Source organism: Gymnoscopelus microlampas (genome assembly GCF_963454915.1).
Source record: "Gymnoscopelus microlampas genome assembly, chromosome: 8".
Lineage (NCBI taxonomy): Eukaryota > Metazoa > Chordata > Actinopteri > Myctophiformes > Myctophidae > Gymnoscopelus > Gymnoscopelus microlampas.
Genome location: NC_139945.1, coordinates 14,712,201 through 14,825,021, shown reverse-complemented (window position 1 = coordinate 14,825,021; position 112,821 = coordinate 14,712,201). Strand labels below are relative to the sequence as shown.

Below are 112,821 nucleotides of genomic sequence, written 5' to 3'. Positions count from 1 at the left end.
TTCTCAACCATTTTAGGCTGTGACTGTGATCCCCCAAAATAACCATAATATGATTATTTTATGATTATTGATTATTATAAATATTATTTGAACCCTGACAAGCACTTGGAGTTGTAGGAGTTGAGGCATTACATTTAGTTTGACTCGGTTCCGTTCCACAGATAAATACTGTGAAAATAGCAGATCTACAAGCTGACAACGCCTCACAATGCGAGGCGCTGTCAGCTTGTAGATCTGCTATTTTCACAATTTTTGCCTCTTTCTTATATCATTTGACAATTTGGACAATGTTTCACCAGTTTTTATAGTATAATTTGTTGATTACTTTGGATGCAGTAATGGTATTTTTTCATTTCTTTCTTTCTTTTTTTTTAGGTATTGAAAATGTCTTTAATTGTCACTTCACTGTCATCTAGGCTAGGGACCCCAAAGAAATCATGTGGGGACTCCCCTGGGGGTACCGACTCACTGGTTGAGAACCACTGGCTTATATAATATAGGAATGAATTGACTTGCGTTTGGAAGAAGAAAAAGGAGAATAAAATGACCTTGTCTGGGCAGAGAGGACAGGGTTGGGCTTTATAGGCTATACTTCACAAAGGGAGCTTGGCAAACAGCACTAACACAACACAGTTCCCTTCATAACCAATCTTATCTGAAGATAATTGTTTAATAATGTTCAGTACGTCACACTATTCATCAGAAGAGGACTTTAGCATCTTAAAGGAGTAATTGACCCAAAAAATGACTTATTTTATTTTCTATCAATGACACATCCCATTAAGCTTTGAATTCGTGTAGATTTGTTTAGTTTTTGTCGCTCTCGTAAGCCAATCATTTGATGGCTTATTTTCTGGGTGAACTACTCCTTTAAGAGCATAATCTTGAAAACATATGTTGAACAACACACACACACACACACACACACACACACACACACACACACACACACACACACACACACACACACACACACACACACACACACACACACACACATTCTTTTGGGAAGAGTGGGGTAAGTTATGAATTATTATCTGTGTGTAGGCTGTATGTAGGCTATATATATATGTAGGGTTTTTCTGCAAAGAAAAAAGCACAATTTTATTTACATTTTACCTAATGTGTGAGAGAGAGAGAGAGAGAGAGAGAGAGAGAGAGAGAGAGAGAGAGAGTGTGTGTGTGTGTGTGTGTGTGTGTGTGTGTGTGTGTGTGTGTGTGTGTGTGTGTGTGTGTGTGTGTGTGTGTGTGTGTGTGTGTGCCTGCGTGCGTGCCTGCGTGCGTGCGTGCGTGCGTGTGTGTGTGCGTGTGTGTGTGTGTGTGTGTGTGTGTGTGTGTGTGTGTGTGTATGATTGATGGCCCCCCTCCTGAGCCGTGGCCCCCGCAGTCTCTCTCTCTCTCTCTCTCTCTCTCTCTCTCTCTCTCTCGCTCTCTCTCTCTCTCCAGTCTCCAACAGGAATGTCAGAGACTAACACGCTCCTCCGCGGCCACAGACACATCCACAGACCAGATCATTTGTCATCTCGTCCCGTAACAGTACATCGTGGAGACAGACAGACAGACAGTGACAGACAGGGATTCATTCCTCTATCATCTACTATATTTACGGACCCTTTCCTGCTGATTGTTGGGCTTTTTTCTTTTCTTTTCGCCCGACCGAAAAGTTCACTTTGAGAGACCAAGAGACACAGCTGGCGGGTCCGACCCGCAAATGGAAATACCGTCGCAGGAACAGGAATAAAATAAAAAAAGAAACCGAACCACTGCTGCTTATTTCTGAGGTATGTCTGAGGTCTGTAAGATGTGTTTGTTGTCATATAAATATCGTTGGTTTGGTATGATCTGCATTCAAAGCTGCAAGCGTTTTTTTTTGCTCGCCGTTATAATAACTCGCATAATTCCTCCAGTCAAAGTATAGCCTCTGTATGCCGGACGGTCCGGACCTTGCATGGAGAAATCCACTTATTTTCAGTAGCCTAATAAACCAGAATAAGTCTAATAGCCTTGGATCAAGACTATCATTGATGTATTTGATCGATGTAGGCATTTGCATTATCTATGATAGTCTTGGTCCCCCCCCAGTCACTGGACATCCGATACGAAACACGAAAGTAAAAGTCAGACTCGATAAAAAAATACATCTAGGATCGTTATGACAAGCACGTCATTGCCGTCATGTCCCGATATTGATTTCGGTGTTATCTCCGTGATGTCTATAATAACGTATATTCTATATGCTTCAATTATTCTACAAACATCGTGCTTTACAGATGAAAGAGCCATATAGGCTATCTTAATAGAGTGTACCATTCCAAGCCATCAAGACAACGTGTGTGTGTGTGTGTGTGTGTGTGTGTGTGTGTGTGTGTGTGTGTGTGTGTGTGTGTGTGTGTGTGTGTGTGTGTGTGTAAACGACTTCTGATTCAATAAGGCACTGCAATGTGCAGTTATATAGTTATAACAACTTATTAATGAAGAACAGGCTATTGGATTGTTGTCAGCTTATTGCTACCCTCTTCCAAAGGTTCTTTGAACAGAAACAAAGACTTCATTTCTTCCCAAACAGTGGTCTGTCTGTCTGTCTGTCTGTCTGCACCATTTCCCATAATAGTGAAACCAGATATTTCCTCTGTCATTCTCTTTCCTCTGCCAGGGAGCTGGAGTGTCTGACATGGTGAAGAGGACCCATGGTGTCCTATATGTGCTCACTTCAGTACACAGTTCCGGCCAGCAGAGCACAGAGGAGACCTGCAGCGCACCGACTCCACTAATCCCTACAACCGCTGCCCGGGCCGTCCAGTGACCGCTGCGGACACAGCGTTATAATCGCCCGTGGCCTCGTCCTCGACCACCATGGCGTCTAGCCTGACCTGCGCCGGTGTGATCTGGGCCCTGCTGTCCCTCCTGTGCGCCGCCGCCTCCTGCGTGGGCTTCTTCATGCCCTACTGGCTGCTGGGCACGCAGATGGACAAGCCGGTGTCCTTCGGCACGTTCCGCCGCTGCTCCTACCCGGTACGGGACGAGGAGAGGCAGGCCACGGTGATGCTGGAGCAGTGTGGCCGCTACGCCTCCTTCCAGGGCATCCCGAGTCTGGAGTGGAGGATCTGCACGGTGGTGACGGGCGTGGGCTGCGGCCTGCTGCTCCTGGTGGCCCTCACCGCCCTCATGGGCTGCTGCATCTCCGACCTCATCTCCCGCACCATCGGGCGCGTGGCCGGTGGCATCCAGTTCGTCGGAGGTGGGTCCATTTCCTGTCTGTTCTTCTTGTGTCACACCGTGTGCGTTTGAACCTGTCTGGTGACCTCCTTGAGTTTACCTTAACCCCGACTTTGTGTTGGTTTCAATCAAAAGCCGCAACTTCAAAGTGAAACCCTCGCCTACGATTCTGGCCATTCACCCTGTAATCCTGCCTTTTTCCCTCTGTGCTGTGTTGGTGAGGGAACAATCACAAGAAGCTTGTATTTAGTGAGGTTGTAATGGAAGCGTATGAAAGAACACTGTAATTCCAAACTCATTTTAGTATACATTACTGCATTCCCACCAGCTCTGTGCACTGCACTGAGGTCCCCCCCCCCCCCCCCCCCCAGACCTGTCCTGGCTGGGTACACGTCTTGTATTTGTATTTTATTTTCTTGTTTATTTACACGTGGAAATGGAGCAGACTTCTATGCACTGCATCGGCTAGTTTGCACATGTGTTCTGTTGGTTTTGCACAGTGTGTGTGTGTGTGTGTGTGTGTGTGTGTGTGTGTCCTCGCGGGACGTGAGGTCTTCACGAAGGATTCCAAGGCAAGCTGCGCTGCTCGGGGCTCAGCATGTGTTTCTCTCTTTCTTTCTTTGCCCTAGTTTAAGAAGCTGCGGTGCTTTAGCCCTCTCATTAACTCCAAAACGTTTGCTCGCATACTGTGGTACACCGCTCTGCTATTTACAATCCCCGTCGATTTTCGGCTCGGCTCTGGCAAGCAAAGTGACATAAAAGCAGGTTGCAGGCAGATGTGACAGTCAGAGCTGCCGGGCGTTTAAAGACGGATAAGCCACTGCAGAGGGCCATCACAGCCCGTCTTATCCCACTTCTGACGGGTTTAGCCACTTGGCACATCAGGTGCATACATATTAAAGTCGTATGACACTCTCAGACTGATCCAGGTAAACGCCGGCTGGTTTGTATAACTGTACACGTGTATGTAGTCCCTCTGACTCACAGCAAAACTGCTTGCTATACAGTATGTGGTTACAGGATTAGAAAAGAAGGAAATCTGTCCGTCTCCAGTCCTTGCAGGCTTGTGTCTTTCCTCATCACAAGTGCAGGCATACAGTGCACTGCACAGACATGCAAAACCTGTTTAAAAATCTTTTAAAAATAAGAGAAAATAGCAGATCTGCAAGCTCACAACGCGCCGCATCGCAACACGTTCAGCTTGTACGTAGATCAGATATTTTCACTATACTGCACGACACTGTCATACATTGAAGTATAAAATAGCACATGTGGTTGAAGGATGACCAATACAAAGCAAGTAAGAAATATGGAGATACAAGGTTTCTGCCTGACAGCGTCTACATGCTTCTTTGTTTTGTTGTTTTCAGTATGGGGGCGGAGGGGGTCGGTGCGCTGCTTAGATATTCGGAAACCTGAACTTGTTGATGGAAAGGGCAGACGAGGGAAGGGGTAATTGAAAGCAACTCTCTGTCGGAGCAGACAGTGTGTGTGTGTGTGTGTGTGTGTGGTACACCACCCTGCCATTTTTACACAAGCGATAGGAGTGAGTATTCCTATCACATTCTGGGGTGGGAATAGTACAGAATGGTCCGTCCGGGAGAACAGAAGAGAAAAGTACCTTCTCTGAGGTGAATCTGCAGACCACACTGGTGCTGAGGCAGGTGTTTCCCTCCTCGTTATACCAAAAAAGATTATTACCGAGAAGAAACAGTAATGATCCTATGATGAGGATGAAACCAAACCGTTAAAGATGATGATGATGATGTGACTCACCATCTCTCTGCCGTTCATGGGACTGGAGAGATGCAGTCTCGGTTGGCGCAGCAGCGTTGCGTGATGGGACTTTACCAGACGTAAAAGGATCCCTGTTGTGATTCGTCTGAGCCCGAGTGTCTTCCTCCTTTGTGTTCCCGTCCACCCCTATTGTTGTCCCCTAATCGAGAGTGGCTTGCCCAGGGAGGCCTTTGCCAGCGGGTTGCCACCAGTGAAAGAGCTGCCCTCGATCTGCTTGCGGTTTATCTCATTCCCATAAAACAGGTAGAATGATTTAACAGTGGTGGCTAGACTTGTTAGATGAAGCCATCGCCAAAAATCATATCATTACAGCAACTATATTTATTGTGGCCCGCCCACTCCATCTTGTTTATTAATTTTTTATAGAGCAGTGGTTCTCAAGGTGACGTCCGCAGGGGATTCCCATTACTTGAAAATACATGATGCAATGCGTTGTGAGCTTGTAGATCTATTATTTTTGAAACATTTGGACAAATCTATTATGGGGGTCCCTGGCACAACATCTTTTCAATTGGGGGGGCTGCTACCAAATACATTTCAATTTGGGGGACCTTCTTGACATGAAAATGTTTGAGAATCGCTGTTATAAAGACATATAGGTATAGGAGGAACAAAGAGGGGAAGACGAAAGCATTGGCGGGAATAGATGAGATAATAGGCTGGGTCAATAGGGCTACAAAGACAAGCATCCTTACCACTAGGCCATCGACAGGCAGTATCCATGCCCTAAGACATTCTATTGGAATTGCATGTCAGCTGCAATTTGAGGACTTCATATGATATGAGTCACCTCGACTTTTGTTCTCGATAATTTAATTACATCCCGCAATTAACATGTATTACTGACAGATGATTAGCTAAGACTCTCAGTTTTTATAGAGCTTTGTCCACCCATCTTCTATCTATAAGTGACCAAATCTCTGCGTGTCAGTCTGTCCGGGGCATAACTCGGAGGGCGATAGACCAAACGGTCTCTCTGTGCCTCATAAGACCCCTTGATGGAACGTGCCGGAAGGCAATTCCGAGAACTGAAAGAGCACGTATGCTGAGCGGCCTGAACTTGGGTCTGACTGACGGGGAGAGACGGAGGTTCTGGGCTTCCTGAAGGCCTAACTGACCTCTGCTTGACTGATTGGCAGGGCTTCCTGAGAGACCAAACAGACGAGGGTCTGACCAGGGTTGCCAGGTCTGCTTATTATAATTTCCCCGCAATATTTTATTTGAAAATAGACGATCTACAAGCTCACAACGCGTTGTGAGCTTGTAGATCTGCTATTTTCAAATAGCTGATGTATATGTTAAAGTGCTCACTGCTCATGTGGCCCATCGTCGCTTCTTTTGGGCTGGTTTCCCTAGACCTGGTTGCTTGTTTCTCTCACAGAATCTGGCAACACTGGGTCTGACATGAAAACGAGGGAGCTTCACAGGGCTTTGCAGGACATTTTGTGCAAAGCTTCTTGAGACGTCTATGCCGAGCCAGCGCCTAACGGCCGCCGTCCTGGCACCTATAATGACCCGAACTCTCCGAGACTCACCGGCAGTGTTGGGGGTCTAGCAGTGTTTTAAAGAGCGCATTCACACCCAAAGGTCTTTTGCCTCAGTCTGAACCAACAGATGGGTCATATATTGTTACAAATCAAGAGGTCAAGGAATAGCAGATTGACCCAGGTCACCAGATGGGCTCTGGGATAGGTCTCAGTTTGTGTTGTAAAAAGTGCCACCAACTCTTTAATTTAGGTTCAGTAATATGACTGAGAGGCTGTCAATTAGACACGTTTAACCACTTTAACCACACTGTATACTTAGTTGACCGGGGTCCCCCAGGGCTCTATATTTGGTCCTCTCCTTTTTACCCTCTTCACCAAATCTTTGAAAATAGCCGGCCGGTGTTGTGGGCTTGTAGATCTGCTATCTTTGCCAAATGTCTTCCCCAGAATAGGGACATGTGGTTAATGTCTTGCACATCAGTGGTTCATGGCTTGTTTCCATATTCTGTGTTGGCCATGAAGTTAGTATTCCTCCTACTGGAGTTGTTTATCTTTAGACTTTGTCAGAACATTTCACAAACAACGCCCAACCACGGGTTATGAAACAAATGTATTTTGTACATTTGATACAATAAGATCCTCATCCGCCAGATAAGGTTAAATGAATGCAATAACAGACAAATAAAGTATTTCATTGGCTATCCATATAACCTTTCTTTAATATGCTTCAGTGCAAGCGTGTGAGTGCAAACAGTCCACTCACAGTCCAGTTGCAATGGCGTTCGGGTTTTGACAGGAGTCAAGACTAGCCGAGCAAGTGCTGGCGCAGAAAACACTTACCAGCTCTTAGTTGTTTTAGCAGAGCTCCCGATGTGGGAATGTTGATAGTGGCTTTCACGGAGGCCTCTCCGAGAATTTACAAGCAGAAATAGAAACGCTGTAAGTAGCTCTATTATCCCCCTAGAGTGACCTAACAGTACAGTACAGTAGAGCGCTGTATGCTGATCATGTGCTCTGGTGGCCCAGCGAAAATAAAAAAACTACGACTTCTGGTGTCTGCTACTGTACCTCCATAGCTGAAAGTTAAAGTTTAACGCCACAAGCGAAATAAACGGAGGACGTGTAGATAAACTGCAGATGGGCCGTCATTATGCCACGGCTTCCGCAACGGTGCCAGGGGCTCTCTGGCACAGGAATGTGTGCTGTCCCGTTGGAAAGCCATACAGTACGCCGCCACAGCCAGGAGCTTTGTCCTTGTGTCGGCTTGGCGAGCTCCTTGCCAGCTGGACCTGACCCAGGCCCAGAATGTGTGCTTCCACTCCCCTCCTACCAAATCAGCGGCACTCATTTTCCAGAGGTACAACAAAACAAAATGGGAGCCATATGAGCGATGCATCGAAGCGGAACGCCGGGCTTCAGCGGGGAACGGTTTCTGCCTCTTCGAACAATGTTGTCTTGTCACATCCACCGCTTCCACGCGTGCCGGGTCAATGACGGCTCCCTGTTGAGTTACCTCTAAACAACGGCTCAATATTCCATCATGTCGCAGGCTCCTCTTTTACACTTAATCTGTATTCCATCTTCTCTGGTCTGTCAGGCTGACATGATGGGGTGATGGACGATGCCAGCTCCCCTGCCATGCAGTCACTGCATAAAAGGAACAAGATGGCACAAGCTTGTATGTTAGGTTGCGAGGTGACTGGTCACTTTGCTGCGGACAAGGAGCCTCATGTAATGATGTTTAGATTGCCATCTTGACCTTTGTTGTTGTGTATGTTTCCGGTTCTAAACTGGCCGTCTCTCTACCTGTGAGTTTGATTGATCATCTTAAAAAAAATAAACTGAGTTACAGCTGTTTTTCTGAAAATCCCAAACAGGAAGCGGATGGCTTCCTGTTTTTTTGGAACGACGTCACATCCACATTCTACTTCTCTGAGTGACGATCGATCATTCCAAAGCTGTGTTAGGTCGCCCCGTGTGGAATTTTCCCCAAAAAATGAAAGAACGCATCAATGCGATCTTGGCAATCAATGTGTTTAAAAAAAATGAAGACGGGACGTCCAAATATTCTTCTTTTCAAGCTCCCGAGCCACAAAAAGGAGCCAAATCCACTCAAGAGGCACCTTTGTTTGCACCTCCAACACACTTACATGACTTCGATTCCCTTCCCCTATTCGCGTGTGATGATGTGTGTGATGTCACTGTAGCTAAAAGAACTGGGCCTGTCTGGTTGCTATTTCTGTTCGGCGTACATTTCCACACTGCCGTACATGCAATCAGATAACAGCAAAGTATAGTTAACAGACCATGAAGACAGTCTATTTTCTATTAACACAGTTCATGTTTCTCCTTTGCTCTCGTCCCATATCCTTCCATCCCACCCCTTGTTGCTGCCCCTGTCATCTACTGTAGGCCTTGTTATGGTCCGCAAGTCTCTATTTCTGGCACATTTCACCTTTCCCCTAATTCCATGGTGTGTATGTCCACCCCTCTCTTTCCTTAACCCTCTCTGTTAACCATCTCCTCCTCCTCCCTTCGGCTGGGCACGAGGGGGCCATCTGAAAAAGCAGCTGATTGGGCTGAAGCTCAGTGACCCAGGGGGCTGAGGACTACTGGGCTCAAAGAGACAGAACGTGAGGGAGAGACACAGAGAGAGAGAGAGAGAGAGAGAGAGATGAAGAGAAAGACTAAAACAGGGCGGAAAGCTGCAGCTTCAGCTGGGATTTAGTTTGGTCAAACAGGAAGTCTGGGGAAGCAATGGGCAGACAGGGAGGGATATTTCACTCTCTTGTTCCGTTAAGTCATTGTTTTTCCTGCCATAGTTACCAGGCAGGCCTGCTGCATGCGAGGATCTCTTTTGTCACATCGGAACAGGAGCTGTTCCAAAAAATAAAAAAGCGTGTCCAGGCGTCTCCAGCAGGGCCTGGAATTAATGTATCTATTAAAGCAACACGAGCCCTGTCAGTTGAAGGAAAGTTAATAGCATTTTGGGGCGCTGATGTAATACCTTTTTTTGTTGTTTTTCTTGTAAGATCACTTAGACTGCCTGAGTTTTTCCAATCCTGGTTTATAGCGCGCACAGAGCCAGGACACAGAAGACATTCCCCCAGGTGAATCATTACACAGCGTCCTGTCACTTCTGCTGACAGGCCAGGCCCGTGTTCTTGTTCTCAATCATAAAACGGGTGAGTGCGTGTGGGTGACGGGAGGAGTCAACACAGATGCCTAGCAGATGACTCGAGTGGCCACTTCTCGCGTATCGCCGGTGACTCGGTACTGACACAACGCTGCTGAGGGCATGTTTGATTGCCAGTGTCCCGGGGCTGTACTTACAGACTGTACTTACAGATGAGGTCAGAAGTGATAACGACTTTGGTCACAGTCCAACTGAGGCAACACTTCATTTGGTGACATTTAAATACCAGGAAGTGATGATAAGAGGCTAAGAACTCTTTTATGTGGTTTAATACATGTAATGCCATTGTTTCACTGTTAGGTGTGACTCACATTTTGAACAGAAACAGTGTGCTTTTGGGGCATTTTGTGGGGTATTCCTTGTAATTCCTTGCAAATGGCAAATTTTCACATGCAGTATAGTTTTCTACTCTAAAAGCGAATAGAGGAGGAAGGAGAAAAACACAATTTCTTTCGATTGTTTTTCCACGCTGCTGTGTTGAATTATAACGGAAAGAAGACGGAGAGTCAATGTTTGGCCTATTGTGCGTCTCTCAGAGCGGCGGAGGGCCCGAGTCTGCTGAAGAATCAAATCAGTATGGATTGAATGGATCGGGACTGATCCCTGTGGGATAAACCAGTTTGCTCAGTATTCAAACCCAGTTTTACGGTCTTGGAGGCAGCGTTGGCTGTAAGACTACAGTTAAGGCCTAATTATGCCCTGATCTTCCTAGAGAGAGGGGGCGGCATGAGGTCGATACTCCTTTTCTGCTACTGTCACATACTAGTAGGTCATGTAGCAGGCCGGTAAAGAAATAGAATCTGAACTGGATGTATGGAGACAGGAGATCTGCAAATGAAATGGCCATGTACGATGCTAGGGAGAAGGACGAGCTATTTTCAGCATTCACTGAAAGAATCCGCAGCTACTGCCTGGATTAAGTTTCCTCAGCCTTATCCTATAGAAGATCACTGGTTCCCAACTGGTTCCATACTTGAAAGTAATATATAATATATTGGATAAGAGGGATGCTGATTCCCGATTACGTTTTTTTAGTCTCTGATGGGCAACCAGTTTGAATCATTTAATACATGAATGCTGATAAATTCAGTTTAAACTGCTTACGACTGCACAAATTTAGATTCTCGTCAATCTACAATCCCTATTACCAAACCAATCTAGGAGAGTTAACGCAAAATACTGAATTTCATAACTGCATTAAGGATAGCCCGCACTTTCTTCTTTTATGAAGTCTTTGTCTAAGTTTAAGTTTAGTATAAAAATAAATACCCTTTCATTCCTCTCAGCATACATGAAGTCAGTTGTTGCCTGGCAGCCGACGAGTCGATCACAGTGAATCACACTGTGATTGACTTGTTGGCTGCCAGGGGGCCACTGGCTGTCCATCCAGGCAATTGGCTCTACACCATTTACTTTTGTAAATTAAAAGTCCAGTTGGTCTAGTGTGCGGTCAAACTGAGAGGCATGTCATCATGCAAATGTCTGAACTCCTTTTGGAAACAAATGAGCAACAGTCCTGTTCAACAGACTGTGGTGTAGAGTTGCGATGAAGCTTGATTTATACTTAGCTGCACAGCAATGTTGTGTGCCAAAAATAGTCGATCTACAAGCTCACAATGCGTGGCGATGAGTTGTGAGCTTTTATATTGGCTTTCCCCGGCCCGAGATACTAAGTATAAATTAAACATATTGCATCAGGTGTGAGTGCCACTCGCCTGCTTTGAAAACGCATGCCTTTGCGGCAGCCATAGCTTAATGGCTGTCTGGAAGGACGTCTGGGAATCAGAAGGTCTCTGGTTCACCCCCAAGCCCTGGGAAGTGTCCCTCTTAACACTTAAACTGCTCCCCAGGCGCTGTATTAATAGCGGCCTATGCTCCTAGCACTTACGATGGGTAAATGCATCGCTGAGGACAAACATCACGTATGTGAAAAATGTACAGTGAGAAATATAAGGAGTGGGGACTAAATTATGTATTTTTATTGATCGGACACCATGTAGGTGAGACAGAAATCCATCAAGATAAGCGTTGATCGGTTGATTTCGTTGATTTCGGATCTTGGCCTTCCCATTCGCGGCTTTGATTGGTGGCACTCACTGCTGTCATTCAATTAGATTTTCACTCCACCACCACCAACCCGTTCACCTTATCGTCCCGTGGCAGTGGAAGGAAGGCAATTGAATTAGGAGTTGGGCGTATAGACAAACACTGCCGATGATAGATAAGGTTGCAGAGAAGACGTCTGTCTGTGAATCAGCACAGACAGGGTCACCAGGCAGCTGTAGAACGGAGTCGTCCATTTTAACCACTTAAACCATACGGCAGCCATTCCCAACCTGTGGGCAAAACTTGGTAAAGCACACTATGATATTAATGATAATATAACATTAATAATAATACAAAAATAATGTAAAAACAATAATGACATGGTATGTTTTTTTAAGCTTGAAAAGCCAATTAATAGGAACTTAAAGTATATTACCTTGGTTCCATTGATCCAAACCGGAACACGATCAATTGATTGATCAATAAGATAAACATGCTCTGAAAATGCACCCATTTGACCACTTAACACGGCAGCCGTTTTGTTAAGTGCCAACACTTTCGGGATTTTCAAATGGGCCCTGATCCAGAAAAGGTTGGGCCCTACAGTATGACCGCAGTCCCCCAGGGGTCCAGAGCCTAGTAGGCTCTAGACCCTTTTTTTCTTCTACACTAAATATCTTCAGCGAAAATAGCGTATCTACAACGCTTCGCAGCATGCTGCGTTATGAGCTTGTAGATCAACTATTTTCGCCCCGAGATTAGGGGCGCCATAGGGTTCATGTGGGTAACTACTGGTCTCTCAAACACAATGGAGAAGTGAAAGAAAGGACAGGTGAAGGTGACATTAGACGGCAGCTGCAGATCACACAGGGCCAAGGGTCGTGCGTTCGTCTGTCGTCTGCAGTTTCCACTGTGCTAACGCAGGAATTGTGTCAAATCCTGCAGATTGCTTAAACGGCACTTCTCGTACACACAGAAACAGTATACAGTAGGTGGCTATAGTGACAGACGTGCGCGCCACTGTGGCCGCTGGGACCTGTGAGGAGACCAGTGGGTGTGCGGATGTTTTGTCGGTGAGCGTGCCGTGTCGCCGGGTACAAATCTATTTCCGTGTCTGTGTCCAATCTGCCCGTGTGTGCGTGTCTGTGTGTGCGTGCGTGTGCATGTGTGAATGTTCGTTTGCAGGGGTCAAGGTCTGCTTTCGTCTTGTCTGCCTTGAGGAATGCAGGGAATTCAGGGTAAACATATTCTCTTGCCTGCCATTTCTCTAACTACTGCAGGAGCCCAGCCCACCACCCATGACAGCTTTTAATTTTAGCCTTTTTAATTAGCACTTTCACATCTGATAAACAAGTGAACATGTGTGCCTCGAAAGAAAAAAATCTCTCACGTTCCCTTCTCTTTTTTCTTGAACCTATTACAGCAGTAAGAAGCGTAAATTATACGATGAGATGGTAATTGTGCTCGTTTCTGTGTTTGCTAAAAGACTCTTGAGTGTTTTTTGAAACACTGCAAATGCAGAAGCAGACCACCTTGACACTAGAAGTCCATTTACCCAGTCCATTTTGTGCTGTAGCACACAGTCATGATAGCTGTCATTAACGCAGCATTACAAAACCTGCAATTCCGTCACGTAAAAAATGCGTATGGAGGGAATGAAGTGTGTTATGTTTCAGCGGTCATTTAAAGGTGTTTGACCGACACATGCTGGAATAAATGGTTGTAGCCCTCCACAGCTGTAGCAGTAGTAGCGGTTAGCTGCACATAGTGTTTGGGTGGAGGGCCAGGCAGCGATCCCAGACCCCTCATTCCTGCGGATCAACAGTTGGGTGGGCTCTTCCTATTATAAGATCTGGTTTCCACAGCAGCGGGGGTTGCAGACCTCAGAGAGGGGGGGGGGGGGGGGGGGTTGGCTGAGCATCTCGGAGCCTCGCCTGCACTCAGGGGTCTCTTGACCTTAGATAAATGAGCCAAGCTATGAGCGGGTCATACTGGAGTTCATTCTGTACACAGAGCTTCTCACAGACGCTCACGAAGGCATATCGCCACTCTCACATGTGGTCAGGGGGCCCCTTGATTCCCCACTTTCAACCTTCCATCCCTATTTTGGGCATGTCATTATACGCAAGAATATTTTTTTCTTTTGTTCATTACTAAGTTTCAATTTTCTTTTGGGAAATTTTCAAAAAAGTTCCAAAAATTGTAATATTTTTTAATAATTGTCCAAAACAGGCTATTTTCACTTTTTCACTGTACTGCTGTGACATGCGTATCTGCAAACACCTCTGCATAAGCATAAGCTGTCCGTGCATCGATATCACTACCCATACCACCTTGTGTAAAAAAACTGTGCTGTCCCTTTAAGATTAGGTCGGACTGAATATGATGACAGATTTTCTTTCTCTGGGCCTCGGCTTTTGCACACCATGAAAATGTCTTGCATAGGAGACCATCTGGAACCACTTATTCTCTATTGGCAAAAGAAAAATGCAGCCTTTTAGATTTGATTGTGCTCCCCCCTAGTACAAATAGTGGTACGGAATTTCAGCTGCAGACTCTGCGCACCCCATCTTGATGGCCGACGATCCTGTCACGCCCAAAGTGAAGGCATTTCAGCTGCGGCAATAGAACACCGGCTCATAAACAAAAGTGGTCCATTCTTCTGGAATGTAGACATTTTTCTGTATCTGTGTCTGTATCTGTATCTGGTCCTCAGACAAAAGGCTCCATGGAAAGTAGAGTCATTGAGATGAGAAAAGGCATTTAGGTCACCGTATGAGACATTATTTTAAGCCGCTCAGCCAAATAGACACAACCCTGTAAAAGCATAACCCAAGGTCTCTGGAATGTTCCATGTGAACTTCAGCTTGCAAAGAGCTTGCACTGCAGACGATGATAAACAGGGGAGAGGACAAGTTCTATCCATATTTGTGTATGTTTATGTAGCTCGGTATGAGAGGAAGGCCATATAAAGCGTTGTATAGAATAAACAGTTTGTTGGACTGAGCTGTAATCTGAAAGAGCAGGCCGTGGCTGTGTTTCGCAAGCTATTATTAAACGCAGTGCGATTGCTAATGTTGTGGTGTTGGAGACAAATGAATAATTAAACTGAGACGGCGTGGGTGGTGTCATAATCGGTGGAATTTAAGATAAGCTGCAATTTCACCGATATTTATTGGAGGTTGAACAATGGCGACTTCTTCTGTATCTTATCTTTCTTCTCACATGCCGCTAACACTAAAGTGTGTTATTATCAACCAAAAAGTTTGCCCTCCATATAATACTCTCCAGCCTCCAGTGTAAAACAAAAACGCTGACGTCCTAATGTCTCTAACAATTGTTCCTTCTCTTCTCTCCTCTGCTGTCATTGAATTTTCTAATTTGATTTGGCAGTCCTGCTTTAAAAAGAAAGAGAAAAAAAAAGTAAATGTCAAGCAGCAAACAGCTCAAGTTTACACTCCTTTCCATCAGCGGAGCTAGGGGGGGGGGGGGGAACAAAGGTAGCCTTTGATCTAGCGGCGTGTCGAATACTTTGGCGCTCGTGCAGCGCTCTATTTGGGCCTGGCCCGATGCTTGAGCACCCCCCCCCCCACCCTTGTATTGTTCTCCCCTGTCCGACATGCAGAATAGTTACACCCGGCTCCTGGCCCGCCGCGAACTCCCTGCAAGGTCCCCATGGCAACAGCCGGAGCCCGGCGGCAGCTCTGGTTACACCAGGAATATTACGGAATGTTCTCCTCCGGATGCGATTTTGAGTCACGCTGTGAATGAGTCTGAGCCGATAGAACATGATGGCGAATGCTGCTGCTCAGTCTGAGAGCCCGGTCGTGTGAAGTAACTAAATACACACAGTATACTCAAGTAATGTGCTTAATTGAAGAAGGCTAGATGTCCGAGGCAAATATTGTACTTTTTACTCCACTACATTTATTTGACAGCTTTGGTTATTAGTTACTTTGCAGATTCAATAAAATTCTATTAAAGTGTCAAATCACAACGAGTTGTCTCAAGACACTTTACATGCAGAGCAGAGACCTGACATTGTCCCACCCTGAGCAAGCAATTGTTGCGACAGTGTAAGTCTGAGTTTACTCAGATTTAATCCAAAGTCTGAGTACATCTTCCAGGCCTGAGCAGTGGCTGCCGAGGCGCACCGGTGTGTGTCACCTGACACGTCCAGTTGTTTGATTGATTGATTGATTGAATACTTTATTAACAGTTTGCAAAAAGTACAGCGGTACAAGGATAACACCAAACACGTGACATAAAGACACAAAGACATACGATACAAAAGCATATTTACAGAAAAACAGTAGGGGGTTCTTTTGGCAAGCTAGAAGACTCGTCTTGGTCCAGTTGCAAATTGCAGGTGCTCTTTTATGGCGGTTTTGAAGGAGAGTAGGGAGTCACACTTTTTGATGGCTGTTGGTAGGGCATTCCACATTTTGGTGGCATAATAGTAGAATTAATTCATCCCCATGTGCCTTGGGGTTTTGTGACAATGCCACATTGCAGGATATGCAACTACAGTACATATACAAAATTCATAACTTTTTGAATGTGTACTATATAATATTACTCTCATCACACACTGGCACTTTGACCTCTATCTGCACTGCAAAAGTCCTGAGTTTTAATTGAGCTCTGAACTTGTGATTGAACTCGGAGTTGCAGTTGTAGCTCAGTAACATGAAGTCACTTAATATAGAGAGATACTAAAGAAGATTTGCAGCGTATTTATCGAGGTCTAGTGTCAAGGTCCAGTGTATCATAAGTCATGGTGAATGATGCAGTGGGTAAAGAATAAAAAATCATAGCTGTTCTGACCATGCCACACATTATGGCCAAGTTTGTGGATGACATGCTGGTAGAGGAGAAGGCAGCCTGTCTAACTGCGATAGCACTAAATCCTTCTTAAAGGAGCACTTCTTTACCCATTTTCAACCTTATCTTCAATTGGTCCTCCCTAATGCTTATTATTAAGATGCCACCATTTCGGCATAGCCACTCTGCGTCTCAGAGGTGGGCTGAGGACAGTTCAGAAAATTGCCTACCAATGACATCATCGGTGGTAATTTCAAACTTTTTTTAAAACAATGTTTTGATACATGAATAATGGCTTCCATTTCAGCCTGCTAACTTCCCAGGAAGACAAAGGCTGTTGTTCCCATTAGCCTGGAATCTCCCTGTCCAATAATGCCAGCGAGTATAAAGAACCTCAAGAAGTGCTCCTTTGACCACATTAACCCTTTCAATATTCTAAAAAGATTCCTGCTATTCACCGTACAACAAAGTATACAGGGCTTAAGTGGTTAGGAGCCACAGTGGGGAGCCAAATTGGCAGGGGGCCAGCAAGCTTGTAACGGGGGCACAGGTACAGTTGAGAAAGGGTGAGGGGATTTGTAATTACAGAGTGATTATATACAGAGCCAAAGCCCTTGGGAGTCCAACTGTGCGGGGCGCCGGGGCTGCTGGGAGGCCATGCTGCCAGAGTTATCGCTCCCATCTACTTATCTCCCTCTCTCTCCCTCCCTCCCCGACCGGCGAGAACTCGATCATTAGTGAATCTGTCACTATCACAGCTCTCCCCATAGATAAAGCCAGTCCCTTGTTGGCGTTCGCCTTCAGCATGGACTCCCTCGCGTGCCGCCAGCTGTTCCCCCCCGCGCCTCTGCCCGCACCTTCTGCGCGCCCCCCGGGTCCAACGCGTGGATGCTCGAGAGGCGGGAGACGGACGCTGAGGGAAATGAGGTGTTCCTTAACGCATTCGTCTCACTTCCTGCGTGATTATTTGTAAATGTTAAATCGTCCGATCCACTGGCTTTCGCCACAACAAAGTGATTTTGCCCGGCGTCGCGTAAAATGTGTTTCCGCCACGCTGCGGTGGGTTTTGCGTGGGTTGTTATTTTTCTCCTGACACTACTGTATCTCAGCCGGTGGTGGATCAGAGCGGGATGGTGCCTAATGTCCACTCAAGCTGATGCTGTTCCGCTCAGCCTGACCATAATGTTCTTCTCCGTCTGACAAATGGAGATAACCACCGTGGAGTGGGCGGCCGGCCAGGCTTTTTTTTTGTTTGTAGTTTTCTCCTTTCTGAGAATTCAAACGGTGAGCACTCAATCACGCTCTCGATGGACGCCTAATGGCTTGTCATGAGGCAAAGAGGGAGATAATGGACTGGTATAGCAGAACTCACAAGGCAAACTGAGTCCGTTTATAGCGCGGCGAGGAATGTTGTTGGCCAACGCAAAACAGACTGGGCAACAGATTTAACCGCCGCACTATTGATGTGCGCTAGATTTGGCTGTTTCTGATGTTTGTTTATGTCATGGAAAATGATGTAAGGGCCGTCCACACCAAGCACTATAACTATAATTATAACTGTAACTATATAGTTCGCCACTTTCGTCATTGTAGTTGTGGTGTGGACTCTGCCATCCACATGAGAGTTTTAAAAACTATATCTTTATAGTTATAGTGCTTGTGTACGGCCCATTACACTCACTCTTTTTAACAGTGAGGCCAGGGTTTGCTTGCACACATCCCTAAAAGTAAGCAAAAAGTTCCTGCAAAAAGTCGACCAATCACTGCTCAAGCTGCTACGTGCATGATGTCACAAAACAGAAGACACATGAACCCTAGCGTCTCTATTCTGGGCATAATAGCCCAACATTCGGCAAAGAGATGGAAGAGGGAAAAAAGGACGGGACCCCTTGGGGTCTGTATTGTATTATATGTATTAAATGTATTTACAACTAAGTAAATAACCATAAACAACACTAGGGCTGTCATGATTATGAAATTTCACTTGACGATTAATTAAAACGACTGACATGTTTGATAACTTTATATTCCTCTGAAAACATTAATAGTGGAAATGGACGTTCTGCTATTAAAAAATATATATATATATGAACATTTTTCAACATGGAAACGATTATGACGATTATAATTGCGATTATGTAATAATTGTGACAGGCCTAATAATTCACACCACAAAACGTCACCGAAGTTAATGATTGGCGAATCCAAACGCCACATTGTGATTCGTGCGGCTTCGTTCACAAACAGCCTAGCAGCTTTGCTATCGGTATCTAAAGATTGGACAGAGACGCCGCGCCATTACGAGATAAGATAAGATAAACCTTTATTACTCCCCGGAGGGAAATTCAGGTGTCATAGCAGCAACAGCAGTGAGAATGAAACACGGGAGAGACAGAGATGACAGGGTAAACGATAGAGAGATAAACCTATTATTGATCCTGAGGGGGAAATTGGTTGTCATAGTCAAAAACAAGATAAATGTTAAGAAAAGAAAATTGTTAAGCTCAGATTCTGGCACTAAATATCTGCAATGGGTCTCTGAATGAATATATGTACAGTCTATCAACAGTGAATATATCTTATATCGTTGCCGTGTAGACAAGCTCAGCACACTCGGTGCCACGCCATGAGCTTGTATATATGCTATTTTTTAATAGCCAAAGACATCTTAAAATGATACAGATGTGTTCCCGGTCTTAATGGATTAACAGCCATCCGTGCTGCTCTGTAAGCCACCCTGTAAGCAAAACCCTCACTGCATTTAAAGAATATCTATAAAAACAGAGACCACTAGCATGGGATAGTGTGAACACGGCCAGGGAGCTTTAGAATATACACTGTGAAATCCTGAGTGATCAGATTTAATGAGAGTGTACAGTTTATTTTCAGCTTTTGGACATGTTGTACAACCGTGCAATTTATGAACGATGGACACCTCATGTACGAATGTAACTCTCTCAGTGTTAGAAGCTGCGATCTGGAACTTATTTCAATTAATAAAATGTTATTTTGACCAATCTGTATAGTATGTTAAAACAATACAACTAGTGTACGTCTGACGTGGTTTGGAGGTGTTCTTCCTACTCTTCCATCGAGAAATGTAGACCCCGGCGTCGGGTGGGACACCTTACTGGTTCGACAAGTAGCCCTGCCTGAAGCTCACAAGCGCAACATCTCCCCCTGTCAAGCAGGGATTGCACCTTGGATGAGCGTTTAGAAATGTGCTCTCTCATGCGGGAGGCATAAAAGTTATGGATTGCAGCTTCATAAATGAACACAGGACACCACTGAGTAGGTACCAGGTGTGAGCATGGAAGTGAAGTGTCCATTAGCCTAGATTACCTCAGCCCCAACCCCCCATTCCCCAACACCGGCCCACTCACGCGCTCCTGTCTGGATCTATGGAGCTTCTCTCTTTGGCCTGCAGGGTCATCAGACCATGCAGCTGGAGATGTGTTATCCATTATTCACACTGCCAAGAGAGCAAAGGAAACAGGCCGAGAAAATGTGAACTCCCACTCGCTGCGTCTTCCCCCTTTGCCTCTGCGCTGGAACCATCCTCCAGAGTTTTATCAGCAGATTGCTATGTAGGTTGGCTGCTGTGTGTCTTGTATGATTAGACCCCTCCCTGCTCCTTTATTCATATTCTCACTCACGGCTGCCAAGGAATTCGTATGACTTCAGAGATATGTGTTAATATGACCTTTCTTCGCGCATAATTTAAGATTCGGGCGGGGGCGAAAATATGTGATTTAATGAGAGAAAAGGGCAGAGAAGATGAGTGAGAGCGAAACGGCCCAAAATGAAATGTCAAAGGTTTCAAAGGGAAAAGTGACAGCTTATTATTTCAAAGCCCTCCTTCACACCGAGGGCATGCAGACTGTCACGTACCTGCTGTGTGCGAGCCTCCCACTCATCAGCCTCCATCGCCACGTGCCTCGAAAGCGAAAGCTCGTGCCGTATGGAAAAGGCAGGCATAAGGGGTTTGAGCGGCAGATAGATAAATAAAAAGGCCATGTTTCAGTGATAACTGGTCCATGCCACTCACATACATAAAAAGAGAGAAACAGAATAGTCTGCTCCCTGGGTAATAGTTACTGGCACGTGTAGATTCCCCTTGTTGGCATGAGCTCATTTTTAGGCCAGCAACTATCAATTATTTTCTATTTCTATTCATCAAATAAAAAAGAAGAGATTTTTAATTTATTTTTTCAAAATGGTATTAATCTGCGACTAACCACTTAAGTGTTATTTCATACTTTGTCACACATATGGTGTCACGCAATAATAGTGAAAATAGCCAACGTACAAGCTCCCAATGGGTCGCATCACGTTGTTTCACCTGCCGAATATAGGGATTGATTATTAATGGTCATATATTCTTTTTTATAATCGATTAAATCGATTAGTTCGATTAACTGTTGCAGCCCTACTCATTTGGAAAATGATACAGTTATCCAGCTTGCGTGTTGCATGAAACCTCAAACGTATTGTCAGTGTTGCAGTTTACATGCAGCAGTCGCTGTGAAATCGTTTTCACCGCTGCAACATGGGATAGCAGTTTGGTAGCAGCCAGTCATTGAAATTCATGGATGTGTTGTTCCTCCCCCCCCCAGGATTTTTATGCTTTATTCTTCAGATAGGATAGTGTAGCTGTTTAGAGAGACATGAAACCAGGGGCAGAGACAGAGGAATGTGTGACTAGACGGGAGTCGGATTCAAACTCGGGTCCACCACACGCCACGGCTCCAAGGAGCATATGGTCTGTGCACCAACTGGCTGAGACACCAGGCACCCCGTGGATGTGTTGTTTTGATGAGAAAACCAGGTTCTGGGGTGGAGGTAAGCGGGGTGTGGACAACATAAACTGTTTTGGAACAGAAGGTTTTGGTTTCCTCCGTTGGAGAAATAAAATAACCTTTTCTTTTAACTATTTAAGGGCTATTTTATTTTCACTTTGTGATTTTAGATTTTTTTTAAAAACATTTTCCCTATAAAGACGGGGTCAAAATAGGGACGACAGGTTGAATGTGGTTCGCTTTGGGGTTTGTTTCTGTACATACCAGATTTTCTTGGGAGGCTGATGCACTGCATTTATCTCTTAACTCAAGTGCCTGTCAATGACAGTTTGGTTTAGATGTTTGCCTCAGGAACCATACGTACCCCTGCTGGTTTAGCACTGATGCCTTTGCCAGACTCCCTGCTGTGCCACCCCTAAACTGTCTCCCACTCAGCCTTCCTACTGTCACACTCAAAGAAAAAACAGTTTTATAAACCATTAGGAAAATCTTGAATTTCTTAATTTCGTAAACCGAAGCTTATAGCATAACAGTATCTAAAGACGGGTTGGGCTTTTGGAGTCGGTCATAACTTGTGAAACTGCAGGGCTTTGTGAAAAGTGGACCTCGTACCTTGAATGTTCTTGAAATGCGCTTGAATTTGACCGGGAACCAGAGGGAAAGAAACTGCACAAGCGGCGCTTTGCAACAGCCCTCCGCTCAGCGGTGTGATGGAGGACTCGCAGTGGGGTATTGCTGAGTCAGGAAAACCACCTGGCACCGAAGCACACTGGTCTCTAATCATGATCAAAGCCCCGTCTCTGTCAGCCTGCAGTCCCTGTCGGGTCCTTTAAGGCAGTGCTCCTCAAACTTTTTAATTTGAAGGACCCCCGGTTTGATATGCATATAAGCCACCGACCCCATTTGATATGATTTTATCTCTGGGGCTCCAATCTACACTATAAAGTGTATACAAATGGAATTAAAGGTCCATTTGGTTCTATTTGTACACTCTTGGAGTGTACAGACCCCCTAACTCCTCAATTGGACCCCACTTTGAGAACCACTGCTTTAAGTCAAAAGCTTTGTTGTTGTACGTATATGCAGTGGTGTAAAGTAACTAAGTACATATACTCAAGTACTGTACTTAAGTATAATTTTGATGTATTTTGACTTTACTGGAGTATTTCCGATTTTCAGTACTTTTACTTCTACTCCACTACATCTTAGAGGCAATTATTTGAAAACTTTAGTTACTAGTTACTTTGTAGATTTTGATTGTCATTACAAAATCACTTCAGCCCTATATACAGTTCGGCCATTTGAAAATAGCAGATCTACAAGCTCACAATGCGTCGCATTGTGAGCTTGTAGATCTGCTATTTTCAAAAGATCTTTATGCATTTTATACATATGAAAACTGAAACGGAAATGTGAAATGGGACCTTCTGCATAATGGGTACTTTCTACTTTTGATACTTTAAGTACATTTTGATACCAATACTGTTGTACTTTTACTCAAGTACATTTTGAATTCCGGAGTTTTACTTGTAACAGAGTATTTCTTCATTGCAGTATTGATACTTTTACTTAAGTAAAACATTTTAGTACTTTTTCCACCACTGGTTATATGCACTTCTCCCCTTCGCCTGGAGCCCATGGGCAGTCACGCGGTGGGGGAGTGGGTTGAAGTCAGGGACAGGGACAGCTAGGGCAGGGTGGAGGAGCAGAAGCAAACATCCACCAGGACCAGGGAGTTGTGACAGAGACAGAGTGGGGCTTATTGATCTGTGTGTTCGGAGAAAACAAGAAATATCGCATCACGGTTGTATGCCTCCACCACCCAGTAGTGAATTGAGGAATTTAATTAATGTGTTTTGCGAGGTCAAAGCGATCTTGACTTTTGACCTTTGACCGCCTAACTTCTAATCAGTTCATCCTTGAGGCCCACTGGGCGTTTGTGCCAAATGCCATGGAATTCCCTCAAGGCGTTCCTGACATATCACATTCACAACAAGGTCAGGACGGATTGTACGGACAGACAGACAGATGGACGGACGGACGGGCGGACGGACGGACAACCCGAAAACACAATGTCTGCTGGTGGATCCATGGCTTTCCGCTGGCGGAGCGGAGGCATAAAAAATACTCAGTGTTTAAGTAGCATAGGACGGAAGGAACGGCTATATATTATATAGCATTGTTGTAAAAGTTTGTTAGACAAGCCTCAGGAGTTGTAATCTGAAAGAGGCGTGATGTAACGTGTAATGTGATTTGCCAACTATTATAAAAAATGCAGTCGAATAACTAATGTCTTGGTGTCTGCTCCTCTGAGCTAGCTGCTGACAGGTCACCATTTGTCACTGGTGATGCTGAGCTACTATCTTACTGTAGCTGCTCCTATCTTCTATTTGCGGGCTGTAGCTGCATTGCCAGTCGTGATGCGATTCGTTGTCAGCTTGTAGATCAGCTACCTATTTCCAATACTTTTGACATAGAAAATATGAAATATGTCGATACAGGGTTTCTGCCCGACACCGACGATATGATGTTTGATCTCATGCACACACAACTGCTGCCTTTCTGTGACACGGGGTAGTTCAGTTCATCGCATTCAACCATTCATTAGTCCCTGGTCCAGGCAGCTAGATGGACAGCCAGCACAGCAGTACTTTGGGACCCCCGAGCTTGACCAGAGTGGTGGAGAATCTGTAATGTAATGCTTTCCATCCTCTTGTGCATTCCTCAGACACACCACTTTCTTTGTGTCGCTCTCTCTCTAACACGCAGCCGGCGACCTTCATCCTGTGTCTTCTGTCTTTGAACCCTCTCCGACCCCAAAATGAAGCATCCCCCCACACAGCGTGTCTGGCTATTAACGGCCCCACCTCCCGCCATGACCAGCTAGTGTTCTATCCTCCTGTTCTTGTCATAATTACCCCATGGTTAGGCCTCGGAGCTACAGATATGACACCTAACCAAGGGCATGGTGTCATGTGCGAAGCGGCGCTGCGATTCATTGGCATGTATATATATGGATGGCTGTATATCTGCTAGCCAGCCACAATGGCTGGGGGGAGGGGGAGGCGAACACGGTGAAAATGGGCTGTTGGGGCCTCACTGCCTGCTAATGGATTGTCCCCACTGGGACCATAAAATACTGCCAGTCGCAAAGTGGATCTGTCATTGGGGTTTTATAAAGCAGTGTTACAATGTTACGATGCAATAAGATGCGAAACAAAAAGCCTTGAAGAGCACATAGGGTAATATGTAGTTAATATGATCTCATTATGAATTTAAAAAAATTATAATAATAATTTTAGACAATTGGCTAAAACCGATATATTATTTTGATATCGGTTCGATACCGATATTGCATTTTAAGGCCAACATCGGCTGATACTTGTCCATCCCTAATTTGTATGCTTGTCTGTCTGTCTGTGTGTCATATCTTGAACCACTCTTCAGATCGACTTCACAATTAGTGGGCTTACGACCCAAGAAAGTACAAAAGTGTCGAGTGTGAAGTTGATTTGGATCAGATGAACGGTTATCCGGAACCGACCCGTTCCGAAATGGCACGTGTTCCGAAATGGCACTTGTTCCTTAACGGCGTCAGGCGGCCATACCACGAACGGGCACTGCACTAGTACAGTATATATAAACAGAGAACTCTGCTTCCCATAATCTCTGTGCTCTCAAGCACTCTGTATCAGATTACAGGTCGGTCATCCCCTCGTTATGGTAAGGGGGGGAAAAAAATAGTCCCCCCTTTTCCCCACTGCTAGGCCATTCCTCCCCGCTGTGGGATGTCAACTGTGATCCAGACCTAATCTACCAGGCCTATAGTAAGGTCCCTGTGGGGAGCCGTGGGGCCCCGGGCCTAACACCATTACCTCATCTGTCTTAAAGACAGGCTAAATGCTGGGGCCAGCCTCTCTCCCATCCTCCTAGCGTATGAAGGCTGAGGGGGAGGATGAACTCGGAGCCTCCAGGTGGTCAGCGGCGCGCTGCGACCCAGATCTTGACCACGCGACGGTCTGTCGGTGAAACTGGAATATAGGCGATCTACAGTACAAGTTCACGTCGCGCGACGCAAGCTTGTAGGTCAGAGTCAGAATCAATTCAGGTGTAAAGGAGTGGGTGGAATTTGTGCGGCGGAGAGAGGGTGGGCAAGGAGAAAAACATAGGAAAGGAAACATGTCAAATGAAAAATGTAAGATATTTCTTTTTTATTTATAAATATCTGTCAACATTTGCACATGCCCAAAATATGGACGCCAGTTTGAAAAATGGTTCATGTAGAGCAAGTTGGTCTCACTAGCTCTGTTCTTGTCAGTTCTTCGGCTCGCTTGCGTTCATTTCGAACCCCGTCGTATAGCTGCAGTGTTTGGCTGCAACACAGTTGACAGAGCCCGGCCCTAGGTCGACTAGAATCCTTTGCCGTTTCACGCACAGTGATTGCCCTCAGGCTTTACCGTGACAGATGCCAATAAAAAAATTGTTTTGTTGTAGTGTTTCTCCTTCATGTCACCTTTTCCACCTGAATAGTGGAAAGGGTTAAACGCTTCCATTGAAAATGAATGGTGGCCTGTAGCTTTGTAGATGTCAGTGTGAACAGCATAAGAGTGACCGATCCATTTGGTTCCATTTGTTACACTCCCAGAGTTACATAAACACTGAGGAATCTTCGGTGTAGATTTTGGTCCTAGAGATAAAAACGTGGCCTCTCACTGGGCTAGTACACGTTTACTTGCCTGGATATCGGCATCTATTAAGACAGGATAAAGCACTGCAGTCCGGAGGCTTCATGGTATTTGTTACCAGGAGAACCACAGGTGGCAGGCGGGTGGCCTTGTAATGAGACGGACCGTCTTGTACCCACATAGTCACAACACAACAACCAAAAGGTCGAAACCTCACAATGATCGGTGTGTCCTTGCTGCCAAGTTTCCTTGAGCAAAGACACTGGATTCCTGCCTGCTTACTCACAGAATAGAAACACTTAATTGGACCCAAAACAGGTTTGTAGTGCCCGGAACACAAGGAACGTTGGCATGGCGGTTTGCTCACGTCGGTTCACTGTTGGATATTTGTAACCCATCCACGGTCGATACTGAGGCTTATTCGATAGTTACACTTTGTCAAAGTGGATAAGCGTGCCAAAGTGAAGTGTTTTGTGGGTTTTTTTACACCCATATTTTACAACGCTAAAAGCACCACCACCACAAGCTTCCAGCATCAGACAGACAGAGAAACTGGTGGTGAGCTGTGAGCTCTGGCAAGTACACTCAGAAAGTCGAGCGTTTGTGGCAAAGTGAGTGACATGTTCCCCCTGACATGTAGCCGCTGGAGAGCTGCCGTCTCGTTTGTTCCTGTCAGGAGGAAGTCAAACACAGCTTCAGCAAACTCGCACTTAACACATTGCAGCTAGGAAAACAACAGGTGGGGGGCCACGAGATAATGTTGCGGATAAGGCTCTCAGTGTATTTAAAATCAGTGGTGGAAAAAGTACTTAAATGTTTTACTTAAGTAAAAGTATCAATACTGCAATGCAGACATGGTCCGTTACAAGTAAAAGTCCGGAATTCAAATTTTACTTGAGTAAAAGTACAAAAGCATTGCCATCAAAATGTACTTAAAGTACCAAAAGTAAAAGTGCTCATTATCCATTTCACAAGTGTTCAGCAATGTATAAAAAATAAAAAAAATCTTTTGAACATAGTTCCGCGACACGTTGTGAGCTTGTAGATCGGGTATTTTGATATAGCCAAAGTATACATAGGGCTTAAGTGGTTAATGCATGTTTTCTAATAATCCAAATCTACACAGTAACTAGTAACTGAAGATTTCAAATAACTGTAGTGGAGTAAAAAGTACAACATTTGCTCAAGTAAAGTAAAAATACCTACAATTTTTACTTAAGTACAGTACTTGAGTACATGTACTTAGCTTAGGGCGGAATCTCCCCAGAGCCTTCCCTCTGTAATGGTCTTTATTGTGGTTTAATGGTGGTTTAATGGTGGGGTCCATGGAACCCTCAGGGTTGCTTGAGGCGGTTCCCTTACAAAGTCTGTAACTCTGAGAGTCTACAAATGGAACCAAATGGACCCTTGTAAGGGTCCATTTGGTTCCATTTGTACACACTCAGAGTTATGGGGGGGTCCTTGAAATGAAAAGGTTTTAGAACCACTGGTTTAATGTTGTGTGTTAAGCTCGTTAATCGTCACCTGAATTCATTCCGTTTTGTTAGATGACAGAATGGATCTTGTTCGGGATCACGTGACGCTGTGCCGATAGCCCATTCAATTCGGGAACGCGTCTGTGTCATTTTAGATGTCTTTGGCTATTCAAAAATAGCAGATCTGCAAGCTCATAGTGCTTCTCATAGTGAAGCAAACATTTGTAACTCAGATCTTATTGCTTCTGGGGATTCAAAAAAATGACTTCTAAATCCAAACAAAATATCCTGAAAAAAACGTATGTTGCTATAATATCTGGTTCCTCTTGCCAGCGGCCGTGCCGACCACCATGCATCACACCTCTCCTCTGCTCTGCTCTCCGCTTCTCAGCCTTCATGCTGTGAAGAAAAAACTATATTATATAAGGGAGTGGATAAAGCCACCCTTCTCTGAAAAGAAAAAAACTACTAAACTAAACGATGGATTACCCAAGTGACGTGCAGTGATCTGACCATGAGTCATAATTATTGAAGCCGTTAATCTCTTTCGTGTTTGTGAATAAACGGGAGACAATTTCAATTATCTCTCGTTTTCTTGTACGTACTTTTCCCGCCGTTTGAAAACTGAAAAATGACCGAGTTTCCCCTTGGGGATTCATAAAGCTCAGTTTCATAAAGTGTTGGGTTTTTAGGGATAGAAAGTAGGTGTTTCTGGAGTTGCATTTTTTCCGCCAGAACACGAAAAACGAGACGCAAGGATGAGAAGCAGTTCATCTCTGGCTGGATTGTTCACTCATCTCATCTCCCTATAGCAGCACACTGAGTAATGAATCCATTAGGGAGTCGATGAAATTAGGGCTGAAATGATTCATTCCGTTTCTAATTCATTACTTAGGCCTACGACGGTAATTCCCGCACCGCAAGTAGCAGATCTACAAGCTCTGCTATTTACACCGTGGGACACCGCTGTATGACATTAATAGAGCAACAGAAAATGTACTGAATTTAATTTTAGCAATCAGTTCTGGGATTTAGCCTGTGAAATTATAAACCTGCTGTTGACAGCTTTTCCAAAATGTGAACGCTCGCCTTAATGTCTTTATCTCCATAATATAAAATCAAGTTATGGTTTTGAGTGCTCTTGTAAACATGTTTGGGTTCAGGTAAGGTAGGTTGTGATGAGCCATCTGCTTTCATTTTGTAATGTATTACCATATCTCATACATTGATTGATTAATTGACTTTGAAAATATTTGTTTTGCAGCCCTAAATGAAATCAAGGCATTTCAAGACAGATTTGAATTGACTGTCAGTCATTGGTAGACGGCTTTATGTCCATTGCGATGATAACTTTCCACTCTGTTAAAAGTGGAAAAAAATATGACATAGAAAATAGGCTTATGGAAATGTATTGAGCCGTTTATTCTCAGTTTTCTCCTTAGCGAGTCATTCATGCGTTGATGGACGTCATATTGTAAAGACATCTACCGCTAATGGTACAGCTCAGCTATCAAACCTTGTGTTTTCACCGGAGCGAGTTTTGCTTTTTATTCTAAATCGGTGCCTCTGCGGCAATTCAATGTCTTTCTGAACATAACGTCCAAGCAAGCCTTTCAGCCGCATCACTGTGAGAGGTGGCAAAACCGCATCTTAGTAAACTACCTTCCCGTCCCAGCGTTTAGCTGTTACCTACCACTACCCCCCCTTTCCTCCCAGTGCTGTGCAGCCAGGACTACTGAGGGTCCGGGGGGAGATGGGGGGAGGGGAGAGCAGATGAAAGATAGAGACCCTGGAAGCCACCCAGGAAATCTTTGCATACCACCAGAGAAAGTGGGAGTTTTTTTTCTTCTTTTTTAAACACCTCTACAGGCTCCAGACATCTTCACTCCCCCCTCTACGTTCTCTCCTCCTCAGCCAGCATCTAGAGTCATAAACCCTGCAGGAGCAGCTGGTGACAGAGAGACGGATGAAGAAAGAGAGAGAGAGAGAGGAGGGGTGACACCCCGCTGACTTCACCCGTCCTCTCTAAATAAAGGCCAGTGAAAGGAGATAGAGAGATCAGTGTGGTGAAAGAGTGAAGGCTGTGGCTCACTTCCGTCCACAGATCTAAATCAAGTTCCTCCCCTACTATAAATACAATGGAAAAACAGGCAAACGCAAGGAATACACAGAAGACTCCCAACATGCTGTGGTCGACCGCAGTGGTTGGAGCTCTGAGAAGCAACTCCCCCCCCCACGCCTCGCATTTCTCCCCTGAAATCAACCATAGAGGCTCTCAGTTTAGCATGCCACCGCAGCCATGAAAGGCCGGGCTCTGGGACATGCCAATCAGACTATTGACCCCATTTCCATGATTCTCCCCGCGGAGAAAATCAAGAAATGTCCAATGCAAATTAATTGCAGTGCGGTAAAACTCTGCATAGAATTTTATGGTCCAACAACTGTTATTCCCCCCCCCCCTTTCCCACCATGTCAACTGATTTAGTCCCGCGACAGCTCTGTAATTAATTGAGGAACACTGGGACTTGCCGGGCTGAAAAGCACGGTGTCCTTCCTTGTTATTGAACCTCCCTGCTTATCGGCTGGTATAATCTGCCCCGCGACGGGGAGAGGGGGGTTTCCTTTGTCACCCCAAAAGGATCAATTAAGTCATCGGGGGCGAGAGGCAGCAACCAGACGTGTAATGGAAGGTTCCCGGTTCCCCGGGAACGACAGGGTTTGATTCATCACTGCCTGATGCTAGCACATTTATCACTGGCACATTAAGACATGTAATCACACACACAGATGCCGGGAATGGCAGTGGCTCCCTGACACTCGCCACTCTGGGGCCAAGAATTTGAGCGCACACATCACTAGCGCAGTCTCCCAGTCCACAACTGCGCCATCAGCTGCCAGTGAATCCTGGCAGGGGGTACAAGGTTTATTGCAGCCTTCTCCCCAGAGTGGTAGGGCTCCGGGCTCTCCTCTTCCACAGATTGCCTCCATTTTAAACAGTGCCAGCATCCGAGAGCAAAAATCAGCTCCGAGCCATTTGTCAGCATGAGCCGAACGGAACAGAAATCATGGCGTCCGGTCAGCGAGGTGCCTGGATGTTTGTATTTCTTTCAATCACAGTGATTCGGCCCAGTGCCCATGCTGACTTTATTTGGCATTCGCATAGAACCACTGACACCGAACAGTGATGAATACTATTGGAAGATTCCAAACGGTTTATAGATTTTATTGACCATTACACGGTGTGATATGGTGTCATGTTAGCCAGAATTACGAGCAGCTCACCATCCTACATGGAACATAGTGGAGTGTTGGTGAGAGTAATGATGTATTTATACTCCATTGTACAATGCGTTGCACGCCAAAAATTGCTGATCTACAGCAGTGGTTCTCAACCTGTGGGTCGGGACCCCCACATGACAATTGTCAAATTATATAAGAAAGAGACCCAAAAAAAACTGACGATCTTTGCAAGGCGCTGTGAGCTTGTAGATCTGCTATTTTCACAATATTTATCTGTGGAAGCAAGTCAAACTAAATGTAATGCCTACAATTCCGAGTGCTTGTCGGGGTCCCCAGTTCAAATATGATTATTTTGGGGGGTCGCGGCCTGAAAAGGTTGAGAACCACTGATCTACAGTACAAGCACTTCGTGAACCCATTGTGAGCTTTTAGATCGGTTGTTTTCGGCATGCAACACGTCATATGTTTAAGTATACATATCGGGCTTATAGGACCAATGGCTGACACCGGAAACCAAGCAAAAGATGTGTCATGAGAGTTTTACTGCCAGTCTAAGAAGTAAGGAGGTCTAATGTGAAGGCTGATAGCTACAGAATCATGAAATACTCCGTTGTTTGCAGTTTCAGCCACGTTGCCAAAGCCAGGTCAGACCACAAGCTTTATTCAACAAAACTGTGAACGTTTCACCCAATTCCCAACGTCTCAAATTCCCCCGTGCAATACTAATTGCACAAACTAGTGCGCCGTGCAGAGATTATGGTGTGTGTGTGTGTGTGTGTGTGTGTGTGTGTGTGTGGGGGGGGGGGGGAGTGGTGGCTGGTACAGCTTTGAATATGACCCTTTGGAAGCTGTGGGGTTTATTCGGGGTGAGGAGCATGGTGTGAACGGAGATGCTGCGACGCCATATGGCACTGGTGCCGGAGCCATGTTGCCTGGGGAGAAAGCAGCCTTTATGATGGCAGGAAATACAGACACAAGGCACTGCGACAACAACAACGGACAGAGGAACGCTCCCTTCTGCGTTGCCTCATGAAGAAAAATGAGTGCCATTTTCTCCCCGCAAATGTCACTTGGAACTAAATGATTGGAAAAGGAGGAACTGTAAGGGGGGGGGGGGGGGGTCAGGAAATGACCTCCAGGAGGAAATTACACAAGTGTCACATTTCTGCAGGTCTTTTTGCACAATGGCCCCGAAGATTAATCTGCTTTAATGCACGTGTCCCCTTCTGGGCCTCCAGTCGTCCCCCACCGCATAAAACATCTTAATAAAAGGAATAAATAAATAAATGAAGAGGCTCCAGCAGCGATAGCATCGTTTCCTTTTATGGTGTTACACACGCGTGTCATTGAATTCTGCTGCCACCAGCATCTCTGAAATGACGGAGCAGCAGCCAGGTCTGACCCCCGTCTGGTCTGACATTTCAAGGCGTTTTGACGCCCAGCTCTCTACTACACACTTGAAAAGAGCGATGGCGGAGCGTTCAGACGATTGATGCGGGGAGGAGAAAAGGTTTCGATGGAAGCAAGCTATAGTGGAATCCATTATCGGTTAATGAATGGCTTCGTGCGGATGTCGGATGGTTGTTTTGTGTTTTCGTGTGACCTTTTTGCGGCGCCAACAATGCCATCTGTGCCCGGCGGGCACCGCTAATCCCATTGCTGTGACACTCGACCGTAATTGCCTAAAGTATAGGCTTCGGGCGATATGAGGTTTTGAAGGGTGATGATGATGACATCTGATCGTTTTTGGGATTGAAGCTGCCGATTGGAGCCAATATCCTGTGCCAATGGTGAAATTAGTTTTTAAATTGGTCTCTTTTTGTACCCAAACAGTTCCAAGATATTTCAAGGGTGGTTCCACCTAGCATGTGGAAAAAGCCTCAAACTGCATTCAGACCATCGCCTTTTCTGATTCAGATGACTTTAATGATCCCAAACATAGCAATTCATTTGCAGGTTACCCACTCCGTACACATGACATAAAAGACTAACAGTTGAGGTAGTTATACATGTCAGAGGTAACATACACAGACCAATACAATGAACAATAAGCAGCAGTAAATACATCAATTTACTTTTTTTTTTTTTTTTTTTTTTAAGTTTAAGGAATGTAAAAGTCATTTTAAATGACTGCTGTAGCGTTTAATAACCTGAAATGGAAGGAATGAAGGATTTAGTGTCAGTTTGTTCATCAGTTTGTTCTCCTAAGAGGCACATTATAGCCTGAGGGTCCACTGGACAGAACATGGTCAGGTTGGCTAATAATGCCTTGTGCTTTCTGGGCCACCTGTTTCTCCCAAAGGAAACACAAGTCTCTTTGCTGGGATCCAATTATCTCATAGCAGACTAGACTTTCACTTTCATTTAGGCTATGCTTGCCCTTCACAGACAACCTGTTTAACCAGCAAATAAATAAGAAAGTCAGAAGACTTTTCAGTCAATGTCTGATAGAAGAGCAGAACTTCCGCACACCTACAGTTACAGATTTGACAGGTGTTTCGGAGAAGGCCAATCAAGATCGAGATAACCTGATGGCGTTCTGTGTACAGAGACATTGTTCCTGTTCCACAAAATGATGATTTTTAAATTGCGAAGTGAAGAAGACAGCGTGGGGAGTCCTTTCTTCTCCAATGAATGTTTGATAAACATGATATGAAATAGGCATAAAGACACAAGAACTGATACGGTTCCGCATAAAGGGAATTATACTGTGTGTTACATCAAAGCTCTCCTTTGAATCCTATGATAATGAAATGCTGTTTCTGCTTTACGCTCATTACGTACAGTACGCCTGCTGCTTCAGTTTTTACTGTACATTTAATGTCTGTTGCCAGTGCCATACCAGTATCTTATCTAAAAAAAAAACATCCTAGCAAATGAACAACCTCTTTACATCTTTGTATTCCTCCCTTATCCGCATTGGTGGAGCTTTGAAGTACCCCCCCCCCCCCCCACCCGCCGCACACCTAGCAGAGGTTTTCATGAGCTTCTTCTCTCTGCTATTGTCTTGTGCGCCCACCACGCCGCTCGGCATTTCCGAAACGAAGTGGAACATCGTTTGAGATGGAATACTCAAAGCTCCCTACTGAGTGAGAATCTATTTTAGCTCAGGCTCTGTGACAACCCCACCCCCCCCAAAAGAACAGAACGTGGCGGCACAGAAAGCAAAAGGAACACCAGGGTTTTATAGATGGAGAAAAAAAATAAAAAATAACTTTGGTTCTCAGATGTGAGCATGATGTGCTGCCACCCCCGCCTTCCCCTGAAATAAAGGTGTACCATAATACTCCAGGCCTCGTTTTGATGAGCCTGCCGTTTACCTGGCGGAATAACTCCCACTCTCGTCAAGACAAACCCTCTGCTGGCACGGCGTGCCGGAGAGGCGTTCGCAGCGCAAAGGCTCCAGTTGACATTTAAATGAACAATGCAGAGATGCTGTCAAGCATGTCCCCGCTGTCTTTATGCTTTCCATTTTCCTTTTGTGATGGTTTCCCCTCTGTGGGGGAAGCCAACTCTCTGTCTCTGCCCTCCCTTCTGGTGACTGAGTTACAATGATTGGATGATCAAAGGCTCTCGGGCTCATTGTGATGAGGGCCACCGCAAAGAGTGCCAGGATGTGGTATGAATTTCTCCCGGGGATATATAGTGTAGTAGGGTCCGTGGACAGCGGGGACAGCTCTCCCTTACTATTCTTGACTTTTATTGGCAATTAGTTTTTCTGAAATCCCCCCAAAAAGTGCTGTGGGATAATACGCTTTGTTCAGCCATGAAGGTCACTTTGATGTTAAATCAGAGGAACTGGCATAGCTTTTATCAAAGCCCGACTTTTAATGGAGAGGTAGCGTTGATGCCAATCGGAAAGTTTAATAGTTATTTCAACATTTGGTGAAAGGTCTCAGAGGGGTTGTAAAGTCGTGACATTGGTAAGTGGGGTGACAGCTCACTGTTTGGTACGGCAAGTGAAAGTGTAGGTACGGCAAGTGAAAGTGAACGAGGAGTGGCAGCCTAAAATCCTGGTTATTGTTTCATCCACTTGTAACCATAGTTAGTTACCCGTAGTTAAATGAACCACGTGAACCCTGATGTCCCTATTCTTGGGTGAACATTAAGCGAATAACAGATCCACACATCTACAAGCTCACAGCGCATCGTGTTGTGAAAAAAACGCTGTCATCGTGTGACAGCGTTTTGAGCTTGTAGATCTGCTGTTTTCGCTAAAAGAGATTTGGTGTGTAGAGGAAGAAAATGAGGGGGCCAAGTTTAGAGCCCCGGTCAGTGAAGTATATAGGGTCTAATAAGTGGTTAAAGCTGGACATTTCTACTGTGTAGCAGACAGCGTGCTCAGCTGACTGTGTCTGTACTGTATGTAAGGTTGCTCCTGGCCAATTGATTTATTATGGCACGTTCTTGCAGGACAGGGTTTTCGGCCCTTTTCATTAAAGTGGCTGAAGTGTGTCGGCGCGTCGCTCGGTATCGATTCATCACCGAAACGCGCGCCATGCAGCGCACGGCACGCGACTCCTGACTTATGAACCGCTGGAATTCCAGCCGGAAGACCTTTTTCTTTTTACACGAGGTGTCCCCCTGATTCCTGACGTCCATTCGTCTTGCCATCGATTTGAATGGCCGGTGGCAGAAACGTGCCGCGTGCCCGGCCACCTACGGACGGATGGATGGATGGACCTCCACTCTGGCAGGCCAGAAAACTCTGATCTCGTTCGTTTTTTGTATTTTTTTACGACCAGCAAGGAGAAACACTATATTACAAACACACAACGTTGGAGTGATGTATTGTAATGTGATTGCCCTTGGGGACGCCGGCGCCACAAAAAGCCTCGCATTTTTCCTCATTCTCAGTCACAACAACACAGTCCAATGTGTTTTCTTTGCTAAAAATGCTTTGTCCTTGAGTGCTGATTACACAGCAAAGAGACTAGAGGCCTTTACAGATTGAACCCCTCCCCAACCACTATTTCTTTCTGTGATCATTAGATCACAGAGAAAGCAGCTCAAGGACATGGTAACCTTGGGGTTTGGGGGGATGGGGTCTATCTCTCTCTCTCTCTCTCTCTCTCTCTCTGTCTTGCTCCAGTGGGACCTATCTGGTGGGCTGGACTCAACCTCTCCTCCATCACTGGTTCCCATGTTCCCAGACAACAGCGATTGTGTCTTAATGAATTCACTGAATACTAATCAGGCTTGCCAGGGTCCCGGCGGGGGTGGGGCAGCAGTGCTGGACAGAGGTTCCTGGATTAAAAGGCAAGGGGGGGGGGGTTGTTTCTCTTTCCTTCACACTTCCTTGTGATCGGGTGTTCTTGATTTGTAGTTAATTTAGGGCTGCGCAATTAGCCGAAAATATATTATCGAAAACCGATATTTTGAATCAATAACCGACTTAATCTTGCTCATGTAGGTTAATCGAATGACCGAGGAGAAGATTTTTTTTTAGAATATATTTTCTTATAATCAACTAAATTGATTAGTCTGATTAACCACTTAACCCTGTATTAGGCTTCGTTGTATACAATGGTGGTGTTGAAAATAGCCTATCTACAACCTCACAACGAACGCACTGTGACATATATATATATATATATATATATATATATATATATATATATATATTTATATATAAAATAATCGTTCATTAATCGTAATCGAGTGAAAAGTTTTAAATAATTGTGATATAGTTCTGAAGTCATATCGTGCAGCCCAAGGTTAACTGCTGTTTTGTAAGTGCCTTATACTTTTGTGTTTGCTCTCTCTGACAATATGTGCACCAGGTGTGTCTTTATTGATAGCATATGTCTCGCATATCTAAATGTGTTTTTGCTCAGCATTTGTTTTAGGGAATGCCCCATTAACATAATGGGCCTCATTTACCAAATCATCACAGTCGGGCAGAAACCTTGTATGTCCAAAAGCGTTCACATTCCAGGAAATGGAAAAATAACCCTGTGTTCCAGTGGATTCAGTGCAGTTATTATTTAGTCACAAGCTCTGAAAAGTAGTTGATCTAAAATAGCTGATCTACAAGCTCACAGTGCGTCACATTGCGACGCGTTGTGTTTTTGTAGATCTGGTAATTCTGCCAAATCTTCACCTATTATGACATGATGCCCAGAATAGGGAAGGCTATAGGGTTCAAGTGGTTAAATATTCAAAACCTCAGCTGCAGTTTGATTGCCGATGGCAACGCTGTTCTCTCTTCTCAGATGCACTGTATCACGCATCTCCATGTCATAAACTACAGGGATGAGGCCTCATAACAGAGAATATTTAGAGCGGCGATATTTAACCCATTAATACCTGGAACGCAACGCATCTGTGACACTTCAGATTTCTTTGGCTATTCAAAAATAGCAGATATACAAGCTCATAGCGCGGCACCGAGTGCCGCGCTATGAGCTTGTAGATCTGCTATTTTTGAAAAATCTTGACATTTTTTCTTTTTTTTTTTTTTCCAGAAATTTAGAAAATTTAGAAAACGTAGAAAACGTTTAGAAAACATTTTTAAGAATGGCCTCAGGTCTTAATGGGTTAAATGACAACCGTTTTCAGCCGCCACATTTATCAACGCCCAGTCGGACACCCTGTCCTAAGATGATTTCTGCACTCTGGATCTGCGCTGGTTTTCTACATTTCTACCATTGATAAATGAGGGCCTCTGTCTTCCAGACCTCTACCGTCTCGGTCTCACTAATGGTGTGTGTGTGTGTGTGTGTGTGTGTGTGTGTGTGTGTGTGTGTGTGTGTGTGTGTGTGTGTGTGTGTGTGTGTGTGTGTGTGTGTGTGTGTGTGTGTGTGTGTGTGTGTGTGTGTGTGTGTGTGTAAAATGCATCACCGCTGAGGCGTGGTTTATAGAGCTACTTTGGCACCTCTGACCAAACACAATGTCCGTTACCATTGATCAAGACTCAACAGCCTCTTAATCTCTTTGCGGAGCTCTGTTTGCCCTTTGGACAAACTGTTTATAACTCTATAACTCTATCAATCAGAAGTGGAGAGTCCAAATGAAACACGTACACGTAGTTCTGGGTGGTTGTTCTCTAATATTATATGACTGATGGTGATTATATTTGAATGTTGTTGTTGAGATATTGAAAATGGCTCGACTTTCAGTGTATCCCTCCACAATGCAGAGGAGAATTGTTTACTGAAATGAAAAATGATTTGTTCTCTCTGTGTGAGTGATGCTCGCGTGGGCCATTTAGAATAGAATATTTGGCTTAGATTCTGTTGCGAATTATTGATTATATTTTCCTTTGGGACTATCGTTTGTACTTTGTGTTATTCAGAAGTATGATACTGCTAAGTAAAGACAGATCTATTATTAAGTTTTATTTGGTGAACATTGTATCACACATCAATGTTTTGTCCATGACGTCACTTTGAAGTCAGAGTCAGACCATTCATTCTCCAGGAGGCGACCCAAATGGCTAGTTTATACTTTGCCGAACGATCATGTGACATATGCAGCACATTTTCAACTGAAAACGTGTTGCTAAACCTGCAAATTTAAATTGTAGCCTTAAAACTAATTTCACCATTTCTGTTGCATTCTCAGTCCGTTCTCTCTCAAAGTAGAGTACCAGCGCACTGTGATGATGTAACCACCAGGCATGTGTGAAATGCTCTTTCAGGGAATGGGAGACCAGCTGTGTCGATACACAGTGTTTTAACAGTTACATTATACCTTTATTTATTTTTAAATTAAGCTCATTTGGACATAAAGGTTTAAACTAACATTCCAGCTAACTTTTTTCTTGGTTTTTGGCTTTGTACATATTCATGAATAGTGATGTGTTAGGCAGTATGCACAAGGCAAGGCAAGGCAACTTTATTTATATAGCACTTTTCATACACCAGGGCAATTCAAAGTGCTTTACAGAATACACTGTATGTAAATGTGTGTTTAACGGCAACACTGATTGTGAAAGGAAAGCATTGTTAATAGAACAATACGCTCTGTTTGGGGGAATATTGTTTCACTGGTTGTTGCATGAACAGCTCCCTGGAGTTTGTTTGAACAGGGACTTTCAGGTTGTTGCTGTTTGTGGATATTTTGTCTTTGTTGCTGTGAGTCCTCCTGGCTCACTATTTGTTTTGTCTTTGTTGTTCTGACTCCTCCTGTCTGTCTCTGTGTTTTGGACTCACGGGGACGGACCACCAACAGACGTTTAGCATTCATGTCATAAGCCTAAATTGATGCCTGCAGCTTGATTAGAGCCATATGTTCCTTTGAAGGCTTTGTGTAATAGAGGTGTTACGTTAAGCCTGTGTGTACTGTCGACGTTGTAGTAAAAAAAATAGGCTTGGCCAGGTGTCCAACCCGTGTCAAACCATCTCCTGTTCTCTGCCAACTTGGCTTGAAGCAATTTCCACGATCTTGTTCAATGTCAACAATAAAAGGGTGATTCATAGCATATTTCCAAAATAATCTGTACTCTCAATAGTCGTGTAAGAAAAGTCCCAAGTAATTATCAAACATACGTTATACAATATACAGTACAGTACAACAAAGTGCTTGGAATCCTTGACATTTTTGGTATTTATTATGTTTATTTTATTGTAATGGATTTGAATTCGTATCAAGTGCAAGAAAAAGGGTTGGATTTATTTAATTGAATGGGTTAGACAAGTAGTTGTAATGTGGTTGCATAATAATATCTGGGTGTAGCTTTTTGTTTGCATAGCACTTTACCACAACTGCTGCAAAAACTGACTACGCAAGCCTAGTGCTTGAATTTAACTTTTGAGTAACTGTGCAAACCCTCCACAATGCAACATCAAAGACAGGAAGGTAATGATGGGCTCACGAGGGTGCGATCCGTCACGCCACGGATTCATAGTAAATCAGTGTTTTCTTTAATCTTACAAGATATTGTTGCCTTCTTTTGCTCCGGGACAAAACTGCCAATGCTGTAGTTGTCTGTCAAGATGAGCAGCTTCAGTGAGCGCGCCTGTCAAAACAAGAACCAGAGTCCTCCTCGCTTTGCAGCCACACACTCCGACCAAGAAAACGAAAATAAATGTCGGTTTGGGAAAAGCCCTCTGGCATTCCACAGCTTTCATCATGTTTTACCACAACGGACATTTTTAAAAGCTGAGCGCTGAAATAAACCAGTCGCTGTCTTGTCTCTTCTGCACACAACCCATCATAATGAAACTGTTCTTGTTATTCCAGAGCAGTCAAAATACTTTTATTATTCCACCAAATTAGAGTGCAGGCATGGATTAGAGTCTTTTGGACAGTTTTGAAGACTGCTCATGACAGCGGCAGAAAGATATTTAACAAAACGTTTCTTTTTGTAGATAAATATCTAGTGATACACCAACATAAAAATAATCATCAATTACTGACGGTTGATGCACATTTTACAGTTTAAGGGCCCCTTATCGATGCATCTTTGCATTGACTGGCAGGGACGTCACAGGCTCTCAGAAGGTGGGGGGGGGGTGGACTTTCGGTGGACTATACCCCTTATTTTACACTTTGGCTATTCAAAAATAGCAGATATACAAGCTCGTAGATCGTAGCTTGTAGATCTGCTATTTTTGAAAAATCGTGAAAAACATTTGTAACAGTCAAATGTAAACACATTTTGTATTTTCCAAATATTGCGTTTTTGGGCGGATTTTATTAGGTTTTTTTTTACGTGTTTTGGTTACTTTATTTCGGTTTTAGGGTTAGGGTTAGGTTATTTAATTCTTATTTTTGCCTGATTTTACCGATTTATTAGCAAAAAAAATGTTTTTATTTTTTGTTTTTTTTTAAAGTGGGGGGTATGAAATCACGGATCTGTGAGAGTGAGGGTGTCGCATCGTACACACAGTGAATGGCCCTGTTGACTGGTGTCAGACATACACTGTCAGTACGAAGCCCTTGGGGCGGCTGTAGTGAGGTAGAGAGGCAGTCTTGGTAATCAGAAGATCGTCACTGGTTCCCATTCCGGCCCGCCCATGTCTACATATCAAAGTGTCCCTGAGCAAGACACTTGACAGCTAACTAACTAGTGCTCATCATGACCACCTGAGCAGCCCTCAGCTGGCTGAAGTACCAACTAAAGTATTTATTCCACAGTGAAGTAGCAAATCATCTCTGTCGGGTGGAAACCTCATACGTCCAAAACTGTTACTTTTCAGGATTAAAATTAAAAAATAGCAAGAGTAGTAGATCATCAAGCTCAAAAGCGAGCTTGTAGATCTGCTACTTTTGATGCTTTTGTGTGACGCTGTAGTATGATCATTAATTTACGAAAAAACTCAAAAAGTTCCAATATGGAGATAAGAGGTTTCTGCCCGACAGCAACAAAATGGTAGTGGGCTGGTAGCAAACAAAGCCCTCCTAACATTGAATCCCCCCCCCTGCTATGGATCAGATCTCACTGGAGCCTCCTCAATGTCTTCCACTGGCTCCTTTAACTGCTTTCCTGAGTCAATTTGAACACTAATGGCTAGTGGACTGCACTCTCTCCTTTCAAAATAAAAGACATTCCTTTAAGTAAGGACTGCAGTTATATAACTTGAGGCCTGCGTAATAATGCCTCCAGGCAACGCAATCACTTCAGTGCTGTCGAGTCCCAATCAAAAACCTTAAATTCATCTGAAACAGTACTGGGTACGACTCGTCCTGATCTCTGTTCCACTGCTATCTGTAAGTTGAGTCATCGGGGGCAGAATATGGGCTTCCCGTTCCCGGGAGCACCAGGGGGAAATCAGATAGGACATCATTATGTGCCGCAATCCGAATTCGATATCGTGCAAAATGTCAAGAAGCACTCAGGGTCCCTTGGGAAGCCTCTCTCTAGTGCCGAACCTATCATGTTGCGTGCGGATTATTTGACATGTTATGTAATGTGTTTATTTGGTTGCATTCTCTGTTTCTATGAATTCTCTCGAATAGCAGTGTTGACACCAAGAACCCCTAATGATGGGTGGGAATGGCTTCTGTAACGGCACACAGATAGCTCGCATTTTTCATCATTGCATAATCTACCACTACTGTGTTGACATAACCGCAATCAGGGCATTCCCGTATCTATCTATTTATGTTTTAAAATGCTTTTTTTTCAGACTGCCTGGGGTTTCTTTTCATTTTTTCCTTTTTTTTAAAACTTTTGAATACTTTCAAAAGCATACAGCTTTTAATTCAACTAATCATTTTAAGGGGAAAATATTTCCTGTACAACAGCAGCAGTTTACACTTCAGTTATGATGTAAATGCGCTCACTGAGAACATAACAAATCATTAATGCACGCTGATCTTGAGCCCAAAAGGTGTATTTTGTGACGTGCATACTCTACATAATGCACAGACAGACAGACGGCCTTATTACATATAACAGGTTCTGTGGCTCTAAAGCCTGATTTACACTGAGATTCAACCAATCGTCCTATAATTTGACAAACCTCTCTAGTGCGTGGGTGGTGAGGCTAAAATGGTTCTGCCCGGTTCTCCTCAGTGGCTGGAGCAATTGATCTGAATTTGCACACAGCCATTGACCATTACCATGTGCACCTAACAGCGAAGCCCGGTTTCCGAATACACGAATACATCTCTGCTGTTTATTAGCGTTTTTGTGTTCGTTGGCTCCCGGGTTGCCAGATCATGTGCGCATATCCCCCCACGGGTATGGTCTAGTTATAACTAACTAACTATAACAGGGTTGTGTACAAGTGGGTGGAAATTACTTTGGTGAATTATTTCCCTTAACGTTGTTATAGCAACATATTGAAAAGGATATTTTCATTCAATCTGATCATTCATCAACATAATCACATCTGTACCATCTCTGAACATGTTATTCCTGTTGCAGCGTTAGCGGTTCCTCCGGTCTTGGGCCATGCTCTTTCTTAACTCGCTCCCCAAGGTGGAAGCTCGTCTGGTTTGTGTCCGACAAGACAAAGGACCGAACGCAGCGGGCCGGGGGACTTTAAAACGCAGACCACGGGGTGCATTGTGCACGACGCTGCAATCTGCAGTCAGTGGGAGTCATTTTTTCCACAATCTCGGTCTGAAGCAATGCATTGTGTTTACACACAGAGAGAGAGAGAGAGAGAGAGAGAGAGAAAGAGAGAGAGAGAGAGAGAGAGAGAGCTCCTTATGTTTGCTGCGCGGATGTGCTCACACAAGAAGGAGAGTCCTCCCCGCATGTTGATGTCTGACAGTGTCTGCATGCATGCGTGAGGAGGATGCTAAAGGATTCATAATGTATATTTGCATGCCATTAACGTGAACATTAAAGGAATGCTGCTGCTTGATTGTCCTCTCCAGAGGATCTGGGCCTTTATGATGAATGAGCAATGTTTGCTCCTGTGTGTTAAGGTTAATTAAGCTGTAGGTATTGTGACTCCTGAAGGCATGTCTATCTGTCACGCTGACGAGAGAGAGTGTGAATGAATGCCACCTGACCTAGTTTAGAAGAGCACGTCTGACTTTTAGGCAGTGGGGGATAGTGACAAAGTACATTTACTTTAGTACCGTACCTAAGTACATTTCTTTGAGTATCTGCACTTTACTTGAGCATTAGTATTTTTGGATGCTTATGACTTCCACTCCACATTTCAAAGACAAATATAATATTGAACTTTGACTTAAAGTACTACAGTACTTTAACCCATTAAAACCGGGAACGCATCTGTGTCATTTTAGATGTCTTTGGCTATTCAAAAGCAGATACAAGCTATGAGCTTGTATATCTGAGCATGTGCAAATCTTTGAATATATATATTTTCTAAAGCGAACATTTGTAACTCAAATCTTTGCCTCTGGGGGTCCCTGGAACATTTTTTAAATATTTTTTATTTTTTATGTTTTTTCATAAAACTGTTTAGAAAACATTTTTAGAATCGGTCTCCGGTCTTAATGGGTTAACTTCAAGTACTCAACTTTAACTCTTGATTCAAGCACTAGGTTGGAGTACTTTGTCCACCACTGGACCTGACCCAGTTTAGAAGAGCGCGCCTCACTTTTAGGGCCCCAGTAAAAAAAAAAGGGATCCGTCCAACCCCTCCGCCCCGAGGAGGATTTCCATACCTTGGGTTTTTCTTGGCTTTGTTGCGCTTCTTGCGCCAAATAGTTTCCTCCCATGATCCCCTCCCTCTCGTGAATGGAATGGAATAATAGCCGTGTTGTTTGGAGATTCCAGTGCGAGGAGAAATATGCTGAACTTCTGCGCTCTATAGCAGTGCTTCTCAACCTTGTATAGGTTGAGAGTTTCATATGCATTAGGCCACAGGCCCATTTTAATCTCTGGGACTGTAAAATCCTGTGTTTACTTAACTCTGGGAGTGAACAAATGGAACCAAATGGTTCCATTTGTTCAATCTCGGAGTTACAGAACCATAAGGGTCCGTATGGTTCCCAACTATATTCATTTAGCTGGGGACCCTCTGGAACCCGCTCAAAGGGGTCATCCTCAATCTCCCCCTTTCTCCACTGTTATGTTTGTATTTACATTATTGTCTCCGCCAGAGGTGGAGAGTATTGTTTTCGTCTCCGTCCTTCCGTGTGTCCGTCCGTCTCAGCCAAGCTAACATTGGTCAAGCTTCACGTGACACGTGACAATATGTTGTCACCGAATGCTTTGATTGGCTAGCGAGTCGCATGACGAAATAAAATCCTATAAATAGGTGTGTCACTTCAAAAAATCCTTTATATTTTTTTAAGTGAGCTTCCATCAGCCAAGCTAACATTGGTCAAGTGACACGTGACAATATGTAATATAAATAGGTAAGACAGGATTAATCAGGAACAGTACTGGCGGAGACCTGTGCTCCGAGGAGCTCATTTTCTAGTTATTACTGTTTTTGTTTTCATTCATAATAATGGTATAGTTATTTTTCTTCCCCCTCTATTCCGTTTCACTCGTTTCCAGGCAAACGCTTGTCATTTCACAGTACCTTGTGTCATTTCCTCATGATGCTTTCCATGATGCTGCCTTTCACAGAATGTGTTTTTCTACATTCATGGTCGTGGACAAAGAAACTCTGTAATGGAGCACTGTTTCTCAACATCGGGTCCGGGGACCACCGGGGGCTCTAAATGGACGGACCCTTTATGGCTCTGTAACTCGGAGAGATAAATCAACACTGCAGATTGTACAGTGCAGAATGGAGTCCCAGAGATAAGTTTTAAAAAAAGGTATCAAAGGTATTAACAACGTTGAGGATCACTGAACTAAACTAGAATGGAACCTAACAAATGGAACAATGGAATCTACAATGGAATCTAACAATGTAAAATCCTCAGTGTTGATTTAAACTCGGAGAGTGTATATATGGAACAATTCTATATACACTCTCAGAGTTACAGACCTGTAAGGGTCCATTTGGACCGCCGGGGACCCCCAGACCAGACTTTGAGAACCAGTGTAATATAGAGGGATAATGTGCAGTCAGACACATGGAGGTCTGGGCTGTGATGTTGCTTTAATTACTGACTCTTTGACTAGCTTTTTACGCAAGCACAGTTGCCCCGTCATCATGGTCAGCTAACAGTTCCCATGCTTAGGGCTGATAAGGGGTCATTAAGATATCGCTAGGCTAATCCTCCCATTGAGTTCCGTGGGAAAATTAGCCGAGGGAGTCTAGAAATTAACAGTTGCAATGTGCTGACAGTGGACTGATTGTTTTGGCACGTTGACTTTTCTCACCAGCATAAACTCCTTTCCTTATCTCAGTCGTTCTCAAACTTTTTCATGTCAAAGAGCCCCAAATTAATATGTATTTGGCCGCGGACCCCCTTCTGAAAATATATTCGGTGCCAGGGACCCCCTGTACAAGATTTGTGTTGTTAAAATGTTTCCAAAAATATTTTCACAATGCTTCAAGATTATTTAAAAATAGCGTATCTACAAGCTCAATGTGTCGCCTCGCAATAAGTTGTGAGCTTGTAGATCGGATATTTTCAAATACCCGTTGTGTATAGGGTGTGTATAGTGGTTAAAATGATTTTGATGCTATTTTAACACATTTAGCTGGGGACCCCCTGGAACCCCCTCAAAGACCCCTGAGGGTCCCCGAACCACCACTGTGAGAACCACTGGCACAAACCCATTTCCCCCATGCTTTACATTGTTGACGGGACATTAGCGTCGTAGTAGGAGTGACTCTGCATTTTAAAGCGAAAGCTAGAAAAGTGCGGCATTCGCTAAAGGAACGAGAGGAATCTCCCAGATGCTGGTTGCATTCTTTCACTTTTGTCACACTCAGACAAAGGCAGGGGAAAGAATCTCCAAATTTCTACAGTATCTGACATCAGAGAAAAAGACATGGTTGAGGTCACAGGGAATTTGGGGGGGGGGGGTTCTGGCTGGAAAGAGTGAGGCATGCAGTAAAGTAAAAGCCCATTGTAGTCTCCAGGGTCTCTTTGACAACTTTTATTAGGAAGTCACAGTAGTGATGTCTGCCCCAGCACTCCACTGAATCTTCACTATCTCAGAGGCAAATATTATAATTGTTTTACTTCACTAAATTGAATAATTAGACTTAATTCTCATCATTTATGAAAATAGTGAACATGTCTTTCATATTGATGTAGATTGGCTATTTTAGCACACAAGTATAACAATTGGGCTGAAGTGGTTAAGCAGACTAATCATTTTAGTAGATTATAAAACTATCTCTTAGCATTTTTCTGTGTCGATCCTTATATAAGAAATAAAACCAAGTTATTGGTTCTAAATGTCGGTTTCAATACATTTTTGGTTAAAATGCATGCAGCGTTCGCACCAGTCTCAGCCAGTCAGGAGAGAACAGTGTCTCACTGACATCTGTTGTCTCACCACTTAATAAGTGCGCACACCGCACACACACACACACACACACACACACACACACACACACGCTGAGCAGCTTAATGAACCCAGAGTTAAATGTGCTCGCGGTGTGTCTATTAATTACCAGTTGTAACCGTGCACTCTGTGATAAATAAAACACTTGATTAGTTGTAAAAGAGAAGAAGAGGGAAAAACTCTGCCTCTTGACAATAGCTTGCAGCAAAGCTAAAAACAGAACAATGTGGCAAAAAGCTGTTCCGTAAGTATACTCCTACCAAGTGGAAAGGAGTTTAAAGACGCTGAGAGTTGACAGAAGACAGATGACAGCAGGGTTGCAACTATCCATTATTTTCTTTATTCTGTTTTTGATTAATTGAATAATGAAGAATCGTGTTTTTTTTTATATCAATGAATGAATCGATGAGCCACTTAAGCCTTATTAAATACTTGTCACAGTCACACAATGGTGTTGTTCAAAAACTGTGAAGATAGCCAATCTAACTCTTTGTGAGCTTGTATATCGGCTATTTTCACTACTTTAGACATGTTTAGAAACTTTTCACCTATAATAACGTGACCAAATAGGGATCAATTATTGTGAGAGATGTAGTGGAGATATAAGTATTGAAAAATGGACATACTCAAGCAAAGGAAAAAGTACCTCCATTTTTTACTCTAGGTACAGTACAGTACTTGAGTAAATCACGCACTACTTTCCACCACTGATCTCATCATGTCGGTGGGCTGTCGAGACCCCAGCGCGCTCCCACATGAAAGACTGTTAACGTTTGCTGAGGGTAACGCTTGGTGCAGTAAGCCTCCTCTCACAATCTCTGCATGCTGGTCCTTCTAATCTAGAGTAACGCCCGCAGGCACAACACCAGAGGGAGCTCCACTGATCTCATTCCCCCCAGATTTGGCACAAACATGGGGATGAATTAATTCATTATTATGCCACCAAAATGTGGAATGCCATACCAACATACATCAAAAGGTGCAACTCCCTAGGCCATACCCTCCTTCAAAACCAAACATAAAAGAGCACCTGTCTGCAATTTGCAACTGGACATAGACAAGCTTGCCAAAAGCTAAAGTTTTTCTGTAAACATACTTTTACTGCTCCTATTATTGATGATCTCTTGTATGTCTTTATATGTCTTGATGAATTGAATATACAGGACCACAATGGTAACAAGCCCTCACGGCTTTTTGTGTTATCCTTTTAGCATTATTGTACAACTGTACTTTTTAGCAAACTGTTAATAAAGTATTCAATCAATCAATCAATTCTGTTGGAATGGAATAATAACCTATATTCAAGCTATTATGCAGGTTCTACAATAAGCTGGCTGTGCAGAAGCACAAAGAAAACCTATACACTTCCTTAACAATGCAATGTCATTGATGGTTAAACCTGATGAAAGTGTCTGCCTGAGCTGGAGTTGTGAAGCAGTGGTGTAAAGTAACTATTAACTAAGTACATTTACTCAAGTACCTAAGCACATTTACTCAAGTACTGTACATAAGTACACTTTTGAGGTGTGCTTACTTTACTGGAGTATTTCCAATGTTCAGCACTTTTACTTCTACTCCACTACAATTATTTGAACACTTTAGTTACTAGTTACTTTGTAGGTTTTGATTTTTATTACAAAACATACATTAACCACTTCGGCCATTTGAATATAGCCGATCCACAAGCTCACAAATTTGCGTCACATTGTGAGCTTGTAGATCTGCTATTTTTTATATAGGTTTTTTATACATTTGAAAACTTGTGAAATGGGACATTCTGCCTAATGAGTGCTTTCTACTTTGGGTACTTTAAGTACATTTTGTACTTTTGTACTTTTACTCAAGTAAATTTAGAATTCCGTACTTTTTTCTTGTAACAGAGTATTTCTACATTGCAGAATTGATACTTTTACCTAAGTAAAAAACATGTGAGTACATTTTCCACCACTGTTGTGAAGCAACTGTAAGTGACAGGGTTTTTGAAGTGACACAGCCCGTTATGAATCATAACGCCACAGCTGTGTCCCACAGAGCAGCGGTTACCCAAATGACTGACAGCTCCTGTTTGGTGACAGCATGGTGAAGCCTCATCATTATGCTGGGTTGGGATGATGACCGTGCACTATAAATTCATTGTAACCTTGAAACCTATTTTGAGTGACAGTCTCCTTTGGGAGCTTGGAGGCTTGGCTGGGTAATTATGAAACAGTGGAGAAAACACAATAAAGGGAGATAATTGCTGACATGTCCACATAACTCAGGGGAGGATCTTTTTTTAAAGATGGAGGGTGGGCGGTTCTCAAGCCTTCCTGTTTGTCTCTTTATTGAGGTAGAGCATATGGACAGTTGCCGGCCTGTAACTATTGAGAGTGTACAAATGGAACCAAATGGACCCTTAGGGAGACATAGCTTATAGGTGGGATCTGATTGAAGGACATCAGACTTTCAAATCAAGGCTTTAAATCCTAGTAAACATGGACCTGCATGAATCCATTGTTAAACTTTCAGACAGATTTGAACTAATCTGAGTTCCCAGAAGTTTTCGCCGGCTCTGCGAGGAACTTCTGGGCCAGAGCCCTGGGATTTGTGGGCGGGATGTAATTTACGCTCTGAATCTGAGCGGACACGCCTCTTACCGGTCTGGAGCTGTGCAACTCGTCTAAAAAGTCCGACGAGAGGCAAACAGCAGTACACTACAATGGCGGCCGCAATTTCTCAAGGGGAAATTGCGAGTCGATCCTATGTAGATGCAACACCCACTGCATGTGGACCCCGCCCCTTTTCTTCATTGGCTGTTGATTTGAATCACAACGCAGTGGCCGCGCCCCCGCTGTCCAAACTCCGAGGCAATGCCTCCCAGACTAGATTTGAACTAACTCTGAGGATTTCACTGTGTAAGAGTCTCCAGAGAAAGAGGTCTCGAAACGGCCCGCTTTTGACCGATGAATGCATCCGCCTCTGCTCCCAGTCTGAGGATTGTGAGGAACACTCAGATTCCTAGAAGAACACGATAACTATGGCTAGCGAGGTGTCGTGGGAGTTCTCTTGTTTGCCGCTTCTTGTCAACACTTTACCAATTTGTAAAAAACCTTCCAGGAACTCTTCTGGGAGGCAGTTGCTATAGCAGAAGGATGCTGCATGATAGCCTTCTGCAGTGGGGGGCAGGGGATGGGGCGGGCAGGCCGGTTGGTGGTTGGGTGGGTGACCGACGTGGGAGATTGGGATGACGAAGAGCCAGAGCTCGGTGAGGTCATGCGGAGCCGTCTGAAGACACGCGACGACAGCCTGCCCGACAACTCCTTTGCTATTGATTTATTTGTGGTCCATTATCAGAATTAATACACCCTCAGGCCTGTGTCTCTCTCTCTATATCTAATGGCTTCTCTCTCTCTCCCTCTCTCTCTCAGAAAGGCATTCTATTAACTGGGAAAGATTTCTGTCAAATTAACTTATCTAAACACAATGAACACTAGAATCAATGTTCAATCCATCATAAAATAAAATAAAAAAGAATCTTCACTAATATCACGGTCTATTACTGCCCAAGAATCCGTCTGCAGAAAAAACCCTGTCATTCTTCAAATGGATTTCTAGAAGACGCAATGAGAGCAGAGCGCTTCATTGCTCCTGAGCAGGACTATTGTTCAACCTCACTTTTTCGGTTCTGTGCTTTTCCACCTGAATGAAAGGGAGGAAGAAAGGGGGGAGAAAAATACACGCCACCCCTTTTCATATGCCATACATTCTCCAATTCTGGGAGTGCTGCTGATGTCTTTTGTGAACCGTCCCCGCTCTGCTCTCTGTCAAGAACTAAAGAATTCCTTTGCCCTCCTCCTGCATGGCCCTGGACAATATACCAATTCAAGGTCATCATTGAAAGGCCCAAAAGAGTGCACAGAGAAAAGGGCTAAGCTGAAGAGGTCTCATGTGGCCGAGGAATTGGGAGTAGCAGTAGCAGCGGGTGCTGGCGGAGGTATGAGTGAATGGAATGTTTCAAGGTATGAGTGAATGGAATGTTTCAATGCGAGACGTATTCTTTTGGAAGGATCAGGAGAGAGAGTGTAAATAATCTCTCACCAGAGAGCAGAGGAGGACAACAGATTGTCATTGCTGAGATTTCTTTTTAGAACATTTCCTTTTTTTCCCCAGCACAGCCTGGGGTTAAGAAAAGCACTGACACAAACTTTAAACTTGGAGTTCCAGTTGGTAATGTTCATATAGTTCTACTTCTACAGAATGATTAGATACCTTCAGCCAACTGGCACTTCAATAGTTTTAGTTTTACGAGTTGAGTGTGTGCTCAATGTGAACACTAAACCATGATAATCCCATTTAAAGTCATTCTCTCTATCGACTGCTGAGCTTTTATTGTATTTAAAACATCTGCTTTGTCCGTTTAATTTAATCCTAACCCAAGGCTTGGCCCCTAAACCAATACTATGGAAGATGTGTGTTGACCCCAACCAGCTTTAACCGCAATCCCACCCCTCACCCATCATTTTATAGATACATCTCTATGTACAACTCTCATTTCTACAGAAAGTTGCACTTTGTTAAGCACATGAATCCTAGCGTTATCATTCTGGGCATGCCATAATAGGTGAACATTCTGCGAAAATAGTCAAACTACAAGCAGCAGATCTACAAGCTCACAATGTCTCGCATTGCGATAAGATGTATAGGGTTTAAGTGGATATATAAGTATATATAGGGTTTAAATGGGTACATTCTGTATGTATTGTTAAATGATACGATACAAATATGGTTTGACTGAGCTTGACATTATTATAGGACCATACAGAGTATTTGCAAGACTAGGTAAAATTATTTTAAAAATGAATTGCTATTTCTACTCGTCAAAAACTGTCCTCACCATGCGGTACAACTTCAAAAGCGTTGCACACCCAGTCAAACTGAGGAGGTGTATATTTTTCTTTTTGTGTTTCTGCAGTTGGAGCACAGCCCAGCTTATTATAGAACCTGCATAATAGCTTGAATATAGGTTCTTCTTCTCCCGTTCCAACAGAAGGACCAGCATGCAGAGCTTGTGAGAGGGGGGGGGGGGGGGGGGCTTACTGTACTGAGCATTGCCCTCAGCAAACGTTAACAAGTCTTTCATGTGGGAGCACGCTGGGGTCGCGACATCCCACCGACATGATGGATCATGGCTGAGATGAGAGGGATAGATAGATGGATGCCGGGTGCGGACTGTGGAATGTACTGTGTTTTAGTAACGCTCAGACGCGCAGTAGTGCGTTTCTCATACTTTACGAGTGTCTAATAATGGCAATCAAAGTTCGTCCAGGTGACCTGCTGGTCGATTAGAGAGAGCTTTAGGAGGGACTGGGGGATGTTGGGAAAGATGGGATGCAAATATCGGAGTGTGTGTGTGTGTGTGTGTGTGTGTGTGTGTGTGAAGCATACAGTATATATCAGCATGTTTCCCTTGTAACACTCTTCTCATCTGATTGATGAATGTCTTAGTCCAGTGGTTCTCAGTGTTGTAGTGGGGCAATCATTAGCTGGGAATATGTCTCAACCTTATTAATTTCAAGGATATTTGTCCCCATGTCCACGTGTCATCTGTCCTCTCTTCTGTCTTTAAACTTCTTTATACTTACGGGTACTTGCCTGTCGTCTGGTGGTTGAACATGACATACAACTCATCCCAATATGCTGTTTGTGATGTCAGGGGGATGCAGAAGGGTGCTGAAGCAGATGTGAATAAATCCCTGTTGTTGCAGGATAAGGCTCTCTGTCGCTGTGAAGGTGTGTGTGTGTGTGTGTGTGTGTGTGTGTGTGTGTGTGTGTGTGTGTGTGTGTGTGTGTGTGTGTGTGTGTGTGTGTGTGTGTGTGTGTGTGTGTGTGTGTGTGTGTGTGTGTGTGTGTGTGTGTGCGTGCGTGCATGCGTTTTTCTCCTGTCAAGGTGACAGGTCAGGAAATGAAGAAGGAAAGGAACTGTCTTCCTGGTATGATAATCCATTTGGAGCCACGCATTGGGAATGTTTTGGGTTCTAAAGTTGACCTTTTGACGCATAAAGCCTCCCTTCCCCTCTGTCTACTATAGCTTGGCATCTACTGTAAACATACGGTTATGTGAAAAGACACTTTCCACTCATTTTAATCTTCTTCCCAGTCGCCATCCACCCCACTCCGTTTGTCAGTAACCCACATATTGAGTGTGGAGGATGGGATTTGATTGGAATTAAACAGTGAAACACTTGATTTATTGAAATTATCTTTTTTTAAGCTGAGAGAGAAATGCAGGAGCCGGTATATGACGTGGAGATGAATTGCAGCGTTTCCATTTGTCGTTCATTTACATCCAGTGAATGTGATGTTATGCAATATCGGTTGTGGATTGACTGGATTGAGAATCGGGCCAGCGTATATATGAGCATTCTCATTCATTTCAGCCCCGCACCAGTGTGAGTGTATCAGCCTTAATCCGACAGCAATAAAGAACAGGGCTCATTTAGGATGCTTAGATTTGACTGTGGTTATGCAACAGGCAGCATGCTTTTCTTCTGTTTTCTTATTGTAGTAATTTCTCCTCTGCTGTCATATTTAGTTGAGCGAACCATGTCATTGACTGACCCACCATGTGTAACTATGTGTTGGAAAAGCGGTCTTGTTCAGTCTGTGCGACAGATCGGAAAGCGGCAGCATCTCATTATGTTGTCAATCAACAAATGGTTGAAATAAGAGATCAGGTATTGAGCGATTTAACTTGAACTGTAGCATATTGTTGCTATCCGGTGGAAACCACACTATGTCCAAAACTGTTACTTTTCGGGATTCAAATTCCAAAACAGCAAAAGTAGCAGATCTATGAGCTCAAAACAAGTTGCTTCGCGCCGCATTTCGAGCTTGTAGATCTGCTTCTTTTGATACTTTTGCGTGACGCTGTGGTATGATCAAGTAGGGCATTCATTTACGAAAAAAGTAACAACGAAACAAGCAGTTAAAGTGTGCCTTCCTGCACTGACACGGACCCTAGTAGACTTGTCACATCTTTGGCAAGCAAAAAAAGGAAGAAACCCCCCCCCCCATTCAGCCTCACTCTTGTTCTTCATTTAACACAGCGTTGATTGCTCACTACCACATCTCTTGGCGTTGCGCCGCACTTAAAAGGGAATCATTGATTTTGTTTTATTATTAATCGTGGATACTGAATACATTAGGATCCTGGCTTTGCTTTTTACTCTCTTTACGGTTAACAAATTAGAATGAGGCCACTATAGATCACACTGCATAAGACAGACCACCCGTTTTAATGACGGCATGAAAGCGCCGTGCAGACTCTTGATGTTTGGTGTTGCTCAGAGAGGCTGACAGAGTGCCTCGCTCTGTGGGGGATTAGCATTAGCAGTGGTGGAGGAAGCAATACCACAATATGAAAACACTCTGACTCTGATATTAAGTCAAAGGACTGTATTCAGAATTTGACTTGAGAGTAAAAGTACGAAAGTATTGGCATCCAAATATACTTACAGTAACAAAGTAAACGTACTAGAAAATAGCCAAGCTTGTGGATCGGTTATATTTTCAAATAGCCGGGGTATAAAATAGGGCTTACATGGTTAATGTGTTTTGTAATATCCAACACTGGAAAGTAGCTAGTTACTAGAGCTATCAAATCATTGTAGTGGAGTGAAAGGTACAAATGTGGCTGTACTGTAGCGGGGTAGAAGTTTGAAGTATCACAAAATGGAAATGCTTTAAGTAAAAGTACCTAAGAGTAAAAGTACCTAAGAATTGAGTACACTACTTAAGTACACTACTTGAGTAAATGTACTTTGTTACTTTCCACCACTGAGCATTAGAAGCTACTGTTATTGTTGCTTTAACTGTGCTGCTCAGCTAAAGGTAGCAGTTCTTTAAAAGGGTGCAGGAGAGGATTGGTCTGAGGCGGGCCTTCTGAAGTGTGCGGATGAAACAGGCTGAGCTGTTACAGATGATATGAAAATCCTCTCTGATGCTGCTGAGCAGTAACGATGAGACAGGACATGTATACCACACAATCCCTCTGTTCTCATGAAAACTTTCACTGGGTTGATCTTTCTCCCAGAACTAGGGGCTGGGCATCACAACAATCACTGGGGTGATTTGTTTTCCGATATCGATGCATCATGGATGTGAAATCTCATCTCTCAATAAATCATGCAAATCTCTGCGTGCCTTGCCTTTAGTCGTTCATGTACTGTATCTCGAGAACCGCTCAACCAATCGACTTCAAACTTGGCGTGTGTATCGCAGAGGACCCCAGGGAGTGGAGTCGGTCATACAGTATCAAACTGAAACTGTAATTATCAACTGACATTTATTTATTTTTTTGGGATTTAGACAACATTTACAAGATGACGATATTACAAGACAAACACATTAAACCATCACACTGACAATAAACCTGCTGTATATCTCACCCAGCCCTCGACCAGTGAGATTTGGCCTGCTATTCGGGATCAGAATCAGAAACACTTCATCACTTTGCCATGCCAAAAACGACAGCGTATGGACATACAGTACAAGACTCACATACAGTACAGTATAGCGTAACAGAACATACTGTACTTTCAGATAGTGAGTGATTTACAGTAGATGGAGACAGTGCTTACAGCTTAAAGAAGCCCATCACCCGTTTTCAACCATAATCGTCAAGTCATATAATTGGTCCTTGGCACTAATGCTCATTATAAGATGCCACCATTTCTGTCTACTCACTGGGTCTCACAGATCGGGCTGTGGACAGTTCAGAAACCTGCCTAGTACCAATGACATCCATCGGTAGGATTCCAAGCTAATGGAAACTACAGCCTTTGTCTTCCTGAAAGGTTTGCGTGCTGAAATAGAATGAATTGTTAATGTAATTTTGTTTGAAACCCTTATCACCGATGATGTCATTGTTATAGGCACTGTCCACAGCCCGCCTCCAAGACGGAAGAGAGCGTGTAATAGATGGAAATGGTGCCAACTTATAATGAGCATTAGTTGAGGACCAATTATTATGAAGAGAACCCATGAAGACCTGAGGCCATTCTACAAATGCCTTCTAAATCAGTAGTTCTCAAACGTTTTTGTGCCAAGGACGTCCAGAAGCGAAGATGTGTGTTAAAAAATAGCAGATGTACAAGCTCGCTGTGCGGCAAGAATTGACACGCTGTGAGCTTGTACATCTGCTATTTTTGAATAGCCAACGCTAAAATCACAACAATGACACGGATGCTTTCCCGGTTTTAATGGGATAAGGCTGAGAAAAGGGTGAAGTGCTCCTTTAGCACTGGCATTGCACCATGTTATTAGGCAGTGAACAGTGCCAAACGTAGCGTGAGTAGTTAGAGATGCTGATGTCGGATCCTCTCTTCCACTCCACTCCTCTCAGATTGCTGGCCAGCTTTTCTCGCCAGTCTGCGTTGGCATGTGTGGATTAATTCTTCGCCTGTTATCTGGCCTAGATGTAATAAGGAAGCCCCTGGATGGCAGGGTGTTAATCAGGTTGGAAGCCAAGAGCACTTCTCTTCTCTTCCTTTCCCTTCCCCTCAGTGGGGGAAAGTAACTAAGTACATTTAGCCCACTCGAGTACCGCACTTTCAAGTACAATTTTGAGGAGCTTTTGCTTTACTTGAGCATGTCCATTTTTCAATACTTTGTACTTCTACTCCACTACACTACATCTCAGAGGCAAATAATGTACGTTTTACTCCACCACTATTATTTGACAGCTTTAGTTACAAGTTACTTTGTAGATTTACATTATTATTACAAAACGTAGCCCTATTTTGATACTTGGTCTAATCAACAATCTACAAGCTCACAATGTGTCGCATTGCGAAGCGTTGTGAGCTTGTAGATTGGCTATTTTCAAAACGATTTTGACACATTTTCAAAACTTCTGAAAGAATTGAATTCTTTGTGAAATGAGTACATTTTGATGTGCCAATACATTTGTACTTGTACTCAAATCAAAAATGTTAACACAATCCTTTCACTAGTAACGGCGTCTTTTTATGTTGTGGTATTGCTACTTTTACTTTAAGTAAAAAATAATCTGAGTACTTCTCCCAACACTGGCAGGGTGTTAATCAGGTTGGAAGCCAAGAGCACTTCTCTTCCTTCCCTTTCTCTCCACTGCATATCCCCCACCCCCCCTCCCTCCCCCCACTTCCAACTGATAGCTGATTGCACCGCAGACACATCGGAATGGATTAAGTTAACGGGATGACGGAGCCACCTACCAGGAGGCCCCCACCGGGCATCCAGGGAGTAACTTGTCAGAACCTGGCTCCCGGCAAATATTGAGGATATTAATCCTTACCGTAATGGCCTGGACAAGATTTAAGTCTCGCCTCTGGGCGCAGCTTGAAGCACAGACTATTAAATCACCGAAATGAAGCGCTCCCACTTGGATTTTTTTGCAGACGTTCGCTGTGATTATTGCAGCCAAATAAATGAATTTGCCACAGTTACTTTTTCTCTGTTTTCTAGAAGAAAAAAAATATGTGTTGCCAGGGAATGTGATGAGCATTTCGTGAAGGCGAAACCGAAGTGTGAAAAGATTTGTTCTAATTAAAATGCGGTGATTTGTGAAATCCCACCGTGCTGTTTTAACAGCGTGTGAGACGAGTTTGGGGATGCTGCGTGAATCAGTTGCCTCTCTACTGTCGCCGTTAGCTGGAAATTGATGAAAATGTAATCTTCAAATGCAAAATCACACCCTTCAGTACAAACCAAACTACTTAACGTATATGTGCCTAATCTAAGTTTGACGATAGATTTAAAAAATAATGTAATCCACACAGAGTAGAAGGTTCAGCGACTATGTTGGAGTTCAGACTGGTTGGTTATTAATAACACTTCAGGCCTGAGAAAAGGCACCGCACTTTAAAGTCTTTTTTCGTGTGGCCCCTCCGAGCGCTCCTATACAGTACTTGAAAATCGCTGAGTCACTGTCCCTCCTTTAACCCATTAACAGTTTATACAGTTTAGGCATTTAGCAGACGCTCTTAATCCAGAGCGATTTACAGTAAGCAAGGATACAAGATAATACATCATAATACACATAATACATCAAATGCATAAAAATAGTAATCTAATAATAAAGTAATACATAAGTAAACCAATAATCTAATACTAATACATACGTAAACCAAGAACCTATCATCACCCTACATTGAAACTATACACACTATAGGATGCCAGGTCATTGTTGACCTGGCATCTGTCTACATAACATGCTATCTAAGTTACATTTTAGCCGTTGCATAATCCTGCAAGGTCGTCAAGGCTAGGGCAAGTGCTATGGGCTGAGATGGAGTCTGAAGAGGTGAGTCTTCAGATTACGGCAGGAGATCGGGAGTGAGTCTGCCGTTCTAATTGCTATGGGGAGTTCTAATAGTTTAGGAGCCAGAAGGAGAAGAGTCTGAGACGTGTGGAGCGTTGTCCCATTAAGACCCGAGGCCGATTCTAAAAATGTCTGTTTTCTGAAAAAGTAGCAACAAAAAAAATGTTGCTACTGTTTATCAGTGGTTCTCAAACGTTTTCATGTCAAGGACCCCCAAAATGATATGTATTTGGTTGCGGATTTTGTTCCAGGGACCACCAGATTTTTGTTAAAAATGTTTCCTTTAATAAAGTATAAAGCCAAAGTATAACATAATGGTTTATGTGGTTAAAATGATTGTGACGCTATATTAACACATTTAGCTGGGGACCCCATGGTACCCCCACAAGGACCCCTGGGGGTCCCCGGACCCCACTTTGAGAACCAATGTGCTATATAAATTATATACAGCAGCTAAAACCTAAAATGACACAGATGCTTTCCCGGATTGAATGTGTACAAAAAAAACACTTGCAGCGCTTCATCAAAAACAAAACAAAAAAACGCCGGGAGCGTTTATTTTCTTTTTCTTTTGACATTCTGTGATGAAGCGGTCCCCAGCACTCTGCCAGCGCTTTCCTGCCAGAGAAAAATGCTACGTTATGGACAGTGTGACTTTTTCAATGTGTCAGACTTTTGTTTTGTTTTGTGGGTTGTTTACCTTTGGCTCTCTGTGTGTGTCTTCCATCACAGGCCTCCTGATAGGATCAGGCTGCGCTCTCTATCCGCTGGGCTGGGACAGCGAGGAGGTACGACAGACCTGTGACAACCTCTCAGACCAGTTTGAACTAGGTAAGCTTTTACACCGTCTGGGGTCCACAGGAGAACTGCTTTGGAACTCACTGTGATGGGATGTACAAAGATAGCAGATCTACAAGCTCATTGCGCGGCACTCGGTGCCGCGCTATGAGCTTGTACTGTATATCTGCTATCTTCCACCAAATGGATCCATCAAATGGATGAGAAAAAAAAATAAGCCTTTGGCTTGGTCTTGTTTCCATTGACAAACTGAACAGACAATAGCAATACAAAATGTAAAATATCAAAATATACAGTTTTAAAACAATTCATGATAACTCTATAATTGTAATGCTGCGTTCACACTGGCCGACACAAAATATACAAAGCTACACAGCATATCTGTAGCTTTGTAGCTGTTGTAGCTTTTGTAGCAGCAACAAACGTCAGACGTAGCTTTGTATCTTCATGTTGCAGGCTTCCATTGAAAAAGAATGTTAGCTTGTATCTTTGTAGCTGGCAAACACAGCATAACTGAGCGTGTGCAAACATTTGTGTACACACGCTCAGAGTTACAAATGGAAACATCATTTCACTGTGTAAAGGCAGAGGGGTTACATGGCGGCTTTCCGACATGTCGCCTTTCCGACGTTAACGAACCCTATACCTAACCCTCACCCTAACCCTAACCGCACGCGGAAGCCACTAGTCGGAGTGGCGAGATGTCGGCATGGAAGACGGTTACCAGGCAGAGGAGCCACTTGCAAATCCTCTCTACCCCAACACAACATACTGGAAGCCCAGCATGTATAAATAATACTGTATATGCAGTGCATCCACGTATACAATATATAAACTGGTATAATAATATTGCCATATTACTTGAGGGCCCCTCTGAATCCTCCTTGTTCCTAACCCCATACATACTGTACACACCTATACAGATTCTGTCTCATCTCATCAGCCTGATGCAAAAGGATATATAATTAATGCTTAAGCCTTAGGGAAAAAAACTGCTCCTAATCAGAGGCGTCATTTCAGGAAGAAATTAGGGGGTGGCAAAAAAAAAAGAAGTTACCACTTAAACTCCATATGGTTGACCGGAGTCCCTCAGGGATCTATACTAGGGTCTTTTCTGTTATTGTGGGGAAAGCTTTCACTGAAAATAGCCGATCGACAAGCTCACAACGTTGTTTCAATCATATGTGACCCATTTTGAACAGATTTGAGTCGTCTAGCATTTTAGTTTTATCATTTCATATGAAACCAGGGAATCATAGCAACAAATTGACATGTTGGTTGTGCAGTTTGACCCACCAGTTTTGGAGATAATATTATGGCTTGTAGAAAAATGTCTTGCACAGATGCAGAGACTTGCAGAGAAAACAGCTCCTAAAAGCAAGCACTGTCCAGTCTGTCCCCCAATCAGATAATAACTGATATTTTGTCCAGATTTGGGTCTGCAAGCCTTCGACATGCATAGTGTGCTTTAACTAGTAGAAATTAACAAGTGGGTCATCTCCTTTATACATAATGCACATAATTTCCTTGAAAAATGAATGAACTTACAGTAGGCAAGTTTCTGGCCAGTTCCCAATCTCTCAGTGCAAACTGGGCCGTGTGTGTTTCCGGAATTCCATGAATTCCAGAATTGTGAGCACTCCATTCTACAATTGTTAGCAGACGGTACATTCTCCACCTACTTCTGAATTATGTCAGTTGACCAAGCGTTCTGTGTGTTTAAGAGGTAAAAGGACGTTTAGTGCATTTGTTTCAGCAGAGTCGTCCCCTGTTTCACACAAGGAAGGGACATTTTGAAGGTTTGAACAAAAATGTCGAACATTTAACTTTACAACATTTCATCCTAAGGGCAAACACTTAGTCTAACACTGCCAAGTCAATGATGGCAGTGGGGTTTAAAGGTCTTTTTGACATTAAGTAGAGTCAAAGACCGTTAACATGTGGTTTAACCCATTAAGACCTGAGGCCGCGCCTAAAAAATGTAAATCCTAACAATTTTTCGGGAAAAAATATATTTAAAAAAATGTCACGATTTTTCAAAAAAAGAAAAATGAAAAGCCAAAGAATTCTAAAGTGACACAGATGCGTTCCAGGTCTTAATGGGTTCAATGTACAATAATAATAATATGGATTATGAAATTAATTGAAGAAATGGATAATAAAGATACCACAGTTTCTATTGCTATGTGCATTCATAACACAGATCATACCCACTATGATACAACCAAAGCATCTACTACTCTAAAGCATCTTGTTTCCATTGTGTAACTGGTGACAGTTGTGGTACCCATCACTTTACTCTCTATGGGAATTGGGAACGCAGGCTTATCCTCTCTCTCTGAGAGGCGTGATAAGCACTGGTATCTTTTTATTTTTAAAGCCATCTCAGGAATGCTCCCCCCTTATATCTGTGCCTTGGTGGATCAGAACCCTAGTCCCTACCAGACTCGCTCGAGTGACTTCCTGACCCTTAAGGTGCCATTTACTCACACAGAGCTAGGCAAGGCAGCATTCTCTGTTAGTGCTCCATCTACTTGGAATGAGCTCCAGAAATCCCTAAGAATCAGATCACTGCCTTCCGTGGGTCAATTTAGGGAAATGGTCTCCAACACTTTTGTTCCAGAGTGTAACTGTTTTAATTAATTCCCGGCCTATCTGTCTTAGTTCTTTGAATATGTTTGAGTTTTCTCTGTCCTTAATAGAGCACCGAAGTCTGACGTAATTTACACATCCTACCTGGATCGCGGTTTTCCACCCCCGTTCTGACTTCCCATAGACATCTTTAATATCGCGTCAAATAAGAACTGTGTTCCAAAAATAAACAAATGATCCCGGCGGTTTGACTCTTATGGATATGAAGCATCAACTGACGGTGAGAAAACGCTAATGTTACTTCCGCCGAATTAGTTACATTTTCGCCAGAAACAGACTGTATCAAATATAAGTGACTGACTATCACAATTAAACGATACAGAACCTCCTCCCTTACAATATCGCCGAGACAGTTTGTTTATTTTTGGACCACAATTCTTATACATTATGAGACGATTCTAAGATGACCCAATGTTATTCTCCATAGAGAAATTACTTTACGAACCAGGGGATGAACGAGTGACGTCATGACTTCTGTACTCTATTCTTATATTTATATAAATGTTTATTTTTATATTATTTTTGTATTCTAATATTATGTTATTGAACCATAAGGAGCCATTTGGTTCCATATGTAATTATGTGTACACCAAGTCACAAATCTGTAAGAGTCCATTTGGTTCCATTTGTGCTGGGGACCCCCTGGAACCCCCAGGACTCCTCGTACTCCATTTTGAGAGCCACTGTTCTATGCCCCACTAACGCCAACACAGAAAACCTTGCATGAACCTCATACTCAATAATTAAGTGCTTCTGAGCTGTGTGCGACTACTGATTAGAATTGTGTTGTATTGGCAAACGTACAGTAGGATGTTAATCTGCAGTGCCACAGTAATTCACATTCATGATCAAAGTATAAACATACTCTCACATTCCTGTCGCCCACCCACAGTGCTGAGTGATGAGGTTTTTTATTTAGATTGGTTGGATTTCAGCTCGAAAATCATTGTCAATTTACCGTAGATCTTTCTAATGGTGGATCTGGAGAAGGGGGGTATACTGGCTCCTCTAGAACAAACATCACTGGCCATGACGGTATTGTTCTTTAAATGTTGTATCCTTAACACATATGGGCTGATGGAGACGGAGAGTAAATTGAAAATAATTGTCGGGACTTAAAGCAAATTTATGAATGAAAATCAAAATGCACAGCAGTATTCATTTAACTATTCATATTTTAAGGTTGCGATTTCATTCAGCAGCACATTACAAGAACTACCGGAAGTTGATAGGTTTCTGTGTGCTACTTTTCAGATATCACCAGCTGATGTCCATTTATGTTATGTAACAAATTATGAATTATGCTCATTGACTGTATTATTGTGACTCTGAACGGCATTGAATATCTAGCCTTAAGCCTTGTGAAACAACTACAAAGTATTCTTCTTCTTACAAAGTTCCTCCAGCAGGCTAGAGGCTGTAAGGTGTATTGCTGCCCTCCACAGTCAGTAGCGTGCACTGCGTGTCAGTCTGTTCTTAAATTGTACTACAAAATCACACACCAAGCTCAGGGAACTAAATATATAAAACCAGCATTAACCAAATGTTACTGTTTGTTTCAAATTGTAGCCACAATATTTCATTAAGTCTGTTTTTTTTTTTTTATCAATATCTTCCAAATGAAACGGCATAACAGTAAACAAGTATACTGTAGCTCTTTAATAACAGTTGTGCTAGTCAAGTTTTGGATTTAATTAGGCTTACCACTTTACAGATCGGCAGCTTAGCACAATATTTGTCAATATCATTCAACATTGATTCCACTTTCTCTCACCCCTACTCGTACCCAATTTGAAAAACACAGACTGTGAAATCCTCAGTGTTGATGTAACTCCAACAGGTCCATTTAGTTCGATTTCATATACTCTTTGGAGTGGTAGAAGAAGTACTGCTGTCATATAATTGTAATGGAGTACAGCAATTGCCTCTGATAAGTAGTGGTAGAGTAGAAGTGTTAAGTATTGAAAAACAGAAATACTCAAGTAAAGTAAAAGTACCTCAAAATTGTACTTGAGTAAATGCACTTCCTAGTTACTTTCCACCATTGTAGTATAGTGTAGTGTACACCTATGCAATGATTTATATGTTGTGTCCTATACGTCCATGTGGGCTGTGCACCTTTGGTGCATGACACAAACATAAAGACATCTATCTATCTATTTGATTGATTGATTGATTGATTGATTGAAAACTTTATTGACAGAAAAGTCAACAGAACGAGATACAGTCAGACATTTGAGCTAACAGGATAACGCATAAAAGTCCTGGGGACTTGTTTCCATTGTGGTCCCATCCTATGTATTCAATTCATCAACATACAAAATAAAATACAAAATACAATATCATCAACACATATAAAACGCTATATGTTGAATAGAAAAAGAGAAAAAAGAGGAGAAAAAAAACCCGTAGGCAGTGAATGCCATCACCTTTGTTTCTATGGGAGAAGTGAGTTTACCTCCGCCCATTTACCGAGTGCCGCGCTACGAGCTTGTAGATCTGCTATTTTTGAAAAATCTTGAAAATGTGTGCAAATCTTTGAATATATATATTTTTAAAGCGAACATTTGTAACTCAAATCTTTGCTTCTGGGGGTCCCTGGAACAAAATATTTTGATGGGGGTCCGCGGCCAAATACATATCATTTTGGGGGTCCTTGACATGAAAAAGATTGAGCACCACTGATATAGAAACATACGTTTTTCAGAAAACTGTTGAGATTTAGGAGACACGTAGAATCGGCTTCAGGTCTCAATGGCTTAAATGGTGCTGCAATATTAAACGCAACATGTCAGCAGTAGGGGTTCATTGTCTTGTTCAAGGACACTTTGATGGTCTAGTTAGTAAGTTACAGAAGCAGACAACCTCACTGCCCCAAGAGGGTGGAAACCTCATATGTCCAAAACTGTTACTTTTCAGGATTCAAATTCAAAAACAGCAAAAGTAGCAGATCGACAATCTCAAAACGCATTTCGAGCTTGTAGATCTGCTACTTTTGATGCTTTTGTGTGAAGCTGTAGAATGATCAAGTAGGGCATTCATTTACGAAAAAACACAAAAACTAAAAAATAAGAGTTTTCTGCCTTCAAACTGATGCCGTATCCAGCCCTTCTCCACTGACCAACTATCATTCAATCTGAAATGCTCACGTCAAAGTAGATTTAACCATTTATTGCCACAAATGGAATACAGTTAAGCTTGGCGTTAAAGCTCCGCTCTTGGGAGAATATTCACTGAATTTTGTAGAAGCAGCCTGCTAAGCATATATTCAGGGAATGCTTAAGCAAATCTCCCATAGGGATACAATGTCAACAATGTCAAAAATAATAAGTATTTGAGCCTATGCCAGACTCTAACAAAGCAGATATACATGATAATCACAAGTATTTGAGCCTATGCCAGACTCTAATCAAAAGGTGGAGGCTGGGGTGGAGGAGGAGCTAGCAGAATGCATTGGTTCAGCAACCAAGAAAGACCTAGACTCTAGGTCCTAGAGAATTCAAACCGTATTTAAAGGAACCTCTTTGCTAATGCGTGAGCTGTGATTGGATAATGAGTGTGTGACGTAATGACCAGCAGTGCTGTGAATGGGGAATAGAAAGCTGATGTTCACATCAGCTGACTGACAGCTAGTCACAGCTTTGGCGTGCAAGACTTCCGTGTCCTGCATGAACTAACACTATGCTTCCTGTGGAATAGCCAAAAGTACATTTACTTGAGTACTCTAACTAAAGTCAATTATTTTAGTTTTTGGTTGTTGTGCTAATGACGCTAACGCTATCCCCCCTCTCTCTCTCTGTCTCTCTCTCTCTCTCTCTCTCTCTCTCTCTCCTCACAGGTTCGTGTCAGATCGGCTGGGCGTATTACTGCACAGGGGCGGGAGCCGCGGCCGCCATGCTGCTGTGTACCTGGATGGCCTGTTTTGCAGGGAAGAAACAGAAGCATTACCCCTACTAGAATAGAAGAGAGGGGGTATATATAACGCTTCATTTATGCTCCGTTGAACGACGGCGTTGCGAACTGAATATAGCCGACCAGGGGGATGGCTCACACATGGGCGTGCGACAACGTGTCGAAATCACGAGGGATTGGAGCGAGGGGAACTTCCGGTTACATTTATTTTCAATGGGAGGAGTCACGCACTACCTCGCGTCCAACCTGCCGCTGGGGGAGGGAGAAGGGGAGGAGGGGGGCGGCTCGTGGCACGCCGGATGCTTGATAACCACGTGACTCCCATAGGAAATGAATTGAACTGGCCGCGTCCCCCCCGCTGCCTCCTCCTCCACCCGCCGATCCGGCACGTTGTCGCACGGCCATGTGTGAGTGTCCCGCGAGCTCACAACGTTGTGAGCTCGCGAGTCGGCTATTTTTTCGGGCAACGTGACTCCGTCATAAGACAAAGTATAAATGGGGCTTTTCAGAAGGACAAGGGGACGACCACAAAAAGGACCCCCCCCAACGGGCAGCCGGGAGAAAAGGGAGCAAAAACAAAAAAAAACTCTGCCTCGAGGGACTCACAACCAGTACAGCACAGCGAAGCACCAAAGACACTTAAAAGTCATAAGGGTGCACATCATGGGACAAGTTGCTCAGCTGACGGCAACTGCAGGGACCGTTTTGTTTTTTTCTTCCGCAATGCAGCACACAGACACACACGCACACAGACACACACACACACACACACACACACACACTCACTCACACACATACACAGCTTTGAAAACCTGGAACGTTCTCCGACAAGCTATTCTTTAAAAGGAAATCTGTATGGACCAATCCTATTTGTAATAATTGTTATGTATATGTAACTATCTCTTTTTTTTGTAAAGAGTGCTCCTTTGTTTTGTTTGTTTCTTTGTCTGATTCGATGTCTTACACCCTTTATGGCCATCGTTGTTGTTCTTGTGGTTTGTCTGTGTGTGTGTGTGTGTGTGTGTGTGTGTGTGTGTGTGCGTGCGTGCGCGCGCACACGTGTGCGTGCGTGCGTGCGTGCGTGCGTGCGTGCGTGCGTGCGTGCGAGCGAGTGACACAGAGACTTAAGTAATATTACTTCCGTTGTCATGGTGACATGTTTTGTGTATCCCTCTCCACGGCACGTTCTTGCCTTAAAACACAGAAATGCAATAATAATAATAATCTCTATAAACGTACGTAAAAGCAATCCGATGTCGGCTGCACCGCTTCTCAAACACAGCCTTCTTTTTTTCCCCCTCCCAAGACTCGGAAAGCGTAATCCTCCTAGTTTATTTAACGTTATCTCTTCAAGGTATGAGTCGTGTACGATGATGTATTTTATCATGTTAGCATACGTCGTTTTTGTATTCACACTTGCAGTTATTCTTTTTTGCCGCATTGTTTTTTGGATTTGTAAATAAATGTTTATCTAAATCCTGTGCTTCAATGTGTGTGTTTTTATGCCACGAAAGCCGAGCGAGCCTGACGCCAGTAAAATCCTCAGGGCTAATTTATCTGTTTGTAACTCAGTTTACAAATGAAACCAAATGGACCCATCTCTGAGTTAAATTATGACCGAGTATTTTTCTGTGCAGGTTTCTGAAAGCTCGCATTCCTAAAAGGCTTTCCCATCACCTCTTGACCTCGGCCGTGTTGAGTTCACACGGGAGTACATTTTGGATCGATGTGGAGGGATAAGCGTGGGTGGGATTGAGAATTAAACTTTTCCTGTTACTGACTTGGTAAATCCCTTCACGGCCCCCTGCCCTCAGTCAGATTATTTGCCTCTGGTCAGGTTACTCAGCTTCAAAGCAGAGTCTGTCTCTCACAGACACACACACACACACACAGGTTTTTATTACTACTACACTTGTGGGGTAATGAACATTTTAGGACGGTGATTTCACAAATTCCATGAATTTAACCCTAACACTAAAGCCGGAAGTAGGCGATCTACAAGCTAACAACTGGCGCCTAACTAAGTATAAATGAGGCACAACTCCAACCCTGAGCGCCAAACTTGACCTCTAAATGCCTAATCCTAACCTTAAACCCCAACCTGAATCTGTTCCAAAATTGTAAATCTTGTTTACCATAAAACAACCATTTCTCTTGTGAAGACCAGGGAAATTGTCCTCACAATGTGTACAGTATTTCTTGATATTCTATTATACTTTTGGGGACATTTGGCACCTCACATATAAAGTAATAGAAGAGTAAACACACAATTTGTGGCCCAGAACGCCAAGACGTCCATCAGCTTCATATGGAGGAGCAATGATGTTGATGTATCTCACACTATAAAAATAGTCTCATCCGCCTGCTTTCAGAACGCGAACGACACAGATAGCACTTCCAGAGCCGCCGCTCGCACGGCGCTATACATGCTTCATCAAAGGATGAGCTGGAACTGCCTTCAACCGACGCATTTTGCTATTTTTAGTAAACTCCATGCCTCTGACATGCTTTATATATTTATTTATTTATTCATTTGGCTCCCTCTTTGGGTTACAAACGATGCTTTATGGATTGGCTCGAGACCAAGTATTCAAAGTCAGCTCATTGAAAATGCAGCTGTAGTGGGTGTATATACTCATTAACACCATCCCTCTCGCTCTCTCACAATACACAGCATCCCCCTGATAATAACCCCCCCCCACACACACACACACACACACACACACACACACACACACACACACACACACACACACACACACACACACACACACACACACACACACACACACACACACACACACACACACACACACACACACACACACACACACACACACACACACCCCACCACCACCCTCATCTGAGGAGTCGCTCTCTTTCTCGCTCGCTCGCTCACTACTCACTGTTTAATAAATCAGCAGGGTGCTCCCCTGCCTTCTGCTGGCGCTCTGATCTGCACAGTGGATTGATATCAGCAGCGATTGTTACAAACGGTGTGGACCAGATGTCTCATGAGCTCCGCTTTGACACATTCAGGTCAAGTAGGAAAGCACTCCTTCCCTCAGTCGCTGTTCCTTTGCACCAGTACCACACCAGTACAAACCAGTACCACACCAGTACCACACCAGTACCACACCAGTACAAACCAGTACCACACCAGTACCACACCAGTACCACACCAGTACCACACCAGTACAAACCAGTACCACACCAGTACCACACCAGTACCACACCAGTACAAACCAGTACCACACCAGTACCACACCAGTACCACACCAGTACAAACCAGTACCACACCAGTACCACACCAGTACCACACCAGTACAAACCAGTACCACACCAGTACCACACCAGTACCACACCAGTACCACACCAGTACAAACCAGTACCACACCAGTACCACACCAGTACCACACCAGTACAAACCAGTACCACACCAGTACCACACCAGTACAAACCAGTACCACACCAGTACCACACCAGTACTACAAACCAGTACCACACCGGTACCACACCAGTACAAACCAGTACCACACCAGTACCACACCAGTACAAACCAGTACCACACCGGTACCACACCAGTACAAACCAGTACCACACCGGTACCACACCAGTACAAACCAGTACCACACCAGTACCACACCGGTACCACACCAGTACAAACCAGTACCACAGTGGTACCACACCAGTACAAACCAGTACCACACCAGTACCACACCAGTACCACACCAGTACAAACCAGTACAAACCAGTACCACACCAGTACCACACCAGTACCACACCAGTACAAACCAGTACCACACCAGTACCACACCAGTACCACACCAGTACAAACCAGTACCACACCAGTACCACACCAGTACCACACCAGTACAAACCAGTACCACACCAGTACCACACCAGTACCACACCAGTACAAACCAGTACCACACCAGTACCACACCAGTACCACACCAGTACAAACCAGTACCACACCAGTACCACACCAGTACCACACCAGTACAAACCAGTACCACACCAGTACCACACCAGTACAAACCAGTACCACACCAGTACCACACCAGTACTACAAACCAGTACCACACCGGTACCACACCAGTACAAACCAGTACCACACCAGTACCACACCAGTACAAACCAGTACCACACCGGTACCACACCAGTACAAACCAGTACCACACCGGTACCACACCAGTACAAACCAGTACCACACCAGTACCACACCGGTACCACACCAGTACAAACCAGTACCACAGTGGTACCACACCAGTACAAACCAGTACCACACCAGTACCACACCAGTACAAACCAGTACCACACCAGTACAAACCAGTACCACACCAGTACCACACCAGTACCACACCGGTACCACACCAGTACAAACCAGTACCACACCAGTACCACAGACACAAAAAGTGGGTGGTATCTTTTTTTAAATGATTGAAAACCCATTTTTCAAAAGATCTTCAGAAATTAAAAAAAAGTCAAATAAAATCCTTAAATGAAAGGGAAAAAAGAAAAAAGAAAATAGCTAATAACACGATGCGCTGTGAGCTTGTAGATTGGCTATTCTTACTATAACATAGTGCTTAAGTGGTTCATCCATAATGGATTTTTTTTTGTCAGTTTGGGTACTGGGGAGACTACAAATCTATCATTGCATCTCCGCTGAAAACCTTTGGGAACCAATGCCACAGATCGACTGATGCAGCCTGAGGGGTTTCTTTACAATGTACAAACACACACAGTGGAATGTATCACAGTAAAGCGCTCAGCGTTATTTAACCACTTGAACCCTAGTGTCCCTGTTCTGGGGGGGATTCAGCAAAAATAGCTCCATGCCTAGAGTCTAGAATCTCACAACATGAACATGTCGCCTTCTGGACGTGTTGTGTGCTTGCAGATCGGCTACTTTTGCCAAAGAGATATGGTGTAGAGGGAAAAAAAAATCAATGGACCAAGTAGCTAAATGTAACAAAGTGTAAGTGGTTAAAGGTGGTGTAAGTGATATTTTTTGGGTTAAAACAAAAGGGCTTTTGTTAAAAAGCTCTATGTTATGATAGTAATCAATCATTGCTGTTATGTTTGTTCAGTAAGAGGGTACTGCTCTTTAATAAACAGAAAATACATTTTCAGGGGCTTTGCCAATTTATACTATCAGAAGAAATATCACTCACTGCTCCTTTAAGCTACAATTCATAACTTTTATGTCCAACCCCAGATTTGGTGTGTGAGAGTGCCAAACGTCTACCATTCAATAGGGAATCCCTGCTTGGCCAGGGAAGACATTGGGCTTATGAGCTTTAAGCAGTACTACCAGTCAACCAGTAGGCATCCTACCTGACAGCAGGGTCTATCTCTCTAAATGGAGAGTGTACAAATGGAACCAAATGGACCCTTACAGGTCCATTTGGTTCCATTCGGACACTCTCAGAGTTACAGACCTGTAGGTCCATTTGGAACCCCCTCAAGGAACCCTGAGGGTCCTTGGACCCCACTTTGAGAACCACTGCTCCATCATACAGATTGGTTAAAAATCATCTTTTATTCATTAGGTTCAGATTGCAGCTTTAACACTGAGAGTTTATAAATGGATACATTAACCGTTCACAGGATTTTTACAGTGAACAAGGCACAGTATGGTGCTATGGGATTTGCAGTTCTTATTATGCTTGCCAGTGACTGCAAAAGAATGGAGCTTTCAGAACCACTGACAGATCATATATTAGCGCCTGCCTTCCCACTAAGACTTGCATTTTGACATGTTTGCTAACGATGCATTTCAAAGTTGCAACTGCTTTTTCTTCTTCTTTTAGAGGGCCAAGCACAAAGTTAACATGGCAACTGTATATACATACTCTATATGTTGATACGATGTTTGCTCGTTTGCTGCTGCCCATGGCAAATAATAAAAGAACCTGCGATGACTTTACGAGAGTGCCGGTGATCTTTTCCTTTTTATTGGGAGTCTTTCTGAACCGTGCATCCAGTAAGACAATGGTTCTCAACCTGTGGGTCAGGTTAAGTGTTCAGGTGGGTGGGCCATGGATGCTTTCAAGATTTTCAAGTGGGCCCTGATCCAGAAAAGATTGAGAACGACTACAGTAGGAGACTATTGTTTAAGACGAGTGCTTGCATTCCTTGTGAAGTTATTATTACATTTTTACACACATGAGGAGCACATGTACAGTATAGGTTCCGCCTCTTTAATATTACACCATTTTGAATTATAGGAAGAACACTTCATCCCTACGTCTTCCTAGGAGTTTTGAGCAATCTGCACCAAACTGTCTACACACGACACAACCTCCCAGTTGACGAAACTTCTGTATGTCCAAAAATGAAGTCTCCATGAGCAATGACTATTATAAAGGGCTGGGCTTTTCACAAAAATGTGAATAACACAAATGTCTTCACTAACACCACAAAACTGTGTGTATACTACACCCCATCCTTTGGAGAGAGAAGTGATCACACCACATGCGATGAAGTCCTTCACTGCTGTCCAGTTTGTGTACTTTCAGTAAGTGATACAGCTCTGTGAGGAAACATAAAACATGTTTCAGTATTACTGATATCATTGCTGTTGGGCAGAAACCAATTATCTCTAGTTTTGTTTTTAATGTTTTACTTTTTGTGTTTTTTTGTAAATTAATGCCCTGCTTGATAATACTAACTACAGCATCACAAAAGTATCAAAAGTAGCAGATCTACAAGCTCGCGCCACGTTTTGAGCTTGTAGATCCGCTACTTTTGCTAGTATTTTAGAATTTGAACCCTGAAAAGTAACAGTTTTGGACAGAGGTTTCCACCCGACTGCTAATTATGTGCATGTAGCATTTCTTACAGAAAAACACCCAGCCAAACTAAATAAAAAATTGTTTGTGAACTCTCAGACTTGATCAACACAGGGGTGTATTTGTCACTCACTCATACAGGTACAAGCAAGCAGCAAAAATGAAATGAAGTTTTAATAATAAAATAAATAGCATAAATGTTTTTATTTTGAAGAATATGTTCTTTTGGGGAACAGCAAATTATCCTTCAACTTCTTGTTTATGACTCAAAATGAATGGATATACAGGTTTTGTAGCAATTTGTAGCAATTGTAGAAATATTAGACCTTAATTGTCGAATGTTTAAGCATGTTATAATGTATACTTTACTCTACTCAAATATTAAAATTTTCAACATTTTGGACAAAATAGCCAATTGTACATCGAGGTGCCCAGATGTCCCTAGTGCCCACCTTTCCTGTTACTGTTTAAAACAGCAGTAGGCTCCATTTACAATAACTGGAGGGAGCTATAGTTTCATAAAACAAAAAATGTGGCTAAACATGGTAGGAAGTTAACTTAAAGAGTGATTAATCCAACATTGACCTGACACAATATAACACCAGTGGTGTAATGTAACATGTACAAGTACTCTCAAGTAGCCTACAGTACTTAAGTACAATTTTGAGGTATCTTACTTGTTTCAATACTTACTTCTACTCCACTACTACATCTCAGAGGCAAATATCATACTTTATACTCCACTAGAATTATTAGAAAACCTTAGTTGTATACTTTATAGATTTGAATTATTATTACAAAACATACATTATATATATATATATATATATATATATATATATATATATATATATATATATATATATATATATATATATACACACACACACACACACACACACACACACACACCCATGGATACATTCTGCTTTGTATACATTTCGGCCATTTGAAAATAGCAGATCTACAAGTTGTAGATCTGCTATTTTCAAAATATTGTTATACGTTAGACATTTTGTATAATGACTACTTTTACTTTTGGTAATTTAAGGATATTTAGATGCCGATACTTTTTCTTTTACTAAAGTACATTTTACGGGACGGAACAGAGTAGGCTATATCTATTGCAGTATTGATACTTTTACTTAAAACATGCGAGTACTTTTCCCACCACTATTTACCTGTAGTCTGTCAGACTGCAGATGTCTTGTCTGATTCCACAGCTGACCAAAGTGAACTCTCGCTTGTTCTTCTAATCTAATCGGTTTTCTGTCTTGATTTGGTGAAATAATAACTTCTGAATCAGAATTTGTAACCCTATTTGGGTTATCGATAGCTGATCGGATCCCCACCAGTCAGTCAGCCCCCCCCCCCCCCAACAAACAAAAACACCAATATATTTACAAACTGCTTTACAGAAGAAAAAAAAAACAACAACACCGGAACACACACACACGCACACACGCGCACACACGCGCACGCGCACACACACACACACACACACACACACACACACACACACAGGCAAACCGGATGTGACGTTAGTTTGTGGGTGTTGCTCTGTATCAATAACAAACAGATATGATTTGAACAAATACAACAAAGTTAGTCAGTGGTGTAAAGTACATTTACTCAAGTACTGTACTTAAGTACAATTTAGAAGTATGTTGTACTTTACTGGAGTATTTCTCCAATTTTCAGTACTTTTACTTCTATTTCTACATCACGTTATCGATACTTTTACTTTTAGTAAAACATGTGAGTACTTTTTCCACCACTGAATTTAGTTTCCTTGAACAAATACAGGAAGTTAAGTTTGTGAATCTTTTTGTCATTCTGTCTTTGATGTTCACCGCACCCAGCGCATCGTCCACACTGTGGTTACCCAGGCAACAGCAGTGTGCACAAGCGCTGTGTACAACGACGCGCGCTGCGTGACGTCGTTGACCGTGACTTCGCGCCACGTCACTCTAACGTTCCCCTCGCGCAAAAATACACAGAACAGCATTCTGTTTGGCCAATCAGAACGCGTTGCCTGTCCAATCAGAATCGACCTCTGTGATCCCAGATCTCCGACGTGGGCGATATAAAAGGTTTGCACATTTGCTGCTAATGTCAGTATTGTTGACGTCTGACTTGAGGAGAGCTCTACAGTTGGTGTTGGAAGAAGAAATACATACTCTCCTTTTAAAAACAACAGACAGGAATTGTGAATAAAGAATAATTGTTTGAGTAGCTTAATTCATTCAATCGATTTCTTAAGATGGCAACAACTATGGATTTTCACCGGCCTAGCCCACTTTCAGCTATTTATCAAGCTAATACAACAGCGTACAGGCAACAGTCAGGCTACTTGAGACAGAACAAGCCAAAGGTCTCTAACATCTCTGGCCAAACTAATGGCCCTGACTCACTTTCAGCTAATTTCCAAGCACTTGGTCCTGAAATGAGTCCTTTTCCGAAGGAATTTGTTATTAATAAGTGTGAAGATGAGGCCACTGAGGTGGTAGCAATCTATGGAGCCGATCTAAAGGAATCTATGATTGATGAGGATGAGGGCACCATGGTGTTCAGAAGCTTTTATGGAGCCATTCTCTGTGGAATTCCAAAGGAATGTATGATTGATAATAAGCATGAGAACAAGGGCAACACAAGCTATGGAGCAGATCTCTTTCAAATGATTCCTGAAATGAGTCCTTTTCCAAAGGAATTTCTGATTGACAAGCGTGAGGATGAGGGCACTCAGGTGTTCTATAGTGACGCAGGCCCTCGCAGTCCTGAGATTATTTTTCCTCCAAAGAAAGTGCTTATTCAGGGAGAAGAGCAGGAGGTGAGAAGGGCTGCATACTCTGCACTCACGCAGCGTTATGACACTCAACGTCGTCCCATCTCGACAGTGAATAAACGTCGCCATGATGAAGGCGAGGAGGCTGTGAAAGAGGAAGACGCCGGCCATAAACGACGAAGACTGCAGGAGACAAGAGGAAGGACCAACAACTCTTACCCAGCTCTTGTGAGTTCCTACAGCCACCCCTACTTCAAACCACAACAGCCCTCTTACCATCCACTATTGGAGGCTCCTGTGCACCCAGCTCGAGAGAGTGCCTACAGCCTCACATACTTCAAACCACAGCCGTCCTCTTACATGCCACTATTGGAGACTCCTGCGCACCCAGCTCTAGAGAGTGCCTACAGCCGCACATACTTCAAACCACAGCCACATGCGCCGTTCAGAACACCTCCCATCCCGCCATTTGCACGTGCACCGTTTGCCCCACCATTCCACCCGCCATTCGGGCATGAGCGGTTCCCCCCGCCATTCTACCCACCATTCGCTCATGATGAACTGTTCCCCCCACACCGATTACGCCCGCCATTTGAGCATGAACGGTGCCCACCACCATTCCCCCCGCCATTTGCAGATGCACGACGGCTCCCAGCACCATTCCCCCAGCCATTCCTCCCGTTTCATCGAATGTTCTGAATTTGGCGTAAGAAGGCCAAGGAAGGAGCATGGGGCCGTGAAGGGTAGGCCTAAGTCAGCTGCAAATGCTTAGGGCTGGACAAAAGACAATACGACATCAGAATGTTGACCAACGCCATTACTACAACTCCTATAACAACTGGGTGACTTCTTAGGACTGTCGGCATGGTGGAAAAGAAAACTGTACATGTACGTATGTTGATGATGGCTATAGGTATAAAGTATGATATTGGAGGTGACTGAACCAATAATTGTGAAATCTCTTACTTATTTATTATTTTGGCTTGTTTCATTTATGTATAAATAAAGGTATTTTAAATAAATATATTCTTTCAATCCTCAAAATGTATTTTTGTCTTTTAAATCACATCAACATGAAATGTATATTTGATACACTGAGAATTTTATGAAATTACTGTATCAACAATTTATATACTTGATTCAATAATAAAAGTTTGGGTAATTTGGCATCAGAACAGGTTATATACGATATTATAATTATGATTATTACCAGGGTTGGATTTGCTCAGAGGGATGATGCCTTTTGGTCAGACTGAATACATGCAAACATTTCCTTTTGGGAAATGTAGACTGCTTAATATGTTTGTTTGATCATTATTTTTGATCATATAATTGAATAATACATACATTCCAAAACCCTGGCATCCCTATTTTGGGCAGATTTTCAAAAGTTATCTCAGAATTGATTTAGCATAGGTCCACAGTTTTTCATAATTATAGTATCAAGGCTATAGAATGTATTATAAGCAGTAGTATCTGACTCAGATGACACATTCAATGAATGGGCCAGGATTAAAAAGCATGACATGGGGTTGGACATTAGAATCCTATGAGTTTAGTTAATTAAAGTCTGACTTGTCCTGTCCCGCCAAGCTAAATTATACATCCATTGTAGGGGAGTTCCATCATATTCTAAAACTAGTATGTATAATATTATGTACATTAGTGAAGTAAAAATGTGAGTGAAAACTATAAGGGGGTATTTACTGATTGAATGCACTTTGTTTTGTCAGTCACGGGTGAAATATGACGTCAGCTCTGTGCACATATCTGTACCCAGTGCTGCCTAGGTTATTGCATGGTAGTTCAAGGTCAGTCTATGGTGTCAATCATCGATGAAGTATGAAGTCAGCACTTTTTTATAAAACAACATTGTGGGGAAAAAAAGAAAAGGGATGAGTTCTTAGATCTTCGAAGCAAATGTATCAAACATACACTTTGAAATTCAAAGTTTATGTTTGATACATTTTCTTTGCTGTGTTTTTGCTGAACAAAATGGAGCCTTTTTGGCAAAACTGGTCTGCCTGGTGCTGTGAGCAGATGTAAAGGGGGTTGGTGGTTCTGGAACGGCAGAATTCACTGCTGAGCCTTCTGCAGGTATCGAGGGAGGGCTGATTCAAGAAGACATCTGTGATGGCAGGTGCCAACATGATAAACCTAATGATATATACAGCACCCCCCTTTCTTCTAACACAAAAGGATCTGAAGCTTTTTCATGTCATGCCAAATTGATATGTATTTTGGCCACAGACCTGATCTGAAAATATGTTGTGCCTGAGACCCCCATAGAAGGTTTGTGATGTTACAACGTTTAAAAAATATTAAAAATTCCTCAAATATGTTCAAGATTTTTTGAAAGTGGCAGATATACTAGGCTCACGCGACACATTGTGAGCTTGAAGATCCGCTATTTTCAAATGGCCAACAGGTTTAAAGTTATTAAGATAATATAATATCTAATTTCGATGGGGATCCTCTGGAACACCCTCAAGGACCCCCTGGGGGTCCCCAGACCCCACTTTGAGAACCGCTACTCTAACATCCAAGTCAGGTTTCTATGGAGACCCTGGTTAGTTTAATCACAGACTTGCCATCAGGTCCTGTTTGTATTAGCTAATGAGAAATCTGGCATGGGAATGTGTGGACACTAAGCAAGCAGTGCTTCTCAAAGTGGTGTCCGGGGACCCCCGGTGGTCCTTGAGGTTGCTTCAGGGGGTCCCCAGCTAAAGTATTCATAGTCAGGAACTTACAGCTCTAACTATGAGAGTGTGCAAATGGAACCAAATGGACCCGTAAGGGTTCCATAATTCATTCGTATGGGGGTCTGGCCTAATGCATGCCAAACTGGGTGACCTGGAAATTTAAAAAAAGTTTGAGATGTAAACCAAATTTCAGCTTTTAAAGGTTAGCCAATTTCTCCATGCTGGTTTTATCTGTATTGATGGACATTTATCTACTATGCCTGTACCACAGAAGACAGTGTTGGCTGGTTCATACATACAGTAGCTCTCAGAGAATTAATTGAAAGGAAAATGATTATAGAATTCAAGATTATTTTCTAGAGATCAGGGTAAACTTTTAGGTTAGAGATTGCTTTTCTATAATTATGAAGCTCATTTTGGAATTAGTAATGTTCAGATGAACATTGCACCATGTCAACAATGTCAGACTGGAGAGTGGCTTCAGATGTAATATTGCAGTGTGCGTGAACAGTGTTATTTGGCTTCTGGCTTGCAATACATCAGTTATGAAATTGACCTTAATCTTTAATGACTGTCTTCATAAAACAAAATGTCCTTCAGCTAGTAAATAAATCATAACGGCATAGATTAATGGTTGCAGCTCAACTATGAAATCAATTTCAACAATATGAAAATGTAGTGTTTTAGGTTGGTTTTGTTCTTTATGATGTTCTTTTGGCATTTCTAGGCTTTATTTCAGGGCAGGTCAGTGTAGAGAGGAAACAAAGAGCAGAGACATGCAAGACAAGACGGTTTGGGTTTGAACCCAGGGCCTTCGTCGTACGACGGTGCTGCGTTTCAAAAATAGATGCCGCAGATGCTATACCAGAAATATCAAGGGGCTTCTGATGGACTTAATTATTCTGCTTCTTATCCACTGGGTATATTTTCCACTCAGTCAAGTGCTGTTTAATGGCTTTGAATCTAGTTCAAGATCTTTGAAACTGAAATAAATAAAGAAATACATAGAAAATGTATAGATATTTAATGTTACAGGCATGTATTTTATTGATGAGCTCATATAAGCGTTGATGCAACTCACAAATCAAATTTCTTATGATGACACTAATTAAAAAATGTTTATCGCAGCCCATAGACCCAGCCTTCATTTGACCTGGTTGGAAGGACGAGAGGGTGATAAGCTTGTGCTGATTGGACATGCTAAAATGGTTCAAGCTTTCAGTTTCAATTTGCATTGCTGCTCCATTACCAGAGTGAAAAAGAAAAAAAACCCGACTTATTTTATATTATAATTTATGTATTATTATTATTTTTAATTATTTTTAATATAATAATATGAATATAAGTATTGTGATTTAGAAAAAGTCCTAAAAGTTCTCCTTTATTAATGGTGGTGACTTCATTCAGTTGAATTCCTCATTTGTAAGCAAGCCCGAGCTGGGAGATTAAGATCTTAAGAAAAAAACACAAAATGTTCTGAAGACACACAGACACACAGAGAATAATGTACATTTACACAAGCTACATTATGTGGCTGGAAGATATGAGAGTCATGACCGATAAGTAGGCAAGATAGGATATAAAAAGGAATAGTTAGAAAACATGACGTGATATTGTGTATTCTTGGTCCTGCAGTATCTTGGAGGAACGCCAGGTTGATTAAGATGTGATTAAATATAATTGTAAGATTATACGATTTTGTACTGACAGTGGAATGTGTGTCATGCCTGGTGTGTATTACAATACCAAACATGAGGTTCATACAATGATTTACAACGTTGGTGGCTGATGCAGTGACACAACATTGATTAATAATGATTCATATGCTGTACTGCATTCCAAGAATATGTAAAGTATTCCAGAAGTGGGTTTTGACATGCTCAGACGTGGTGGAAGAAGGTCTTTGGCAGAGGAATATTGTGACATTTAATACACTGTGTTCTGACATCACAGACTGTGTGCGGCATTCACACCCTACTAGCCTAAGAAATCAGTTGAAAACCACTGACCCCGAAACATGCCACAGTCCAGTAAAACATGGTCCGTCTTTCTAACTAATCCCCCCCAAAAATGAAATGTTGGAAGTGTGGTAAAGCCTCAGACACACTATTCTGAAACTTTCTACACTACTGTCCAGGACTCCCTTGTAAAAGAGATTATGAATCTCAATGATACCGATATGCCCATATATATGGCATAGGCCTATAAGGAGATCCGATTGTCCAGAACCGCTGATCCAACCGTTATGTCCATATATGGACAGGGACTCGAGGGAGTGCGGTGCCCGCCATCGAGTAGTTCGGATATCCAGTTGTCCATAACCCACCGCTACAAATATGCCCATATATGGTCATTCCAATATATGGGCATATATACTGATGACACCAGGGATCTCCATATATGGGCATAAAAGTGACATGGACTGACAGATACAGAGATCTCCATATATGGGCATAAAAGAGACACAGGTAGACAGACAGAAACGGACATCTCCATATATGGGCACAAAAGGGACACAGGCAGACGGGTACAACGGGTACTCTGATAAAGCCCCTGACACTATGACTCAGACATCAGTGGTGCGACGTAGGTTTGAGGGCCACGTAGGAATAGAGAAAGGAATAGAGAAAGAAAAACAAGTCATATTACGAAAAGACACTGTCAAATACACATAAGGTGCCTGCCTCATGGTTAGAATAGAATAACATGAGGCAGAATATCGTTGTGGTCTTAAATGTCCAAAATTGTCACTTTTCAGTATTCAAAATTTCTTTTTTTTAAAGATCTACAAGCTCAAAACGCTTTGAGTTTGTAGGTCTGCTATTTGCTACTTGTGTGTGACACTGTAGTAGGACGAAGTAGGATAGTATGGCACTGATTTACAGAAGAAAAGTATAAATATGGAGAAAAGAGGTTTCTGCCCGACACCAACGATATGCTTTGTGTGCAAGTAGAGACAACATTTGCATCAGGTATAAATAGCAGAAGATAACGTATCACAGTCCTTGTGCAGGGGAGAGACATCTAGCCTTGCGTAGCCAGACTGCACTCGCAGATTCGTCTGGTCCCAGGCTAAGAGAAATCACTTACAGATATCAAGCAATGCTCCACACGTCCCAGACTCTTCTCCCTTCTGGCTCCCAAACTGTGGAACGAACATTGCAGTTAGAACTGCAGACTCACTACCAATCTTCTGCCGTAATCTGAAGACTCACCTCTTCAGACTCCACTTTAGCCCGTAACACTTGCCCTTGCCTTGATGACCTTGCAGGCTAATGCAAAGGCTAAAATGTAATTTAGATAGCATGTTATGTAGACTAGCCAGGTTCATTTGTTGACCTGGCATCCTATAGTGGGTATAGTTTCAATGTACAGATTATGTATTTATTTTTAATTATACTGTTTTTAGACTGATGATGATTGATGATGATTCTTGGTATACCCATGATCCTAGATGACTATTAATATGCATTTGATGTAACTACCTCGTATTTACCTGCTTACTGTAAATTGCTCTGTATTATGCTAAATGCCTAAATTGTATTGTGAATTGTAAGTGAATTCATAGTGTATTCATAGTCATACAGAATAATATACATTACGTGATAATGCTTGTACGACGAACCTGTGTCACCATGACTGACATGACGGCGGGGCTCAGGGCCGACTTGTCCCATCGACCATCAGGCCTATCACTGTCGCGTTGTCAACATGCTGACAACGTTTGGGCTTTGCGTGGCCACACAGTGTGTGTACAGGGAGTCGGGTGACAGGCCCACAACTATTGTGTTAAATGCAGCACTGTATAGTCAACATAGCCTACAGCCTTCATACACAGCTGTTCCTCAGCTGCAGGTGAGAGAGGGTGGTGTGAAGAGCCATGGCAATTGCATTATCGGTACGTCATAGGCAGATTATGAGACAACAGGCCCCTAGGCACGGGCTTGTAAAAGCCCCCTCGCCCACACTGACTTGCAGCCAACAGCACAATAAGCTGTTATTGTGGGGATCAGACTACACACAATTAACTGCAAAACATATAAACAAATGCGTAATTAATGCTCCGTCAAACAATGGTGTCAGGTGCCGAAAATAGCTGATCTACAAATTCACAACAGCCGTTAATGCGAAGTGTTATGAGTTTAACTTTAACTTGATGCAAGTCAAGTACGGTGTGTAAGTCAGGAACGACGGTAATGTATGCCCCACCTGGTTATGCAACACCTGTTGAACTTATTGTGCTTGTGGTCAGAGTACCCAGTTGTATCCACTACCATTCGACCGATCGACTAAATATGGAGATACAGGGATCTCCATATTTGGAGTTCTAATGGGCAAGCGACCACTTTTACTGGTGTGCGTCACATGTATATTTTGATCCCTATATGGATCAAAACATCGGTAATCGGTGGCCTAGCTAGGACTCTCCAAAGTCGGGGTCGGCATCCGACCCAGAAACCTGGCATCTGTAAGGTTCTAATCTGTTGGCAAGGTTACGTGCAGGTAGTGCAGCTCGAACATCGCTGTTAATCCGTTGTTTCTGGTCAGGATAAATCCATGACTACATTACAGCCTTACTGCCTCAGAAGACTGTAAAACAGACACTTCACAGTTGTATGCGTTTTCCCCAATGGATTAGACGTCATGTATGACAAATGGCATTCCTAATACGCTGGCCTGATAGAGAGTGCATACGAGATTCACCACTATCTGAAATGAGATTTCAGTTTCCCCCGTATGACAAGCATCATTGACTACTTCGAAATACGAATAGAGCGGCCGAAGAGACTGAAAGCTCGGTTGCTAGACCAACATTTCAATTCACCACTATTCAGTCAGGAAAACTCACACATGGAATTGAAATGTTTTTAATGAATATAAAATGAGCAATATATTGCTTATAGCAGTTATATTTGGTTTGGCGATGAATGATTTGCTTGCTTGGTAGGGAGCACACCTCATCTCCCCTACCAAACAGGAGGCCTTCTGAATCTCCCCATAGTACTTAAAAGAAGGTCCAAAACAAGCTGGTGTGTGGTGGAAGGTGATTAGCAATTCATAGAGGGGCAGCAGCAGCGGCGGAATGAAACAACACAGCAAACAAGAAAATGAACAATCCAAACTTCATCGTTTAACCACATGAACCCTAGCGCCCCTATTCTAGGCATGTCATAATAGGCGAAACATTCTGCAAAAATAGGTGAACATTTGACATAAATTGTAATCTAAAAGCTCACGACATGTTGTTGTGTGCTTGCCGCCATGTCCTTGCCAACATGTCCTTGATCCTGGTTCAAAAACTTTGTGAACAGTTTTGTTGCTGCTTCCTCACCGCAAGACAGTGAGACACACATCATTTTAAAATACTGTTTTATCAGCTGCTCCCACCCTGTAAACCCCTGGTCTAACTGTCCATGAAGTAGCATCACTCTGTTCCTCTGCTGGTCCCTGTCCAGATGCCATCTCTGCCACCACCACATCCTATGCTGCTGCCATGACTCCTGTCCATGACTGCACTCTTGTGGTTTGCTGCTGTTTCCGCTGCTCATTGCCTCAAGCTCCATTTATAGCCTACTCTGTAGGTACAGCGGTTCTCAAACTGTTCATTTCAAGGACCCCCAGTTTGGTATACATTAGTAGCCCCATGACTGTCTGAGTTATAGACCTGAAAGGATTCATTTAGATCCTAACTATCAATTAACTATCAACCATATATGCTAAATGAAGAATGACTGGTGCTAGCCATTTTCAACCTGGCGTAACTTTTGGACTTGTTTTCAGGAATTTTCAGAAATGTGATGAGATGGGAGACATGGTGCTATTTTAGAATTGTTGACCATGTTTTATTTAGCCACTTAACCACCGAGCCACCAATTAACCACAAAATAATTCTGGATGATTTAAAAAAAAAAGCTGATGTACAAGTTTATGTTTATTTTCGCTCATAATGACATGCCCAAACTTGGGGATACCGGGGTTAAAGTGGTGTAATGGAAATGTGCGTGCGCCTCTGACTTCAGCAAATGGGGTCAGTCAGGGGCAATGTTTTGCCACTGCAGGAAAATATAAGAATGGCATTGTAATGACATGAAAAATGTGAGGAAATATAAACAGGTATTTCTTTGTCTAGGTTCATAGATTTACAGTACATTTTAGAGACATTCGGCTCCCCCACTTTTAGGCTGTACTATACCTTAATTTTCTTTGCCTTCTCCATCTGCTCTTCTGTGTTGCACCCTATTAGAAAGTTTCCATTTTCCACAACTCTCGCATATAGGTCACTTCTCCAACTTTCTCTCAAATTATTTTTGTTATCTTCTCCAGCAGATCAACTTTCTTTACCCCCCTCCTCTACCTCAAATCTTATCTCAGCAATCCATCCAGCAATCCTGCCCTCTTCATCTCATTCTCTCTCCCCTCACTCTCTTTTTCGCTTCAGCCTGCCCTCTCCTTTTTCTTTCTCTTGCAGCTACTTCTTGCTGTACTGGCTCTGGCTGTACTCCCTCTCGCCACCACTCTGCCCACTGACTCACTCGTCACTCCCCCAGGGGCTCCCCAAATGTAGCGTATTGGCGTCACAATCATTGTAACTACTTTATCCATTCATATGTTGGCTATTCAAAATCCAGATTTACAAGCTCACAGCGCAGCGACAAGCACTCCTTTTTCAATCTAACCCAGGGGTCTTCAACAGGGGGTCCTTAGAGTCACTACAGGGGGGCCACCAAATCTTTGTGTGGTCTGATTTTTATGTTTTACATTAACCACTTGAACCCTAGTATCCTTATTCTGAGGAGAACTTTAGCCAAAAATAGCAGATCTACAAGCTCACAGTGAGCTTGTAGATCGGCTATTTTTGGCAAAGTGGCTTGGTGTAGAGGGAAAAAAGAGCAGACCAAGTTTTAATTTTTTTTATCTGAAATTCAATTTTATACAAAATAGAGTAGGGGTCCCTGCTTCATCTCGCTCTCAGCTAGGGGGTCCTTAGCCTGAAAACGTTGAAGGCCCCTGATCTAACTGGTTTTTCAATCATACTGTAACTAGCCCTGAAACATGACTGTCATACCGTCATGTGAACCATGGCTAACTGTAACATGACATACATTTTACTAACATACTGGATTGTGCTTTGCAAAATAATTAATACAAATAATCAACAGAAAATGTTTTTTAATAATTTGTTTATTAATGTTAATTTTTTTTTAAATAACTTCTCTTATGTTTCAGACATAATTTATGCAATAATACAGACATAATGTCTGTATTGTTGCATTGTGAACTTGTAGATGCAACGACAGGCACGACGATGTACGTGACGTCATACAATAATAAGGAAGTAGCACTCGCATAACAAGGGACTTTCTCTTTCTTTGGTGCTTCGCCCAGGTGGGCGTGGTTATAATCCTAAACCCAACCTAAAAACCGCGCCCACCTGGGCGAAACACCTGGGAAAGAGAGAGGCCGCGGATAACCATGGGGACAACTGGTCTGTTGACTCGGTTTCATTATATGTATATTATCGCGTATAAATTCAGCACAGCAAGCAGTCCTGTTGTATGAAAAGCCGCATTTATTTACGCAAAGCTGCATGCGTAAATAAATCCATGTGGTTATTGTACTCTCAGTGGGGTTTGTTTACAGCAGTATAATGGAAGGCTACTCAGTGCAACGTGTGGTTGGTGAGGGGTCTTTCGGCAGGGCTCTGGTGGTCCAATGTAAACACTCTGGTGACCACTACGTACTCAAACAGATACGACTTCCAACGGTAAGCAACTTGGTAAGCCTTGGGTCAAGATTAGCTGTAGAATACAACTCTCGTAGACGTATTTATGATTCTGACGTTTTCAATCTACGAGAGTTGTAGTAGGGTTCACCCCCCATGGACACAGGGACTTTCAGCACTATACCTCGTAGACACTCCAAACATGTACAAATTGAAAATAAAGGCGCTTACCCCCAAACCCCAAATGTTAACTGTCGCTACGGGGTAGTAGTTTAATGTAATAATCCATATCTTTCAATAATGCCGTCTGTGGCCGAACGCCATTTTTTCACCCTCGTTTACTTCTTGTTTACATTGAGTGTAATTCCGGGTTTCACCGGATGCGCCACGTCACTACCCGTCACTACCGCCCATTGGGAACTTCCGACAGAATCGGCCACAGACGGCATTAAAACACTTCTTTATTGAAAGATATGGATTACTACATTAAACTACTACCGCGTAGAGACAATTAACAAGACGTAAAAAAAAAGAGTAACCAGAAAAGTGGGCACCTCAATGTAAAATGTCTATTTGGTCCAAAATGTGAAAAAAAATAATTGGAAAACGGTCTTAAGTAATGTAAAGTATATTAGAACATTATTGAACATTTCAACAATTAAGGCCTAATACTACGTAATATGGCTACAATTAATCAAATTGCAACAAAACCTGTACATCCAATCATTTTGGGCATAAACAAAGAAGTTGAAGGTGTTCAAATCATGTATACTTTACATGACCTAAGACCATTTTTCTGATATTTAATTATTTTACATTTTGGACAAAATAGCATGTTTTATATCGAGGTGCCCACTCTTCCTTAGTGCCCACTCTTCTTGTATCCCGATAAAGAACCATGAACCACAATGTAGAACATAATCTGTTCCAAGTATTACAATTTAAACAGAACAAAAGTATTGTCATATATATATATATATATATATATATATATATATATATATATATATATATATATATATATATATATATATATACATAAATAAGTTGTACTGGTTTCAACTTCAACTACAAAGCGACAGATGTAGCTTGTATCTTTTGTATCTGCCAGTGTGAACGCAGCATTACAGGTCCATTTGGTTACATTTTGTACACACTCAGAGTTACAAATGGATAAATTAACATACAATCGCATAGAGTAGAAGTATAAAGTAATAAAAAAAAGAGTGAACAATCAAGTAAAGTAAGTACTTAAAAAAACCTACAGTAAATACTCAAGTAAATGTACTTAGTTACTTTCCACCACAGCACAACCATCAAAACTACACAGTTTGAGAGTTATACTGGCTGTGTACTTACAGCTATACTGTCTGTCTGCAGGGTGCAGAGTGTTAGTTTTGCATGATGACAATTGACAAACAGCATTCATTGGATTTTGACAGAACCAGTCCAAACGGGGGAACTCACGGAACGAAGCTGCACTGTTGTCCCGAATGAAGCATCCCAATATCGTTACCTTCAGGGAGGAGTTTGAAGGTAGTTTACTTTTTTTTACTTTTTTATCATAAAAAAGAAGCACTCTTTAAATTTATTTTACAGGTTTTATATCCTCCTATAATTTGAGTAACCTCTGTCCGTTTGTCTGTCGTGTGTCTGTTTGTCTGTCGTGTGTCTGTAGTGGTGAAGCTACCCGGTTCTCCTCAGTGGCTGGAGCAATTGCTCTGATTTTGCACACAGCCATTGACCATTACCATCTGAACTTAACTGTGAAGCCCGTTTTTCAATTTCATCAAATCTCAGCTTCTTATTAGCGTTTATGTGTCAAACGATGTCGCCTCCCGAGTTGCCAGATCATGTGCGCATATCCCCCCACGGATGCGTCGACCGGGTATGGTCTAGTATCAATACATCGATTAACCACTTAAGCGTTATTTCATTCTTGGTTGCACAACGTTGTCGTGCACAAGTAGTAAAAAGAAAAAAAGCAGATTGTCTATTTGAACTCTTTTTGAAGATGTTACAACATTTTTGAAGCTTTTTGCACAAAATAGGGACAATTCTTGATGTAAGATGTAATATTTGGAGTGTTTAGACATGTTATGTTCATAATATCTTGACTTGAGGTATTGGATGACAGAAAAGGCTGTGTTGTTTGTGTTTGTTCAGCTGATGGACACCTGTGCATAGTGATGGAGTACTGCAGTGCTGGAGATCTGCTCCAGAGGATCCGGCAGCAGAAAGCCACACTCTTCTCTGTGGACCATGTAGGTGTTGACGACTCTGTCAATCTGTTCTCTAAATCACTGGTTCTCAAAGTGGGGTCCGGGGACCCCCAGGGGTACTTGCGGGGGTTCCAGGGGGTCCCCAGCTAAATGATGGATAGGAACCAAATGGACTCTTATGGGTCTGTAACTCTGAGAGTGTACAAATGGAACCAAATGGACCCTAACGGGTCCATTTGTACACTCTCAGAGTTAAATTAACCTTGATTTTACAATACAAATTGGGGACCCAGGGATAGAAATGCCATTAAATGGGGGTCTGTAGCCTAATGCATGTCAAACTGTGGGTCCTTGATATCATTTTTTTACGGCTAGAGCTGTAAAAAAAAATCTCTTATGAGGGTCCCTGGCTTATCTTTTCAAATGGGGGTCCGCGGGCTAATAATTGTCAATTTGGGGGTCCTTGACATGAAAAAGTTTGAGAACCACTGCTCTAAATCAGTGCTTCTCAACCTGTGGGACTGGACCCCCAGGTGGGTCCCCGCATGATTTTATTTTTGGGGGGGGATGACAGTGAAGTGACAATTTAAAGGACAACTTTGGTTTTTTACAACCAAGGTTTATATTTTAGCTTGTAATTAAAGTAAATAAATGATGAGTGTGATTTTTTTTTCATTTACTGCTTTCAATAGTTTTAGCATTTTTTACAGTGGGCGGGGGCATTCTGTCCGGTGGCTAATTAGCCTTTTTTACACAATAAACAAGGTCCGGCTGTCTGAGATGGCCAGATGTGAGTTATTGGGGGCTAGAAGAGCTACTGTAAATAATAATAAATAAAACGCGGGGTTAATGTGTTAAAAAAATACATATTTAGCCACCGGACAGAATGCCCCCGCCCACTGTGAAAACACTGTAAAAAAGATTGTGAAAATTGCTAAAACTATAGAAAGCAGTAAATTAAAAAAATTTAACACTCATCTTTTATTTACTTTAATTACAATCTAAAACATAAACATTGGTTGTAAAAAACCAAAGTTGTCCTTTAAGGACTTTTAAGACCGTTTTAGTACCTCAGAAAAAAAGAAAGAAAAGAAAAAAGACCATTACTGCATTAAAAGTAATCAACGAATTATACTATAAAAACTGGTCAAACATTGGCTAAATTGTCAAATAAATATAGGAAAGAGGCAAACATTTTGAAAATAGCCGATCTACAAGCTCATAATGCCCCGCAACGTTGTGAGGTTGTAGATCGTCTATTTTCACAATATGTATCTGTGGAACAGAGTCAAACTAAATGTAATGCCTCAACTCCAAGTGCTTGTCAGAGTGGGGGGGTCCCCAGTTCAAATATGATTATTTTGGGGGGTCGTGGCCTGAAAAGGTTGAGAACCACTGCTCTAAATCAGTGCTTCCCAAAAAGTTTGAAATAATAGTGATATTGATAGTGTAGTTCCAAACACTACTGTATTGTTCCAGTGTTGAATCTCTATGGGTGTTCATGAAGCACGCTCTCTACATGAACCACGTGGTCGCGTTGCGGTGAGATCAAAGAGTATCAAAACTCTGTTCCAACGGGTCTGGGCCAGACCGGTAACTCTAACCACCATAATGTGGGATGAATATCATGCCATAATTTTAAACTGGAAAAAAGGTTTAAACACTGTTTGAAAGCTTGAAATGAACAAAAAAAAAGACGCTTTTGAAAGATTATATATTTTTTAGTTTATTAAAATTTTTAAAGCTTGTATAAAGTTTTGATAGGCTGAACATTTTTCAAATCTCTGCAAACATGATTTTGAATTTGAGTTTCCCGTGACATTAGCACGACAGTCCTGTAACAGAACAATCCTAGGTTCAACCCTTTAAGGCCTGAGGTTCCGATTCTTCAAAATGACTTCTAAATCCCAACAGTATTCTGAAAAACGTACATCAGTGGTTCACAAACTTTTTCATGTCAAGGACCCCCAGAATTATATGTATTTGGCCGCCGACCCCCATCTCAAAATATTTTGTTCCAGGGACTGAGGGACCCCCCAGAAGCAAAGATTTGAGTTAAAAATGTTCGCTTTAAAACAATATATATTCAAAGATTTGCACACATTTTCACGATTTTTCAAAAATAGCAGATCTACAAGCTCGTAGCGCGGCACTCGGTGCCGCGCTATGAGCTTGTATATCTGCTATTTTTGAATAGCCCAAAGTGTAAAATAATGCTTTTTAGCTCAAATAAAAAAATGACAGATGCGTTCCAGGTCTTAATGGGCTAATTCCCATTTTTATATTGTATCAAAGTTTGATTCAATAAGACTGAACCCCTCCCTGACCAGTGTTTGTCATTGGTCGTGTATAGATAGACAGATGTTGTACGGCAGTAAGCGTTATGTACAGATGCTTACTGACATGTACAGACTATCAACAGTGGAGATGATGTGAGGCTGATATGCATACGGTCTGCAAAACAGCTTGCTGCTCCAACACTTTCACTGTGAAATGGAGGCAGTTTTGCTTGTGTTTTTTGCACAGTAAAATTGTCAGAGCAGCAAGCTGTTGTATGGACTTTTTTCCTTTTGATGTTTATTCTGTCCTGCATCAGCGATAAAAATGGATATCGCTGCTGTCAGGCAGAAACCTCATATCTCCATATTTCAACTTTTTATGTCAAGAGTGTCACACAAAAAATATTGGAACTAGCAGATCTATTTCTTGCTACCTTTTGTGTGATGCCCTTGTATGACGAAGTAGGGCATTACATTCAAAAACATAAACATGAAAAGATATCTAGAGATACAAGGTTTCTGCCCAACAGTGATGATGTGGATCGATGTGTACATTCAATCTGCCATGAATAAAGTGAGCAATATACAAGCTATCGACGGTGGAACATCTACAGCCGTTAAAGTGTCAGCTAAATGAGCTAAAATGTGATTTGTTGGTTTTGACTCATTGAAGTTTGTTATCCCCCCCCCCCCAGATTCTGAGATGGTTTGCTCAGATGTGTGCAGGCACAAAGCACGTCCATGATAAAAAGGTTCTGCACAGAGATCTGAAATCCAAGGTAAATGTACAATCCTGTCACACAAATAAAGTCAGTTCAGCTCTGTATAGCGCGATAGCATGTTTTGACATGCAGGCTTCACATTATGCTATTATCCCAGGACATGCATGCAAAATAACCTACAAATTCATTGATTCATGTTAACCACTTAAACCCTACAGGATGTACTTTGTTGACCGGGGTTCCCCAGGGCTCTATCCTTGGCTCCCTCCTTTTTAACCACTACACTGACTAAATCGTGGCTTGTAGATCGGTTATTTTCCGCAGAATGTTTGCATATTATGACATCCCCAAATTAGGGACACTCGGGTTCAACTGGTTAATTTGTTTCTCACGGGTAAACGCCACACAAACCACATTTTAATTTGTTGCCAAATCCTCCATATAACATATATAACACATTCATAGTGAAGAATTCTATTCGCAGCAACAGAAAATCCATTATGAGAGAAAGAATCCTCTTGATGTTTGTACCCTCAGAGCCATAACAGTAACCAGCAGATATTTTGGCACTCTGTGTGCAGTGAGTTGACAGAATCTCATCAGTATGTGCACAACACAACACAACAAACCAAGCAATGATGGAATTGCTGATGGAGATAAAGTTACTGCATTATCTCCACTTGGACACAATATCATCATTGTTCCACGGTTGGCTGCCCTTCTTTATACTGTATCACCAGTGCGTTTAGTTATCATTTCTTGTCTTGTTTTTCTTTGCCCAGAACATTTTCCTGACGGCTAATGGAACGATTAAACTCGGGGACTTTGGCTCAGCGTGTGTTCTGAATAGGTAAAAGCAATCACTCCTTGAATCCTGTTCGAAAATCTGCCAAGTAATGTCAAGAATAAATGTTCCTCCATTATACATTTTGTAGATGTATGCCTCTGGTTCACTTTATGTCACTTTATTGCATTGTTGGTAAATTCTTGGTATAGTATCTCCAAAACAAGAAATATTACGCTCATGTAATTATACAGGACAACATACTTAGTTTTTCTTAATGTGTGCTTTTGCAGCTCAAGGGCCTATGCTAATACATATGTGGGAACGCCGTATTATGTCTCTCCAGAGATCTGGGACAATAAGCCATACAACAATAAGAGGTATGATCATGTTCCCTTGGCTATTTGCTTGGTCTGGATAAATAATGTGCATTCATTCATCAGTGTAGATATCACACCATAATTGCACGACTTGTAGTTGGCTTTCGTTGCTCACTTTACATTTTGTGCTGATTCTTGTGCATTTTGTCTCCTATTGTGTGCTTTCTCTGTTTTTTTGTTTGAACCAAGTTGTCATCCCCACCAACCGCTACGGTGATTCCCCCAACTTTGCCCTGGAATTTGTGCAGATGAACCACTTTGAATCTGGCATCCTTATGTCATTTAACATGATATGTAAAAACGAAAAGAAAAGAAAAACTTTTTTTTTTTGCAAAAACACCATAAAGCGAATTCATTCAATAATTCATAATCTTTCAATAAAATAATTATGAAAATAGCAGATCTACAAGCTCAGACCGTAGACCAGCTATCCTTTTTTTGGATATAGTGTTTCAGTGGTTCTCTTTTAATTTTTATCCCACGATTTTGTAACCCCTATTTTTTCACCCAGTGCCAATGCCTAAGCGTGTAATCCTGGGCACTACCTTCCCTCTGCCAACCTAGGGAGGCCAGGGCCGAGCTCATGCCTCCTTCAATGCATGAGAGCCAACTGACCTTCTTATCACCTGACAGGGGAGAGTTTCCCTGGTTGGACGTAGCGCGTGGAAGGAACACGTTATTCCAACCAGTTCCCTTCCCCTCCATCAGGCGCCAGGATTCAGTGGTTAATGAAATCTGGGTTGTGTTGATTGGAATGAAAAACCTGTACACTCTTGGCCCCTCATGTCGTCACATGACAACCACTGTTTGATCCTGTTTGATCCAATATACATTATGATATCGCTGTTGTCGGGCAGAAACCTCTTATCTCCATATCCTAACTTTTTTCGTTTTTTTCCCGTATATTAACGCCCTACTTGATCATACTACAGCGTCACACGAAAGCATCAAAAGTAGCAGATTCGCGTTAGCGTTTCGAGCTTGTCGATCCGCTACCTTTGCCGTTTTTTGAATTTGAATCCTGAAAAGTAACAGTTTTGGACACGTGAGGTTTCCACCCCCCCCCCCGACAGAGACGATATAACTTGTAGTGTAGTGAATGACTAACCTGCTGTGTTTCTCTGTGTGTTGTGTATAGTGATGTGTGGTCTCTGGGATGTGTCCTCTACGAGCTCTGCACCCTGCACCACCCGGTACTACCCCCCCCCCCCTACCCCCCCCCCCTCCCCCCCCCTTCCCTACCCTCCACAATAGTGGTGGGAAAAAAAAAATCATTTCTGTGAACGAACGATTTCGTTCACGTTCACGGGGCATTGATTCGTTCAAATGATTCGTTCACTTCTCGTTCAGTAGCGCTATTTTGTAGTGTTCAAAATTACTTCAGTAAAAGTACAAAAGTATTGGCATCAAAATATACTTAAAGTACCAAAAGTAAAAGTAGTAACATATTTGAAAATAGCCGATCTACAAGCTCACAACGCGTCGCATCGCGACGCGTTGTGAGCTTGTAGATCTGCTATTTTCAAATAGCCTAGGTATAAAATAGGGCAAAATTGGTTCATGTATGTTCTATAATGTGTGTAAAACACCATCGCGGGAGTGTTTTTATTTTTACGTCGCACGTGAACCTAACGGTTTTAGAAAGTGAACAAGCTCTTTCGCGTTCACGGCAAATGAACTAGTTATTTTGAACGAATCGATCATGAACGACACATCACTCCTCCACAACACGCCCTGGGCGGCCCACGGCGGGCCCCTCTCCAAATATTGTCAATGAATCATTGTACGCAAGACGAGTTGACAAGACATCTCCCTGCACAGTGAGAGATACTGTGAGCTGTTGTTGTGAAATGACAGAGAGGGAGAGGACGGTGTGTGCTCTCAGCTGAGATGAATTATCTCACTGTGTGTGCGCTTGTTGTTTTTTTGTGGCTCGGATGTTACAGTCGGGGCCAAGTCGAGACAAACCTTGTTATGTGTGTGTGCTGCTGCACATTTTTTAATATACACACAGGCTTCACGGGCAGGGTTGCCAGTTCTGCTTATTATAATTTCCCCGCAAGATTTTATTTGAAAATAGCCGATCTAAGCTTCGTGTAAAAGCTTCGTGTAAAATACACGAAAACCCTGCGAAACCGCCATGTAGATGGAAGAATACATAGCATACTGATGCTGTATAATATCACTGTCAGGGCAGAAACCTTATATTTCCATATTTCATCTTTTAAATCTTTTTTTTTCTTTTCGTAAATGAATGCTCTATTTTATAATTCGGCATGAAGAAAATGTTCTGAGCTTGTAGATTGGCTATTTTCACTATTTTTAAATGCTTTTTGGAAAAACATGGATTATTGACATGCTTAAAATAGATTGTAGATCAGCTATTTTTGAAAAATGAAAGTGGTTAAGACAAGTTTGTCTGTGGATTTTATAAATATTGAACTAATGAATTGTATTAACATGAGCTTGTGACTAAATATGCATTGGATCCATTGCAACGTTGCATGTTATTTTTTCCATTTCCTATAAAGAGAAGGGCAGGGATGACATTGGAAATCTGTTAGACTTCCAAACATTTTAGTTTGTGTGTCCAAAAGATCCTTCAAAACGTTTTTACAAAAGCACACATCAGTGGACAGAAGAACGTGTATGTTTCTGTTTTTCGTCTTTTCCCAAAAGACCCTTCCTCACCCAGTCCATTCTCTCCCTGTGTGCAGTTCCAGGCGTCCAGCTGGAAGAGTCTTATTCTGAAGGTGTGCAGGGGGGCCTACCCTCCCCTCCCCAGCCACCTGCCCTATGAGCTGCACTATCTGCTCAAACAAATGTTCAAAACCAACCCCAAGGACCGGCCGTCCCTCAGCACCATCCTCACCTCTCACCGGGTAGCCAGGCTCCTGCGTGCACATCTGCCCGCCCAGGTAATAATGTTCTCCCCCGGCTCTAAAATGGCATTCCTGGCAGAACAGTGGCACCTTGTGGACAGGGAAAGGAACTACATCAAGTGAGCCAAACGTCACAGTTGAATAAAGTCAATTTAACCACATGAACCCTAGCGTCCCTACTCCCTATTCATTATAGGGGAAAATAGACAAACAAGCGGCAGAAATACACAAACAAGCGGCGAACAAAATCTATTCAAAATAGCACATCGTCATGACACGTTGCAATGCGTCACGACGTGAGCTTGTAGAGCGGCTCTTTGCGCTATTGATTGATTGATTGATTGAATATTTTATTAGAACGAAATGCAAAGAAAGTCCTTGCGGTCTTGTTTCCATTGGGGTCCTACTGTATGTATTGACGTACTACGAAGCATGCAGGGTTTAAGTGGTTAATGATGCTCTAATGCATTGGTTCTCAAAGTGGGGTCCGGGGACCCCCAGGGGTCCTTGAGGGAGTTCCAGGGGGTCCCCAGCTAAATGATAGATTAGGCACCAAATGGACCCTTATGGGTCTGTAACTCTGAGAGTGTACAAATGGAACCAAATGGACCCTAACGGGTCCATTTGGTTCCATTTGTACACTCTGCCGTAAAAAATCTTCTCTTATGGGGGTCCCTGGCATATCTTTTAAAATGGGGGTCCGCGGGCTAACAAGTGTCAATTTGGGGGTCCTTGACATGAAAAAGTTTGAGAACCACTGCTCTAATGATCCCTGAAGTGGAATAAACCAGCCACAAGAGGAGCATTTCTCCACACACTCACTCACTCACTCACTCACTCACTCACTCACTCACTCACTCACTCACTCACTCACTTCTGTGCAGCGCTCTCACCAGCACACCTGTTTGTCATGACGTAAAGCTGAAATGGAGAGTTTCAACTTTGCACTTGGCTTATGGGGGTCATGAGGGGTGAGGGGTGGAGGGGGAGGAGGAGGGGGGGGTCTCTTACACAACAGTCCCAGCTGTGGTGATCCCATGTGGGAGCTGACCCCGGACAAGCCAGGCTGTTAGTTCAGGTGGTTGTGTGAACTGACGTGATGTTTTTTCTCGATTTCCACCACGTTCACTTTGATCCCCTCCCGCAGGCGATGGAGGCGGGGCCGCCGGCGCCGGGCTGCCGGCGGTCGGGCGGATGGAGCAGAGAAGAGGGAGAGAAGGTGGTGGCTTTTCTGGCACAGAAGAGCTTAATAACCACGTCCACGTCTGGGGGTGAGGTAGCGACGTCCCAGAGATAAGACTGCTTTTAATGCACTGATTATTAAGAAGGGAAATGGGAAAAGGACGTTTATCTTACTCTAAACGTATAACATTTACAGTAATTTATGAGCCTATAACATGTCACACCCCTGAAGCCCTTGATTAAAAAAAAAAAATACTGTTCCTGTTTTGTTTTTGCAGCTACATGGTGTACATAAAACAACATTACAACATGTGTTACTTATTTAAGTTGGTGAATGCAATGGTGTATTCTGTACTGTATATGCAGCCCTGCTATGGACTGACGTCTTGTTCAATGTATCTCCTTGCGTTCTGCTCAATGCATGCTGGGATAGGCTGTGGGGGGGGGCATGACCAAGCAGGCAGTACAGTGCAGTACAGTAAAGTCAATAAAATAAAATAATGAATGATAACAGAGTATCTTTTCTTCTTCCCCCAGGCATAGAGGCCCATTGTGAGAGTGAGGAGGTCGGCGCTCGAAAGCACTGGTCGGCCGTCCCCTCAGATACAGTGCTACAGGTTCTGGGCGATGCCAGTCTCTTGTCTGACAGCGTACCATCTACCCGACAAACACACACAGGTTCTACTAACCTAACATTTACACTGTCATCTGCCTTACATTCTGACATGTGCCTGCCACCTGATATAACTATGAATCACCTCATTCAATGGAAAGGAATCACATCCACATTTGGTGATCTATTGTGTAACCTGGGTTGAGCTGGGTTGTAGAGATTGTGCAATTCCACCCGATAGAATGGGGACTTTTTGGATGCAATTCCTTTCCATTGAATGAGGCGATTCATTGTCGATCGGACGCTGCCTGAGCAAACCGTTCCACCAGAATCCACTGGATGTCTGAAGCTCGGTGGACACACATTAGATTGTAGGTCACAATGTTATGTTAATGATACTTTAACCACCAACAACAACAAAACATTTATCACATTTTCATCTATAATGACGTGCCCAAAATAGGAATGCCAACGTGAAAGAAAGTGGTTAACCACATGAACCCTAGCGTCCTTATTCTGGGCATGTGATAATAGGTGGACATTCGGCGATCTACATGCATTGTGAGCTTGTAGATCGCCTATTGTCGGCAAAGAAGTTTGATGTAGAGTGGCAAAAGGAGGGTTTTGCTGGTTATTAATAAAAGTTAACAGTGTGTAATGTTATACAGTATGAAATGTCACATTTATTTCCGCAGTTCAAAAGAATACAGACTAATATTGTTTATCATCATAAAGCTGAGACTCCTGTTTCCTAAGCAATGCTTTTCAGGCACATCCCAGCGATTCTGATAGTACTGGTCACAAATAAATGTGCAAGATATTGTATTTTGGACTGTTTAAATGTCCTCAGGGGAGCAACAGGAGGCCAGACGGAGGAGACAGTGGGACAAGGATCCACCAGCTCGACTTCTGAGTCTACTGGAGAAGGTCCAGCTTAGCTCAGCCTTCAGAACCTACTCCATCCACAGAGAAGAAGGAGAAGGTCAGTGGACGGTCCATGGAACATGCAACAGTGTGACAGAGGCAATTGAACTTAAATCAAACTACAGTACTTTATACATTAACCTACGTTCAACCTGGCATCCCTATTTTGGCCATGTTATTATTACAGCTGAAAATGTTCAGAAGCTTTCCCAAATTTTCCAAAAATTGTCCGAAATATTCAAAACTAGCAAAAAATAGCAGATCCACTCGCTAACAGTCACGATGTGTTTCACTAACTGCTGTACGATGAAGTTTACGTGGTTAAAATGCAACACATTGCGCTTTGCATTAGTGTACAGTAAGTGAGGAAAAGCAGGTCATGATAAAAGAATAAAACGGACATACGTATAAACCTGACACGGGGAATACATTAGTAATTTAAGTGAATTAGAATAGCCGTGTCCATGCGCTTATGCTTGCACGTCCTGTGGGCTTTGTGCGTTACACTGTTTATAGTAGGGGTGTGCCGATATATCGTTCCGCGATATATCGCGATACATTTTCGTGACGATATGTATCGTTTTGTAAAAAAAAAATATCGTTTTTTTTTTTTTTTTACAATCATTATAATCAGGCATGCAAACAGCCCTGAGGTGAAAAGGGTGACAACATGTTTTTTTTTTTTTCGGGTCAGGTGTCACACTATTGCCCTATTTGGATTCAAAACGGCTATTGTAGCTGAAAAGCTACAAGTTTGCATGTCTGAATAATGCAAAAACAGAATTATTTGTTTGCATTTGCTTTTTTTCTCCCCCATATATTTTCATAATAAAAAAAGTGCGTATCGTATCGAAATCGTATCGAAGTTGTGAGCCAAATATCGTATCGTATCGTTTGGTGAAATTAGTGTATCGGCACACCCCTAGTTTATAGTAAACATATACTGTCCTCAAAAGTATTTAAGTTTACGAGTCACTGTTATGTCCTTAGCCAACACGATAAGAATGCATATGAATGTTGTTCATTTTCAAACCATCAGTCATTGTTGCATGCATATATGGTCATGTATATGCTATGGTTTAACATCAGTATGTACCCCCCCCCCCCCAGGTGACAACCCTCTGGTGGGGCCTCTGTCCCTGCCGTGCGTTGATCAGACAGACGGCCCAGAGGAGGAAGTGTCCCTAGATGAGGACAGGCTGGAGCCACGCTCCGATGACGAGGACACGTAAGCATTTACAACTCGCGCCTCATTTAACCCATTAAGACCGGGTACGCATCTGTGTCGTTTTAAGATTTATTTGGCTATTCAAAAAATAGCAGATATACAAGCTCGTATCGCGGCACCGAGTGCCGCTATACGAGCTTGTATACCTGCAATTTTTTGAAAAATATGTACAATTACTTGAATAATGTATTTTTAAAGCGAACATTTGTCACTCAAATCTTTGCTTCCGGGGATTCTACAAATGTCTTCTAAATGCAAGTGATAAACTCGTGAAAAATCGTGTTTGCTATAATATCAGTGGTTCTCAAAAATTATTTGTATTTGGCCGTGGACCCCCATCTCAAAATATTTTGTAACCCCCAGAAGATGTAACAGAGTTAAAAATGTTCGCTTTAAAAAAATATACAATATTCAAAGATTTGCACACATTTTCACGATTTTTCAAAAATAGCCAAAGAAATCTTCAAATGACACAGATGCGTTCCCGGTCTTAAAGGGTTAAGCATAGATTGTCTTTCCTTCGAATGGAATTGTGATATTACGCAGAAAATAGTCTTACTTACTGTATCTGAGCAAGTGAGACGTAACTCATATTATTTGAGTAATAATTTGTGCCAATTGATTTGTAGTCCAGGGAGTCTGTAGTCTCTGTACTACAAAAATGTCGCAAAATATAATACAATATACAATATATAATATAATATGATAAAAAATAATTACCACCTGCTGCAGTTAGGAAATCGCAGTGGTCAATATTGCCACCGACCAAGCTTTCTCTCCACAGGGACTTTGAGGATGAATGTCCTTGTGACTGGATAGAGGAACTCCACACAATGTCTCTGGAACACTGATGGATGCATGGAGATGTCCACATGGATCTACACTGTGCTGGACATAAAGAGATACGTAAGAGATACTGTACAACAAACCGGTCATTATTGCAAAATACACCCTGACAGGGTGAAACAGGACCAGAAGCAGACATTTTCTCACTTATTACAATACTTGACTTATTTTTATTTTTTTTAAGAGTTCCAATGCCATCACGTAATTCCTATTGACCCAAAAGTTCTCCGTTATAATAATAATAATAATAATAATAATAATATTACTGTCAGACACTACAATCTCTTAGCATGCCAATATCACTGTTTGATTTATGATTTATTTTCTTTTTTGGTATTGTGTTTACCGGTAGAAAAGGTAGTTTTGAAACTGATTACAGAGCAAAGTATGCACTATGTTGTTTTACTTTGTACGTTTTGATAATGTAATTACTACACTGTGACGTGCAGTGAAAAACGATGTTCCGTTTGTTAATTATTACTTAAAACGGTGTCAAGCGGTGCACACATGTCCAATACTCGGACAATAAAAGCTCCTACTGATGGTATCAGGATGTCTGGTGTTTGTGTGTACATGCTCCTCCACACCCCTCATATTACACTGAACAGCTGCTGCGAGGCGTTCAGGTTGCCTGGGTAATGTCCACCACGCCAGATTGGAATCACTGGACATCTGGGGATTGACTTGGCTCTGTGGAGGCAGGAAATCACGGACCGGCCCCCGGAGCAGCTGTCTCTCTATATCGGGTCACGTGGGTCCCACCAGCCCTAGCCGCTGCAACTTTTTGATGCTTATTATTATTATTTCCTGCACGGTATGGTATCTGTTTGAATCAGTGATTCTCAACCGTTTACATTTCAAGGACCCATAGTTGGATATCGTCTCTGTCGTGTGGAAAACCTCATATGTCCAAGGCTGTTAAGTTTTCAGGATTCAAATTCAAAAACATCAAAAGTAGCAGATCTACAAGCTCGAAACGCGGCGCTTCGAGCTTGTAGATCTGCTACTTTTGATGCTTTTGTGTGACGCTGCAGTATGATCATGTAGGGTATTCATTCACGAAAAAACACAAAAAGTTTAAGTGCTATTCAAAAATAGCAGATATACAAGCTCGTAGCGCGGCACTCGGTGCCGCGCTACGAGCTTGTAGATCTGCTATTTTTGAAAAATTATGAAAATGTGTGCAAATCTTTGAATATATATTGTTTTAAAGCAAACATTTTTTACTTACATCTTTGCTTCTGGGGGTCCCTAGAACAAAATATTTTGAGATGGGGTGCGCGGCCAAATAAATATTAATTTTGGGGGTCCTTGACATATGTTTTTTTCAGAATACTGTTGGGATTTAGAAGACATTCGTAGAATCGGCCTCAGGTCTTAATGGGTTAAATAACTCAACAGGTGTTTTGTTCACATGTTGTTCTGTCCCTTTATATTATTGTCTGTGATCCAGTACCAATTGACGCCTTCAGTTCAAAACTACAGCCCCCACAAGACTGTCTCCCATACTTCCTCCTCACCCCAATTTGTTTGACATTGCGACGCACAATGGGACCTCTAAAGGTCATTACACACCGGCGATTATGCGAATATACGCAAAATTCGGTCTCGGTCCGAATAAATAAAAGACGCTTTTTCGCTCCGAAACTGATGTGGAAGCTTGCATTGACTTTATAAGGTTTTAAAGAAAAACGTATTATTCGCATGAAAAAATCGCCCCCGGTGTGTAAGGACCTTAAGAACCAGATGAAGCTTGAGGATTTGTAGACAGTAAGCGAAGGCTCTGTTGGGATTCGATCTTAATCCAGTAGAGGTGTGTGTGGTGGTCCCTGATTTTGAACTCTGGGCTCAGAATTGATGGCCTTCTCTCCATTTCATTTGCTCAACTCATAAAACGTTCTGTGTCCTTTGATGTATCTGAGTTTTAACCAGAGTTTTGTCACCTTAAAATATACCGTATATCGTATTTGTCACATTTTCAAGTAAAAAACTAAACGAAAACAGAATAAACTGAACCATATAGAATTAAATTATTCAACAACAAAACGACTACAAAAAAAGATACATGGTTGACGGTTTGCATCCTAGTCCAAAGTCCATCCAGTCTGTCACTGTATCCCAGGATAACTGTGTTTCTGTTGGTTTTTCAGCCCACAACACACCACTAGGGGGGGTCATTGAGGCCAGCGATGTGAGAAACACTTGTATGGAGTGCAGACAAAAGTCAAGACTCCTCCTGGGAGAATGGACTCAGACATAATTAAGACTTCATTCGGTAAAACCCAAGACCGAGATCCTTGTCATCCAGCCCTACTTGATCCCGGCTGTGAAAGCTTTTTGTTGGCAATTGTACTCGTCTGAACCGCACACTCAAAATGTCAGTTAAAATTACAGAGCGTGTGTGTCTACTGTATGTATGTGTATGTATGTATGCGTGTGATGAAGCAAGACAATGACTTACCACACAGTGGGGTGTAGCCTTGCCACTGTGGGCTCAACAGGATGCAGTTATATTTATAACGGTGGTTCCCAACGTTCGGTCCAGGGAGTCCTTGAGGGGTTCCAGGGGGTCCCTGGCTAAATGATTGAGTTAGGAACCAAATGGACCCATAATGGGTGCACAAATGGAACCGGATCGGTGTCATTTGTGCACTCTCAGATATATGATATGATAAATAACTCTGTGGATTTTATGGTGCGGATTTGGGGGGTCCCAGAGATTTAAAAAAAAAAGCGTTTCAAATGGGGGGTCCGTGGCCGCCCAATTCAATTCAATTTTATTAAAGTGTCAAATCACAACAAGTTGTCTCAAGACACTTTACATGTAGAGAAGAGACCCGACAATCCCACCCTGAACAAGCAATTTTTGCGACAGTGGCAACGAAAAACTCCCTCTTAACTGGAAGAAACGTCAGGCAGACCCTAGGTTCTAGGGTTTATATGTGCTACAATAGTAACACATATAATAGTGTAAGATATATATGATAGTATAATATAGTACAGCAATAATGTGTATGTAATATATAATGGTATAGTATAAGAATATTAAGATAATATACAGTATATATAGTATAGTGGTATAGTGTAGTGTAGTAGCCCTAATGCGTATCAAACTGGAGGTCCTTGAAATTAAAAAGGCTAAGAATCATCACAGAGAGAGAGAGAGAGAGAGAGAGAGAGAGAGAGAGAGAGAGAGAGAGAGAGAGAGAGAGAGAGAGAGAGAGAGAGAGAGAGAGAGAGAGAGAGAGAGAGAGAGAGAGAGAGAGAGAGAGAGAGAGAGAGAGAGAGAGAGAGAGAGAGAGAGAGAGAGAGAGAGAGAGAGAGAGAGAGAGAGAGGAGAGAGAGAGAGAGAGAGAGAGAGGGCTGTTATCCATCTGGGAAAATGATGTGAGAATGAGGAAGCCTGGGACTGCTGTTTATCCTTTATCTGAAACACACATTGGACCCCTACTACTGACACACACACACACACACACACACACACACACACACACACACACACACACACACACACACACACACACACACACACACACACAAGCCCCTGCCTGCGGTTTTTCAACACATCTCATAAACGCGGGAAAAATGGCAATTGACGATTTGCCACTGTGGTTTCACCATGGTTGCTGTTTCATTATCCGCTGACGAAGACTTGACTGACATCAGCATTTTGGTTCTACGGTATATAGTGCAACATGAGCAATGTGCCAATTGTGTTACTTTAGATGCAAGACACTTCCCATTGCAAATCCGTTTTGTTTGTTTGCAAACAGCTGTACAAATTACAGTAAACCCTCCACCCACTGAAAATGTAGCATTTAACCAGTTAGAACCTATATTACTTAGTTGACCGGGGTCCCCCAGGACTCTATACTATAGGTCTGCTTCTTTTTTCCCTCTCTTCATACTATTTTTGCCAAATGTTTGCCCCCAGAACAGGGATGCTATACGGTTCATATTCAAAAACATCCATCCACACATTCCCACGCCACCCCACAACCCATATGGTACATACTGTACCTACTGTACACAGGATACAGCAATGCCACACAGACAGACAGACAGACAGACAGACAGACAGACAGACAGACAGACAGACAGACAGACAGACAGACAGACAGACAGACAGACAGACAGACAGACACACACACACACACACACACACACACACACACACACACACACACACACACACACACACAGAGTAAACAGAACAGACAATTGGGTAATTACAGTAAGTGGCCTGTTGAGAAATGTGGCATTAGAAGCTGTAATGTAACATTTGGGGAGCGGGTCTGGATGTCAGGCTTTTGAATTCTTCATTATCATCCCTCTGATCTTCATTTATCCTTCATGTAACCGTGACGCCACCTTCAGGACAAAAGTCTCCTGCATCTTCACATCGTCACCTTGCTAAACTATTTTTGCCTAAGTCAGCTCCTCATGACACCGGCCACCTCTGGTAAAATCGCCCATCTCCTAATTGAAAAGGATCATGCTGTTCACTCCCCTTTTAGTATAATGGCCTAACTCCCTAGTGTGACTTAGGCATTATTATTTTTTGCCTAAGTCACATAGTTTTGTGACTTAGGCCAAATTATTTACTTATTTAGGCCATTAAAAGAAAATTGTCCTAAGTCAGATTTAATCCTATTTAAACCTATTTAAATCTCTTATGTTACATAACTGACAGACAGTGTTATTTTAATTTTAATAGTCATAATTTGTTATAAACATTTTGGGTGAAATGATTAAGAAATGTCATATAGTTTTGTTTTGGATCAGTTTTTTATTTTTCCTTAATGACATAGGCCATTAGTTTAGCAAGGTGACGACATGAGACCTGGCAGGCCAAGAAATGTCAGCATTTATACAGCAAGACAAAATGACATCTAGTAATATACAGCAGTTCATATTATATGATTTTGCTCGTGGGGGTCCTTGGACTCACTTCTCACTTGGAGAATCACTTTCATAGGCTTTAGTAAATTCAGGGTGACGTCCAGTGGTGGAAAAAGTACTCAAATGTTTTCTCAATGTAGAAGTACTCCGTTACAAGTAAAAGTCCGGAATTCAAAATTTACTTGAGTAAAAGTACAAAAGTATTGGTATCAAAATGTACTTAAAGTACCAAAAGTAAAAGTACTAAGATGTTTGAAAATAGCCTGTGTATAAAATAGGGCTGAAGTGGTTAATGTATGTTTTATAATAGAATAATTTACATCTACAAAGTAACTAGTAACTAAAGTTTGCAAGTACATGTAGTGGAGTAAAAGTACAATATTTGGAACAGAGATGTAGTGGAGTAGAAGTAAAAGTATTGGAAATTGGAAATACTCAAGTAAAGCACAAATACCTCAAAATTGTACGTAAGTACAGTACTTGAGTAAATGTACTTAGTTACTTCGTCTATATGGAAGTTGGCTAAACAAAGTAGAAGCAGCTCGCAACATTGTCGCGGTCAAGGCCCTTTACAAGGATATGTGCACTATGTACAGTACTGTACATAGCAAACTGTGGAAACGAGGGTGACATTTGACAGAACTACAACGACGAGATGAGAACAAATGAAGTTCAGTTGTGAGAATTCCAAACCAGCCAACACCTTGTTTGGAGAGTTTGGGTTTGATGTCTTGGCTGTGGATGAAACAGTGGTCGAGGGCGGGGAACCACGGTTTAGTGTTGATTATGAAACCAGAACTCATCAACATTAAATAAACTCAATATTATTTTTCCCAAAGTTGTTCTCAACTTCTCAGCGAGGTGATCTTGTGGTCAATCTTTTTTTGTGTGTGTGTGGGGGGGGGGGGGGGGGGGGGGGGATAGGTTCCCACTGGATAGGTTCCAGTGGGAAGTTTAGAGTAGCCAGTGATGTATAGCTCTGCTTTTGTATAAAGTTGTACATCAGAACAGAACTCCTGCAATAACACACAGGCAGCTTTAAGTAGATTAACAGCAACTTCCTCCTACAGGAAGTCATGTCTGTTGTAATCCAAGCACCAATAAGTGAATCAAATGACTCATTTCTCTTTGAATGAATTGTTACTTCACTCAGGAATAATGATGGGGGCCAAGAGAAGGCTGCCATTATGGGGGGGATTTTCTTTAAATCCGATAGCAAGCAATGGTGGAAAGTAATGTGCTTGAGTGCAATTTTGAGGTACTTATACTTTACTTGAGCGTTACCATTTTTCAGTAGCTTATGTTCTGCTCCACTATACATCTCAGAGGCAAATATTGTACTTTTTACTTTGCAGATTATTATTACACAACGTACATTAACCACCTCTATTTTCCTCTTCGGCTATTCAAAAATATCTGATCTACAAGCTCACAACCTGTCGATCAGATAATTTCGCAAACTTTTGATGTGACATTATGTACAATGAGTACTCTTAAGTACTATTTTGGTGCAAATACTTACTAGTAAAGTATACTTAATAGTAAAAGACTTTTACTTTGACTTGTAACAGTATTTCTATATTATGGTATTGCTACTTTTACTTAACCCATTAAAACCTGCAGGAACGCATCTGTGTAATCACTTTACCCGTTATTTTATACCTATTCAAAAATAGCAGATATACAAGCTCATAGCGCGGCACCGAGAGCTTGTAGATCTGCTATTTTTGAAAAATCGTGAAAATGTGTGCAAATCTTAAAGCGAACATTTTGAACTCAAAACCTTGCTTCTGGGGGGTCCCTGGAACAATATATTTTAAGATGGGGGTAACAGATATACAAGCTCATAGTGCGGCACTCGGTGCTGCGCTATGAGCTTGCATATCTGATATTTTTGAATAGCTAAAGTATAAGTTAATGGTTAAAGTATCAAAGTATCAAAATATACTTTACAAAAGTAGAAAGTACTCATTATGCACAAGTTTTCAAATGTTTAAAATCGGAGTACTTCTTCCACCACCAAGTCAAATGCACAATTCCACTGCAGCACCTTGCAAGCTGCAGCGCACCGCTTTGCTCAAGGTGACCTAGAGGTGCGTTCGTAAATACTACAGCACTGAGCGCACTGGCCAATACAAACTGTAATAGGCGAGTGCGCTCCGGTGGCAATTTCCGAACGCACCCCCCCTAATCTCTACCACTGTGTGTTGTTGTGTTTTGTTGTGGAGGGGGCGGTGAGCAACAGTTCTGCACTGTGCTAGCTCACGTGTAGCTCAACGCGCCTGGGCCTCTCAGAACAGGGAACTTAAAAGAATCAGTCACACTGGGCTGAGTGTTAACAAACACAGGCGACGATTTCCGCTCTGCACGTTTCTTTTTTGTTCGCCTACAACAATATATATACCTCAGACTTCTCTGAACTGCCAAGCGTGGTACAGTACCGCTACTTGTAAACCCACAGGGGTTTCGATATCAATCATCAACCCCCTCATCAAGTTTGAAACTGCTTTTGTTACTGTTGTTTTATTTCCCCCACCATATAGCCGTGAACTTTACCGAATACCAAACATATCCACTTATTCAATATCAAATATCAAACCATTTATTTATCATCATCATCATTTAACTCAAGACCATGTTCACATGGTATAGAGCACAGATTAACATATAGACAGTATACAACACATAACAATATATTCGTACAGATGTAGCGAAAGTCATGGCATGCATTATTTGAACAGAGGAAGAACGTTTTTCAGAAAAGCACCCAATTTACAAATACTTTTTTGTAATTTACCACTTAAACTCTTTATACTTGACCAGGATTAGGATCCTTGTCCCCTTCAGTATTTCCCTACATCAAATATCTTTAAAAATACTTTCCTACAGCATGTTCACCTATTAGGAGCCATAATATAGGTCATGGCCCTGAATAGAGACGCTATGGTTGAAGTGGTTAAACCACAGTTGCTTTCTGTTTCTCTCATCACAAAGCCTCGTTTGAACCTGCACGGTGTGTTATTGTTTTATGTCTCCTCCTTTGGTTCCATTTATACACTCTTTAATTTACAATTAGGATTTTACTGTGTAGAGAGACCCTGCCTGTCTGTGGCACAAGTTCTCAACATCAGGGTCAAATGGACCCTTACAGGGCCCCCGACACTCAGTTTGGGAACCACAGGTTCCTACGGCACTCTGTCTGCTGGTCACTGGGTTGTCCTTGTCTGGTGTGTTGGTGTGCGGTGTGGTGCATCCATCCATCACAGTGCTCTGTGTGTCTGTCATCCTCAGCCTCTCTCTGTCAGGAAGGCCTGAACAGCTGCAGGCTGACCTGCTGATCTCTGTCTGGCTACCGATGCACAGGAAGACGTGTTGTGCCCATAATTTAGTTTTTCTTTTTTTATTGGTCAGTTATCCTATTATAGCGTCTCTCACTGAGAGAAAATTACATTTGTATATCACTTTTCTGTTGTGACTCACTGACTTGACAGTGTGACTGAGTTTCTGGTTGTCCTAGTTTAGTCTTAGTCTTTGCTTTCTCCACTGTTTTCTCTTTCTCTTTCCTCGGCCTGCACCCCACGCCAGCGTGATAATAATAATCAATAACTGCATTCATTTTTTGAGTTCATTTCTTTATTGTTTACATTCGATTTATAAAGAAAAAAATCACACCCAGTGTGAAGAGAGTGGTGCCTTTGAAAGTGTAACTGGTTGCATCCTTGTGTTGCAATCAGCAACAATATGTTGTCACGTGACACATGACAACATATTGCCACGTGTCACGTGAAGCTTGACCAATCAGCCGTGCTCAAACATATGGACGGACGGACATAGACACACGGACAAAGTCAAATGTAGGAGTGGTTGGCACCACTCAAAAACAGGTGGGAGACATTTCTATGACAATAGCAAAAATAGCACATCTGCTCCTAACACGACGCACCGCTTGTAGAGCTAGTGTTTTCATTATTTTAAAAGTTTTTATGAAACTAATATGAAACAAACATATCAAACAGCCTTCATTTCCCAGAAGGAACTGCATGGTCTTAATTCAATCGGACCAGAAGCAGAGATAAACATTTCCCCACCGGTGATCATCAAAAATGATGACCAAAATGGTTCTGAGACCCTGCACCATGGGGACTTCAGACTCCTTAAATCACCTCATGATATGACGGCTTGGACGAGAACCAACGGTCCGTCTGCATGGGTCGGGTCCCCCAGCACAGTAACCGGAGGTGGGAAACCCAGTGATCTGTTCTGCACAGAGAGCGCGACGACAATGAAATGTAAAAGCTTCCCCGTGTGACTCACCCAGTGAAGTGGCTAACCGGGCCCTCGTGGGACCCGCCCTTCCCTTTAATAACACGCCACTTAGGCTCTGAAGCTGGAGTGTGGAGGATACTGTAAATAACCTCACTGTCATTGTTATGATTATTCCCAGTCCCCTCCGTTATAGTGCGTTGACCCTGCATTGTCTGGCTACCGCCAGGGTTTTTGTTGCTCCTGTCCTTCATAGACAATAGAGGCTGGTGTGGTCGCGCGGGGGCTCGTCGTTAGACTGGGGTGTAATTCATCAGGCGCTCGCGAAAAAGAAAGAGTTTGTCGGCGGTTAAATATGGACAGTGAGCTATGAGAAGTGGGACAGGGCTGGCCCCCCCCATGCTGGGTCTCAGGGCCACTGGCAGATAATGCACTGCCATTGTTTGTGTCTTTGCACGCCTGTTGACTCCTAATGGGGCCATCATCCACCCCTTGGAACAGACTGTGTTGTCTTCTGCATCCACTGTCTCTGTTGACCGCTCGTCCCTGTGCCTTCCTTCCTTTCAGCCAATAATAGATCAATAACAGACAAGGTTGACCGTTGAACCGGAGGCTCTCGGGGGAGAAAGAAGCACTTAGATTGCAAAGATAAGCATGTTATGGTGTTACGGTGTATGGTGCAACAAAAAAAAAAAACACAGCCCACAACTTCTTAGTTTAAAACTTTTAGTTTTGCTACTTTCCAACAGTGATCTATTTCTGTCCATCTTAAGTGGTGGTCTCAAGAGTGTGTATGCCCCTTGTCCAGTGTGGTTCTCAAACCTTTTAATGTCAAGGACCCCCTCATTTAATATCTATTTGTCCACTGACCCCCATCTGAAAATATTTTGTGCCAGGGACCCTCATACAAGATTTGTGTTTCCATAATAATAATAATGCTTGTTGAAAATCACCTGTTTAGACATTGCACATAATGCTAGGAGACAGCAGGGTGTTGCGTTATTGAAAACGAGCACTTCCAAACTCCAACGCTTGGAAAAATAATCACCTGCACGGAATGTATTGACAGAAAGTAGCTCATAACATGTCTATAGTGGATTTTTATGAAACAAAACCTTTGCAGATAGAAAGAGGATAATTTAAGCTTTCCTAACAGCTGCAATGTTGGTGAGTTTAACGTTGTTTAATACAATCAGATAGGACTTTTCTGTTTGGATGTGTGGGGCTGTCAAGGGTTGGTATTGCAACTCTAGATTCAAGATATTAAAAATAGAATCTAAGAGTTAGTTGCGGCTACATCTGTTAGTTGTACAGTTCAGTGTACAAATGTGCAATTTACTGACTGCAGACATACCAACTGGTTTAAGTCAAAATTTGGAGCATACCTCCTAATCTTGTTCAAATGTATCTTATGAACTTGGTACAATAGAGTGCAGGCCTTTAGTGCAACAACACAAAAAAAGCACATACCACATAAAGCCAACGATCGCACATTCATGTTCTGCTGGAAAAGAACGCTAAATCTCCCCCACATGTTTGCACTTCTAGGCTATGTCACGCAAACCTTCAGAGCCCTGCCAGGCCTGGGTGTGTGTGCAATCACAGAACGTTTCTGAAAACAACAGCTGTAGTGAATATTTGTTCTACTCACAGTTTGATTGTTCAGTGATTATGCTGCACATGCTGTTTGGAGTCATTTTTGTTGGAACTCCTAAGATATGCGTGGTCACCACTGACTTCAGTTCATTTTGGAGAACGATGCCGCAGCAAGGCTTTGCTGGCAAACAGCTCGTCTTGTCGTGTGGACAAAGAAACTCTCTCTGTCTTTCAGGCAGTGGTGGAAGAAGTACTCAGATCTTAAATAAAAGTAGCAATACCGCGGTGTAAAAAAGACTTTGTTACAAGTAAAAGTCCTGCACTCAAAATCTAAAAGTACAAAAGTATTCAAAGTTCAGCATCAAAATATACTTAACAAAGTAGGAAAAGTAAAAGTACTCATTATGAGGAATGGCGATTTCAGAATGTTCATTGTCATGTTATTGGACTACCATTATTGATCATTAACCACTTAAGCCCTATTTTGTACTGCGGTTATTCAAATAGCCGATCTACGAGCTCACAAGGTGTCACAATGTGACACGTTGTGAGTTTGTAGATCAGCTATTTTCTTTGAAGATCTTTGATAATGAATAATTAATGAAATGATTAATTCAATCTGAAAAGTAACTAGTAACTTAAGCTGTCACATAAATGTAGTGTAGTAAAAAGTACAATATTTTCCTCTGAGATGTACAGTAGTGGGGCTGAAGTATGAAGTATCACAACCCGGAAATACTCAAGTAAAGTAAAAGTGCAGTACCTTGAAATTGTACTTTATTGCAGTACTTGAGTAAATGTACTTTACACCACTGCTTTCAGGCTGAGTAGATCATCGGTTCTCAAAGTGGGGTCCGGGGACCCCCAGGGGTACTTGAGGGAGTTCCAGGGGGTCCCCAGCTAAAAATGATAGATAGTCAGGAACCAAATGGACCCTTATTGGTCTGTAACTCTGAGAGTGTACAAATGGAACCAAATGGACCCGTTAGGGTCCATTTGGTTCCATTTGTACACTCTCAGAGTTAAATTAACATTAATTTTTACAATAAGAATTGGGGTTCCAGAGATAGAAATGCCATTAAATGTGGGTCCGTAGCTCTAATGCATGTCAAACTGGGGGTCCTTGACATTAAAATGGTTGAGAATCACTGCTAGAGCCGTACAAATCTTCTATTATGGGGGTCCCTGGCATATCTTTTCAAATGGGGGTCCGCGGGTTAATAAGTGTCAATTTGGGGGTCCTTGACATGAAAAAGTTTGAGAACCACTGGAGTAGATAATGCAGTTTACATTTTGCCATGAAATCATTCCTTTAAGCTGCTCAACGGACATGTTGCCTCTCTCTTATCTCGGCTACCTGGGGGAAAAAAAGAAACCCGGTTTCCAGCATTCCCGGAGTCTCAGATTGAGTTTTGATTTATTGTAGTGATTGTATCTGTTAGGATTGCTGTGAAAATAAACACACACAGAGTTGGCTGCCTTTCCTTTGCAGATAGTCGCTGTCGGGCAGAAAACCTCCCATCGCCACACCGAGATATAATCACGGTGGTCTGTGGCAGTGGTGGAAAAAGTACTCAAAGGTTTTACTTAAGTAAAAGTATCGGTAGCACTTTACAATAATGACCCGTTATAAAGCATTTATAAACGTTTATAAGTAGTTTGTAGACTATTAACAAATCATTAACAACCTGTTTGTTGACATTCGTAAATGATTACTAAAACCTTTATAACTACGGTTACGAATCATCTATAAAGGTATTAGTAACTATTCATGAATAAGCCATGTATAATACATCTGTAAATGATTATTAAATCATTTGTAACTGATGTTACATAATATATACAAGCTATTGGTAGCTTGTTCATGTTTAACATATGCTTTGTTAAGCATTCCTAAAGTATCTATAAATCCTTAGTACATGTTATTATGTGCCCTATAGTAAAGTGAAGACAGTTCATCATTTACAACTGTCTGTTAATGTGTTTGTTCATGTTTAACATGCTTTGTGAAACATTCCTAAAATATCTATAAATCCTTTGTACATGTTATTATGTGCCCTACAGTAAAGTGAAGACAGTTCATCATTTATGACTGTCTGTTAATGTGGACTTTCTCCTTACCTGTTGCAAACTACCTGGCTTTCATGAATGCAGACACCAAACAATTACTAGAATTATCATTCATGTTAAGCAAATGATGCGTAAGACATTCGTAAAGAGTATGTAAACCATTTGCAGACGTTATCATGAGCCTGAGCCTAGTTGCTTCTTTTGGGCTTGTTTTCATAAACCTGTCCGCTTGTTTCTTTTGCAAAATCTGGCAACACACTGATTACCTGCATTACACCTGCAGTAGCCTACTAGGGAGGAAGTGAACAGTGATGCATTTGCAGACTGGACAGAAATATGTCTAATTCATGTTTTATGTGTTTTAACTGTCTTGTTGCAGGTGATCGAGGTAACATAAAATGGCTAATCTTACACACATGAAGTAGCATTATGACTAGGGGGTATTTTGATGGTGGCTGTTTGTATCCACAATGTTTGTTTTGATGTGTAGGCTAGTAATGTCCTCCATGCTTAGCAGTTTAGCTTAGCAGCTAAAGCTAGCTTGCACTGGGAGGTGGTGACTGCAGAGGCTCCAAGCTGCTACTCTGTGATTCTGTTGTGATTAATTTCTTTGTTTAAATGTCAGTGTGTGTGCTGTGGCCAAGAGTTGCTACA

The 112,821-nt window shown here is 42.5% G+C and overlaps 2 protein-coding genes across 4 annotated transcripts; both read left to right on the top strand.

The window, feature by feature from the left end:
- The first annotated feature begins 1,470 nt into the window (after window positions 1–1,470).
- LOC311050800 (LHFPL tetraspan subfamily member 6 protein) lies at window positions 1,471–66,740 on the top strand. Of its 2 annotated transcripts, none has more exons than XM_084064963.1 (4): window positions 1,471–1,781; window positions 2,654–3,238; window positions 58,635–58,733; window positions 65,191–66,740. In XM_084064963.1, exons 2-4 carry the CDS (start codon window positions 2,854–2,856, stop codon window positions 65,307–65,309), a joined length of 603 nt encoding a protein of 200 aa, XP_083921089.1. In that variant the 5' UTR covers window positions 1,471–1,781; window positions 2,654–2,853; the 3' UTR covers window positions 65,310–66,740. The 2 variants fall into 2 exon arrangements, with proteins under 2 accessions (XP_083921089.1, XP_083921088.1); XM_084064962.1 differs by having other exon boundaries at window positions 1,471–1,792.
- An 18,277-nt stretch (window positions 66,741–85,017) lies between these two features.
- Window positions 85,018–99,866, top strand: nek3 (NIMA related kinase 3). 2 transcript variants are annotated; one of them, XM_084063935.1, is made up of 13 exons: window positions 85,018–85,316; window positions 86,723–86,810; window positions 87,441–87,538; window positions 90,471–90,554; window positions 91,280–91,347; window positions 91,575–91,661; window positions 92,800–92,854; window positions 94,379–94,579; window positions 95,691–95,814; window positions 96,263–96,403; window positions 97,189–97,320; window positions 98,373–98,490; window positions 99,275–99,866. In XM_084063935.1, the coding sequence occupies exons 1-13, from the start codon at window positions 85,200–85,202 to the stop codon at window positions 99,339–99,341; spliced, it is 1,380 nt and encodes a 459-aa protein (XP_083920061.1). In that variant the 5' UTR covers window positions 85,018–85,199; the 3' UTR covers window positions 99,342–99,866. The 2 variants fall into 2 exon arrangements, with proteins under 2 accessions (XP_083920061.1, XP_083920060.1); XM_084063934.1 differs by having other exon boundaries at window positions 86,717–86,810.
- The last annotated feature ends 12,955 nt before the right edge of the window (window positions 99,867–112,821 follow it).

What these genes read in the sequence shown, in the direction of transcription:
- LOC311050800 (XM_084064963.1), top strand. Translation starts at nt 2,854, where the DNA reads ATGGCGTCTAGCCTGACCTGCGCCGGTGTGATCTGGGCCCTGCTGTCC. An exon ending in TGGCATCCAGTTCGTCGGAG is followed by an intron (nt 3,239 to 58,634) that starts GTGGGTCCATTT and finishes CTTCCATCACAG; the next exon opens with GCCTCCTGATAGGATCAGGC. An exon ending in CTCAGACCAGTTTGAACTAG is followed by an intron (nt 58,734 to 65,190) that starts GTAAGCTTTTAC and finishes CTCTCCTCACAG; the next exon opens with GTTCGTGTCAGATCGGCTGG.
- nek3 (XM_084063934.1), top strand. Translation starts at nt 85,200, where the DNA reads ATGGAAGGCTACTCAGTGCAACGTGTGGTTGGTGAGGGGTCTTTCGGC. An exon ending in TACCCGACAAACACACACAG is followed by an intron (nt 96,404 to 97,188) that starts GTTCTACTAACC and finishes AAATGTCCTCAG; the next exon opens with GGGAGCAACAGGAGGCCAGA. An exon ending in CCACAGAGAAGAAGGAGAAG is followed by an intron (nt 97,321 to 98,372) that starts GTCAGTGGACGG and finishes CCCCCCCCCCAG; the next exon opens with GTGACAACCCTCTGGTGGGG.